The sequence below is a fragment of the Falco biarmicus genome, chromosome Z (assembly GCF_023638135.1).
Source record: "Falco biarmicus isolate bFalBia1 chromosome Z, bFalBia1.pri, whole genome shotgun sequence".
NCBI lineage: Eukaryota > Metazoa > Chordata > Aves > Falconiformes > Falconidae > Falco > Falco biarmicus.
The window spans coordinates 67,526,367-67,670,545 of NC_079311.1; the positions used below are offsets into that span (position 1 = coordinate 67,526,367).

At 37.9% G+C, this 144,179-nt stretch overlaps 2 protein-coding genes and 1 long non-coding RNA gene across 3 annotated transcripts; 1 reads left to right on the forward strand and 2 right to left on the reverse strand.

Annotated features, from left to right (window-relative positions):
- Positions 1-10,622: 10,622 nt before the first annotated feature.
- On the reverse strand, positions 10,623-87,489 carry ITGA1 (integrin subunit alpha 1). Its single transcript, XM_056325824.1, has 30 exons — positions 87,272-87,489; positions 58,477-58,597; positions 55,501-55,613; positions 54,467-54,555; positions 54,260-54,374; positions 53,478-53,605; positions 46,615-46,763; positions 40,440-40,590; positions 38,698-38,863; positions 34,653-34,726; positions 32,124-32,268; positions 30,806-30,948; positions 29,395-29,538; positions 27,822-28,076; positions 27,259-27,389; positions 25,668-25,831; positions 25,341-25,477; positions 24,233-24,343; positions 23,604-23,689; positions 23,264-23,399; positions 22,196-22,276; positions 20,595-20,671; positions 19,796-19,885; positions 18,645-18,747; positions 17,045-17,158; positions 15,254-15,358; positions 14,013-14,117; positions 13,054-13,146; positions 11,447-11,563; positions 10,623-10,688 (listed from the first exon to the last, which is right to left on the reverse strand). Exons 1-30 carry the CDS (start codon positions 87,297-87,299, stop codon positions 10,644-10,646), a joined length of 3,516 nt encoding a protein of 1,171 aa, XP_056181799.1. The 5' UTR covers positions 87,300-87,489; the 3' UTR covers positions 10,623-10,643.
- On the reverse strand, positions 75,513-81,869 carry PELO (pelota mRNA surveillance and ribosome rescue factor). Its single transcript, XM_056325825.1, has 2 exons — positions 80,862-81,869; positions 75,513-79,667 (listed from the first exon to the last, which is right to left on the reverse strand). The coding sequence occupies exons 1-2, from the start codon at positions 81,585-81,587 to the stop codon at positions 79,236-79,238; spliced, it is 1,158 nt and encodes a 385-aa protein (XP_056181800.1). The 5' UTR covers positions 81,588-81,869; the 3' UTR covers positions 75,513-79,235.
- Positions 87,490-98,796: 11,307 nt separating the features above from the next.
- Positions 98,797-142,884, forward strand: LOC130143099 (uncharacterized). Its single transcript, XR_008819635.1, has 3 exons — positions 98,797-99,143; positions 138,776-139,284; positions 140,601-142,884. It is a non-coding gene; the product is annotated as an uncharacterized LOC130143099 (long non-coding RNA).
- Positions 142,885-144,179: the final 1,295 nt, after the last annotated feature.

The window sequence follows — 144,179 nt, forward strand, 5'->3', positions numbered from 1 at the left end:
CTTCTCTTTTTCATGGTAAGGGCTGTGGGAAGCAAGTCACTTGACTAGTTTCACTACAAAAAGATCGCTATTATTTTTGCCTTTTCAAGAAAAATTAAAAGTTGCAAGGGAAAGACACTGAGCAAATATTTGATTTTTAAAAGATAATCTGGTGAACACATACTTAATAATCAGTTTTATTGTGAAATTTTACAACTAATGTGTGTTATCCTAGCTTTTTAATATGATGACAAACTGTAAAAATAATACCAGCCTTCTCAGAAAAGCATTCAGGTATTTCCATTTTCGTCATCTGTGAGGGGTGGGCAAAGAATCAGAGTTTCTCTTGCAAAGGTGATGTAATTTACACACATTAGACCAAGGTGTATGGCTCCAGGTCACTCCTTTGATGTGATTTGTCTGAAGATGTTGGAGGGAAGGACTACCAAGTATCAGTTATTATTTTTGGCGCACGCACACAATGTCTGTAACAGAAATGTTACATTAAGGGCTGTGTTGAAGGAAAAAAGAATAAGCCACTAAAAAAATCAAATCTATAAAGGAAATGTTAAAATTAGCTGTGAGGATGTAGTTTAGACATTAGTAATAATTCAGTTTGGGAATTAAAAAGGGAAAAAAATGCACAAATAAGATTTGAACAATTATTTAGGCACTGAGTGGAGAATTAAACACCACTTTGCTCTGCTACTGGCTAAACCACACATTTTTAACACTTTGTGCAATTTTGGTTCAATCAACTCAAAATGCTACAGTCGAGCTAGAAAATATTGAGACAGAATAAGGAAGGTGGGGAACTGCCTCAATAACAAAGCTAATTAAAAATTAGGACTGTCTGCTTCTGAAAATAGATGCCTTTAAAAGGACATGTTAAATATATATTAGAAGGGGCGTGGGTCAGGCTGATGGGGTCAGTTGTACTCCCTTTTAGAACACATGAGGGAGGGATGTCTGATGAAGCTACTGCACAGAAAGATCAGCATAAACAGAAGATTCTTCTCCTACAGCGCATGCAGGTGCAGATTGCAGTGCTGTAGGGTGGTGGATGTTTAAAGTTAACCTGTGTTCCCTGTGAAGGTTAGGGAAGAGAAATCTGCCAAGGATTCCTAATCACAACAACCCCATGCAACACTACAGGCTTGGGGAAGGGCAGCTGGAAAGCTGCCTGGTAGGAAAGGACCTGGGCGTGCTGGTCGAAAGTCAGCTGAACATGAGCCAGCCGTGTGTGCCCAGGTGGGCAAGACCAACAGCATCCTGACTTGTGTGGGAAACAGCGTGGCCAGCAGGACTGGGGAAGCCATCATCCCCCTGCACTGGGCACTGGTGAGGCCGCATCTCAAATCCTGTGTTCAGTGTTGGGCCCTTCATGACAAGAGGGACGTTTGGGTGCTGGAGTGTGTCCAGAGATGGGCAGTGCAGCTGGTGAAGGGTCCAGAGCACAGGTCTTACGAGGAGCGGCTGAGAGAACAAGGGTTGTTTAATCTGGAGAGGAGGAGACTCACGGAGGGACATGACACCTTATCCCTCCCTACAGCTACCAGAGAGGAGGTGTTAGCAAGGTGGGTCTCTGTCTCTTCTCCCTGATAACAAGTGATAGGAGAAGAGGAAATGGCCTCCAGTTGCACCAGGGGAGGTCTGGGACAGGCTGCACAGGGAGGTGGTGGAATCAGCATCCCTGGAGGTGTTTAGGAGACGTGTAGATGTGGCACTTGGAGACATGGTTTAGTGTTGAACTTGGCAGTGCTGGGTTAACGGTTGAACTTGATGATCTCAAAGGTCTTTTCCAACCTAAATGATTCTGTGATTCTATGATTCTAAAAGGCTGGAGGCTGGAACAGTGCTTGTGAGAAGCTGGTTGCCTGCGTACCTTGACCTTATGCTTTTCCTGTTGCTTTGTCTACAGTGAGACGGGACTTGGTACTGCATAGACCTTTGTATTGATTCTTTTATGTTTCTGCTATTGGGCCTATTTACAGTTTTCTATTCAATTGGTTTACTTATAATGAATAATAGGGAAGACAGGCTTCTTGGTATGTATAAGGATTGGTTATTTTTAGTATTTAGCTCATTCTATGATTTAATTCCAAGCCATTATTGAGAATATAATGGCCTTAATAGATTATTTCTGTATACTTAATATTATATTATTAACAAGATAGTTGCTGTCCTCTACTAGAAATCTGCACAGAGGGCAGAAGATTAGTGACAGTTGAAAATATCCCATAGTCTCACTTCCCTTTGAAAGCCCCTGCATGCAGGTGTGGACAGCTAACTCAGGCAGCAAGACTCTCTCTCCGTAAGTTTCAGAAATACCTACACTGCCGACTTCAAGGAAAAAGCACTCGTGAAGCTCAGCAGAACTTGTGTGTCAGGCACTTGAAGTGGTATGTAACATGTAATGTGTCAACTGGTACGTTGATGCCCCCCCTCCCCAGGCACACACACACGCACAGCCCCCATAAGGTAAACTGAGCCGCAGGTTTAGTGCCCATTCCGAAGCTTAGTGTTCACAGGGGAGAAGTCACAAGGTGCAGTAGTTAGTGGATCACACCTGCCATAGCTGATGTATACTTCTTGTCTCACTCTTTGGCTGTGCTTTTAATCCAAGTCTCAACTCTGGCTCCTCTTTGCCCAGCTGTGCATTCACAACTCCTACCTCTTGTGGTGGCACTAGCACTTGCACAAGGGTGTGAGGAGGCAGTCAGGGGGTCATTGTGGCTGAAAACTTACACACACACAGATGCAAAGGAAGTTGCAGATGGGTTACGAAAGCAGACAAAAAGCAGACTGGTTTAAATTTCATGGAGTTGCCTCCTTTACCCCCCCGTGCATCTTAAACTCCCAGAGAATCAGCCAAATCCACTTTGGGAAGTTGATTTTCTTAGATGGTCATCAAGAGTAAACTACCTTGTTACACAAGCCATCCCAGAGAAAAATTTTGATACTAAGTAACCTGTTTTCCACAAAACCTGATAAAAATGAACAGAAAAGGGGTAGTAGAGATGACACTTACAGAGATCACGGCACAATGTCTGAAAGTCTAGCTGGGCCAGCATGCACTTCATTTCTTAACCAAGTAATATGAACCTTGGAGGGACTAAATGGGGTTGAATATGGAAGAAATCAGGATTTTAGGGAGCAAACAGCAGCCATAGGTGGTTTAATGCTCCTTCTTACTACAGGCAAAGACAAGTGTGCCAGTGCTCTGATCTGAGGAGTGGTCCTGCAGGAATAATATACATGTCCTGTAAAGTGAGGCTGTCTTCTGAAAAATAAATATGTACTTGATATTCAAGACAGGGTTCAAAGCAAAACCTTCAAAAGGCATACAGTGCAGGCATCATATCCTCAGCAATAGCTGTATCACCCTCCAGTCTTGCTCCTGCTGCACAGCACTGCTTCCTACTCTAGATGTACGAGTACACATTTACCTGTTTCATGCTGTTTTGACTAAACTGTGTCCTATCTAGCACAGACTATACACATATTTTTACTAGTTCTTTTTCCAGGTGAGCAAAGCTTGTGCTTGTCATGGGGAAATTATATTAATGGCAAATAAGATATCTAGTGAAGAAATGTTTCCATTCACCTGTGATCCCCAAAAGTGAGGACCTACAGGGGAGCCTGTTAATGCAGCCTATGTAATTTCATGCTCTCCATAGCAGCCAGTGTGCTACCCCAGCAATTTCAGCCCATTTACCAAAGCATTAACCTTGATACAGCTCAAATAACCACTTGAATTAATAAAAATAGTGGTATCTCGAAAATATTCCTCACACAGGATTTACAAGTACATGATAAGATGAGAACCTCTGTCTCCTCAGAAGATGCCTTTATTTATATTTTTGACCATTCCTATTTTGAAAACATAGTAGTTGTTTTCTGGTTTGTGGAATTAAGTAAGACCTATCCATTTTTCCTTTTTATTTGCCTGTCACATGAAGTTGCTCAGTCATTTGGTAGGCATTCTTTAGCAAAACTGACTCTCTTAAGAATTCCCACTGAATCACACTGAATTTTAAATTGATTAGGTTAGATGAATGTAAGTGTTAATGCAATGCTTTGTTGTTGGGTCCGTCTGTCCCGTCATGTCCCCCGTCACGTCCCCTGTCCCCCCTTCTATTGTTTGCAGTTTAAATGAGTTAAGCTAATAGAAAATAATACTGAATAATTAAAATCCCAACCTTTTGGTACAAACATAACAGCTGAATTGAATCTATTACCAACTAATAATTTGCTACATTATTTACCGTTAGCTACTAAACCTTGAGTTAATGACAAAATATCAGACAGGTGAATGGGGGATAAAATATGGTAACAGGGTCAAGTGTCATCTAGCTGACCAGATGTACAGAAGTGTTCTTTATCAGATTGCAGAAATCTTATTCATCCTATAAGAAATATTTTGGGGCAGGGAGAAATGCACCAGCCCTGAGTAACTGGAATGAAACCTGGAGGTGCTTGAAAGGGCAAACTATGCTGCAGCAGTATCTTGTATACTGCTCTCTAAATACACTTGGTAATGGCTGTTTGCTGAGAGCTATAGGCATCCTTCCAAATACTGAAAATTCATGACATAAAGGGGGGCCAGAGACTGTGAATGAATTTTGACAGATCCCTCAAATAAATGGCAAAAAGCAGCTCAGTAGTTTTTGAGTTTCGTGAGAGTCTCAAAACCTAAACCAGCAATACCACCAGAACTTTTTTTTTTTCTGGCTAGCAGGGTCGTGGGAAGTTTCAGCTGAACCCTAGAAGATTTGAAATGTAATAGCATGTGTTGTGACATAGTGTAAAATGACTGAGACCAGAGTAATAGGCTCTTGTCAGTGAGATTTTATGAGCTGGCAAACAAGAAAGTGAGCTGTTAATGGCTGTTAATTTGGGCCATGAGATGAGAATACTCAGCAAGGTTTGCATACACAATTCCTCAAAAGAAAGAAAATTAACTGCTTTTCTCAGACTATGTCTACTGTCACAAAATTCCAAAACTTCAAAAGCTTTTTCGGGAAAACTGAGGAGATCTGTTTTTCGTTTTATTCTCTCTGATAGGATGAAAAGGCTCTGCAATGGAAGACAATATGAAGAAACTTTCACTAAAGAGAGAAGTCCAACTCCTTTACTGCAGGAGGAAGAACAGTGGCACCCTTAACATGAATCCTTAAGGATCATATGTAATACTGAACAAGATACGTGAAGCTTTGCAGTATTTACTTCCAGTACCAAATTGAGCTGAACTGCAACGGAAAAGTGGGATTTCACCATGGCCACTGCTGAAAGTGAACAGAGTGTGTGAAGAGGATGGACAAAGTGTGCTAAGACAACTGGCCCACTAGATCTGAACGTGCAATCTGCTTTGAATACTTCTGCTCCCTCCCCCATTTCTTTGAAAATCCCTAGGCGGTGCAACATTCAGTGAGCCTTTGAGGAATGTCTGTTCTTTCTGAGAAGACTTAAGGGCACTGAGAGAAGAAGGGCAGAAGGGTAAGTGCACGAGAGGGAAAAAACAGTAAAGGAGCACTACTGTCAGAAGTAAAATCTGTCTGACGGTCTTTTACTCACCCTTTTTTATGACTGAATTAGCAAAGTCCAGTGTCTCTGGGGTTTTAGCCCTCAGTCTTTGTGATTAAAACATGTTTATGTTGAGGATAGCTCACTTTATCATCCACTTCTGATTAAACAGAATCCAGTTGTGCTGTCTGAACTGTGGTATCAGCCAGTTGTTACTAAAATGACATCAGTGCTTTAATCTTTAGGACTCTCCATTCTTACAGGGCTCAAACCACATCCACTGCATGAGCTGCTGTTGCCTTTGAACTGTGAAGTGTTAAGGCTGCTTCTGCTAAATGCAATGAATTATAACCCTTTTTGCAAATGACACATAATATCATACTTCCTGCTGTGAGAAAGTGATTCTGTTTCTTTTGTCATTCCATTGAAAAGCGATTTAAAACAAATAAACAAAAATAGAAGTGGATTTTTTTTTCTGATTTTCTTTGAAATACTCCCATGGAAAATGTCCAGCAAACTCGAATGATCAGATATGTACAGAGTAGGACATTTGGTAAGCTTTCCCCTGTGACTGAACAGGATATTGCTATTAGTGAAGTGTGATTCACCATTAAAGTAGTCTCTGATGAGATAACAGTTAAGCAATTACACAGTTTGTAATGTTTTCTAAAGTTAAACTGTCATGTAAAAGGTGTAATCTTTGTCTTCTAGGAAGTTTTGTTACAAATTGTTACCAAGTTTTAGGGAAGATTATGTGAATAATTTACAACTACAGAAGTCAACTGACTGTTTGGGTCATAGGAGTAAGTTGTACAGAAAAGTCCCTGGATAGGAACAACAGTTAGATGAAAGAATGTGTCTTCAACTTTTATGTACGTAATGTCATGAAAACAAATCTGTGTCAGAAAGTTATATGGCCCTCTGAAAAGCTTTTGAATGTGGCTCTAAGTACAGAATCCATACAATTAATGGCAATGTAGTTCTGACAGCTTGACCACACCCAAGCTTTCCTTGACCTTAGGCTGTGCAAGAATGCTTATTTCTACTACAGCTTTCTATTGACAGGCAGATGGATTTGAGATGCCTTTATATTATTCTTATTTCAATGAAAAGCAAACAATCGACAAAGGAAGCTCGCTAGACTTTGATTTTTTTTTTCTTTTTATTCAATAAAACACATAGAATCATTTTACAGGAAAAAGAAAATACTGTGCACAGTGCTATGATTTTCTTAAAAAGGATGCAAATTTCCTCTTATTCCTGTTAAGTGGTATAATTAACAAGGGTACGTTCTCATCCTCTTGCTCTGCTTTTATTTTTGAACGGGATCATCATCTATACAATAGTTAATTCCAGAAGTTAAAACAATTAGACTATGTGGAATTCATTAGATGAGTGTGACCCTAACTCCAGCATCTTGGTGCCAGGTGAGATGAAAACCCTTGGCTCCAGTTGAAGGTGGATTCCCCTGACTAAAGCTGTGCAGGAAAAGGAACACCATGCTCAAAATGACTCAGCACAGGGCTCAGGTAAGGAAGGGTCAGGACAGGTGGGTTGTGTCTGTGGTAAGGGCTCATAGTACAGACCTAGAGTGACACCAGACAAGCACAGGAACGTAAGCAGCAGCCCAGGGAGATTGCTCTACTGTAGGTGCTGTTTTCTAATATATTCTAGCTACAGGATCAAGAAACTCTAGAACAGCCTCAAACTGAAGCAGGACTGATGGTTTAAAGCTCTTGCTCCTTACTGGAAAAGTTCTATGTTATAGAAATATAGCTTGTCCATTCCCTCAAAGACTAGCGACTTTCAGCGCTGAAGTTGGGAACTGAGCAGGGCCAGACTCCCTCTGTTGCTTAAGCTTTCATTATACACCAAATTATTTTTTTTTACAGGCTTGTATTTGAATGAAAAATATTTTACTTGTTAGTTATTAAAATCATATTACAACCCTAATGTGTCTTTTTATAGGAACGAAACAGATTGTGTGCTGTACTGATATTTCTGTGCCTGCCAAATTTCAGTGAGATGTTCCTGATGTTAACAATATTGCTTTCAGTAGGCTTTTCTGTGGTATATAGTGAAAAGCAGTAAAAGACTGCTCTTGCAGGGCTGTGTGGAAAGGCTCTTACAGATAAAAAATAGTGATTTTACTAATCTAGCTTGTGTAAGAATAATGTGCTCTAGTGGTATTTCCTTTACATATATTTTAAATAGATATTATAACTGAAAATCTGGTACTGGGACAAACATGAAAAGGGACAAAGCATTGTGACAAAGAGGAAAGCAGTGTGGTTATGTAAAGCTTATTACTGTTTTCACAGTGCAAAGCAAGTCTAAAAAGAATGGCATGCTGATCTCAAACACACTTTGCATTGACAAAATACATATTTTTGCATAGTCTATCTAGGGAGATAGACTGTTCTATTGACTTATATTTTTTCAGTTAGGCTGTTGCTTTAAAATAAGACATGAAATGTCATTAGAAAATTAAAAACCTCTGATTAACAGCTTATTATAACTAAAAAGTGAAACACTTAAAAGTATGCTGGGTAAGAATGATGTGTGGCTTGCACAACTTGTGAGTAATTTTATGAAGCCAGGAAAAATTACCTCACGGTTAACAAACTGGCTGAATAATAATAAATATAAGTATTCCCTCTGCTACCACAGACTTTCTATATGTGCATAGGTGAGTCACAATTCCTTCCTAATTCTGTTCCTTTACAAAACTGTAATAGGATAACAGTACTGTCTATGCCTTTACATAGACAGCATAAGGAAAAACCCCTCACATTTACAATTCTCAGGCATTCAGATGCCATGGTGACAAGTGCCGTTTAAATCTCTCAAACAAACTGGCAAAATCATGCATCTTTGTAAAATAAAACCCGCATCTCACATGGGACTAAAAACACCTCAGCACATATTAATTTCTTTACTGTACAACAAATGGGCTTTTGCGTTCCTTTGAGGACTGTTTAACTTGCACGACAAATGAAGCAGGGATTCTATCCGCAACTCCTCTACGTCATTTTCTTGCTTCCATTCAAGGCTGCCTTTTGTGCTCAGGAACACGGCAACTCACCTCATACCCTTTCAGACAGGGTGCACTTGCAGGCGTGCAGACAAGCACAGCAAGCAAGTCCACCAACTCGGTGGCTCTCCCAGGCTCCACAAAGCACAGCCACACACAGCGTTCCCACAGCTGGCTTTGCCCTCTCCTCTGAGTCATGCTGCTACCTTCAGCAGACTGCTGTTATGAAAAAAAACACCTTTCCCACAGACACAAGGAGAAACTGCAAACACTTTCAAACTTAATACTACTTGCTTCATTCACACAAGTCTCAGCCTTTCCCAATAACTTTCTAATTTAAGAAGTAAAGAGAAGGGACTTGATAGTGACAGCATCTTTCAAACAATAAAGCACCTTTTGGCACACTTACAGATCTGTGCTCGCCAGCATATTCAACCCAATCTATGGTCTCTTCTTAAAGGTAAAAAAAAAAGTCTTTATAAAATATCTTACTGCTTTTTACATTATTATTATAAAGCCAGTGCAAAGTTAAAACCTTTTGGAAAACTTCAATGATTTTTTTTTTTTTTTTTTTTTTTTTTCACTTCAGCAACATTTATACCAAGAGGAACAAAAAATTTCCTGGCTTCCTCGGCAAGGCAAAGCTGTTCTGCAAACTAGTATGTCTTACAGAACTTAGTATGTCTCCTCAACATTTTCTGATCTATTGGCAATCAATACCAAGTCATCTCATGCGGAAGCAACATCACACTTTGCCAGCATGCCTCCATTTTCTTCTGTTTAATGTTGTGTGGCTGCAAGTAATATATAAAGCTCTCAAGGACAAGGCACAGCTCAAGAGCCCCAGAGAGAGACCCTTGTGGAAGGAGGATAAGTGCATGAAAGAAAGGAAAAAACTGAAAAGAAAAAATCTTAAAGAAATCTTTTGCTATCTACATTTCAGTGTATCCCCATATCAACTTTAAGTCTTTGACACAAAATAAACAACATTTGTTAAGTGCTTATTTAGTACGCAAATTCTTCATCACTTCTTAAATTCAGAAGTAACAAAGATGAGGTGTGACTTATAATACTAGAAAAAGCTTGCCAGTGCTGAATTTCCTATTTGTGCTCTTTTGTTAATTATCATTTTGCACACTTTAAACTCATTGGTTTAAATAGCTACACAATACATTTACAGTGACAGTTTATGAAGCACCCTCCTGGCTACTCCAAGATATACAGCAAGAGTCAAACTTTCAGGGTACCTCTAAACATTTTCTGCATAAATATGGACATTTCACTTTGCAGATACAAATTGTGCCCCTGCTTATTTGAGTACAGTGTGCAATCAGATGGGCTTGAATGTTTTGTGCATACATTTTTAGGCCTGCCAAGAACCTATTCCAAGTTCAGTTACGTAATTTAATGGATCAATCCTTTATGGTCTGCTTGACCACAAAAATACCTTTCTTGGGGTATCCTGGGTTCAGCTGGACACACTAAAACAAGAAGAAAGAGAAGTTCAAGGTATTTCTGTAATTTTTACCCAAAATTCTGCAGGTGCTTCTCTCTTCTGAATTGTCATTACATCAGTTAGCATACAGTATCTGGTGCATTCTCGAAGTTTGCACATTTTGCTTCATGAACTGACAGTCTGCTTTCACAGAACTGACATAAGGAGCAAATTTTGAAAATGATGCTTTTTCATTTCGAAAATCATAAGGTGAAAAAAAAAGATGGGGATTGCTAGCTGCAGGCTGACTTGTTGCATAATTTAGAAAGAAAAATGACTCCACATACATAGGTATATAAAAATATGATTCTGCATTTTCTATATTAAAAAACATCAGAATCTTTGAGCTCAGTTACTCTCAAAAAACAAGTAACAATTGAAAGTATGTCCTTAATTATCACAAAAAGCCATAAAGGTGTTTATTATTCCTTTGCATCATCCTTTTGCCAGTGTGTTCGATTTGCTTCTTGTTGTTCTGCTTCTTCTTTTTTTAATGCACCAGAGTTTAGAAAACATTGTGACCACTGCATCTAAGTTTATAATTTTACAGTAACATTTTTGAGGCAGACCTGAGCAAAAATTTCTGCCTTTTTTTTTTTTTTTAAATCTTTACTTCTCCATTTTCTTCTTTAGTGGTCTCTTGAAAAATCCAGCCTGCAGAAAAGAAAAAAAGTGACTAAGAACTGCTCAAAATATACAACCTATATTGGTAGCATTCATGTGCTAGTTCTTACTACTATTTTACTTCTTTCGATACAGTAAAATCTCATTTAATATTTTATCACTGAAGTACAACATGGTTTTTCCTGGAATGGACAAACTAAAGAGACGTGATCAAAGCAGCAAAAGGAGTACAGTTAATATATAGTAAGCAATTGCTGAGTCATTGTTATGCTCACATAATGCCAAAGGCTAAACCAATTAATAATATTTGGTACTCAATTGAACATATAATACTTTATTTTATACTTGTGAATTTTTTCAAGAGATTATGCATTTTCAAATTTATAAACTGTTAGAATCTAATGCAAGCATGAACCATGTATTTTATCTTGGAGAAGAGTGCCCACTTGTGGCAATACTTACACCACTTACTTATGCACAAAGAGAAAACCTGGTTATCAAAAGCCACAGCCAAAGCTAAATAAAAACCCCTTAAAAATCCCTTAATCATAGTAAAATATCTTTTTGGTTTTCTTTTTATAATGTACTGGAAATACAGGTTTCAACTGGTTAGCACTGCATGTTACACAACAGAATAATGTAGCGTTATTATTTAGTAATTTCTACAACATTTCACTCTACTTATTAGATAATAATATTGTCTGTGAGATTCTTAGTTATGAGAAGGACATGGCAGAGTATTTAATCATATTTGTTTAATTTCATGAAGACAAGAAGATGCAGCTTACCTTCCACAAAGCAAATATAAGCAGTGCAAGAATCAAGAGTCCAGCAAAGATGCTCAGGAGGATAACCCACAAGGGGACTGTCCCTGGTGGGAGTTCTTTGGAAATCTTAACCATGGTCTGCAAAGTGTTCAGAATGTAAGCAATAAATAACTTGTCCTTCTAAAATATCAACGAAGCATGAATGTTATCACTATGCAGTGATTTTCCAGGGTACCACTGCATTCTAAGTATAAGAATTTGTAGGAGGAAATTGAGAAAATAATCTCCAACATGAAACACTGTATTTACATAATATCTTGCACTTTGTATACCCATTAATTTCATGAGAGTTGGCCTGCTATAAGTTGGTAATCATTGTCATGAAGCATACAGGACCAAATCCATGAATAGTCAAAGTATATGTTAGGAAGTCTTTTCAGTATATTCTTTATCACTCGGTGTCTGCCTCCCTGAAAGGTGGCAGTGATTAACATGCTTCCAAACCAAATAAATAAAGTAAGAGTAGAAGGCTGTGTAGATACTAATTCTATTTTAAATCAGGCATATCTGGTGTAAAATAAACTGAAATAAGGAATATTCACATTTAAATAGATATGAATATATAGAAGTTTGAGTTATTTTAACTTAAGAATTTTTTAGAGGAACAACTTTATAGTTCAAAAAAGCATTGAAGAGCTCAACACTAAACATTCAGTTTTAAGTTATGTTTTTAAAAAAGTTAATTCTGAAATTTCCTGGTTTGTAAAGGCAGCTCTCATTATCTGCAAACATTTCAGCTGTGTTTTCACGCCTAGATTGAATTTTAATCTATCACTTAAAAGAGATGCCTGGATACAATAACAGATAATTGTTGACCTGTGATGTTTGTATTTCCAAAAATATTTTGCACAAGATGTAATTCACACTGAATATTACTTTGCTCTAAATTTTGGGGGTGTTAACAATAATGACACATAATAAGACATTTACTTAAAAATGAACAGTGTTATAAATAAGCTCCTGCATGTACAAGTTATCACAAAAAACCAATGCATTAACCACTATAAATGTTTTGGAATAAAGAGTATTAAAAATAAATTAAATTTCTAACAAAATTAAAGACATTTGTCTTGATACTTGACACCACTGCTATGTTGTTATATACTTTCTTATCTAAGAAAATGACAGGGAACTTCTGAAAAATAAAAGATCCTGTTTCAAACTGATATCCTGGGTAATGAAGTGGAAAGAAATAATAAATAAATAAATAATAAATAAAATACAATGTACTTCTAAATGACCCAGGACAATTTAAATAATACTATTCATTCCTTAAAATACTTTAAATTATAATTTTAATTTATACAGATGCAAGAAGCATTTATCCTGCTACAGGCAGAAGTACTTCAGACAGTACTTCTCACCCAGATACACTGGTTGGCAATGGGATTTTGGTATCATCTGACTAATTCTGACATTTCTACTGTAATATGAAATCACTTTTATTTAGAGTAGGATAATACATTACAATAGGTAACAATCAATTCACTAGTAATAAATGAAAACTGATGATTCAGTAGCACAATAAATCCTATGAAGAATAAATCCATGAACTATCATGTTATTACCTCTAGTTTTTGATGGTCATTTCTCAAAATCAGTGATGAGTTCTCACTCCTAAGTAACGCTTTCACAACAAGGGTTAAGCTGTGAATACTTGCCTGGAAGAAGACAGACATGGCTATGGTTTACAATTAGATAGTTTGAGGTAGAAAGCTTCATAGAAATGAGAAGGGTGAAAGCAAAACTTAATGCTAAGGTTTTTGGAGGTGCTGAGAAATGTGAAACTCAATGGAGCTGTTCACGTGTGTCACCTTCAACACACACAGATCACTGTTTACAAGACAGCAATAAAGCTTTCAAAGAACAGAGAGCAGAGATTTTGAAGAAATAATAACTAATCCTGGAATACTACTTTGGACCCAGGGACAGATTCAGGCTTCCTAAAATTCTGCTGTATCTCCACTCCTGTCCTGTTATTTTACAGACAAAACCAAAGAGACAAAACAGGAACTCAGTATCAGAAATCTATCAGCTGAGAAAAATGGACCACAGCCTGGTCATTGTTGTAACTATCAGACAATATTGAGGTGTGCCCTGAGATGAAGACTCTCTCCTCTGCTCTTTTTGATTAAAAAGTAATTTCTAGACTTGAAAAATCTTTCCAGATTAAAAATCGCTTAAAAATTACATGCTTCTACATACCCCTCCTTACATCTGCTGAATTAGAATTTGTAGATGCATCAGTAGCTATTAAAAAAAGGACCATCAATACAGGATAAGTAAGGGGTTTCCTCTTACTATGTTTTGAAAATCCTGCTAAGTTCTAAGTACTTACTTTAAGGATAATAAAATACATGTAACTTAGTATTGAGGAAATTTTAAAATAGCAAGAGAAATGATTTCAAATACTAGGGGACTGTGGAGACTTAAGAAAATGAAATGTGCCATTTTAGGAAACATTAGAAATGTTGGCTTAAGTTTCTCAAACCCAAGAGTATTCTGAATACAAATGGGATTTACTTACTTTTATGATGGTAGGTTTCCATACTCTTAATGAAACATTCACTTGGTATATGTCAGATGGGACCAGGGCACAATTAATAGATGCACAGCTGTATGTATCACAGTCCTATTTAAAAGGAAATAGCATGAATTAATAGGAAGAGACTTTCACATTACTAAAATAAAACCATGTAAACTATGATATATACAGATCACAGACTTGCTGTGACACCAGTACTAAACTGATATTAATCACTGAGGCTTTTTGTGTAAAAATGACACTGTAGTTTATAAAATGAGTTGAGATATTCATACTGTGGTAGAATACACTCAGTTTTTGCAGGCTTCCTTAGCCTTGATTACTGTAGGTACGCAGCAAAAGGCATCAGCAGAGTTCATAAAGGAGGTACAGCCTATAACAGCAAGCGGTTTTTTGCCAGCACAGCTATGGCTTCCCTGCAGTGTTTCTTGATCCTTTCAAATTGTGGGACACTTGTATGTTTCAAGCAAGGCAGGATAAGTGTGTGAAGAAATAAGCATCTTTACTTCCCAGGGTCACTTTCTAGCTGGGAGGGCAGCAGAATTATGTTCAACACTTCAGAAACATTTGCTTAGCTTAGACCTTTATTACTTCTGTGAAGGACTGAAGCATGGCAAAATACTCTTCTCATGGAATAGTTTCATCTGCACCAGAAACTCAGCTTGTACTGCTATGCTGAGGAGGTTGTATGATGGCTTTCCCTCTGACATGCCGTCATAAGTACAGCAGCAAAATTACTTTGCAACTCTTCTGTTGTGTAAACGTGAGAGGCCAATCCCTTCCAAATAGGATCATCAAATACATTTCTACCAGTTGCATGGAAAATCTATCAGATCAGAGGGCTAGCATTTGAAAGTATTTTCAACTGGATGTCTAGAAAATTTGCAAGGGAGATGAGAAGCTTTTAAACTATTACCATTTATTAATTGCAATGGGAATATAGAAGGCAAAGATTTACTTAGCTATCAAATGTACTACTATTATTTATACATGTGCTAGACCTAAAAAACCCTCAAAACAATCCACCCCAAATACAGTTCCACATACAGTTTTGTAGCTAAATAACTAGTCTACATAAAGATGAATTTTCAGGCTATGAAGACAAAGTGACTTTCCATAGGATACAGCTTTAGAGAAGCTTTTATATATTTATTGCAGAAGTACTATGCTCCAATATCTGGGTTAATATCTGGGATGAATATATATACCATACATAGGCTTACCATAATTGTATCCTTTGTAGGTTCTTTTATTTTTGGCAACACAAATGGTTTACCGGTGCCGATCTTTAAGGGATCTACAGGGTAACTAGTTTGGCAGACGGCATTCTGTTAGAAGAAGTAAAAATATTATTCTTACTGTCTGAATATGCAATCAATTTACAAAAAAATGTTCTGGAAACAAGGCAACATTAATAATATTTAGTAACATTATTAACATTTACTAATCACTAAATGCAATAAACCTGCATATTGCAAGAGTGAAGATTAGGAAATTCAGATGGTATAGGTATTTTAAGTATAATTATTCAAACAGAAAATGAGTTTTTTATGAGATAATTGAACCTAAATTCTATTCAGCTACTTAAACATCTGCAGAAGGAAACAAGAACTTCTTGCAAGATGACCACTATGTGAAGCAGCAAGGGTTGTCTATTGAAAGAGCTAAATAGCTTTTGCATGGGAATCCACAGAGGTTCTACCTTAGCAGTAGGTTAAGTGACAGGCAGGTTAAGTGCAGGATTCAGGAGCCTCTGCTGCAGTACTCGGGGAAGGGCAGCAGGTGCTGGAGCACTGTTAGACCTCCATGTCTCCTTCAAAGGCAGCTGGGAAAACCTTCAGTGTCTTTGGTGAGGGGGCAATTTGGTTTTTTTCGGTCAGGCCATTCACTTTCAGATTGCTAGCATGAAGAGGATTGCAAATCCCCTGCAGTGCACTTTGGCACCCTACTATCACTGGGGTGTAGCTAGCCATAGGTGAATTATACCTATAGAAAAAGCACAGATTTGTTGATTTTATATGCAAACTTGGGTCAAATATGGTGATTGCCTAGGAATTAAAATAAGGGGGGAAGGAATTTAGGAACAGACATAATTCCTTTGTATTCTAAACACTAAATATTTTGGGGTTTGGGGATTTTTTTGGTTTGTTTTTGTTTTAAAGTGAACACTGAACTTTCATTTAGAGCATTTGGTTTATTTTTCAGTGGTGCAACACCTCAAAACTAATTGAAATATTTGGAGAGAGGTGCACTTGTGTGTCTGTCTCTGAGTGAAAGATAAAATAATAATAAAAAAAAAGAGGTTTGGTCACCACTTAGTGATATTTGGGTTCTTCAGCCATCCATTCATTGATATAGCACTACTTTTAATGTTTACATATCTGGAATCAAGGGCTTTGCTGGAATTGTGATCTCCTTCAGCTGCTTTGGAGTAATGAAATAGAAAAACTCTGATGAGGGCTGCAGTGAAAAGCATTTGAAAGATAATGACCTACCATCCCCTTCAAGGTGTCTCAGAGCCCCAGAGAAGGAAGAAGCCAGAGTGCTGGAGAGCAGACATGCAGGAAGGCTAATTTCAGCAACCAAAAGAAGAGGACTGAACAGGAGACTGAGCTCTAGATGTACATAGCAGGACTAGAGCATTTGCAATAGGCGCTGCTGACAATGGAGATAAACAGGCTCAGTAGGCAAAACTAAGAAAGAAACTTGTGTCACTCATATCTCAGTCTGGACCTCTCATCACTTGGAAATTTATAAAATTAACCTTGTTATAGTCCAGTTATTGTTCAACACCATTTTAGATTTGCTTGTTTCCTTTTAAAAAAACTTGTCTTTTTATGCACATCTGTACATGCTCTTAAAACACTAGCATCTTGTCTTAGCATCTTAGATACTAAAAGCAGTATCTACCTTGAAGAGAGCCATAACCCCAAATGTTTGCATTTTGCAGTTCCTTCCAACAAAGGAATTTCCAAAATGTAAATTAATCACAGAAATATGAATTTCTAGCTTACTTGAGAATGTGACAATGCAGTAAGGTAGAGAAGAGTGTTCTTGGCTGCTGTTACATTGGGAAATAAGATCTGCAGTGTGAGGTTTGGCATTGGAAAGTGTTCACCTTTTTCAATCTATAAAAAAAAAGAAAAACGTTTTGATGAGTACTTTCCTTATTTTGTTGGTATTTGGTTGTGAGTTTTTCCTTTCCCTCTGTGGTTTTTTATGTTTCCACAATCAGTTATGCAAAACCTGGTTTGATGTACTCTTTCCCTGAGAACAGCCTGTTGTGAATAAGCAGACACATTCTTCTGTGGTCTTTGGTAATACAATGCTCTTACTGAAGGAAATCAAATGAACAGGATGAAAGGGGCCATTCTGACATAAATGCCTTCTTGTTATCTTGTTTACTGTATCCTTTTATCATCTGGGACTTCTAGCTAAGGCAATTTCATCTCAATTTTTAATAAAGCCTTTATTAATGTTTTTTCATAAAGCTTTAAGATGGGAGAGGAGCCATTGCAGTAGCGGTTGCTCCTGCTGGTTCCTCCTTAGGTCTGCTTAGGCAACAGCCCTCCTGCTCATCTGCTCCTCTTCCCTCTTTTCCCTGTGAAGATCACAGGACATATCTGTAAGTTGCTGCTCCTTCTGAACAGGCTTGCCAGGGCTGAGGATGGAGAAAACACCTAGGCGGAATTGCTCATAGGTGAATTGGTGATCTTTTCTCTGAAGTGGATGAGCTTAATAAAAATTGAAAAACCTGTTTAACTTTTTTCTTCTGACTACTCATCTGTGACAAGCTGGTTGTAGAGATGAGTTTTGCTCACAAGATCGTAAGTGGTATGCTCTGCAGTTTACCAGCTTTCACATTCAGAAAGCAAAGATTTTGAAATTTGATGAATAATGCCTTAAACATCCACAAAAGCTTTGAGATTACTGGATTTGAACACTTCAACTAAGAACAGTCGCTGAGTAAAACACTATATTTGGGCTAAAAAACAGAAAACCCCTTTTGCTATTGCTATTTAGTGAAAGCAAGAACTTTCCCATGCCCCATTTTTTACAGACAGAAGTTGATACAGACTTTTATTCTTTTTATACAGGACCCTTGTTCAGCTTTGAATTTGACACTGGGGAACAAGGCTGCTCTCAAGATAACTAAATTCAGTCCTACTGCAACTTGAGGCTGGGCCTGTAGTCCATTAAATATCTCTTCCAACTGATTATAGCTTGCAGTATTCCTTCCATTAGGAAGACAACATTCTTGGAGCATGGCATTTGCCTTTTTCAAAGCTGATTGAATTTTAGAAGTACCCGTTCTAAACTGCAATGAACATAGGTTAAGTTCTCATGTAACATGCTTTCTTTCCCCTGCTGAGGGCAGCAGATCTAAAAACCACCAGAACTATTCTGCAGAGGTGGACCACTCTGAGAACCTCTGACTCACCTTATTCCAAAGCAAGCAAGAAAAAAAAAAAAGGTGTTAAGCACAAAATACCCATGTACAAGGTTTAACATATTGCATAGGTGCTATAAGCTATCACATTAAGCAATTCAAATGAAATGAAAAATAAAAAATTAAGCCAGTACCTATATCATACACTTTTAATCGTTTCTTACCCTATAATGCAGAGTAACTTCATCCCCAATCTGCTCTGTTGTGTTAATAGCAGTAGGGAGAGTATCATTTGCTGCAATTATAACATGGTGCTCTTTGAAAACACTGTGGGTTAAAAGAAAAACACACAAAAACCTCAATAAGCACACAAACTTCATAAAAACTCCAGCAGTTAATAATATAGGTCTTTTCCAGGACTAGTCTTGCAATTAAAAGTGCACTGCTACTTCCACTGAAGTTCAAATCATCCGTTTTCTTAGTAGTACTCACTTTTTATTATGTATGTTTTAAATGTTTTATGTATGTTTAAATGTTTAAATGTTTAAATGTTCAGATAAAACTACAAAATGAGCAAATATTGTTCCCCAAAATAATACTTCAGGGCCCACTTTTGCTGTTCTTATTCTAGCTGTGCAGTCCCTTATCCTGAGCATTGCCATGTGAAACAAGCAGGGTCCTATAAAAGACAGAACCAAGTAAAAGCAGAATAAACCCAGCATGTTCTAATTTCAACCTTATTCTTTATGGGACAAACGAAGACTGGATTTGAACCATGAAATGCATCCAAAATTAATTTCACTTAATTATTTACACCTGTACACTATGCAATGCAGTCTACTAATAATATTTATGTTTTTCAGGGGTGGAATTTAACTGAATTCTGGCTATTTCTGAAAATAACGAGTACTACAAGACCTACATTAATGTTTATGTCTGAACTGATTAAAAAAAAAACCCCTGAGAATCTAAGTTAGGCTAATCTTGGAAGCTGGAAATCAAACATCACACTGTGCACTATTATAGTGATACAAACTCATGTCCATCAGGAAGCAGGAAGCATTTGCTTTCTTATGTGAAATGCCTTTGAATGAATAGAGCAAAGTACAAGAATCAATAAAAGCTGCTGTTATACTTGCAAACTGGAGATCAAATTTAAATAGACGAAACGGAGATACAGCAAGATAGGGACAGTAAATCACCATCATTTCATGTATTGCTCTTTTCAGTGAAGCCTGTGCTTCCTGTTCATCAGACTAGAAGCTGTCATTTGTAGATACTGAGCACAGCTCAACAACAAAACCTATACGATGCCCTCTTTAAACACCCACTATTCACTGTGTTGGCAAATAGAAGTACAAAAAAGCATCAATACCTTACAAATATTAATCCTACTTCATATTTTACTGGAATTGTAACATGTCCTCTGTTGTCACTCAAGGTCTCAGGTGGTTCTTCACTGTCACTAAAATAAAACAACATATGCCACTCAGACCAGAGTGTGCAGATGCAACATGACTACTAGGTGGGAATGGATCTTAAGAAACCGAAATACCTACATCTCTGGGTATGAAAACACACTATTATTTCCAGTTAATTACTATCTCCTAAAAATAAATTCAAAATATTATTTCCACTAAATAAAAAGTTAAGTCCTGCACCAGTTCCAGCTCAGAAATGCATCTTTGTTAAATATATAGATTGCAGTTGACTTAATGAAAATGGATCAATTAAGGGCCACTATTCTCACACCATCCCTGGATTTTGCAGGGGGAGCAAGCACTGAGGGCAAATGCATTCCTTTATCACAGATCACTTTTGCAATGCTCTTGCTCTTTGAAGGCCAGACCTTTTCATATAGCATAAACTGTGATTCATGCAAAAGTATTCACTGATTTTGTAAGAGAATAAACCCTTTCTGAAGGTAAACCTACTGGAAATTGTGACTAATTTGTGACTCCCAGGCTTACTATAAACAGCTGTTTATTTAGTCCATTCCATCCACTGTTGGACCAAGTACATCTGTAAAGATGCCAGCTATATAGATTGTTTAGCACTTCTGAGTTCAGAAAAGTCATCTTTGTTTTACTATGAAACAAAAGCTGTAGACCATTCTAAGGGGAAAAAAACCCAATTAAAAATCTGAAGGTAAGCAAGTAATGAATGCAACTAACCTTGTTGCATACACATGAACAGTAGCATTTTCCAGGAGATATGATGCATTGAATTGGAATGATATTTTGAAGGAAATCTGTTTAGAGAAATACATTACACATTTTAAAAGGGAAAAAAATAATAAAAGCACAGTAATAACGTTTGATCTGATGACAAATGAGCAACTGCGCTACTTTCATCTATGGAATCTTTGTTCACATTTTAATACTTTTCTATGAATGAATCCACTTTTTTGAGTTTGTCCCAAACAAGAAGGAAATCTAATATTTATCGCTTATTAAACAGAAGCTGAGATTTTCAGAATTGAGAAGCCTCAGTAAAACTTACTATATAGTATATTAGAAATACATAGCTAAATAATTCTTAACAGAAACCAACTGGTCTTGCAAGCAGTTTATCAAAACTTTTTTTTTTTTAATCTATTGAGGAAGAAACAAAGCTTTAAAACCTGGCAATTTGCAGTGGAAATGAGCTGTCTATAGAATGCTGCTGGAATCTCAATACATGGTAAACCACCTAGAATACTGAACATAAATACATGTTTATAATGCAAATAAACAACTACTATACAAAAATTCCCTACTCATTATATATATTATATATTTTTATATATATATATATATAAAATGTATATCTATCTATCTATCTATCTACAGATATTTCTTCATATAAAAAAAAAGAGCCAGGAAGATGGTTTAAAAAGGAATGTATTAGGCTTGCTTATAAATGAGTCAGAGATTTATTGATTTCTGATTGCAAAGGCGAGTATGAAATTTCTAAATTTCGGGATCTATAGCTACAGATGAACTAACAATCAAAGCACAAAAGGAAAATGTGAAATACTCAGTAAAGCAGGGAGTGGAGCATTGTGGGCACTGACATTGGTTAGAATGTTTACTTGGCTGCAAGAAAGTAGCAGTTGACTTAACCCTACAAGTTCAAGACACAAGCTGGAATGTGTATGTGGGAGGGAATATAAGGGGACGTCTCTCCTGATGGTCCTTCTGTTATGCATCTTCAATACAGAGGTGACAGAGGAACATCTGTCTCTGTTTCAGCAGGAGATACAGACTTATCAGTGGAGCTGTTCAAGCTGGGGCTTGATTTTAAGTGCACTGCTTGCTGTGTACTGAGCAGAGGTGAAGTCTTGATGCTTGGCTTTGACAGATCCAGGGTAACATTTCCATATACCAGCGTATTCTCTTTTCAACTAATGGACTGAATTTTACATACAAAATAAAGTCACAGACTCCATCCGGTGGAAAGCCACAGTATCTAATGTCTTATCAGTACATCCTAACCAATTATCCTACACACCTGGAGCAGACCTGTCTGACCAGGTGTGCCACTTGCCTTCTGACAGTGTCAGACGGCAATAGGCACCTATTACCTCCTCACATACCGCAGCTGACTGCCCAGGTACTGAAGATCTGATATTTCCCTATCTGCCTTAGTGCCGTTTATGTCAAGGATAGCTTGGGAAACATGCATGGACAGGTTTTGGGGTGAACACAACAGAAAAAATATTCAGAAGTGATAGGGACTGCCCTGGCCTTAGAACAATATGAAGCAAAGAGAATTTGCATGCAGGTCTTTTTACCTCTTCTTCAGGTTTTAGAAATGGATATCCCACTTTACAGGTGATGTTGTGACTAGATTCACAGCTATCTTTCTGTATACCCTAAAGCAAAAAGAACGTGAAATCATGACCTTGTGCAAACTCTCTTTAATTTCGATTAAGCAACAATGGCATGTTGAACATGTGTACCACTGCTGCTTTTCATCATCAAAGCATTGTAAGACACAAAGCCTTAATTGAACTGGAACAAGAATAGAAACCCACAACTACAAAACAATTTTCACCTATGGACATCTGCATCAATCAATTAGTAGCAATTATTCCCTTCCAGTGAACGTGTTTGGAACATTAGCAATTATATACAAAGTGGATGCCATGCAAATTAGTCATGGGGTCTAGCAGATCAACGTATGTATGAGCACACAGTTTTTACATGTGATTTTGTAAATGTGTTCCTAGCTTGACAATAAAAGTTATTGAAAAAATCATACTCCGTAAACTCTTGCCGCAGGGTCAGCAACAGTCCTATGGATCCCTGACTTCTAATGTGCAACATCAGGACTGCTCATAGAAAACAAACTTCTCCTAATGTTTCCCACCTGAACTGAGGTGCATCCATAGTATACCTGCTGAGGGAGGCAGAAAAACAGCTACTTTGGAAATGCTGAGATACGGATAAGACATGCACTGATCTATGCTACCCTACCAAGACAGTGCTTTTTCTATACACATGCAAAAGGAGAATTCTAGAGGCTCAGGAGCTGTACTGACAAATAACAAAGCATTTCTGGCTCTACAATTGTACAAATGATTCATGGTGCTGATGTTCATCTGACATGCAGGCACTTGCTGTCTAAATGTCATTATGAAACTTTTGTCTGTAGTTAACAGAGGCTAGGCAAGAGTGTATACAGGTCAAGATAAATACATTCTTTTAGAGGCATAAGTGAGGACAGCACTCCCAGGGAATCTCTTCCAATCAACAGAGATGACGCCCGAGCAGTGAAATTCAGGCTTACTAAAAAGGCTTCCTCAGATCTCTCTAGCAATATAGGTTATGATAAATATGATAATGTGAAAAATTCCTACCTCGATGCCAGCAAAAATAATATTTGGAGAATATTGAACCAAAACTCTGGTATTATAGGCACTGTCTTTTTTGTTCTTCACGGAGAGCTGGATGGTAAACTTATCATTGCGTGACTTTACAATGAATGGAGAAGAGCTGTAAAATAAGTTAAGAATGTTGGACCCCTCAACTTTTGAATCTGTTTTTAACATAAAGAGGAACTTCTTTCAGTGTCCGGAATATATTGTTTCTGATTTAGAAGTTATGACACAGCATTACCTTATTAGACAAGAGAATTTATAATGTAACATATGAATTTTGTACAGATATCAAATGATATAATAAACCCAGTGTAGTTACCTGTCTCCAGCTATGCTTGCTTTTACATTCAGAACAAGATCTGAAATGCATTTATTTTTGGCTCCACAATCTTTTGTGAAAGGAATCTGCAACAATAGTATTTTTATTATCAATTTTATTACATTTAGGATTCAAATTAAATATGTGAATTTTAATTCATTATCTAATTTTATATAAGGTCTCCTGTTTGACAATCAAGGAAGTCTTCCCTAATATTAATCAGCTAAACATGCCAACATCCCATAAAACTCACAGGTGAAACATAAGCTTTCTACTCATTCCCTTCAAAGTGGTTCATTTAGGTTAGAAAAAGAGGCAACAGTAGAAGTATGAATGATGCCAAGCACCATCAAAGTAAATGACTAACATTCTCCTGCTCTAGTTATGTAAAAAATGACAATAAAATTGCTTGTACTCTCTTCTATCTTCAGTTAACTCTCAACAGCTTTAAAACCCCAGGCTGGTTCCCAAGCTTCTCACTCCCAAAGACACATTTAGAGGAGACATCTTGACAGGCTCAACAATCCTCCCTCTTTAGCCAATTTGTGGACAATACTTTCAGCTCTTATGTGGGCTATGAATTTTACCTTAAATAATTTGGTTATTAATACAGAATCTTGCTGACTTACATATTCAGATACTGAATTTGGCAGGTTGCTATCGAGAACTGGCCCACTCTCTGGATCAGAAAAATTGAACTCCAGCAAAACCTTTACAGAGTCCTGAAAGTCAGGCTTATCCTAGAACATAAAGAAAACAAAACTGCTGTTATGGACATTCACATTAATATCTAAGGAGGTTAAAAAAACCTAAACAATGCTGAGGTAAAATATTTTTCAGTCACACTGTCGCCATCCTTGCTAGAGAAGCATTTGCATGCTTGCAATTGATGATAAAGCATTTAATGTGCAAGCCGAACCTTATAAATCTCTACTAATGCTTTTGTGTATCTCATCTCATCATAAAAATGTCACATGGCCTAAGCATATCCAACACAGCTTCATTTAAGAATGTCTCAGAACAGTCAACTCATAGACTTTACTCTTTCAGTTGTGCTTAAAGGATCAATAAGACAAACAGCAGTGGTGTCACATCATGTGAGGTCAAACCTAGGCCTGCTGCTGGATGTATATTCAACCAAATTCTGCATCATTCATCATGAGTTTTGAACTATGACACAACTGTAAAGTCACTAAACTTTTCAAATGCGGGTAGCTTACAATATACATCTCCATTCACTCTGCACATTAGTTACAATCTGGGAAACTTGGTTCTCAGTTTCTAATTTAATTTCTGTTTTGCACTGGAAAAGTCTACTCCATCCCAAAGCTAATTTGCAAGGTTTTTAACTATATTTTAGTAGGAGAAATTGTGCCAATATGCAAACTATACTTCTCGCACACATGCCTCTGCTGAGTTTTGAATGCACCTAAACTACTAGCCACAATAGATGCTTGCTTCCACTAAGTGTGTTATGCTTTTTCTTAAAGACAGGCACAAAGAGACAACAGTAAACAGACTGTACATGTAAGTAATGTTTTTTTGTATGTGTGTATATATATATATATATACATACACATATACAAATTTATACATCCTAAGTAGTCAGTAAATTTCACATACACTTCTTAAGATTAATTCAGGATGCAGATTTTGTTGTCCAGTTTACAATTAATGGAATACATTTGGGTTATTATAATGATAACATGAGAAAAACACTTTAAATGATTTACTTGCCAACATGTAGAAGTTATGTTTAATACATTCTGACCCTTTGACAGTTATATTTTTTTGCATTTTCCTCTCATGGCTTTCTGCAAACAAGCTTCGAGGTATTTGCCTTTGTGAGTCAAGAGTAATCCAATACTGCAGACCTGCAAAGGAAGTTGAGATCAATATTATGAACCAATTTGCCTCTATACATTCTTTTTTCCTGAAGTACCTTAAATGCACTTTGAATAGCGAATTTAAAAGAGTTGATTTCTACTTCCGGAGAAATAAATGAATGCGAGCATAGCAGTTTTGTAGCGTAAAGATTCCATAGCTTAGCACTTATCTACTTACTGAATTCAAATGTATCTTCCTTTGACTTTAGTCTGGTCTTAAAACAAATAGTGGCATTTATGCATATTGTTTTTCTTTTATTTATCTGACAATTTTGTTGTTGGATATTGATGCTTTTGGGTGTAAATTGCATGGAAACATTTACTTCAGCCACATCACGAGACCTTAACAAAAACATGAAGAAAGAAAGTGCTTTGGAAATGATAGCAGCAAGGTTTTTTTTAACTTAAAATGAACTTATAAAATGTGCAACATTTTATATAGTACAAATATAAAATTCAACATTAAAATACACACATGTGATGGTCTAGACAAGTAATTAACCATAGCACCAGTGAAAAACAAATTACAGAGAAAATGGTCACAGGGTTTCTCCACAGTGCTGTACTTGTTTCAGAACAGATACCAGAGGAAAGGAAATATTTCCAAAAGCATTTAAGCAACTCTGTGGAGTCAGTCCCATTTTAAAAGGGACTGAAGGCCCAGACCCATTGTTGAGGGTATACACAAATGAACATATTATTATACATGAGCTGGAGGGTAGTGTGCCATCTCTTAGGCTATGGGTAAATAAACAGGCTGAGATTCACCACCAATTTGCTTCACGTTAATCCCCCTTTGCCCCTGTTCCTGCAATGCATTCTTGCCTCTCTCTTCACTCTGGCTCAGTTCCCTTTGGCCTCCAGAGAGATTATATCAGCCTACTAAACCAGCAGAAAATTTAGCTGGCAAAATAGCTTTCTTCAGATTTGTGATCAAACAATGCAGTGAAGGGGCATCTCATTGCTTTCACACAAGGACCTTTTAGAAAGACAAACTATCAGATGAAGGTGAGGGGTAGCTGGCAGCTTGAGACTGGTAGCAAAACTCGACAAACTTGATCACCTAGCAGGTGAGTTGTGTGGAACAGCAGGACAGGGAAAGCAAGGAGCTGGCTTAGCAATTGTCTTATGAGACAAATAAATAGTTTTTGTTGTGCTTTAGAAATGAGGGCTTACTTTTACATTGTTTATTTACCTTATTGGTATTTTTCTCTTCCCACTTAAAAAAATTATATATATATTGCCCATTATGCCATCAGAATCATGCTCTTTTGTAAAGCAAATGAATCCACTGTTAACCAGAAAGTTAAGCTAAAATTTTTCCAAGACTTAAGGAGTCAAACTAGAGTTTTCATATTGGGAAGTCAAATGCATTTTTTTAGTGAACTCTTTACATTTGAACCTGTCCTTGATATTGCTAACTAAGTGAATATGCAATATAGTGTGAAAAAGGGAACACAGAGTTTTTTCTATTTTACTTAGAGCCACAAGTGGAATCAATTTCTATCTTGAATATAGTCTAGAGGACAAGCTCTTCATACTAGGCTAACAAGGTTTCTAAAACATCCCTATATTTATTACCAGTATCCATTAAGTTTTCTACTTGTTCCTCCATAGAAAAAAAAAGATGAGGATTCACAGCCAGTGTCAAGGCATGAGCTGAAACCAGTATCCTCACAACAGTCCAAATAGTAGGGCATGAAATTTACATGGGTATCCTAAGACAAATATTTATTTTCTGGCCTGACAGCTGCTGTGAGTATCCATACCAGAAGAGGGCAGCCCCACCAAGGCCTCCAATGGTGACATCGATCAGACCATCATTGTTTAAATCCATTTCTCCATGCACAGACTGGCCAAAAAATTTCACCTTTTCGCCATCTCCACCTGATGCAATACGCTGTGAAAAGCATTAAGAGGTTTATGCAGTTCATATTGAAGGATTTTATAAGGACATTTAAGACACATTTGTTGGCAGTTAGATGGCTTTTACACTCGTTCAATATATTAAAATTTTCTTTACAGTACTCCTAAAAGAGTTACCATAGTGATGAACATGCTATAAATTTTCAGAATTGCAAGACATCTACTTTTCTGTCTGTACAGAACATTTCAGAAGGTTTCTAATAAAAACATGCAGATATATTTTCTAACAACGTTAGAGTCACATTCAGTTAAATCAGTATGAATTTAAAAGTACAGAGCTTTTTAAAAAAGAAGCTGTCATGAGAGGGCAAGTCACAGTTTGATACTATGTTGGGAAGAATCAGGAAAACGGTTCGTGCTATGTACTCTTAGAGCAGCTGCCAATCTGTAAAGTTGTACTTCTTACCTGCGAATATTTTTTACTGATTGTGTTGCCATGGCCATGATAAATATAAACAGCTCCCCGATGATCATCCTCTAAGGGAGAGCCTATTACGATGTCATTGTATCCATCTAGGTTGAGATCCTTCACTGCAGCAATCGCAGTCCCAAAGCGTGCACCGCAAGGCTCGTTCTTAAGAACTTTGCAGGTGTCCTGTTTTAATGGCGAACAGCATGTTTGCTTTGTAGGTTCGAGACTCATCTGATACTCAAACTTTGTCTGTGAAAGAACAGATTTAGTTTGTGGTTTTCCATCAACATTTTAGCAACACATGCTTTTAAGAGCTCCTGTCCAGATGACAAACTGATGAATTAAAGTAAACAATTACATCCCATTCCTAGTGACTGTAACTGCAGAAACTGTGATTCTGTAATTACAATTCAAATGTTCTTTCTGAACAGAGGGTGGGAAAGACATTTTTGCTCCTTCTCTTTTTGCATCTAGATGCTTCTGCATCTAACCTCTTGAAGTCAGAGGTTCACAGGAAAGCATAATATCAATATTTGGATGTTACTGTAAGTAAACTACATTCTTAAGATAGTGTAAAGAGTTCTTCCAAAGGCGTTTTCTTAATCTGAGAAGTAAGCCAAGTTTCTGATGAATCACAGATGGCAATACTGTTATTCTGGAACAAAAGACAGCATTTCTCTTATATACATACAGTATAGTATGTAACCAGTATTTCCATGAGATTGGTCCCATGAGCTCCATGTTAAGAGATTAGCAGCAGCAAGGAGTTGTTGCGTGTCCTTTAATGGGGGATGGATAAATGGAAACACAGGAAAAACAAATTTCAAACTTCACATTACTGGGGAATATGGAATTCTTGTTTTCTCACCAACCCTATTTACCAGCAATTTGTTGTTAGCAACAAGCATGTGAAAACCAGAAGAGCTCCTTGTCAAATAGATCCTGTCTCTTCAGGTCCTTTTCTTGCACTAGTATTTTAGGAGACCATCATTGCTAGGACATATTTTGATAACTGTTATAACTATACACAATGGTAGTGGACTAAAAGAAGAAAGAAAGAAGAAAAAATATGCATAGACATTGGAAAGAGAGACTTACAAAATTAAGAAACTGTGTTGTAGCTGGTGTATTCCTCAATCTAGTCGTGACATGTTTAAAAGCTGTTGGATGCATAGGGTTTAGCTCTAGGTTTGTAAGCAAGTCACAAGGATACTGAAGCACACAGTTTTAGGATATGATGAGCCCTACTGTTCCCTAAGCCATTAAAGCAAAAAGAAAATGTGCTAGGAAATTAATCCTATAAATTTGCATCTATGCCATATTGCACCTTGCAGGATATAGTGCTTATCTATATAATATACTTCGTTAGAAAAAAAGGTGAGAAAACAAGAGTCTGGGAAGAAAGTTATCGAAAATAATCTGTATTATACTCTCAACTGTCAAAATCATGTTTCTCTGTTTTCAGCAGGTCATCTTCCCCAGCTCAAATTATCACATTTCTTTAAAATAAGAATATAAAGTCAGTAAGGAGCATGTTCTGTTCCTGCTTAATAAACATCATCCTTACCTTGTTCAGGCCATAAACATATACTTTCCCCTGCTCCTCTTTCTCAGTTCCCATATACATAGGAGCTCCAACAAGAAGAAGGTCTATAAATGAGTCCCTGTTGATGTCGATTGTGGTAATAACACCCCCAAAGTATGACCCAATCTGCAGGAAAATTTAAGATATAAATCAGAGACAGAGTCAGCAACATCATCTAACATTTCCAATTCAAAGACCTGTTTTATAGTTGCTTACAACAATACCAAATGGTAACTATTTTCTTTGCTACCTAGAAGATCTTTTTGGTCTGTCTGTCTTTGAAGCTTGTTTTCTATTTTAGGGTCTGTTGTCAGGTTTCTTTAATTTTATTTTTATTTAAGAATGGTCCATTCCACTTGAAAGTTCATTTTTCAACTGTTCTGAGTTTGAAAGGTCTACTTGCTAAGAGGAGTAGGACCTCTTAGAGCAGCATTCGAATAGAAGTGTCTTGGGGAAGCTAGTTTTCTCTTCAGTCCCAACTTCACCACATAGGAGCAGAATCAATGGTCTTAGGCCTGACGGGAAAAATGTAGAAGAGTGGACAAAAGCTTTAAGACAGCACAGTGCAGGCAAGTGTCCAAAATTACCACGTTGCCACTAAATGGAGAGGAAGAAGATCTGCACAAAGAGCTAGCTACATTCAGAGACTGGGTACAAGGTGTGAGATTTATCTGTTTACATTCAATTCACAGCTAAGCTAGACAGGCTGCATTTCCTTTACACTCACACGAGAAGCAGTATCTGCTGGTGGGAGATGCATCTCATCTAATGGAAGATGGTTCAAGTAGGCCAGATTCCTTAAGCCTTAAAAATGCTTGCTTCATTACCTCTAAAAAGGACTGATTGATTAGTTGAGTTGCAGGCATCAGCTATAGGTGAAAATCAGGTAACCTGAATTCTCCTGAAAGAAGCTTGTACTGCAGCCTGGGGAGACCTGCGTAGGTCTTCTAGCCCTCATGTGCAAAAAATTATACTATCATCTTCAATTAAGTCATTACATGTTGACAATTATAACAAGCAGCTAGTCAAGATTTCATGCTATTGCAGCTGATGCTCTTGCACAGAACTCTGCATATCACACGCATTTCCTGCCAGTGACATATCCCTTCCGCTCAGCAGACAGAGAAAATTGCAAGTACAGAGACAGCTACAGCCACTTTGACACTGGTGACAGTTTAATCTTCAAAGAGAACATTTGCAAGGGTCTCTGACTACCACAGAGTCCACTTTCCATTACTTCCTATACCAAAGCATCTACCTGACCTTTCCTTCTGATCTTGCTTACAACTCCTAGTTTAACTTGTTTTTTTGATGCAGAGTTCTCATTTGAAATCATTACTTCTACTTCTCATGTCATATTCTTCTCATATATTAATAATGAAAGTATACTTACTTGCTCTCCATTTAACCTCTGAAGTACCTGTACCTCTTTTCCTTCCATTTTATAAATGATAACTTGGCCAGTGTGATTGTATCGTGGCTGTCCTGCTATGTACAGTACACCTTCAGGTGTCAACGCTGAATTCACAGTATATCCTAGGAAGCAGAAAAGTCAAGATGCAGCACTACACACAGAATGCATCAGAAATACTTGCTGTTATTCAGAGCCTTTAAAAGGCTTATTCTGCAACTAGATGTTTAGCCCCACTTAAGCTATAGAATAATAGCAGTTAATTGAAAGGGCTACAGTCTCCGAGTCACGAGCACCACTGTATTATTAAACCCGATCACAGGCTGGTGAGTCATGTTCACTTTGCCACTCTCACACAGTGTAAGAATATGATGGTACTGATGAAATAACTTGTGCATAGCTGGTTGAAAACTACTTTTAAAGAACAGTTGTCACTAGCTCACTGTCAAACTGATGGAGTCTTCCAAATGTGATTCTGTGGCACTTTGAACATAGCTCTATTTAATATTAACAAGAATTTAACAACCTTGGTGAAGGAAGACTAAAAAAAAAATGCAGATGAATCAGAAATGTGGCAGGGTTGCAAGTATTATGGAGAATAGGATCTAAATTTAAAATGACTGTACCAAATTTTATAAATATATATATATAAAATAGCTAATGGCACTCTGTAAAGAAGACAGAATGTATTTAGGGGGAAAAAAAGAAATTATTCTAGTGTTGACTCTTCATCAGTGAAAACATAGCTTAAACAAGGTAACAGAACAAACAGAACCGTGAGGTGTAGAAAGCAAGACCTAGAGGAGGATAGAGCAAGGCCACTGATGCTTTTTGGTAGAAGACTGAGATGAAAACAGTAGCCTGCCAATATGCAAAACAATATTATAAAAAAGACAGTGGTAAACTCTTGTTCTTGTCTACTGAGTGACAGAAATCAGCTTGGTTTTAAGCAAAGATTTAGACCGAATATTTTATAAAACTTTTTTAGCTATCAAGGCATAGAAAAAACTTGATAAGAATACCATGAGAATCTGTGAAATCTTTTCTGAGCAGATTAGATATCTCTGTTGGGGAAAGTCTAGATACACTTAGGTCTCTAAGTATATCTTGGACTAAAAGTCATAATATTTTTGTTTAAAGAACAAGAAAATAATACAGTATACATGTCCATACATTATAAATTTTCCCAAGTCTCTAGAATATAAGATAATATTCTGTAAGATACTCTTTGTGAATGAGATTTGAGAGAGGCCTTGTAGCACTTGTTGAAAAATGTTCTAAGATGGGCTATTTCTCTTACCTAGGTAGGCTGCAAGAGGTTCATTTTTGTCTGAAAGCCTGTCACGAAAAGTGTCATTAGTTGGTATTGAAATACCACTGTCCTTCACCATGACCACTGTGCCATTCCAGTCATAAGCTCCAACTGCTCCAAGCATGATCCAATCCTTATGGAGAGAAAAACAAAAAGCCTGTTCTCTAGGTTCTCTAGGTGAGCTATCTTTAGACATTCATTGATCATGATGCTCACATTTGGGTAACGCTTATTGTATACTTATATATTTAGCCCTGCTTCTATTATAGTATGGCCGCTACAATCACAGAATGTCTTGTACTTTTTGTTGGGGGGAAAAAAAAAAAAAAAAAAGAAAAAAAAAGGGCCATTCACGAAAAGCCGCAGAATGAAATTTAAAGCTTCTACAACTTCTGAACTTTCATAAGCTTGAATCTTTCTCTGCTGAATCTGTGAGTCTTCTACATTGTGCAAGAGCCTTTAGTCAATGACAAATGGTTTGCTGACCCTTCTTTCCTGACGGCATGTATGTAGCCTTCTAGACAAGACAATGTCGTGGTTTAACTCCACCTGGCAGCTAAGTACCATGCAGCTGCTTCCTCACTTACCCCCCAGCCCTAGTGGGATTGGGAGAAGAATCAGGAAAAAGGTAGAACTTGTGGGTTGATATAAGAACAATATAATGTTTAATTAAAATATAATAGTAATAATAATAACAACCACAACAATAACAATTGTAATGAAAAGGAGGAGGGGTTCTCCTTACTCGAGGAATAAAACCCAAAGGGACAAAAAACAAGTGATGCACAATACAATCGCTCACCACCCGCTCACTGATTCCCAGCTGGTCCCCAAGTAGTGGTTGGCCCCTCCTGGCCAACTCCCCACAGTTTATGTGCTGAATATGACATTCTGTGGTACGGAATATCCCTTTGGCCAGTTTGGGTCAGCTGTCCTGGCTCTGCTCCCTCCTGGCTTCTTGTGCACCTGCTCACGGGCAGAGCACGGGAAACTGAAAAGTCCTTGACTTACAGAATAAGCACTACTTAGCAACAACTAAAAAATCAGTGTGTTATCAATTTTATTCTCATATTAAATCCAAAACACAGCACTGCACCAGCTACTAAGAAGAAAATTTAACTCTATCTCAGCTGAAACCAGGACAGACAGACACCAGAGACCCTGAGTCTGTCAATGCACTATGGACTGAAAACCCACTTCTGAAGTGAGGTGAGGTTCTGATCATAGCAGGTCAGTTGTTCATGAACTTCAAGAATATGGTCTACCAAATAAATAATCTTATAAATAATCCTCCTGCTCTCTATCAGGATAATATTTTTTTCTAAGGTATGATACACAGTCTGAAGCATCACGTGTAATGCAGTGCAGAGTGTAAAAATAAACCGAGTACCTCTGCAGTAATGTATTTATGTTAAATCATACTATTTATTCTGCTATTCTCTTTTATACCAATGATATGCTGAGCTCTATAAAAAGCCATGTTGAAGGTTTTCTTATATATGTAAGTTTGTCTTGGATTGCTTGGTGTTTGTTCTGTTCAGTTACTCTCCTATTGTGCTCTTTTCCACTGTCACTACTTTTTCATATCTTTGAAGTGTAACTCTTCCCTGTTCTTTTGATCTCATCTTAAATTTGTTTCATTTGTGTACACTAAGCCGATCATCACAATAAATATTTTTTGAGAATAAATAAAATATGTAGGAAGTGATTTTCTGCTAATAAAAATTCCCAGGGATTTTTGCATCCTAGTTTAATAAATATTTACTCCCTGAGGACTGAAGTATTCAACGTGGTAACAGAAATAAGAACGTGCTGTGTTACTAATAATGCAGATCATATCCATGACAGAAATATCATTTTTATGTACCTTTTGTTTTGATTTCAACAATACAATGCAGTATCAATGTATACATTAATATTTAGAGACAACAGTTTTATACTTCATAACTCACGGAATGGTTTGGGTTGGAAGAGACCTTTAAAGATCATGTGGGTCCAACCCCCTGCCATGGATAGGGACACCTTCCACTAGACCCCATTGCTCAAAGCCCTGTCCAACGTGGCCTTGAACGCAAGGGGGGATGCACCACTTCTCTGGACAACCTGTTTCAGTGCCTCACCACCTTCATAGTAAAAAATTTCTTCCTTAGATTCAACCTAAATCTACCCTTTTTGAGTTTAAGACCATTGCGCCTTGCCCTGTCACTACAGGCTGCTTGGTAAAAAGTCTTTGTCTGTCTTTCCTAACATATTACAGACTATTCTTCTGATAGAAAGTGCTATGGGAGCATTAAATGTAGAGTTCGTGTGAAGAAGGTACTTACTCTCTTAAGCTTTCATTGTTTGTAATAATTCTTCAAATAGATTTTACAAAAAAATAACTGCATTACAGGGAACTCCAAAACTTCCAACAGCAGACAGGACTGTACAAAGAATTCTGAAACACCCATTCCAAATTCGTGCCATCACCAACAAAAATCAGTTTTGTAAAAGAGCTATCTTAAAACAGTTTTTTACCTCAGAATAATGAGCACTGAAACCAGCTTGAGACATTTCCATTTCAAATGAGGCAGCCTGCTGGTCTGTTGTTGCTATTAAACAGAAAAAAATTAAGTTTCAAAAATAACTTAGTTCCAATCTGAAAAAGTATCTGAATAGTGTAATGAAAACACTCATATGATAACAAAGGATAGCATAATTAACTAGAATATTCAGTGAATATAGTTTGCTATAGATTTTTATGATAAATACAGAAATTAAGATCTGTGTTAAACGTCACCATTGAGTATGAGAGTTTGCATTTTAAGATCATGTCTCAGAACTTGTCCAACAAATATTTCTGGGCTAAAACTGACCAGACTTGACCTCAGGCTGACTGTAAATATGTTTGGAATGTTTGATTAATATAGTTAAGCCATTTCCCTCTTGAGCTAACTGAACAATAAAACACCAGCCATGTAACCCCAGCCTTGTATTCAAGCAACTAAAAATTCATAGGCAGCTGGAGGAACTTCAAATGAAAAACACTTGATGTTTGTATGAACCTTTGCAAAAACAACATAGGAAAATCTCAGCTGTCCGAGATTCATAAGGCTCAGGGAAGGGCTTGGGAACTATAATCCTGCCCAGAAAGTTACATGACAAATCTTCCTGGTTCTTTAAAGTGATTTTGAATAAAAAAGGTATCAGTGCTAGTTTCATTATCTTGTCAGGTAGTCATATGCTAATTATTCAACTCTGATGTGCTACTCTGCTTCCAGATACACTTAAAATATTATCAGGGAAAAGTTCTGCCTTTTCCTCTATTTAAAAGCAATACTCAAGGACTATTGTGCCACCTTAAGTGGTCAAGTAAGGTAACTATTTTCTGCATATTAGTTCCTTCTTCAGAGCAAGATACAGTAACGGGCAGCAGAGGGGAGCTATGAAATCTGCTCTGATCTTGTCCAGTAAGAGTTCACAACTGCTACCATTTGAGTGCTGAGGCGAACCTCCAGCTGTGCGATGAAACTAAGGCATAGCAAGCCATGGCTGCACGAACTTCAGCCATCTGGACTATTAAATAATACTGAACTTTTGATACTCAGCAGCTAAACCACAGAGGTTGCTCCCTGGGACATGATGTCTTTGCTAATTTTTTGGATTTATAGTCAGTCATAGGAAGCAGACATGATCTCAAACACAAAATGTTTGACACAGAAACATATGCCACCATGTTTCACAAGATGTAGCTGCTAAGTCTGAAAAAGTCCTTTTGAAGCATAAAACTCTTAAGTTGCACATTTGCTGATAAGCAGTGTTCTCATGCAGTAAAGGATGCTCCCTAACAAGCTGAGAAAGACAAGACCCTCAGTCTGAGGCAGAGGACAATGCCAGTACTGTTGGTGTGTGCAGCTCTGAATGCTGCTTAGATAATGGGCCTCAGTCTAACTTTCCATTCAGTTTCAAACTGCCAAGCTTCCTACAAAGGATATTTTGTGAAAAAACATTTGTGCCCGCCTGTGGGTTGGATAAAACATAAAATTGCTGTTAAAGCCAGAAGTCCATGCCATGAAACACAGAGGCATATGAAGAAGATTATGTGTAAAAATCCACTGGCTATCAAGTATGGTTTTTTGTTGGATTTGATTTTTCAGTTCTCAATTTTTATTTGCATTTTTTAAAGGCCAAAGACAAAAAAACCCCAAGAAATCCAAGAAAAAAGTTTGAATGTACTACTGTACTAGCAAGAGGCTTTTTAGATTGAGAATGTAAACAGATTCTGATACAGATTTCAAGAATTCTGTTCTTGAATTTCAATACTCAAGGTTCCCATGACCTCCATGTTGTGCACAGAATTTGGCTCCAGTGTATGAACTTAACTAATCTTTTCCACATTGCTTACATCTAATAAGGTGGATTGTCACCAGAAAGCTGGATGGGACAGATTAATCAACTTTTCTCCTCTGTCACAAAAATGCATCCATGGACATGGTCTAGAATAGCCCCTGAAATGCTTTCGAAGGGGACAGGAAACCATTCCTGAAGAATCAACAGAAACTGATTCAGTTAGCATCTTCTAGCTCCATTGGAACAACTCAGCCTTAGTACGTTTGGACAAAAAGCTAAAATCACATTCTCAGTTTCTTTTCTGATTCCCTTGCAGCCAGATTATGTGATTTCTGGGACCTTAACAGGTGGAGGTGGCAGCATTTCTTGACTCGTATCACAGGTGTCTTACACAGAAATGTTAGCACACCTCTGAGTTCCTACTGAAAATCTGGAAATCAAGAAACATTTTGGGAATGGTGAAATTGCCTAGCTTATTTCTTACAGTGTGGAGGAAAATATTTTTTCACGTTTTTTGTTTAAAATATATAGATTTTGTGATACAAGCAAGGCTATATAGAATAAAAATTGAAAATAAAGCGATTATATCAAGGCACAAATATCTTAACTTAAAGCTGAATTCAAGGAGTACTGCAGAACTTTTTGATGATTAATATGCTTAAAGTACCAAAATACTGAAGGACACGATGACAAGGATTAGTCACCTTAAGCAAACCCCACCAGCAGGGAGTTAAAGCCAGCACAATTTACTCCACTGTATGAAGGCTGGCATTTCCTGTCACAGATAGGCACTACCTAATGGGTACTGATTGCTAAAAGGGACAAAGTGGAGTGTGACAAAGTGAGACTGTCTCTTCCAGTGGCATCTGGTTGTTCAAAGGGTTGAGCTATGTCGTGAAGCCTTGAATTTGAGTACACAGATATCCAGAAACTCAGTCATGTTAGGGTCTTACATCCTTTGTCTGTTGCCATGACTCGCAGTTGATTTATTTTTTTCTATATCCATTACATTTAATAGCTATAACTAACACTTTATTCTACTAATGAATGACAATGTTTTTTCTCTGTTTTCTAGAAGTACAAAGCACAAATCGAAAACTAAGTTTCAGATTTCTGTTTGAACAAATGTTTTTCCTCTGAAAGTGAGTTTTTCCTAGTAAACAGGGACTTAACAAAAAAGCCCCATATTCAATGAACTTTGAAGTACTCAGTGAGCTTAAGTAGGCTAAACACTGGGCTTCAGAGAGATTAAATTATCCTCAAATTAATTTATTTAAAAAGTGAGAAAAAAACATTATCCAGAGAGTAAAAAGGTAAGAACACATGAACTGTAAAAATATTTAGTAACCATCAGCTGAAAACAGTAATCTTTGGCCAAGCTAAATGATACACTAAAAAAACCCAAAACCTAAATATGTCTGACAAACATAGCTCCGATGTAAAAAACTTTAAAATACTCCCTCATGTTTGTACTATTTCTTGACATTCAAGTCAAGATTTTTTTTTCCCCAGCTGTAAACTACACTATTCCAGCTACTGGGAAAGCTGAGATGTTGAAAAGAGTAAGTTCAAATAGATGGATGTTTTCTTTGTATGACACAAATCCCTTCAGAGTTGGCCAGTATAATTGATAACTAATAAACTCAGTCTTCTGTTACCAGAAGTGTGCTTGAAACAAACACAGATTTGGACAGCATTGCCTAATCTGGATGGAGAATGTAAGCAGACATTATGAGAAAGAATGACTTTTCTGTGCTAATATCTGAGTATCATGAACGTTTCCAAATGTAATATGTCTTGCCAACGCTTCACACCGAGTTCCCGTCAACTTGTATAGCAAAGTAATACATTGTAACTAATAACTAACCAAAAGAGAACCTAAAGGTACAGGCAGAAGAGCACACGATCATGGGGTAATCAGGATATGGTCTGGCAAAGGTTTTTTACCTAAGGGAAGGCAATTTATGTTTATAAAGCCAGCTAAACCAGTAATGGTCACTTACCCTTTTAGGCTATTGTCTCCATAGACTTTAACTCATTTGACTATATTTCACATCACTATCTATGTTTTTGATGCCTATTGTAAAATATTTTTCTGATCAGCATGAAAAAAATACCTGCATAATATGTTTTATGCAGCACAATACATTGCAAAGAGAGAGAAAAGCAGATGGTTTTCTATTTCTTCCAGTTGTACTGCAGGCATGAAGTAGAATTTTAAATAATGTCATACCTTCCAGGGCAAATATTCTCTCTCCGAGTGCTTCAACAATAGTTACAAGAGCTAATTCATCTGAGACATTGAAGAAATGCTTTTCAGTAGGCTTACTGGCAATTGATTTGATTTCCTCTACAAATTTCTCAGTACTTAAATTTCCTCTGCTGTAGCTGCCAAGAATCTAAACAGAATTTAAAAAAAAAAAAAAAAAGGTCAAGGATGTATTTTATAACCTGTTTAAAAAGACACCTTTGAGGCAGGTTGTCAAAGAATATTGGGAAATCATATGCAAACTTAATTTGTTCCGTTAAAACCTCCCTCAAATTGATTTGAAACCATCCTTTTCCAATGTGAATGGAAATGTATGAGGGCTCAGTTATTTTTCTGAAAATACCAACAATAGCATACAAAGCAACTGTAGAGTGTCATGTCTGCTATCCTCAACTGTCCTTTTTTTCCCTTCTTCACAAAATTCTAGTGATTTATTTTATGATTCTATGATTTGTTTAAGTAAGCCTTAATTGAGGAAAAAACAACAAAGCAAAAACCAAACCAGAATACACAATTGCACTGGCTTCTGCATAGATATCACCAGTTCTCATAACACATAGATGACAAGTTAATTAGGCATAGAATAATTTCTTTCTGTGTGCTGATTTGCCCTATAAATACATATAACAATAACACTTGCATTCAGTGTTAACAACTCCATCACAGTATAGATTTGGTTTGCGGTTTTAACATCACTGCTGTAAAAATACAGTATGCATCAGAACAAAATGTCTCTCTTATGCAATTCCCAGACCGACAAGTATTTTTCATAGAAAAAAGTGCCCTATGCACTTAACTTGCTTTGAAATAAAAAAGTAACTCCCATATTCTAGCATTCCTGGACACTGCAGCAACTGAAATTTTGTTCTAGACAGGGATTTTATTGCAAAAACTCATTCGAGCTTCAAGGACAATTTTTCCTCTAGATCTTTAGCTTTTTGAAGGAAACCACTGAAAACTTGTGTGCTGCTGGATTCAATTTTTGTTTTATGTCTCACTTTAAGTTAAAGATAATAACATCTTTCTTGAAGTTGTATGGTTGCATGCCACCTCATTGTACCAAAACAAAGAAAGGTAGGAACAGAAAAGCAACAATCCAACATACTTTCAAAATTAACAACAGAAAACAAATTATTTGAGTATAGAATGCACAAATACAGTGGAGAGTTCACATCAAATCTATCATTAATGTTTCCATATTTCTCAATATGGGTTAACCTCCATTACGCTTACCCTCTCATTTGGCTACTAGGTTTGTTCAACGTGAAAATGATAACTTCAGAATGCCAGCACACACAATAGCTATAATAAACCTGGGTTTTGTTGATGGCTTACGTTTGCTTTTTTTTTAGAAGCAGGTAATGTGTCCATAGAAATTGCTCAGGAGATTTGAACTAATCCACGCTGTTCAATATTGCTCTTAATAAAAAGGATTTGATTTTATACTGCCCCTCAAACTCTTCTTTTTATTCACATGCACACACACCTGTCATCACCATGAAGACAGACAGATTGCTTTTTCTTATGTGCTGTAAAATCAGAAAGCAACTTTTAAAATGTATTTTTCACCTTATTTCTTTTTTTCCTTTCTGAAATTATTATATTTCCATAAAGATTCTGTGAAATTAACTTTTTAAACAGAAATTACATTTGGAAGCTGAAACATCCTTTTAAGATTCTGAATTTTCCCATTAAATTTCACTTACAGCAATAGCAAATCTCTGAATGTTTTCATCTTCACAATTATCAATCACTTCTTTTAATCTGTAGTTGTCATGTGATTCCCCATCAGTCACAATAACCATTACTTTTTGTACTCCTCTTCGTGCGCCGCGAGCCTCAGTAAAAGCCTCTTTCCTAAAGGAAGCATAAAATGGTTGGAGAAAGGCAATGTCAGCATTTAGCACATGCATAATATTTGCATAGTCAACCGTACACTAAAAGATTTTATATTAGCTAAGAAACAGGAAAAGGAGATTAATATTAACCATGAACATATACAAACAACAACAATTGGAACTTAAATATCAGCTCACAGCCAAAGGGTTTCACAAGCATTCATTCATTATTCACTCATTTGAGAGCAACAGCAGAAAAGACAGTGCTGGATAGTGAAAAACTCTCTGCCTCTCCACATAAACTGCTGGCACCTTAAACCAGCTTTTGGTAGCTTAATAAAGGCCCAGCCAACACCCATGCCATCCTGAAATCCACATACTAAAAAACACCCTACGGCAGCACTTCAAGAAGTCAAAGCATTTCCTCAGCTACCAGCACACCTTTGCCCATCTACGGTACAACTGGGTGTTGGCAGTGTGGCAGAAGTCGTCTGCAGGTGAGTGAAGGCAGGATGGGGTGACCAGCTGAATTCTACAGCCACAGATACGCAAACAGGCGCTGAAGTTTTGGGCAGCTGCTCACCCACCCAGACTCTGAAGGGAACTCAAAAAGGCGAGGCTGAATAAGGGCTCTGGAGGAGAAGGAAGGAAGCCAGCCTTCCTCCTCTTAGAACAATGCAGGAGGGGGCCTGGAAATCAGGACCATGGTAGCTGAAAGGTTAGCTGAAAGGAATGTGCTCGAGCCTGTAGGCCACAAACCCTGGGAGGACAATCAACAGGGTGAGTGATGCTGAGAGAAGATAAGGGAATGAGGAATGGATGGCACCAAGGAAAGGTAACACCTTGCTGTTAATTGCTGGTAGTTAACCACCAATCGGGGATTGCCTAGTATGCAATGCTTAGCTTCAAGAACCAATCTGTTTAAAACGCGCAGCTTCTGAAAGTGTATATAAACTCGTGCTTCTGTACAATAAATTGACATTTGCTTGCGTCAAGCTGCGTCACGTCTCTTCATTTGCAGCAAATTGTTGACCCCGATGTGATGCGTTTAAGGATCTAACATAAAGGGCTCTCGAATCGCCTAACTGAGCGACTTGCAGCGAATCCCACAGAACTTTGAATGAACCACTGAAAGTGAACGGGAGCCGGCCAGCCTGAAATCTCTCCGGAGCTGAGAGGTGAGCTGTGGGAAATCCGTCATGGGGAATCAGGCTTCGTCCCCAGAAAGAGACGTATATGGACTCATAAAGGGTCTTCTAGTCAGATCCAGGAGTCCGTGCCTCAGTCTCCTCAAATGGTGACCCCTATGGTGGTGTTCCGAAGCCTTGGAGGAATAAGGACGGAACTGGTCGATAAAATGACAGCTCGTGGAAGAGGGCTGCGTTCCAGAGGAGGCGGCTTGGCTGAACGATCGGCTGGCTGGCTGGACCAGGCGGACAACCTGCATCGAGACAGGTGAGCAGCCAAGAAACTTTAGAGACTTTGAAAGAAATGAAAGTGTGTACAGACAGCAGCCAAATGTATGATGCTGCCACGGAGGGGAGCTCCGTGTCGGGAATGCATTTAGCACCTTGGTGGCAAATTCTGACTACTCTTTGCCAAGTGTGGACTAATTCTACTAACGGTGCTAAACCAGAGGAAGCTGTAAATTCCGCCAACAGTGTAAGCACTGAACTAGAGGAGGCTGTAAATTCCACCAACAGCGCGACTCTTAACACACTGTCAACAATGCCGATTCTGTCCACACCACCTCTGCCCCCAAAGCTTCTGTCACTGATTGCAGCGACCCTCACAACACAGGACCAAGCACGGGAACAGGACAACTCGGGAAATGATTTAATTGACACTGATAAACCTTTTGATCCAGGTCCTATAGATCTGGAAGAGGAGCTAGACCTTCCTCCCCGCGCCCCCCCCCCCCCCCCCCCCCTCCCCGAGGCATTGGTTGTATTTTCGGGGAGGGTGAAAGGGGGCCTGAGGGATTGGTGGCAGGAATGCAAGTGGGAAGCGCTTAAGTGACGGGTTTTGGGAGTTGCTATGGCATGTTCAGTATTTTGTCAGACAAATCAACCTCAAGAGTGGCAGCCTGTGCAATACGAGGCTGTTAAAGGGTTAAGCAAAGCAGTGCGGGAAGGAAGGATTCATAATACATTGGCTATGTCCCTTCTTGAAGTGATGGCAGAGCCTTATACGCTCACACTGCATGATTGGAAGTCATGGCTTTGTATGGTACTAACTGACACAGTATATGATGTGGTTATCTGATTTTTGTGAGCTATGTGTAGCGGCCTTGACTGAAAACCTTAATCGGGGAATTGCTGTTAACTATGAGCAGTTAGCTGGAGCAAATAATTGTGCCGATTCTGTGACTCAGGCAAGGTATCCCAGGGACAACCGTTTGCAAATGAATGAGATGGCTGTTAAGGCAGTCAGGATGCAGGAGTCTTGCCACAGTGTTGCGGGATCCTAGAGAGTCACTAAGTGTAATACTAACTTTATTGATTGGCTTCAGAATATTTTGCAACAAGTCGAACATGAGGAAGCTCAGGGGTTGCTTTTAAAACAACTAGCTATGATAATGCCAATGAAAATTGTAAACGGGCAACTTTCACAATCGCAACCCCAACATGTGTCAAATGATTGTAATGCAGAACTCACAGCAGACTGTAATTCTCAGGCTGAGTTCTGGAATGCAGCATAACAGATTTTTGCTTCTCTAATCTCTTCTGTAAGAATAGTACATGCTTTTAACTTGCTTAGTAAATTAGGCTGCTAGCTTGCTAAACAAAGTAATACTACAAATACTGTTCTTTTTTTTCTGGCTTATTAACAGATGTTGATTCTGTCCGTCATATGTTGCTACAGAACCGAGTTGCTATTGATTTTTATTATTAGCACAGGGACATGCATGTGAAAACTTTGATAGGATGTGTTATGTGAATCTGAGTGACCACTCTGAATTAATTTACAAAAGTATACAAAACTTACAAGCCTTAAAACAAAGACCTGCAGCAGAGTCACGGGTGGGATGTCTTTGGTCTCTTCTCACAGCTGGGAAACTTTGGGCCATGACTCCAAAGTACTACAGGATTATAATTATCTTTAACCACCTTATTGATGTTTGCCTTTTGTCTCCCATAACTTTTTTTTCCTGTATTCAGTGTTTAGTTGATTGTAACATAAATCAGGCCATGGTCACCCAGCTACACACACCCTTTGCCTCATCGCAATTAACAAGCAAAAAAGAGGACAGAGAATGTCTGAAAAGAGATATAGGAGAGGAAGCTGGAGAATATTTGACCTAACAAGAGATGAGAGAACAGCTAGGTATTGTGAAGGAGAATAGGAAAGATAAACATGGTTATCTAGTGTTTAATAGGTGTCTGCATGCTTGTAGTGATATATAGCTATGTAACTACACAAATAATTTCTGCCCTGAGCCTGGTGGAGCATACAGCTGCGGTTTGTGTCCGGGCTCAGAGACGTAAATAGGGGCTTCTCTGTTATGGTAAAGTGTCTCTGGTTGCATAAAAAAAGAGGGAATGAAGGGAATGACCCCAGAGGTATGTTCAGAGAAAGCACCCTATGTATTGAACTTTTTGACTGAACCAGTTCTTGTTTGGTGTGCCCTTCCACCTATGTATAATGTTAATCCAAAAGAAGATGATATTGTTTACACTTTGAATGTCGATAATTGTCTTTCTGTAGATGCTAATGTAGTAGGAGGCTATGATGGGAACGTATTGCAGCGGTTCTTCTCTTGCTATTATCCGGAGTAACAGCAAGTAAATATATAAGAGTTAAATCACCTTGTTTGTTAGGCAGTTAAGAATGTGAGTCAAATTTGCCACTGCTTTCTGTTGTTGGCTCAAGGACATGGCTGTGAGGATTTTGATGGTATGTGCTGAATGGATTTTAGGCATCCCATTGCAGCAACATGTTATCAAAATCTAAGAAAAATATCAGCCTTTTTGACATCCATTCACTCAATTGGCGGTATTGTTTGTTTGCCTTGGTTGCCATCATGTTTGCAAGGGCCCTGCAGAACATGACATACCTGGTACCAGCTGTTCAAAAACAAAAAGGGGAAATTGTAAAATTGTACAGAATAGAGATAGTGGGTTATTTTGACATTGATAATGTGCAGCTTTGGCCTTGCTTTGACGATGTGCAGCTGCTATCCTGCAGCAAAGAGTTAAATAACTTTGAGGGAGTATGAGAAGAAAAACTAGGATGAGACAGAAACAAAGGAGGAATGTGATCTCACCTCTAGAAGACAAGGAAACAGCATGAACAGTAGAGTAGCCTATAGTGAACAGCGCTAATGGAAGTGTTTTATGAATTTGACTGATCACTCTAACTGTATTCATAAGCAGCTCTGAGTTAAGAAAAAATGTACAGACCACAAAGAATGAGAACAGGTTAACAGACTGGCTTTCAAGACTTGGGTTAGGGGGCTGGTTACAAAATATAATCAAAGGAGCATTGATGGTATTGACAGTATTGTTGGTTCTAGTATTATGTGTTCCGTGTTTGTTTCAATGCTTACAACGAGAACGCATGTTGGATTGCTCAAAAACAAGAAGGGGGAGATGCAGGAGGGGTCCTGCAAATCAGGACCATGGTAGCTGAAAGGAATGTGCTCGAGCCTGTAGGCCACAAACCCTGGGAGGACAAGGAATGTGAATAGATAACGATCAACAGGGTGAGTCATGCTGAGAGAAGATAAGGGAATGAGGAACGGATGGTGCCAAGGATGGCACCAAGGAAAGGTAACACCTTGCTGTTAATTGCTGGTAGTTAACCACCAATCGGGGATTGCCTAGTATGCAATGCTTAGCTTCAAGAACCAATCTGTTTAAAACGCAGAGCTTCTGAAAGTGTATATAAACTCGTGCTTCTGTACAATAAATTGACATTTGCTAGCGTCAAGCTGCGTCACGTCTCTTCATTCGCCGCAGAACAATACCACAGAACTTTAAGACTGGCCACGCAAGTGAAAGCTAAGATCAACCGCTGATGATGGCCAAAGTGGATGGGTAGGAAGACTGCAAGAACAGAGGAAGCTTTTGCTGACAGTTTCTGCATATACAAGCCTGCAGCAGTTTGTGGTGCACAGGGACATTCTGAACCACATGTAGTTTCTGAGTATTTGGCAGTTCTCAGCTGGCTGTGCTTTTATGAACTTGTTCAGATTCCTTAAAGCTTCTTCTACTTGTATCTAAGGAAAACATTACTGCTGAATATGTAAGAATGTCATCGGATTTAAGACCTCATAACAACAAAACTTAGGTCAGACGATGAAACAGAACATTAGAAAGATGCTGCATATTTGACTAAATGGTTGTTGGGGAAGGATGAATGCAATAAAGTCATGCTGTTATGAGGGGAAAAAAGGTTGAAAAGAAAAAATGTACCCGGACAACATTGTACAGTTTGAAAGTGCCTGAAACATTTTGCATTTACTGTTTGTTCTATGAAAGTCAGATTTCATTTTTGTTGTAAAGGAAGCATTTCTAAATAATGCTACTACTACAACTGATCTTTAATGTCCCAATGACCCAGAAGCTTCAAAGACTTTGGTATAAAATTTCTAGGCTTTCTGATAAAGATAGGCTCAATCCCCATAATAATCTTAACTTCAAAATTAAGGCAAATTAACATTAAAAAGTTTTATATTTTCCTTTTTTCCTCTGAAAAAACTTACTTTTCTTCACCCCTCTACACACACAGTTCCTACCCACTCTGTGTGGACATCAAAGGTTGTCAGCTTTTTGCTTAGGACTACAACTTTGCTCCATGTCTTGTCTCTTTCCCTGCTTCTTCAAATCAAGAGACAGATAGCTGCCTTTCCAGGATGTCATATACAACTGCTCTAGATGCTGGAAAGTCTGTTTATCCACCCTCCTCCTAAATTTTTTTTACTTAGCTAAAAAGAAGTCAGATGTCAACCACAAAATTTTTAATTTATAAAATCAGAATTGTCACCAGGTCTGTTTATGTTTGTTTCTACTAGGTGCAGGACAATATTTTGTGAGTGTACCTTGCCGTATCTATTCCCAGGGCTGTCATAGTTTGTGTGCCACCCCGCTGGCGTATTCTCGTGGCTGCGGCCATCACATCTTCTGTTGTTGAGTATGCATTCAGGAAAAATTCATGGACTACAGTCTGTCCATATTGAACAATTCCAACCTGAAACACACAGTTCATGTAAAAAACCAACTCTTTTTAAAGAAAACATCTATGTCTGCTGCAATGGGGTAAATTCTCATTTTTACCTACAGCCAGGAAAAGAATTGAACTATGTGCGTTTCCCTCATGTCCTGGCTTTGGCTGGGATAAGAGTTAATTTTCTTCTCAGTAGCTGGTGCAGTGCTGTGTTTTGACTCTGATGTGAGAACAATGTTGGTAATACACTGATGTTTTCAGTTGTTGCCGGGTGATGTTTATACTCAGTCAAGAACTTTTTGGTTTCTCTGGCCTTGCCAGCCAGAGGGCTGGAGAGGCACGGGAAATTGGGAGGGGACACAGCCAGGACTGGTGACCTGAACCAGCCAGAGGGGTATTCCATACCATGGGATGCCATGCCTGGTATATAAACTTGGGGGGTTAGCTGGGGCCTGGGGATCACTGCTCAGGGACTGGCTGGGCATCAGTCAGCAGGTGGTGAGCAGTTGTATTGTGCATCACTTGGTTCCCTTTCACCCTTTCCCTTTGGATTTTATCCTTTTCCCAACCCTTTCATTATAACTGTTATTATCATTATTGATATTATTGTTCTTTCATTTTTATTCTGTTTCAATTATTGTTTCCATTATAACTATTATTATTGTTTATTATTGCTTATTAGCATTCTTATTATAATTATTATAATTATATAGTTACTGTTGTTATTATTATTGCTCTTTATTTTTTCTGTTTAAATTATTAAATTGTTCTTATCTCAGCCCTTGAGTTTTACATTCCTTTCCGATTCTCTTCCCCATCCCTCTGGGTGAGGTGCAGTGAGCGAGTGGCTGGTGGTGCTTGGTTGCTGGCCGGGGTTAAACCACGACACCTCAGTATGAAACATTTGTAAGCATTTCAGCAAGACTGGTTAGAAGACACTCAATCTCATGAAACATTTTGAAGTTTCTGAATTGTTTTTATTGAAAATAGGGACAAAGCCAAAAGCAGGCCTTGCTCCTTGCACTTCCTGACCTGCAGTGATCTGTGCTGCAGTTTTTCTCTCCTCTAGGCCAAGGCAGACCGATGTCCTAAGCACCAGTCACAACTTCTAAGAATAGTTTTCCTTGTAGCGCACAAGGCCATGGTTCACTCACAACTCTTGTCATTCCATCCAAATATAATATTCCTACATCTGATAGTTTATTTTCCCTAAAGCTAGCCTAGAAACAACACTGCAATGACAAATTTAGGCCCTCAGGATGAGAGGAAGACCCAGGTACCCTTATCTTGATGAAGACGGCAGGGCAGTCCAGGAAACAGCTGTTCTCCAGCAGGAGGCAAGCCAAAGAAAGACACCTGACAAGTGCCAGTGGGGACAACAGGAGTAAAATGGTGGATTCTGAAAAGGGGAAGGATGATGGAAAGGCTCTAGATGACCTCAACAGGACAAGTCTTTGCGTGAAAGATCAGTGCATGGGATTGGAACTCCACAAAAAATACCTGAGGAAACCTGCTGCAAAAAAAAGTATGGAATAAGATGAGCAATATTCTTAAATATTAGTTAATTTATTTCATTCATCTCTGTCAGTTTTAATGTTCTGGCAGTTTTCTGACAGCTTTTACTGGGAAGAAATCCACACACTGTTCCATTAGCATATTTCAATTTTATGTTACACATAGCAATTTATAGGTGTTATTTAGGATAATGCAGTATTACATGGCATTCATGTCTCACACATCTATTATTAAAAGCACTTTAGCATTTAGGTACTGAAGATCAGTAAGACCTCTGGGATAATTATGCCATTATATTATTTTAGAAGTGGCTTAGTATGTACTTTGCAATTGCTTTATGGGTGTTTTTCTCAGGTACTTTCATAGCCTCTCAGATTCTGCACAATGTTTGCTTGTAGTGGGGGTTAGAGTTGGATAAATATTTGATACTAAACATCAATGAAAAAGCTAGTTACATATGATTATAAGACTGTAATTGTAATGGTATGTAGCAGCAAAATCTATCACACTTATTTTCTGTATCCTTTTGAAAATATAACCAAATCTGGAAAAACTGATGTATGTTCAAGGTTCCAACAGGTTGCTCCATTTTAAGATGCTTTACTTCTCTGTCGAAGGCATGCCCTCTTCCACCCACAGCCAAGAGCATGCAGAGGCTTCGTTTTCTCATGGGCAGCAGTGAATATTCCTCAAGAGTATTCACACAACAAGTTGGGGCACAGGCTGTATTGCCGCTCAGGGAAATCTTGTGGCATTGACTAAACCCCAAGCTGAAGATGAAATTTTTAAGCTGTTCCCTCCAAAGCAACTATTTTATAGCACACATCTAAAGTGACATACAGAATAATCTGAACAGGATGCTGCTAGACATTTAAAAAGACTGCCAATAACTAGTGATAAACAAGAGGCTTTCATTATTTTTAGTCTTTTGGAGCAGGAGGAGTGCCTTAACAGTATTCCAGAACCATGCAGAACCATGTAGCCAGGGACTACTGCACGCCAGGGAGCCTGCCACTGTGGATTCACAGGCTTCTGATCTGCAGCCTTGAGGATTTTATTGATGCCAAGGATTAAATCAACTATTGACTACTGCCAGTGTGAAAAGTACCTGCCCATCTTTCATGATTCTAGAGACCCATGTTGGTGTTATCATTTTCCTAAAAGAGGTTACATGCTGAGTTGTATCATTTCCTATTAGAAAGGAAACATCCGTGATCACAGCAAGTAAACATTTTGAGCATTTCCTTCTAAGGAAGTGAATGGGAAGAACATCTGAGTCTGGAAAACTGCACTGTGTTACATAGCTTGTAAATCAGGAAGGAAGGGGGGCATATGGTTATCTTATGGGATACAATTGTTCTCTGGAACCCTTCCTTAGCACTAGCTTTGAAAACACTGATCCTAATTTTCTACATATTTCATGGCATCAGAGGTGAGCCATTCCTCAGCAAAGAGTAATGATAAGCTTCCAAGAACTGACCAAATACTAAAAGGCATGTTCCAGTCTCCTACTGGGTAACAGAATCAGATCCACTTTGTAAAATTGGAATTATATTCTACTAGATAGCAACGAAGGTTTGAGCTTTTGCAGCCTTTTAATCTAATGGAAAATTACAAATGACACATGTATATTATGCAAATGTGCCTTTATGGGACAATAAACCTATTCAAACTGCGTAACTTCAGCAAGCCCGTAAGAACAATGCTTACAGACACTGTATGTTTTGATTTGCTTGTTATCTGGGAAATGCAGTAGTACTACACAGAAGGACATAATTCTGCTCTACTCCAGAAAACCCAATATTTTTCCCAGAATTACTGACTATAATCTATTGAACATCTTTGTAATTCCTAAGCTTATGTTCCCTTCCCTAACATTCCATGGCTTTTATATTACACAAGGGAATAATTCTTTAATTGTCCTCAGTTCCTGTGAAAAAGCATGTTTGAGAGAACAGGCAAGTAAAGGACCATTCTGCTTTGGGACAAAACATTTCTGAGGGCATTTATTTATTGTTGTTCTATAACAGAGTAAAATCTCTTATTTAGAAAGTACATTCTGGCTTTCCCAATAAATTATTAAGCTAATCTAGTTGATAAAAAACAACAAGAACAAAAACAAAATGAAAGGGAAACCATTTAGTACATGGAAAAGATATGCTAGGATTTTCACCATTGGGATGTGGAGAAAAATCAGAAATATCTTTGGTTGTATTTAAATCTTATTTAATATATAAGAAAAGCAGAGATCCCTTGGGAAGCACTAATGGATAATATATTTGATTGTATAGAGAGCTTGCTAAAGATAACTGAATCAAATCAAAATCGAATTAATGCTGCTACATTTTGTTTGCTACCAGGCACTCAGACAGAAATTACTTGTAAACTATTGCAAAAGTCTTTCTTCATCCTGAATCTTTTTAACACCTCTTTAATAGGCTTCTGTTCTTCCGGAGATAAAACAGATTATAAGATGTGACATGGCATTACTTATTAATACAGTGATACAGTCCCTTTGGAGATAATATAAGGTGCAGGCCAAACACTTAAAACTGCCCATGTCATATATTAATGGAGAAATAAAACTTTTCTGAAAATTTCTGAAGGCCATTCCAACTTAGGTTTAAAGCTGAAATTGAATGTATTCTGCTTTCTCTTTTGATATTCTTCTACCACGGAAGGTTGCTCATATGTAAAGGATTAAAAATAAGCCGCTCATATTAAAAAGACAATTACCTCTACAAGAGTTAAAAAAAAAAAAAGAAAAAAACTACCTTGCTTTGCAGTTACATTAAAATGTGGAATAAGGCCAGGAGAAATATTTTTTCCTACTTGTACCATTTTTTCTTATTTAATTCCTTCTTCCTTTTCAGCTTTTCTATTGTTACTTTTCCTTCTTTTCTCCCTAAGCTCAGGCTATGCATCTTAACCATCAGTACATTGCTGTGGATTTTCTGTGAACAGAAAGAGGAAGGGAAGGAAATACTTCTAAAAAACTATATCATAAACTTCAGGTTTTTACATCTGAATCTTCAGGCTTTCAATATCAAATTTACCAAACATGGAACACTGAGGAATTTCTCTTCTGAGTTGCCACAAATCTAACAACCATTGTTCATGGAGGCAGTAAGTGGAAAAAAAAATATCTCACAAGCCTCTAATCAAAACATGGTTTTGAACAAGTGACATTCAAACTGCTAAGGAGTTATTCTGTAATTACCTCATTCCTTTCCCATGCAAGAGGAAAGGAATCTGAAGTCAGTGAAAGTCCATGATTTCTATGTGCTCAACAATCCACAAAAGATGAACATGGAAAAATCAGTTTAAATAGAGAGAAAGTAAACAATTGTTCCTCTATTTCTATTCTGTGCTCCCAGAGGAGAGGAGGGAAATAAGCTTGCTCTGTCATTTCTCCCCTTCCCCATTCAATAGTAATTTAAACACAGTTTCTGAGAGAGGAGACAACGTGAGTGGAGGAGACAGTATAAACTTGTTGCTACCTTTGGCTGTGCCAGGGCTCCCAAGCAGGAGGGCTGGGAGGAGAGGAGAGAGATGGGATATGTTCTGGGAAGGCAAGAGAAACCGAGAAAATTCCACCTAGCTTTGGCCTTCCATTTCCAGATTTTCAGCCTCTCTCCTCCTTATCTCATTCTTATCTCCCTCTCAAATGTTTCTGCTCTGCAGCAACCAGATGCCAAAGCTGACATTCTCAAGTGAGTAAGTGTACATGTGAGAGGAGGGGTAGCTATGCCAGCTTGTGGGTAGAATAGATTTTGTAGGTGGAGATGGCAGGCTGCTGGAGTGCAGGCCAGCAAGGGACCTTTTCGGCATGAGCTGAGCCACACAGATGTGGCAGGATTACAAAACAAAACATAACAGAGGTGTGGCAGTGTAAAAGTTTAGGAATTGCAGTGTGAGGGAAAGGGGTGAGGGTGCAGCAGAGCTGATTGCCCTGTGTGCTATCCCCATGAAGCCCTTTCGGTAGAAGGCAGTGATGATCTCCATGCAGCCATTGCCCCATACTGGGAAGTTCAGGTTTAAGTGTTTTCCCAACATGGCACATGTTTGAGTAATCACCAGCTTAAGGGACCAGGAAGAATTTTTTTTTTTCCTTTCTGTTAAATTTGACAAAGTGTTTTTCCTAATATCTGGAAGAACAGCATGTTTAAAATAACAGGACACAATTGTAAAGTTGACAGTTTACAAGTAGTAATTTTATCAGCCAGTGTTCAGTACAGCCAACAGGGAAGCTGAGTGGTAACTCACAAATCCCAATTAACTTGGAAAATGACAGGGATACTCTTTGCAGACATCTTTACACCTTCTCAGATGCTCCTTTGTGAAGGCAGAAGTTAACGTTAGGAGCTAACCTGAAGTAGCAAAACCACAAAATATTGACCTACAATATATCAAATATTATACAGGATCCCTGAAAATCCTTCATTTTGGGAGGGGAAAAGGAAGAAGTGAAATGAAGACCCAATTTGCTCTGTTGTTGTCAATTAAGCTTTCTGTGTAAAAATGTATCCCAGCGTCAATGTTTCCCTCTTCCCCGAGTTCTGCTGGAATTGCTATTTACATACTCAGTTCAGCACTGTGAAACGTATGTCAGATCCTCAGCAGGAGTAATTGGTTGGAGCTCCATTAATTCTCATGGAATGATGCTGATTTATAGCAGCTGGGAATTTGGCACTCTCCACTTACATAAATGCAGCTTTTGCCATTAATAACATGTGGCTTAACAGCCACTCGTTAATTATGATTTCAAATGTTTAAAAGCTGTGTGCTCAGTGCTCCACAGTACAAAATACTGAATGCTACTCCAAAAAGCTTACAATCAAAGCTTTTTGCTTGTGCACCTCAGAGGCACAGAAATTACTTTTGTGCTATGAAGTACAAAAGAAGACAAGAAGTGGTTGTGGAGAGGAAGGAAGTGGGAAAGGAGGTTCAAATGACCTCACTTAACACACTTAACTTTTGTCTCTAGCTTAGAAAATTTGTTTCTCCAAACTGCCTGAGTGGTGTGGGGAGGAAGAGCCTCCCTGAGTTTGCTACTTGGCAGCAGACATTGACTTAGTTGCGGTTTCAGCTATTTCATTTTAGTACCCTGTTGCCATAAGTCCTTGGAACTGAATTGCTCCATAGATGATGCTCTCATCCCATTTCCTGTAAATTATTTTTTTCCTCACAAATTAAGCGACCATAAAATATCTACCATGTTACCTGTGTTTGCTGAGGACCTATATCCATGTTTTTGAGGAGGCTGTTTAGGAAGGCTGTGACACTTTCCCATGGATAAATGCTGTTGGACCCATCGAGGACTATGACAATGTCCAACTGGTTTTTACACTCTGCAATACAAATTGTCATGTAAGAATTGATACTAAAAAGGATCAAATATATCTCAGTTACTTTTGTGATTGGAAACAAATGCATATCCTTCTGCAATGGTGCTGAAGCAACATGTTTGAAGCCAATGTTGTTCATTGACTTTTGCATTTTATTTCACATGGTTTGTGTTCTGTTTATCAGCAAAGCACTTACTTGTAGGGAGAAATTTAAGAATGGGATTAGATCACAAAACTGAAGTATTTACCAGTGACCCCTACCTTTTTCAATGTCTAGGTGTTCCTCTTTGATTTTTCCAAAGGACCAGGTCTTTAAGATTTTTAGCTATATTACTAAATTGGGATTGTATAAGGTCTTAACATGCCGTCATTACTTAAAAAGAGCCTTTTGGCCAAAAGTAAGAAACATAAGCAACTATTTTTAGCATTTGTGTTTGGATATTACATAGTGCTCTAATGATTGTTTATACTGAGATAAATTCCAAAAGTAGCAAGAATTTAGGTTATATACGGACAATGAAAACATTTACTTAACTTGGCAATGCTGGTATCTAAATTAAGCAGTTCATAATTTTTGGTATGCCTATGTGTATACATTTGTCTTGTTTGGCACTTTGTATTTTCAGACACACAAGAGAATTCCTGTGGCATGCATACCTTGCACAGATGGAGCAATTGCCTCGACGGTTTCAAAAGTGGAGCTGACATTAGAGCAAACTCCAGTTGTGTAATGCAAACGCCCACATTTGTAAGCATAAAGTGGTCCACATGCCTTTAAAAGATGGAAAAAGGTGAAATGTTTTTGTTATGCTACCTGAGGAAAAAACAAATTTCTTTTAAAGTTGGCAAAAAGTCCTTTCTTACCAGAAAGCCTCCTTTTGGGTTTGTTACTAAGGTTGTTCCAAGAGTCATGTTTTCTTTTACTTCCACAACGTTAGGAACTGAAGTAGCAGCTATAAATAGATTAAAATGTTAAGTATTTGGGAACATAAAAACAAAATGTTAAAGTATATATCCCCTAGCATGGAGCTTCCAGCTTCTAAAATAAAACCCAGACTGACACTGGTTTCATCAAATATTTTAGCACCCTTCCTCCTCCTCCTTCAATTGCAACAACCAAGAAAAATTTCTGAGACTGGCTTTTATCCCAGAAAATTTGTCTGGGTTGCTGTCTTAAATAGTTTTCTTGAACCACAAAAAAAGAAAAAATGTACAAATAACAGCACAACGAAAGCAAGGATTCATGTTCACACAGTTTTGTTAATTAGAAAACAAACATTCATTTTTTACCTTGTCCTGCTATAAATGACTTGTCAGCTTTTATATTTGTTACGTTACATTACTGACATTCAGGTTTTCAAAGGAAAAGAGGAGATAAAAAATACGACGTGTATTTAGTGAAATTCATATCAACAGGCAGTCTCTTCCTGTCTACATTTTGTATCTCTTGACCTGAGCAAGAAAATTATTAATATTTACCTGTATCATATTAAGATGCATCAGCGCAGTTCTGGCTAGTTATGTTCTCATCAGAAGCTTACTGATGGCATTATGAAGCCTCTTGTTTGCTTCAGAGAGCTTTGGAAAGGGTAGTCCATGGATCTATGCTCCATGGCCAGGACTGTCAACCACAGTCAACTAATGCCAGTCATAATAAAGTTTTGAAAATACAGCCAAACACCCATTGTAAAATTATAAGCATGTTTTCCACAGCCCAATGAGAAGCTTTAAAAACAAATTAATTTTGATGTTGCAAACACAACTTCACATTTAGCGCTGGAGTCCTGAGTAAGCTTTCTTTATAGAAACAATTCTCATGCATATTTACTAGCTAAAAACCTTCTAAGATCTGACCTTTATTATTCCTCCATGTGACACAGCTTTATTTTCTTTCATACCTGGTAAGTTCAGTTTTATGCAGGGTGATTGGTTGTCCCTTCCTACAGGGCATTTGTATACATCTCCTGTTCTTTTCTCAGGTTGGCCAACTAATGGTGAACCAATAAGTACCCTGCAAATGAAATAAGTTACCTGAAATTTCTTCTTTCTTAAAAGGCACCAAAGTCAGGAAATAAAACTTACAGAGAGAGCACAGCTGCAGCAAGCTCTATACTAGAAGTACAGGATGGAGAGCAAGGAAAGTATCTGTTATGCTAGTTCAGATACAAGCGAAAGCAGCCATTCTGTCTCCTCTTTAATAAGGACACAGAAAGGAAATGTGCCTATATACCAAATTACACAACAGAATAACATTTAAATAAATTCCAGTGAAAAATAAAAGGCATATCGGTGGGTGGATGACAAGTATTAAAAGTAATATAGAAAGAAATATCTGTTTTATTCAATATCTCCTGATCTTAAAAATATTTTGGAAGAAAGTGTATTTTAAATGCTGAGACCAAATGTCAAAGCAGAGGGTCACAAGCACCCAGAACAATTCAGTCTGAAGTAATATGAGACAGCTGTGTAAAATACATAATTTTTCCTCTCATTAATAAAAAAAATGTTATTAAAAGACATTTCAAATTTTTAAAATACTAAGGATTTTTATTTTGTGCATTTTTTTTTCAAAATTTGGTGTGATCAAATATCACTATTATAGTACTTTGTAAGCACTACAAATTAACATCCACTCCTAAATCGAGTTTTCAGCAGGAAATGTTTAGAGATGGCACTGTTTTTGTTCTCAGATGTTCACTAGCTACACTAAATAGCCCAGCATCACCCAGCAGATAAAAACTGGCTCCATGAAATGCATAAGGAAGAACTTGGATTAAATTTGAATTCACAGCACACACTGAAAAGAGAAATCCTACCATTAAGAGTAACAGTTCAGTAAGATTTGCTCCTGTACACTTAGATGACTGTGACATTATTGAGAGAAGCATTTCAACCTTTAATCATAAATTAATGAGTCCAGGAATGAGATATTTGAATAGAATGATGTAGTAGGTAAAATGCAACCTATGGATTTAAAAAAGACAGAAAGCAGACTTTAAACCTAGTACAGAAGCCAGCTTCTGAAAAAAACATACTGGAACAACTCATTGTGATCCATTAAGATTTTTTTCATTTATAATAAAGTAATTAATTCTAAAGGAAAATAAAACACTCCAAGTACATGCTGGATCTGACTGCTCTTTCAAGCAATATGCTATAATGTGTATTTTTTATGCCAAAATGTAGAAACAGGCACCATGGCCTCTCATGCATCCTTGACTTCCATTTAACTGCAGAGAAGCTGAGTGTGCTTGACATCCCACAGGAGGTGATGATTGCTCACCGGGATCATGTCCCTGTGCTGTTCTTTTCTCAGAAGGAGAGAGGCCCGTGAACAGAGAGGAGCGGTCTGAAAGATTTTTTTTTTTTTTTTTTTTTTTTTTGCATGAAGGATTTTATTAGGGGATCCCAGTTTTATTGAGAAACAACTGTGGCCATGTTCACTGAACATCTGCTGCCGAAAAGTTCTATCTGTGGTATCTAGGTAATGTCATAGCAGTTGACAAAGCATCACAAGGCTGCTTTGCCTATTTATTTTTAACTGTCAGCCTACAGATTCCCTGCTCTGGATGTTGCTACACTGGAAGCAACTTGAAAGCTTGACAGCAGCTCTGGAGTTTAATTTCAGAGATGTTCAGATCTAGCACACTAGTTTAGATTCCTGTCTTCCTTCAGCTACTGGAAGAGTTACCATTTTCAGCTCATAATATTTTTCTGCTCTTGAAACATCTCCGGACAGTTTATAACAATACAGCTTACTTTGCAAAATCCCAGCTCCTAGAATGGATACCATTTCCTGAAGGTCTAAATTAGCTCAAAGAAGGTCATTATTATTCTCCCATGACCCTCATGCAAATGTGCATTTGGGTAATTGAGAGCTAGCATTTTCAAAAGCAAGCTCTGCAATTTCATTTTTGTGAACATCCCATGGCTAACGGAGAACACTGTGCTGCCGTGGTGGACAGACTCTCAGTCAGATAGCCCCAGTGCTGGTGGGGTCGATTGCTCAGGCACTGCAGAACTGTCTGACCTGCCTGTCATCCCAGGCTGCCCGCAGCAGTCCCCGGTTTACTAAGAATGTCAAAATTACTGGAAAAGCCCTGGGAAAACCAGAGCAATCTGCAAAAAATGATCCAGATCTCAGGGTTCCCAAACCTTTTACCACATAATCATAGTTTCAGTCCTGCAGCCCAGTGGTTAGCTTGTGAAATTTGTTTTACGCAGGAAAAGCACAAGCAGGCGTTTATCAAAAGACCAAGAAGCAGTGATACCAGTAAACGTGCCAAAATACAACTTCTAATTCAGGACAAGAATACAAAGGAAAAGACAGGTTAAGAAAGCTCCAAGTCCCAAACGCAAATATATTACCAATTGCAAGACATAATTAGCCCTCTACAAGGGAAGGCGGAGTACTGTATTAATAAGTATTTTGACAGGGAAATCTTCCCACCAGTTAAAAACCTCAGGTCCAACAACCTCTGCCAAAAAAACTTTGGAAAAAAATACAGAATACATATTAGCTAGGTAAAATAGGAGCAATTTCACTGCCAATATGTTTACACAAGGAAAAGATAAAGATTTCATTTTGTAAATGGGAAAAAGAGGGCTCAGGCATAAACCAAAACATTCTCAGTTCCATCAGCAAGGGAATTCACCCACTTTGTGATCTCATTTATGACTTTGAGGGAATAAATTTGGATTTTTCAGCCTCCCAATCTTTCCAGGTTTCCTTAGGACTGTGCATTAATTTAATAAGTACAACTAACAGAATCTGACCCTTAGACATTGGGCATATTTAAATATAATAGTATAGTGCCTGAGTCACTGAATACCTAAGTTTGGAGTTTCCATTTAAGAAAAGAAAAGCAGCTTACCATTTCCCTTCCTCATTTTCATACTGTTGGACTGTGTACCCAAACATGTCTTCCAGAGGCCCACTGAAGGTCATTGCATTTTTCACATCAACATTGGAAGAGCCAATGAGGTGAAAGAGAGCTTTAAAAAAAAAAAGGAATATGTAGCAATGCATGTCAACCCCAAGATTCTTAAGAAATCAAGGTTCAATTATGACTTAACTGACAGTACAAGATGGGTTGAAAGTGGCATTTTGGGCATATTTATCATGGCTGGTAAGAGACTTAAAATGTACTTTTTCACACATACATACACAGCTGAATTCAGAGATGTTCACAACTGGGCTTTTGTATCCAAAACTTATTTTGCAAAGTGCATCACTCATTTGTAAATCACAATTCAAATAGCATTAAATAAAATATTATTACCTTTAAGGGTAAATAAATTAACTTTTTAGTGATTTTTACTTCTTTTACTCCATGCATTTCTAATGCAAGAATTTTACACAAAATGTTCCTTCCCTCCTTCAAGGCAGTAGTTCTCAAGATTTCAGAAATTTCAAATTAACTAATTTTCAACTGTTTGCAGAAGGCACACATAGGAAAACATGAGGAAAAGCTTTCAGATTTATTTAATTTTAATCTATATTAGAGAAAAAAAGCATATAGTTTTCTCTTAATTCTGTTCAGACTACCTGTAACTTTCATATTTGTAAAAGAACAGAATAGATTTTTAATACAACCAGATGCTGTTGTCTTAAAAGTACACGTATGTGACTACTTGCAGAAATCCAACATTTACCCACTTAGGAAATGTTGCTCTATAATGGTGGTGTTGGGCTATGATGAGATCAGTCATGAAAGCAGGTGCTTCTTCATACTGATTTCCCATACCCTAAAGGTCAGTGATCATCATCAGCAAAAATACTGTAAAAATATGACTGTATAGCAAGTTTCAGAAAAAAGAGTTATACAGGGTAAAAACTCCAGCTTGAAGTGATAATCATAATCCACCATGATGGTCAGTAAGAAGCCAAAATTACTATTTATATATAAAAATAAAGCTATTTATCTTTTTTTTTTATTATTATTTCTTTGGTGACCTCTTCCATCAACAAATTCTGTTGAATTCAGTTTCAAAAGCAGCCACTGAGTCTATTAATGCAGAGCTGTGTATTTAATTCACAAAACCCCAAAATTACTTGAATTTGTAGAACATCAAGACTGCTTAAAAACACAATTATACACAACTTCCATTTCAAAGAAGCATTTCATGTTCATTTGGTGACATTTAACAGCTACACAAAAATACCCAAATCCATAATACTTACTGCATGTCAAAGCATCTCAATAATGTCCTGTTTCTAAAATACCTCTGTGTTACCATTGAGACAATGATATTCTCATAGAAAGCATGTTACTATAATTAAGCTCCCAAGTGGTCAATGCTGATCTGTCTTCAGCATTTTATTTCCTGCTTAATGCAGTAAAATTATCACAGAAGACTATTTATGACTTAGTAGGTATTTCCAGTTTCACTGGACAGCAAAAAAGGAAAAGTTTCATTTGTGTTATTTTAGTTTTCCTTCCTCCAGTCAGAGGCAGGAAATATAAAGAAGTGAACAAACTAAAACAGACTTTATTTTTATTCTTCAGAAAAGATTCATTGCAAGTGATAAGAAAAAAATAATGTCTGACAGTCTGATGGGAAATAAATTGCTGGAAAAGTAATCCATGCAACTTTTGTCTTCCTTAAACATTGATGTTTCAGGAAATTCTGCTATGCCTGTTCACATGCAATAGGTGTTTTCCTTCCCTACTCTCAGTCACCAAAGCATAATTAAAATCGACAAAACTGATTTTTAAAAATTCACTCCAGTTATCACTGGTTCAAATCTTCTTTTGTTACATTTCAGAGTAAAAATAATTGCTGTTATTATTGTTGACACTATGTGTGGGATTCAGGTGACATCATTTAGAATTCCAACCTACCTCTTAAAACAACAAAACAGTTCTAATGAGATCACCTGCTCAAGTAAGTGTCTAAATTCATTATTTAGTTGAAGAAAAAATGGTAGATGCAAAATCTAAACATGTTGACTTGCCTCTTAGAGACCTCCACAAATCTGTTCACTTTAGCCCGTGAATAAGATGGACAGAACATCCTTCTAGAGGTCTCCAGAGGCATGTTTCCCCCCCTTTTTCAACTTATGATGATATTTTAAATGTATTATATACGAAATATTAAAGGCCACAGATTCCAGCTCATCTTTTCCGATTTAGTTTTTCCTAAAGCTACTGAAGGTTATACAAGCAGTCTGTTCTCCATACACTCCATCACAGTATCCTCCATCATCATTCCATCATCTGCTGACAGACAAGGAATTTCATCACAATGACGCAGTAGTGACAACTACTGTGATTATTACTGCATATTGACGATACTAAATGGTATTGAAGTTTCCTAAATCTGTTATGTGATATACTCAAATCTTGCAACTTTAACAAATACACTTCTAATCCTCATAGCTATAGCAGTAAGTGTGAAAATGTGAAATGCAAAACCAAGCAAACTAGAAGAGGAATAAAAAATGCTGTCTGTTTGCTACTAACTCCCCAAATTCTTGTGTTTCTGAGTAGGGTCAAATTAGAACCAGCAATAATTATAATGTGTTCTTCTAGAAAATAAAGCTAGAGGAATCAAAAGAAGTTAGATGGGTCAGACTAGTCAGAAACAGAAAGAAGATGACTCCACACAGCAGGCAATGGACCTGTAGACCTTGTCGACAAAGGACATTTTGGATCCTAAATGTTATGTACAGGTAACTGAAAAAGTTAATGGAAGACAAACCCCACTGCAGGTTACAAACCACACAGAACACACATCTGGTTCAGGAAATGGCCTCAGCTGGAAATATTCAGAAACTGGAAGAGAAATATTATATATGCTTGCTCAGTTATTTTTGTCTCTAGCTATCGGCTTACATGTACTTGTGCAGACGTGATACTGGACAAAACATGGTCTTGATTTGATCCAGTATGGCTCTCCTTTTGCTTTCTCATCCTCCCCTTCTATCCTAGCCAGAAATCAGATGCTTTGAAGTTTGATTTCATACACAAACTCTGTGGCATATTGTAATATGCAAATGTATTACATGACCTTCTGTGGCTTCCATCTGCTATGAAACGTTATGAACATAACATTTTTTAAATAAAAAAGTCATGATAAGCAGTGTAAGATTAACTTATAAATAATTAATAGATTCAGAGGTATCTTATTACATTTTCCACAGATTCTGTAAATGGAAATCTCACTAGTCAAAGACACATTCAAATCTGCAGACGGTAAATGGAAAAATGGAGTTTACGGTGACCCACATTACACTGCTAACTAACAATAATTTACTGACTTAATGGTAACCTGGCTTTCACATTTTGTTCCATTTTTCAGTACAAAGAACATTGTATTCATGAGCTGACGATTCAGAAGTTTTAAAAATATCACTGATCATGACTGTGAAAATGATGCTTTATATTAATAACAATATCCAGCTTGCACTGTCCCAAACTTCCAGTTTCTGTCCAAGATTCTCATCTGTTTCTAGCAAACTTCTGTATATGAATAAAAAAGACTATTGACAGAAGTAGTGGGAAAAGAAGAACTACAGGGAAGTTGGAGAGGATTCTTTTGAGAGTTATGGGAATTAAGGAGGACAAACCCCCCTTTTTGGTAAGGTACGTACTATTTGACTATATAGTTAATCATAATTAATGTAGGTAAATTACATTTAGATTTTAAACTCATGTTGTGTTAACAGAATGACTAAAAATACAGACCAGAAATGTAGAATATAAATGTTTCTCGAGGAATAAAATTGAAGTTCCAGCTTTTAACTTCATGTTCTACAAGAAACAAGGCACAGCAGAAAACCTGGGACAACATCCCTCTCACTACCAATTTAAACTAAGGACACCAGCTGATGCACCCACCATTCTTAGATGAGCACAGTTTGTACCTATATGTGAAAGGTTAACAGTCAGTCACCAAGACAACAACCCAAATATTATTTCTATTACAAACCTGGAGTAGTAGCTCATAGTTGTCCCATTAGCCACTAATAATTTTCTTCTGTTTTTGTTTAATGAGATCTTTTAACCAAACGGTTGTGCTGCCTGCCCAGTTACTCTGCCTCTAAACTGTGCAAAAGTAGATTTCCCTGGGACTTGTCCATATACATACTGCCTGGCCATTCTAACCTTTGCAAACAGATAGGCACCCTTATTTTCCTAGAATAGATGGATATAAACGTAACCCAAACTGTAGAATAAAGCCTAACACCTGGCTCTTTACTGATTAAAAATAGATCACTGCAAATGACCCATAATAAATAACATCATGAAGACTGATTTAGCCAAGAGGAGAGGGTGAATTCTGTTAGGATATTTTAGCTGTGTACAGTCTGTAGCAAACAATTGCATCATCTATAAACAGTAGTTATTCTGAGAAATAGAAATGTTTTTTGCAAAAATGGGAAGGGACAAGTTTACGCTTTATATTTAACAGGGCTTACACATTGGCTGCAGACTACTCCCCACCAGCATGTGGCCAAAGTGTTATTTTCTGTTCCATTTCACACTTAGTGCTATAGCATTTCAAGTGTCCTTACCAGTTCCTCTACATTTTTCAAGAAGAGACTGAAACAAAGCTGGTCTAAGTGCAATCAAGGAGGACAACAAACCGAGTAAAACCATCTTGCAGCAGTATGTACACTGGAAAATTTTGGCAAACTCAAAAAATACTAGCAGGAAAAAAAAATAAAATCAGAGTGCTTCCATCCTGGAAAATAAAATAGGATAGAGAAATTTAAGCTGAAGATTAAAATAAGATTAAGGTTTATAGAGTCCTCACATACCTGGACCTCTTGCAAAAATAAAAATAAAAATTTTAAATATTTAACATATTACAATCAATAATACTGTAAGGATATTTTAAAGACCTGCAAACAACACAGGAGTGCAGTAGGGCAACACAGAACAGTGCACCTGATCAAAATGTGCTGAAAGCTAAGTAATATTAGGAAGGATATCCAAGCTATAAGGCCTTTAGAAGTATTTTATGCTGATATTGCAGAAGATTACCTCTCTCTGTTGTGATCTTAGAAAACATACAAAGCAAACAGCGTAAAAGGCAGCAATTGGTGTGCTGGTGACAGTTACTCAGGGAGGGGAGCAGGACTGGGAGCATTGGCTTGGCCTCCCACAAAAGCTTGTTTTCAAAATGGGGGCAAATAGTATCATCCTCTACAATCAGAAAACTCCTTCACTAGAGGAAATTGATACCACTGCGTGTTGGCATGTGCAAGCCTGTGCTGCTGCCCTCAGATAGCTGGAATCAAGCCAGCAGCAAAGAACAAACTGTGTCTTTCACTCAGTGTGGGGCTCAGCAAATAGAACCTCCTGAAAGCTGGACTTTTTAGCCACATCAATGCAACACCATGGATTTGGGTTCAAGCCTGGACTGTACCTGGCTGGTCGCAAGGGAAGACTAAGCATGCATCTAGTTGCAAAGACATACCTACAAAAACGCTGTTTGTGAAATCATGGCTTAAACACATGCAAGTGGATTCTTTGCAAATGGGAGAATCTTCACATTTTATTTTTTGCTTCATTTGCAATAATGTCACTGCAGAATTATACAGTCTTAATTTATGAAAAAGAGATTTAGTCACAGACTAAGACTAAGAGTGGAAGAAAATATGATGACATGGTACAATTACTGTCTGTCAGCTCAGGGGCCACAGCGCTCTGGCCTTATTGCAGAAGGCCAAGTAGGCGGTGGTAGGAGTTCCTGCAGCACTCAGTTCTGGCTGGCAAAGTATCAGTGCATTTCAAATAAAGTTGTACATTAAAAAAAAAAGTTTCAACTTCTGAAACTTTTTTGGTACTGCTTAAATCAAGCCTTTTATTTTTCGGGGCTACAAAAAAACCTTTGTATAGTTTTGCCTTCAGCATTTTTTCTTCAATCTTTAACTTCTTAAGAGCAAAAGACTGACTTTCTGGAATGAGACCAAATAATTTTTAAAAAAGGACTTCTTATTAGAAGTAGATAAATATCCCCAAAAGACCAAGAAATAGAAATTTGTAAGTAGCTCCAGATTCAGTAGCCACATGCTTTTCAAAACCAATTAAATGCTTTGAACAACCCATTACATAAAGCTTCCTTTGCTGGTTTTGTACTAAATAATTTGTACTGGAAAATAGCTTCATAATGCACTGTCAAGCCTGAAAATATACTGAATCAATGTTAATGTGTTCCTAAATGAGTAACACAATGCAATAGGCAAAACTTTTGGAAATACAGTGGCAGAGACCAGGAATATGTGCCTCACTCGGTTGACAGTCATCAGAATAAAACTATTTTGTTCAAAGTTTGGAAGGTCAGCACAGTTCTTAGCACTTTGCAGTTTCTCACAGAAGGGAGAAAAAGCCTCAGAATTATGCAGTCACATACAGAAAACTTTGTGAGGTCAGCTACTAGACTTGTACAGATGTACAAAGGCTTAGCAGATTTAGCAGCCTGATGGAAGTTAAACAACTAGGAAATGTTTCAGCTTGTCTGCAGTGATGTCCAATCCATCTTTGGGATGTAGTTCTTCTGTCAACACTTAACTCCATTCAGGTCCCTACAATCTTTATGTTCCTCTCTAAGGCCATCCTCTTGGCTATAAAAGACCATTTCCTCCTGAATATCCCACTATAACTTGTTTCCTACCATCCAGCTTTATCTCTAAGTCCCCAAGACCCTTTATCACTTGACCTTTTTTTTTTTTTTGAGATAGAAGATATTTGTAGTCATCTACAATTAACTCAGATTTCACAGCAAAAGCAATTAAAATGAATGTGTATGTTATTTTCTGAAATAAACCCCAGAAGCTTAAAAAGGAGCAAGACATTAATTTCATGTGAAAAGTGAATAAAGAAGGATTCTTTAACCTAAAGATAAATGTGTTCTTCACAATACTCTCCAAAACTGCTCGTGGACCTCTAGGTTTTCCTCTGCACAAGATTCCTCTATGTTGATAGGTAAAGAGTGTTTCTTTCTACTTGCTTAGTTACACTGAATCCCAGTTTTGCAGGCTGATGTCTTGCTGCTGTAAGCTTTCCACAGCATAGCCTTATCAAAACCAGCATGGTAGGTCTGGTACAGCTACAGTTGCGGAAAAGACACATTAAAATCCCCAGCAATCTCCAAAGTCACTTCTGTAGAGATTTTTCATTTGACTTCACACTGTTAACTGGACTGCTTTTCCTACACTAACTAGTATACTTCACATATTTCCAATTAATGTTGCTGCTCTTAGGCTAAACGAAAGGCCAAGTAGATCCAGTCAGAATCTTACAGTTTCTTTTAAACAAGTATGACCCTTACTGAGTATCTGAAGTGCTACCATTTTTATGATGTGAAATAATTCCTGAATTATTCTAAGTATTCTTTTCCTAAGAAACTAAATTCTGTAACACTTGCTTAATGGGAGGAAGGAAACCCAATCCTTTTTCATTCTTAAGCAAGTAGCTCCCAGGCCTTTTCTAGCTTACGTAATCACATAAATAGCTTCACTTAAAGCAATAGTTCCTTCAACATTGTGCCTATGATTCAATCCAAAAATACAGCTGGATTGTGCGTCAGGTAGCACAACTGGTTAAGGTCAACTTATCTCTATGTGGTTTAAAAAAATGGTATGACCTATCCATACATAGTGCCACTCTACTATAGTTAATGATCAGTTAAACACATCTTTGAACCAGAGATGTATTTTACAATATCAGCATTGAAGCTTATGATAAAAACGAGAAAGCTAGTAGAAATACATGAGAAATTTCAAGGCAGAGATGTTAGTCTAATATGTGTTCAACAGTAAGTGTCATGCTTATTCACCAAAGGAGGTTTATTTTGAGATGATGGAGACTGGTAACTTGTCATTATGCAACATGCCCTACATCTTTTGTAATTTCAGTATACTAATAATGATTAAAGAAAAAGAAAGCACTGAATACTCATCACACTGGCAAATCCTGGGAGTTGGAGTAAATTGCTACTTGTCAGTGTTCAGATTTTAATTGAAAATGCTATTGTCTACATATTTTTAAGTTTCTTTTTAATCCATGCTTTGTACTTGTGTTTTCTCTTGCCAGCTAGCAAGCTATCTTTGAAAAACAAAATATTCTGTCAACAAAACCAGAGTAAAATGCCAAACACTGCAGACAAAACAGTGTACTTCTGAGGGTGGATATATTGCCACAATACTGTTATTTACACATTAAGAAGTCTATTTTCCTTTAAGAGAACATGAACCACTGCGTGGTTCTCTCTATCTCGTAAGTTTAGACTTCATCAGTCTACTCCATCAAATTTTAAATCACCCATCTATAAAATGCCCTGGGACAGAAATTCCTGTTGAACATTCTGGGAAATACGATGATCAGAGAACTGATGCAAAAAAAGATGCCTAGCTGAAAGCTCATGTTACTATCTCCCTACTAGGACAAAGGACATATTTCTTTTTTTCTCCTTCCTGACTTGGTATCATTATTCATTCATTTTTCCCCTAATTGTTTTCAGGGTTCATAGGGCAATTTTTCTCAAAGGTCAGCAGTCTTTAGGCAAATAGCTGAGTAGAAATGCTTTGGTGGCAATCCAGGCTTTCTGAAAAGCAGCAACTTTTCCAATTTTTTTATTTCATAATGGCTACAAACTCCTGTCTTTCAATGCCTTATGCTGAGCAGAATCATTGGCTCACTCTCAACTGAATCACTCAAGGCTTCAGGATGAGAAGAAATCTACCAAAAGGAAGTGCAAATATCCTGATATGACCCTCTCACACCCAGCTAGCCAGAGACCACAGAACTTAATCCAAGACAGTTTTTATAAAGTACAGCAAAAATATAGGCATTCAACATGCATGCTAGAAGCCAGCAGTTCTTATTTTATGTCTATAAAACACATTAATATCAATTCAGCTGTGATCCAAGAAACTGTAATTAAGTGCTGCGAAAGCGTAAAGATGGAAGCCTGCAAACATCTGTCTCTTCCTTTGGTCCCATTCAACTCTGTTATGCAGTGATGGGGGAGGGGGACACACAACTAAAAGCGGGCAGAGCTTGACCAGGCAAAAATCCAGGAGCCAGGTGGAGATGGACACACTTCAGAATTAAATCTCATACATGTATATTAAAACAACACAAAACAAAGTATCAACTTGCAAACTATACTGAAATTGTATAGATTTCCTATTATTTCTGATAATACAGCATCTATGATAATCTTCATTGGAACAGAACAGGACATTAATTTTCTTCATCTGAGCCATCTTCCAGTAGAGTAAGAGGGAGTCACTACGTTGCTCTAGCTTAGTCACAGCTACATAAAAAAAAAGAATTTTGTCTTTCCCTGTTTACAACATGTACTCCTGTACTTCAACAGGAACTTGAAAACTCTTAAACTGCTTCTTATCACGAAGACTTACATTATATTTCAGACAAACTTGTCATATAAAGCTACAGGTTCCATTACAATGTAAATCAAAAGGATATTTACAAAACTGAATTTAAAAGGTGCAGGGAGATGCTACAACAGTCTAAGATGGAAAACACTTCTACAAATATAAGTATCCGAGTAAAGTTTAAACTATTTTTGTTTGTAATTAAATAATCATAGTTGCAGTTTTCTAAGAGCAGAAATGGAGAGCAAGGGATGAAGCCTACTGTTGCTAAAAGCAAATTTTGAAAGGTTTAAAAATGCTTGATATTGAGCTTAAAGTGAAAAAAATGAACCATCATCCAAACAATTCCTTTCTCCTATTGTACTTGTTAATTCTTTGCAACAAATCAACTGTATTTTCAATAATATTGCTCAAGATGATGTTTTTTTAAACTTTCTTCTATCACTAACAAGAAAAATTACCTCAGTGAGAAGATACTTGATAAGAGATTGCTACAGGCAGTAATGGAAAGTCAGTCATATTTGTTGAAATACTAGAATTCCACCATGAATTGTCCCCAGATGCTAGTGCTCTTGCACTGCGAGGTCAGATGGAATTGCTTCTTCATCCCCAACTGCAAAGCAGCAAAATGCTCACAGGAAAAGCCAGCTCTGTCCTGCAAGAGCACGCAGGAGCAGGCACTGCCTGTTTGCACAGGCCAGCTCTATCTGCTCGCTAAACTCAGTAAGCTCACTGCTCACAAAGCTCACGGCTCACCAGCATAAGTAAAGCACAGCATCAGCTCCCTACCACAACATACAGAGCTTTTCTGATTTGAAACTTGTGTGCTCACTGTTAAGAGAGAATATAATCCTCAGCCAGCATGTGTCCTTGTCTTTACCTGTGAATGAACTGTGATAAAACTTTTCTTGCACTGGACAGTTTATAGTATATGGCTCCATGATGGCAGGTATTTTACTTTACCTGAGAAATCCAAGCAGACGAGAACATGGGACTGCAAATGACCACAGTGGTCACTGAATCCAACCTTGCGTGAACATCAACAGTCATAAAACAGCTGTCTAATCTAGAAAAGTCTACAAATAACACCACTACATACACATCACAAAAAAAACGTGCACCTGGAGAAAACCTGAACATCAGCAATACAAAGGTTTGTTGATATGGACAAAAACCCCCACCAGAACAATTGCTATTGCACCAGGCAGTTCACAGGCTGCTGCATATTTATTTATTTTACTTAGCAGCTTTACCCATCTAAAGACAATCACAAGGACTTCCATGGGCTTGGGGCTTGCTGTTTTTTATGTTAGTAGCTATTTTCCAGTCTACCTGTGCTGTAAATGTGTTTTACAGGCAACAAATAAAATCAGACTTTCTGTAAATGAACGTGTTCACCTGAGATAATCAGAAAAATCAACAAAACCAAAATGCCAATTTCACACCAATATTGCTCAGCTGAAACGAAAACAAAAGATACCCCTCTAGTGTATGTTAGAAACTTACTTGCTGAAATAATCCTGTGAGACATGTTTGAAGTGGAATATGATCAACATTGGTGCCTCTACCATTGTTACTTCACAATGCAGTTTGAGAAATAATTTTAAAAATTGCAGTAAAACTTTACGGGCATTTAATATTCTTCTTTTATGTGGTATATTTTTATAGCCAAGATACTTTTTTGCAATTAAAAAGTTACTAAATTCTCCTAAAGGCAGTATATCACCATGCATTATCAATATTGAATAGCATCATACTGAAAACTTCAGCATACTAACATGCATCATCAACTGTATCTACTAATTTTTACAGACTGAGACACTCAAGTACCAGCAACAGCATGAGCACCTCTTTTGCTGTACCGTTGGTGTAGGGATTTTTACTGAAAGCACTACAGAATTAATCCCAGGTCTTTTTACTGCAAATGTTCTTTTTTACTGGTCAATAAACAATTCAGGGAAATTTGGAACTAGCTGTGAAGAGATTGTAAGAGGAAGGTTTTGTTTCCCCCCCAAAAATTAAAGCTGGACTCCAGAGGTCGAAAAACATCCTGTTTTTTAGATGCAGTTTAAGATAGAGCTTTCTACATGAATTACTGGCACTAATAACTTATATTTCCCACCCACAGAACAAGAAGTACACCTGTGATTTTAAGATATCTGTCTGGCCCAGGCCTGTTCAGAGAGTATTCTGGTGTTACCACGAGTTCTGTAAGGAAACTCTTTCAAACATCTGCATCAACTTCACAAAACCACCATGGAAGCTTAACAGTGAGGAGATTTTATTTCCTTGTGCAGGTGCCACTTTTCCAGGCTAAATGGAAGTTTGCAAAGCTGTGGTCCGCTTCAGTGTTACTTCAGAGTGACTCAAGCCTCCTGAAGTCAACAGAGGCTGCTAGCATTAAAAAAGAACCTCCTAAAAAGGCACCTTGTGCCACCACCTTATTTTCCACAATACTCCTTTTGCAAATACGTGCTACTTTATCATAAACTTGACACCAGCTTTTTGCAAGTAGCACCTCAACTACAGTTTCAGCAGCAGGGCATGACAATGGATCACTGCCAGCTTTCCAGCCCAGCTACTGGGCAGCACAGCAGTGCTGATGCTGGGCTTTTCATTCTTCTTTGGTCTATAGCTGTTTGGATACCACAGTTGCCCTTGTCTGACACAGACTTTTCTAAGCTGTGCTGATATACACAGAGGACCAACTCACAGCATCTTGCTACAGAATCGCTGAAGAAAACATGTTGTCTGAAGAAAACACATTTAATGATGAATTACTTGAGTCTGATACCTGTTTACAAATAAAACACTTACAAATTATTTTTAATAGATCTTTAAAGCTGCTGGAGGACATAAAATTGGCAGAGATCAAAAGGAAAGTACTCATTAAACCCGTGTCAGGTACTTAATCTGGGCCTCTTTGCATCCTCGGCTCAGATGGCTAATCCGTGTCTGACAGGAGGTCAGTATTGTGGTGCAATCTGATGTGTCTGTTGCAATGTGGTGTGAACATATGCACTAAGAATTGGACTGATATAACCCTGGCTGGTGACAAAGCCAAAACACAGTGCTGCATTAGCTACTAAGAAGAAAATTATCCCAGCTGAAACCAGGACAAGGAGGCAACACAATGCTCCATTAAATTAACAGCAAGTGCCCTGCTTCTGTATTCAGAGCACTGAGTACAGGATTGCTGAACTGATTCCTATCTAGTGCTGGAAACTACATTATATTTTTCAGGGTAAACAAATCCTGTATAAAAGTGACCTTTTGCTCTGATTTTTCTGTCTGGAAGACTGCTCAGACTTCTCATTTTTCCAGTAGTGGGAACCTTCTGCTCTCCAACATTTGTATCTTGCCAGTTCTGACGTCAAAACAAAAAGTGCTTAAGGTAGGGTACAAAACAGTTTTAAAAACAGAACAAAAAAATGTTATAGAAGCAAAAGTGAAAACTTCAATTTCAAAATTCTACTGCCTAAAGCCCTAAATATTTTTCAGGGACAATTTCGATACTACCCCCTGAAAATAAAAAGACTAACCTTTTTAGGCTAGAAAGGCAAGTCTTCAAAATTAGGAGAGGTTAGACTCAGTTGTCAGCATTAATTGTCAATATTATTTTGTTCTTTCTGAACACTTAATAAGACTTTTGACTCGTAAGAAAAACACTCAGGGCCATGCAAGTTGACGTGGATACAACATAGGCAGACGGCTTGGAATTGCTTAAGCAGATATAAATCTGTTGTTTACCAAGATCACAGTGCCTGACTGTGTATTAATAAACTTTTAATAACTGATATCTGATGCTTTTAAGTCTTAAAAACTTGCACTTTGACTGACTTACTACTCTGGTTATCTTAAAAAACAATGCTTTAGTTGAAACAACCTGAAAAACTGTTAAAAAACCCAACAAACCTTTTACCACTTTTTTCTTGTTTTCCCTTGATGTTTCTTCTCACTCAGTGTCTCCTCAAAAGCTCTGGAAGATTTATTTCAGTCATCCTCTGTAGTTTTCTGGGGTTTTTTTATGGCTGACTAGAATTTTTTTCCTTTGCTTATCACACCAGTTGCCAACGCAACACACAGAAGTGTTTGTTGCTACATGCTACTTTTGAAAAAGATGGTGACTTTCAGACAAGTATGAAAGGAAAAGAAAGTTTTTCACAAGCCTCAGGTACAGCAATGACTCTGCATGTCACAGTTTTGTAGCAGGCTTGTCAGAAATCCATAGTAACAGGATTAGCAAGGTGTCAGAATCTCAATTTCAATTCTCAGCCTCTGGCTCAAGGCTCCTCTCCCTTGGACGCAGGTTTCATCACATCAGCTGGCATCTCTACCCTCAGCTGAGGATGAGCTGTTAGGACTGAGTAAAGGTATTTCAAACATCTACTGAGGCTCTCTTTTGGGAAGAAGTAGCATGCCCAATACAGCATCTCAAGTTTTCCACTGAATCACAGCTTTTCATCTCTACTCATGGCTCTGGAACTTGGAGGAGGTCCTTCATGAGGCAGCTGCTCCTGTTCTGCCTCTCACCACTGCTGTGGTGGTGAGCTCCTAGGTACAACCTCCCAGTGAGGGCAGCCACAGCCCCAGGAGGCACAGCTGTCCTGGCAGACAGCTGATGTTCTCCCAGCACCATATCTGAAGAGAGTCCATTTCAGCTTCTCTTAGCCACCCTATCAAAGAAAGGCAATTTCCACTCAGGAGAGGAATACATTATATAGGACAAACCAGTTCTTTTTACCTAAGGGAGTGGAAATGATCTTATAGCAACTATTCAGTCAAGATAAATGCAACTAGTTCATTTCTCTCACACCTGAACTAAAATACCTATACCAGTATTAAACACTTGAAGTCACCAGGCTGAACAGCAGGCAGGCCAAAGAAAGACAATTCTCTTCAGCAAACCCTGCTGCAGCTTTCAGAGTTTCAGAAACCATTAAAGGAGTCGTTCATAAGCACTCAACAACTGTCAGACATCCTAAATGCAGCACTTGTCACCAAGCTGCTCCTACCAGGAACAAACCTTGAGACCTGCTGATAACTGTAAAGCCTGCATCCGGAGTCATTCCTCCAGCTACCAAAGCAATCACAAGATATAAGCCAAGTTAGCTTTTTTGTTTTGTTTTGTTTTTTACATAAAGATACCACATTCTTTGAGGATACTGCATCCTTATACACACACTTATCTCTCTTCACATTTGTTTTGTGTTTCATTTCTTCTTCTGAAATCTGTCAGTAAAAATTCAGCTGAAACATTTTTTCTAAGTAAAGTAAATGTCTAAATCTTTGTATTGAGGCTGCATGGGAAATAAACTGCCTGCTTTCAAAAGTAGACTTGCATGGCTGCCACCAAGTCCAAAACCTTTTTGAAACATGGAGCCTCACTCAGGGCTTTTTCCTGAAATGTGAAGACTACAGCTGGAATGTGTTAGGTTGGCACGGTCCCAACTTTCAATCACCTTTCTGTCCCATTTGGAGCAGAAAACTGACAATTGTCTCCCACATCTTAAGGGATACCTGTGTCAGTTATGCTTAGCTACCTCAGCCAAAATATAAAAATATTTATTTGCTCATACAATGTGGAACTGCACTTACCAAAGACACAGAAAAAGGAGTGTCTTTAACGTAATGTTAACAATGAAACAGAAAACGGTCTTAAACTTTGTATCTTCTCTCCCAAATGGCTCCTTAAACCCCTAGACTTTTTCTTCACTATTCTAATCTTGGCTTTGATTAGAAATTCCATTCTGGACCAGAGAAAACACTTCGCATCAAGTCTGGTATGTACATTCCTAAAAAGGAGGACTGCTTTCAACTAATTAACATTCCCTAATGGAACAGCTATTTTGTCAGAGAATTAATGATCAGCTCTAATATGACTTCTAAGTAATTATTAGAGCAGCATGACAGTAATCACATTAGCTGTGAACACAGCATTTCCCAAAAAGACAGCAATAATTTAGAGATTGATAAAGTAAAATCTGACAAGGGCTGGCAGGGCTCAAAAGCTGCTGCTTCGTGTTGCATTTCCCAGAAGATACTGACTTGGAAGCAAGTGCTGCTCTGGTATCAGCTCCCCCTCTGTTTCTTGTACAGCTCTCAAGTGGGACAAGAGGAAGAATTATTTTCAGAGAACAGAATAAACAAGATGATGTCAGAGACCTTTTCCTCACACTCTATTTTAGGCTAAGACACCTTAGGAGACTTTTTTTTTTTTTTTTTTTTCACTGAAAAGCTATACTGCATTTCGAAAACAGCCGAGTTCAGAAGTTCACAGAGAATATGCACTACAGTTTGGTTGTTAGACCAGCGAAGTTTATTTCCTTTATATTCTGTACCATGCAAGCAGTTACCCTCAAATCAAAGTCAATATCCTACTAGAGTCAAGCATAAAAAAATGTGGCAGGCCTAAACATCACACTTACTAAGCAAGTCTTTGGGCAACTGTCACAGAAACAGCTCCACAGCCTATGTTTACGCTTTCCACAACAGAAAAAGCCCAGGCACGACGCATCAGAGCCTGAATTAAGTATTGTAACAATAATAAAAAGACCCAAATGGTTAGGTATTTCCTTAACTCTAAATCAGCAGAATATCAAGTTTTCAAAATGCTATTTTCCTATATGAAATCTGAATACAACAGTCTCTTAAAGCAAGCTGTGGCTGTTGTAGGAGAACCACAGATACTGCAAAATCTACTGCAATGCCATGTCTCTCTTCTCTTCCCACCACCTGCTAAAGCAAATGAAAACCTGAGAAAACTGAAGTTCAAACAGTATCAGAACTGTATAACTCACTTTGTAAAAAGTTGTAGGTCTATATTGAACTGAGAAGGGAATGCCTCCCGAAGACGTATCTTTCCCCAAATTAACACAGCTTGAAGAAACTTTGTCATCAACATGAACCACTTCAGTTACATTCTTAAAATGCAGAGGTAGATGTAATTCTAAAACTTTTTTTTTTTTTTTAAGGGAACAGATAAAGGCAACTGGTACAGCAGAGAACAAGAAAAACAAGGACACCAAGTTTGAAGTTTTGCTTCATTCCTTAATGACAAAAAAATTATGTGTCTTTCAGGAATTCGTTTTAGGGTATAAACACAGACTCCTAACTGTAGACCTTCTAATTGCAGCTTCACATTTTAAAAATTGCTTTCTTAGATCTTTTGTAGAAGCAACAGACCACAGACTGCACAAATGTGGCTGCAGATAAAACAGCAGCATAAACACTCTGAGAACATGTTTTTTCCTGCAAAGCTAGACATCTATGAAACAGGCTTGTTTTATTTAAAGACAGTTAAGACATATGAAAATCTGAGAATCAAGTGAATGGACTGGGTGACTAAAAGAGATCACATGCACATGATTACATCTTTTATCCCCACTTTGCTTTTATGAAACCGAGCTCGTTTTCTGGATGGTTAATGCAGCTTCGAGAAAGAAATTAAAGAGAGGCTCAAGCTATATAAATCAGTCAAATTAGAAGGTAGCTATACTGTACCTTCAGAGAAAAAGGCAAACCCAAAGTCAGCAGCTCAGAAGTTAAACGAAGAAATTTTCAGCGGGCATGTAAGATAGCTTTATTATTCAGGACTACTTAACCTTTGAAAGAACAGTAGCAAATGAAAGGACATTTACAGGGCTTTAAAAACATCAGGCTAGTTACATCACAAATTAAGCTGACAAGCAATGGGCTCTTGTTACACTGGTGGTCAGGGAGTGGTCAAAAGATCATTTACCAGCATTTTACTCATACAGTGTACAAGGGTGAAGACAGGAGGGACTTGAGGAATTCCCTAGGTTAAACACAATTAAATGCTTTACAGTTTTACCAGAAGATTTATCTTTTATTTTGCTTTATAACTAGTAGTATTATTTTGGTCTCTTGCTGGTGGTGACCTCATGTTCTGCACCCAACTTTATTACATAAACATGAATATAGTAACAACTGGATTTAAATGCCAAAGATGACAAAATTAACGCTGAGGCCTGCTCCAAGTATTAGTTTGCAAGAGGTTTAATGACCTAAATTAATGAATTTATTTGAAACTTTGAAGAGCACAGCAGGGTTCAGGATCAAGATGATTTCATGGAACTTTTTAAAGTTTTCTTCCTACCAAATGTAACAAACATTAGCAAGTCTTACCATGTGTATTCATTTATTTTGAAAACTGAAAAATTGTAAGACAAACTACTAATTCACAGAATTATGTCAGAACATAATCAAACTAAACTAAGACAGTGAACACTTCATGGTGCAAGAGAACTATTTTCATATTGTGGACAGTCTTTAGTTCATATATGTTTAGTTGCAAAGAAAAGGTGCAAAAAATATTTTCCCATGGCTCCAGCACATTTGATCGAATCAAAGTCATTTGATCTGCAGACAACATGCATCTTCTGTGCCTATACACAGACATTAAGGCCTGCATTAAACAAGCATCTTTGTCAATATGGCCTTTTCAAGTATTCAAAATGACTTTAAATGTAAAAGATACTAGCAACCCTGGAACTCTGCCAGGTCAAGCATCTGCAGCTACTGAACACAGCTTACTTTCAATACCAAGCCCTTAAGCTGTTTCCTGAAACAGGATGCATTTGTCTACATAGTGATTGTGTATTTATTTTACTACAAAAATGCCTACCAAACAAAACAAAACTAAAAAATCCCACCCTTCCATACTTTGGGCAACTAGATGTGTATTTCCTTCAGAGACTTTATGCAATAACTTTCTTTCACAGACTTAACGCCAAGATAGCAACAGCTACAAAAAGAAAAATACTCATAAAGTCAGTGAAGAATTTTAAATGTAAATAATTTAAGAATCATTATGAATGTACTTTCTTAGCAGATGTTTGCGCTCATTGTTATACCTCAAAAACCCCCAAAAAACCAACAAAGCAGCAAAAAAGAAAAAGCAGCAAAGTGGCTGCTTCTTTTCCTTGGTGATAACTACCACAAGCACTAAACACAGACTTGCTGAATTGCCATTATAATCTTACAGTACACAGCAAAACCTCTTCCTAATTTCTTGTTTAAAATGGAATAACTGGAATCCATCTGGTCTAATAAAATGTCAAACCATTCCACAACAGCAGAACAGTTTGATTTGTCTGTCTCACAGTTTGCTGAGAATTAAACTAAGAATTTCTGGGTGTACTACAATTTTGAATGCATGTATCATCTGTGTGCAATTGCGGCAAATTGGCATTGCTTAAAAGACGGGAAATACTAATATACCAGCTTATTTTAAAGGAATTAACTCTGTTTAGACATTATGAGCTTGTTTAAAGCCACAATTTTCTGCATTTAAGTAATATTTATTGAAGGTTAGATTGTTCTACTCCATATATAGCAGAAATCAAGGTGCTTTCTAACTGGCAAAGTGTACAATCAGCTTAAGCAGATTTTTGAAAGAAAAAAAAATTTTAATCTAACCAGTCCTAACTGCTGAAGCAATTTTACCTAAGCACTATGACTTGTGCCACTCAACACCAAGATAAAAATGTGAACTTCAAGTAAGTTTATCTGTGCAAGCTGACTCTATAAACTGTCTTAATGTACTTGCTTGCCTTCAGTGAGAGAAGAATCAGTGCTCAACTCCAACTCTAATGTAAGTTCTGTTCATGCGTTCCTTTGAGTGGATGATGGGAAAAGGGGAGATGGCTTTTAACTCAAAAGAACTTCTCTATCAAGGAATTTAAACTGATGTTTCAGCTAGCTAGCTAGTATCAAATTCACAGGTGTGGCATCCATCAACATACAGGCCTACCATCAAAAATGCTTTTCCTAGAATTATTCTACTCCAGGGGTCCTCAAACTACGGCCTGCAGGCCATATACGGCCCCCCATATTTACAGACACCTCCCCCCTCCCCGCTGGGGGTTGGGGGGAACCAAGCAGCCGCAGATGACTGTCTGCCACTTCATCCGCGTGCCAGCCCCCTGGTTAAAAAGTTTGAGGACCCCTATTCTACTCGGACTATAAGCTTTGGTGTTTTTATTTTTAATCTTCCATTGTTATGTCCTTTTCCATATTTCAGAAGTCTTCCCTGGCTTTCTTAAAATAAATTTATTTTTGGCAAGTGTCTCCTGTTCCCCTGCTCTCACTGCACTTAAAAAAAATCCTTATTTACACACACAACCTACACCATCAAACACCGGTTTAATCTGAACAATCCCCTTGCAGGTACGTCAGAATCTGAAAGCAGTTTCTGCTTCCTCAGCCTAAGATTTATTGTCCAGCAAAGAAACAAAAGTCATAGTGGCTCTCAATACTTTCAGCAGTTCAAATAACTAAAAAGTAATTCTGATTTTTACCACTGTCATTACCCTATGCCCAAGTTAAGATTTATAAATTTGTAATCTTTACTTCTGTTTATATATGTTTTTAATAAGGTATACAAATAGAAAAATACTGTATTATAAACTTAACTTAAACTACTCCTTGTCAAAAGATTCCTCATGGGAACTAGGCTCTTGATTTTGTAAGCCTTTTCATACCTCAGAATTCAGTGCTAAATAATCCCAATTCAAATTTATCAGAACACAGTCAATGACAAGATACATCATACCTTGGTAGCCCTCAGACCACCTCCCAAGCATTCAAAGAGGTAACTGAAGTGGGTGCATGGAGCTTCACAATTTTTCTTGCATCTACTATCATATTAGGGAGGAAATGGTTAATTTAAAGGGTCTGGTTTCTGAATGATTGCTTTAAGATTTTCACACAAATATTTAAGTGGTTAGACTCGTACACCACAAAAAGCCCTAAGAGATGATGTTGACCCCAGCCCTTTGCCACATCTTACGAAGTGGTGAATTCCTTAGAAGACCAAGCACAGTCTTGCATCAGAAAGTTCACATTTGTTTTGCAGTACTCTTTTCAAGCACCTGAACAGAAATAGACAGTCTGACATAATTTTCTCCTCCTAGTTTGTTTCCTTTTCATAGAAACACCTTCCAAAACACTAAGCTGCCCATCTGCCTTAACATGCAGAATAAGCAGCTTTAGGGAGTCAAATTAGTTCCTTGTACTGCTGGAAGTCCAGGATTTAACTTGCAAAAATAGTCAAGATTCAATCCACAGTATACCAATGATCCTTACAATAAAACAGATATCTATTAATGTGATGAGCAGAGCTATATACTTTATGAAATCCTATCTAAAACTTGATTACATGGCATGGCACATCTGCACATAGTATTAGGAAGGGAGGGCCTTTAATGTCATTTCAACATGTCTTGGAAAAGAAACTGTGGAATGAAGTCACTGTTATCAATCCTCTTCAGAGCTAGATTCATCTTCCTGGTCAGAAAGCTCAGCAACAGGAAAGCGCAGGATGGCTGCGATCCCTGTCAACTGGCCCAGCTGCTCTCCAGACACATGAAGGCTGGAGAAAATGCGTACTGTGCCCATGTTCTCCCGTACACTATCTACCAATTTAACATATCGAGCACGTGTTGCCACATCCTGGTGCCGGAAAAGCTCATCACTGATCAGCAAGGTATCGATGGCCATGGCTTCATTGGCCTTCTCCACATGTTTTAGGCCATAAAAAGCCCGGTCAGGCTCATGCTGCAGCATTTTATAGAAGTCATCTAAGGCTTTGACCTCACCAGCTGCCTTAGTGTCAGAGAGGCGACTGGTTACAGCTGGGTCACAGAGGGCTTCCTTCAATGCGTATTTATGTCCCGAGGAAGAGTGGACCTAGAGTAAAAAAAGTCAAAGATTTGGGTTTTTTAAATAAAAAGGACGAGTTTTTTGATTAGCCAATCACATCCAGCTTCCACTCTACATAATATTTACCTTGATAATCATTCAAGGAACTTACCTCTTTCTTGAAATCTACATAATTCTTTTCTTAAAGGATCCCTCCTACAACTCAAGGGCCTACACCAAATCCCTTAAACTGTATTTTAAGAAGTGCAGGAAAGCTGTTTCTCTTGTTAAACAACTGGGTTAAATATGCTCTTGCATACAGTCCCCAGGGTAAGGCCATGTGAAACTACTAAGAAAGTAAGACTTAAGCCTCTCCCTTTTAAAGCATTCAATAAGAGGAAGACCACTTAAGACAAGAGAGATATAGTACAAAAAGCATCAAGTCCTGCACAACTACTGCAAAGCTGTGAAGTACATTAAAACTTTCCACACTTACTATTACCTCTTCATTATAAAAGCAAAAGAAAGATTCTTGGTGAAACGTGTCTCCTGAATGTTGTGACCATTAAGCACTGGGCCATGCTTCCCACCCCCACGCCCCTCCCCCCCGCTACCCCTCAGCCTTTTGCAAACACAGATTACAGGCCTACTCCAGTTAAAAGAATGATACAATTGTCCTCCTGAAAATGACAATTTATTTTAGGCTCTAAGTTTGCCTATTTCAGTGAAAGGCAAAAACCCCCACCCATTCAATCAATCAATGAGATAACTAAAGAACAGGAAAAAATGTTATGGTCTGTGTAACCTTTAACTACGTAGGACAAAGCTAAAACCAAAATTAAATAATTTATACCACATGCAGGTACTTTAAAAAAAAAAGCTTTAGAAAGCTGTTATTAAAAATGGATGCTATGCAGTATGACATATTAACACTACAGTTAAAATATTTTCCAACTTGTATTTCACTCTTAATTGAAGATTAAATACGGCTTTATAGGGAGTTCGAAATACCTAATACTTTCTCTACTCCACATTAAGATATCCTACGCAGGAACTATGCCTGTATCTTGCCTAACTACCTCATAGTTTGGTAGGCATGAGAATAATTTCCTCATGACACTCAAACAGATAATTATTTTCTTTAATAAGCAACTTATTTCCCATCATCATTGTGATTATCTATTATCACAGGCAGCTCTTAAGCCTCTTTTTACCCTCTCTGAAGACTATTCAGCTGCTTACCTGTAGGAACTTGGACTTGTTTTCCAGCAAAAGCTTGTTGTCAGTCTTGACTGCCTGCTGGAACATGTAGTCACAAAACTGCTCCCGTACGAAGCCTGGGCTAGCCACCAGTACACACTTCACCACCTCAAAGTTGATATGCCGCTGGATGGCTTGCACCACCTGCTCGTAAAACCTTTCCAGGGCCCGGTCGTGCTGACTGCAGTTTCCCTTCCGCTTACGGGGGATGTTCACCTCCACCTTGGCACGGGTTAGCGTCATGCTTGGAGTGACCAGGCAGACATGGGCCAGCCCTTCCTGCATGACCACGGCTGCCACATCAGCGCTCCAGGCTGGGTCACAGGCCTGCTCGATGCGCTCCAGCACCACGCTGTCCCACTGCTTCTTTGCCAGCGTGAACTGCCGGTTGGGCTCCAGCTCGATGGTGTGGTAGGCTCCCATCTTGACGTACTCATTCTCTTGGATGTTAGTGCCCTTGACCCGCAGCTGGCAGGCTTGCGAGTCGAAGTCGATGGTCTCCACAGAGAGAGTGAGGGTGGTGCGGATGCGGTTGCTGCCCACGCTTCCTGTGGCCGTCTCGGTCTGCACCTTTCGGATGGTGGAGGCCCGCAGACTGTCACCCACCTGCAGCAGGTTGTAGGTGTGCCACATGTCCTCTGGCTCCTCAGGGATCAGCGTCACCTGTCCCGCATTGTCCTTCTCCAGGTCCTTCCTCACCAACCTCATCCTGGCAGTTACTTGCGCCGCCGGCTTCCCCTCAGCGACAGCGGCCAACGGCCAGCAGGCCGGTCCGGGAGTCAGCGGGCGGCGGGACCGGCGCGCTCCCGGCCGTACCTCGTGCCGCCACGCACCCACTTGCCCGCAACGTACCGCGCTGGCCCCTCGTCCCGGCCGCCGCGCATGCGTCGCGCCCGGCCGCCCCAGCGCGCATGCGCCCGGCCTATGCTGAGAGGCGCAGGAGGGACTCGAGCCGCCCGCGCGTTCTGCTCCGCGCCAGACGCGCGTGCGCACGGTTGCCCCACCCCCCCACCCCGTGCAGCCCCGGCGCATGCCACAGCTGGTACGTGAGGGACGGGGGGGGAGGGGGCGGAGCGGGGGCTGTATGCGGCGAGTGGGACAGGTAACCTGCCGCCTCCCCCCCGCCGGGAGGAGAGCGCCCCAGAGGGGAAGCCTTCCGAGGGGGCCTGGGGGCAGTCGCGATGCTCTCGTGTGCGGTGAGGGGGGAAGAGGATACTGGCGTGTAAACTGGCGTGTCCCCGCTACAGCCTCTGGGGAGTGGTGGTGTGGGGTGTCTGGGCCTGCGCTAGTGCGTCCCCTGTAGCTTTTTACAAGGACGATTCAAACTACCAAAGGCTTCTAACACAGTCCCTCACGCTTGAGAAAAGGAAAAAAAAAACCCAAACAAAAAACCAAAAAACAAAACCCAAGAAGAAACCAACAAAACCCAAACCTCAAAATAAGTAGTTGTGGGACGTTATGGTTGCAGATGGGGAGATGAGAAAGGTATGGCTAAGCAGCCGGTTTCTGGGTGTGGTGAAACGAACGCCCCGGTACCTCAGAGCGAGCCGGTACCTCGGGGCTGCTGGGGCGGGAAAGGGGCGGGACCGGCACCGCGCGACATGAAAGCCAGACCCAGGCAACTTCAGAAGCGGAACTGTCACTTTGACGTTGCTCTTTAACCGAACTTCAGCGTCAAAGTTTTTGGTTAAACTTTAAAGTTACAGTTCAGCCTAAAGTGAAACTTAACCTGCTTCCTGGATCTACTAATTACTCAGAATGAGGCAGTTCTGAGAAGCTTCAGAGGCAAATAAGCACATTTCATTTTGATGTTGATGGATGTAAGTAACGTGCCTTGCAAAAACACCGATTACCTCGATGATAGTTGCACAGAAAAGGGACCTGAACAATAACTACAGATTTCAATTGCAGCCTAGACAAACCTAACAAGCCAGAAATCATATGAAAAAGGTAACATCATTGTGCAAGTACTACAGCTTATTTTGAAACAATATATGACACCAAAACCTATTTCAGAATAAATGTTGCAGATTTAGAAAGAATGAGGAAAGGGAGAACAGAAAAAATGCTTGTATGAAGAATGATTCAGAACAAAAAAATAACTGAGAAAGCAGACAAACTAATGTGCCATGATAAGTGTATCAGGGCAACTGAAACAGATACAGTAAGCCTGGAATATCTACACATTCTGTCTAATAACAGAAAAGCAAGAGGTCATCCTCTTAGAGATGAGGAAGTGGCAAATTCAGAATTGTTAAAAGGAACTTTCTGGTTGCTTTTAGTTTTTTTTTTAAACAAACAAACACTGTGGATTATTGAATTTGCTGACCCTGAAAGGCTTTGGAGGCAAGGATTTAATGAGATAGAAGGTTACTGTGATGAAAAATCATTCCATCTCTCCTCCTACAATGTACATACACATTTCTCTCAAGTATCTAGCACTAGTCAGTTTTGTGACAGGATACTGAACTGAGATCTGGCCCAGTAATGTGTGTTCCTTGTTTCTAAGCTTGATACTGATGTAAAAACAACTTTATCAGATATTACATAATAAGATTTATTTATGAGACCTCAGACTCTCTTCCTGTGAGTACACATGCTTAACTCTGTTAGAATGAATAGTTTCACAGAAGGAAGCTGGACGACCCAAGGGAATATAACATAAGCACAAGTATAAATAACTGTTTGTTTAATTTGGACTTGTATATACTCATAATTTTCTATTACTGTTTTGTGGCTTAGGCAGAGAGTGTGCATTCAGCTTTTCTTTAGGGGTTCCTTTCACTTATCTATATAAATGTTGCGTGGTAAATTTATGGTTCATTCTCTTCTTTACGTTCTTAGCGATTATTAAATTGCAAAGGTTAACCTCAAGCTATTCTTTCAAGAAAAATTAGCTGTAGTCCATATTTACCTTCCATGTTAATATTTTTTTTTCTTTTGCTGCTGCATATATACAAACTTTACTCTGCTTGTTGGTTGCAGTCTTAATTTTTTCACAAGCAGCCTCACATCCCTGGAGATGTGATATATTTCAGATAAAATTTGCAAGTTAGCATCCAGTAGAAAATGATCATTCAGTTCATGTATCCAGGTGACTTTCTGCATTAGAAAAACCCAACCCAAAATGCCGCTCAACATACTAAATTCACAGTTCTCATCAAGACATTTTGAGATGCACTGGAGTCCTTTCCCAAACAAAAAGTCATTAGATTTTATAAAGTTATGAACAGCCATCCACAAGTATTTAGTGGCAGCTGTAAACTTCAATGATGTATCCACAATTAGCAAGACCATTGTCAACTTATGAAGGAAAACATTTACTTTGCCTACTCTGGTAAAAAGTAAAGTACTGGATATTGCTGTTTGTTTGAATATGTCAAAGAATGAGCAGTAGAAGAAAACCATAATTTCCAAAAATTTAAGAACCATATAACTCTATGTTTGTAAGACATCAGGGAGAGAAATGAATTTGGCCCCAGTTGAGCCAAAACAATTGGATACTTTTAACTCTTCCTCTTAACATGAAAGTTACATGGTCTATTGCAGTCTTGGTAAAATCTTAAGACCTTGTGTAGAACCTGGCAATCTTGCCATTTATTACTTTTTAAAAACAATTTTGCAGGCACTAATAATTGCAGCATTTTGGCATCCATTTTCAGACCTTCCAAAGCACAGTACAAGGCAACATAAAAATGGTGAAAGCACGCATTCACGGGGGTTTTGGAGCCATGCTCTTTTTGCAAGATTATGATTTTGAAAACATTTGAGACACACTGTCCTGCATCTTCAAGTCTTGATCAGCTGCTTTATGAAGATGGGTTGTGTTCAGATTTTAGGCAAGCAGAAGTCATTTTCATAGGAATGCTCCCTCACCCATATTATAGCCATTTTAGCTAGAATTCATGCAAACATGCTCCAGTCCTGAATAAGAAAAACTAGTGGGAAAGAATCTCAAATATAGGGGGAAGTCTGCCGAGAAATGTTGGACATTGCTTTTGCAAAACCAAAGGAAGATAAAAGATAAAGAGATGGAGAGGAAAACATGTTTTTTTTCATGCTTTCCCTTTATCCTGTGTCCTTCCTGCCTTTGCAGGTTCTGGACAGAGACCACTTCATTTTCTGCATACAGTTCTGTCTTTACTGGTATTTTCTGTTACAAAGATGAGTACTCTTTATCAATACCAACATGATCATCACCAACGAAGAGAGAATTCCAGGAAGGAAAAGGCTATGCAGAAAACTGTAAGTGAAGAAGCATTAACAAGTAATGGAACCCTTTGGATTGATTTCTTCCTTCCTTTTCTGTTGAAACATACGGCTGCAGAAAACTTAAGCAGATCCCTAGTCAAACCACTCTACACTGAGGCCGGGTGAAGTAAACCTCTGCCATCTCTGACAGGTGTTTATCCAACTTCATCGAAACTTTCAGTGAAGGAGATTATGCAGGGGTAGGGTTTTTTAGTAGCCGGTTTTAGCAATTCATTACCTGAAAAGTAAGAAAGTTCTCCTGAATAGTCCCTAAGTTTTTACGGAGGGAGTTACGTTGATTTTCTCTTGTCCTTTGCTGGACATGGAGAATCAACTATTCATCAATCTGTTTAAAAACCAACGTATGTGATACAGAAAGTAATGATTGCGTATTCTCACGAAAACAAAACAAAACCAAACAAAAACCCACCATTGACCTTTGGAAGAATATTCTCACTGATAATATTTTGGTAAATATTTGAAATGCTCAACACTTTGCCCTTAGTCTTCTGTCTTCTAGAGAAACAAGCCTAACTCATTCAGTCTTTCTTCATAGATAATTCTCCTCAGCCCTTGCCAAGCTTGTTGCTTCTCTGTGCACTTCTACCTGTTTTGTCTGCATCTGTCAGGTCTTCTTGTACTGGACTCTCAAAGGCCTCACCAATACCAAGTTGAATAAAAAAACTCCCAGAACTGTATAAATAAACAAATGTACACCTCTGTGCACCTCCTTTATTCCAGATTGGTTTTGTCTGCTAGTGCATGCCAGGTTGCCTGACCTTTTTTTTTTTTTTTTTTTTTTAAGAAAGAGGAACACAGAATTAAATTTTTTTTACTGTAATTCTGAAACTCCTTGTATTTATTTTTATAACATTTTGACTTGTTTATGTAGAATTACTTCTCTATCTAAGACAATTTGAATCCCATTCCTGGTATCTGTAATACCTTTTCTTATTTCTAAGCATTTCTATTCCATACCAACTTTGTAAATAAGAAAAAACCAAAACAGTAAACCAGCAAAAACTAGTAAGTCTCAGATCGGTCTGAATGGGACCCACCACTAAGATGTTTTCCTATCTGACAATAAACCTTTCTGTCATTACAGGTTAAGTATCTGTCAGCAGTACCAGTGGCAACTTCACAGCTCCAAAGGGAAGTTGTGGCACAGTAAATTGTTGCCACTTTACAAGACCTCCTTCTGTGAAAGAACACAAAGAAAATCATATTTTTGGGGAATATCACTGTGTAATAAAAGTAGTAACATCTATGAACAAGGGCTACATTTAGCATTAAGTCCTACATTCAGGTGTTCAAGTTTTCCTGTGTCCTCTTTCTAGCACAACAAGCAGAGTGAAGAGAGAAAACCCCTGGTCTCGCCTTTTCCCCACTTGCTGCTGCCAGCATTTTGAGGATTCTTATGAAATTGATTTCTTGCTCTGTACTGCCTCAGGTTCACTGCATGCTAGTTGCCAACACAAGAGCTGCTGGGGAGCTCAGTGTCCAGATTTGCTAACACATGAATCCCAGCGTTGCCTTAGCCTCTTTCCCACTTCGTAGATTCCCGATTTGAGCTCCAAAATGTTACTAAAGATTGACTAGCTAAAGAGACTGTCATTTTGTTACTGGCTGATTTGTTTCACTAAAGAAGCAAGTAAGTCCCTAACAATAAAAGAAACCCCAAAAGGAAATATTACATATTTCATCTCCGGATGAACTCATCTTTCTGAAGTTAGCTGGGTGCCGTTAACCACTTCCTCACTTCCACTTTTACCACTCAGAACATCTGAAAGCCAAACGGAGGAAAACAGAAAAGGTACCCTAATTTAAAATAAAAGTTGTTTTTCCCAAGCCAGATTAAATTACATTATTTCTTCTCACCTTCGTCTAGTTGCCCACTCCCTCGGGTTCTAAAACTGGTTTAGGGATTAAAGTTCCCACAGAGAAGCAAACCGAAGTCACTCACGGGCTCCAGCTGGAGGGCGGCTCCGGGCAGCACACTCCCGCCGCGGCTGGCGGGATCGGCGAGGGGGCACGCCGTCCCCCGGCCGCCAGCCCCAGCTGCTTCACCCCCTCCCGCGGGGAGCAGAGCTGCTTTCGGGACCTGGGTCTTCCTAGCACGATAGAAAGGGGGCTTTCCTCACCTGTCAGCATCCAGCAGGAGGCAGCCATGCCTGGGCTGCGGCGAGCCCGGGGCCGGGAGCCCGGGCGGCGGGCCGGGGCGGCGGGAACGGTGCTGCGCTGCGAGTGGCGTTCAGCGCTCTGCGCCGCGCGTCCGCCTCGCAGCGGAGTCAGGCATTTCCTGTTTGTTATTCGCTCTTTACGTTGTTTCTTCGCACCAAGAAGAATTTAGCTTCCTCCCCCCGCACACAACTTTCCTCCCGCCCACCCCCCCAAAGACCTCTGAGCTTTGGAGACCTCCCCGTAAAGCTATCCTAGCGCTAAAATGTACAAATAAAGCCAATTCTCCCCCAACAAGCCTCCGGCTGCAGCCGTTGGAGAGCACAGCAGACCTTAAAGGGACATTTATCCGCTCACTATTAATTACTAAATGCCTCCCACCAGCCAGCCCCCCTCCCAGTAGGGCAGGAGAGAGCTGGGCGTGCTCCACGGCCACCTCTCTCGCCCTTCTCAACAGGAGAAACACATCGTTGAAGTTGGGGGTGTGTTTGGCTGCTCACGTTTAATTTCTCTGACATCACCCCTTAAGAACGCGCTCTATGGCCGGTAATCTGCCTGCAGGAGGAAGCCAGCCACCCCCTGCCCATGCTCAGCGGCCCTGGGGACGCGGTCACTCTTGAGACAGTGGACGGTTCTCTTGAGTCTTTGCGTCTCCCTGTGCTTTGCTGCGTAGAGGAAATACCAGACGACTGCCTTAGCCCTCATCCACCGATATTTACATGGCATCCCTTCCCCCTCTTTCCCTGCCCCCTGAATGACTTCACTAATAAATAACTGAATAAACCGGAAAGGTAATAAATAATCAACCAGATTCAGGCTTGTGAGCAGGGATTTTCAGGGTTCATTAACACTCAGTAAAAGAGCAGCTTGCAGGACTTTTTGTGTTTACCAGAGTGATGCTCAGGTGGAGTGACAGCCCTCCAGCGGTGTGTGGGTTCTTGCACTGTACCTGGTGAAAACTCATTTTGTTATTCATAAAACAAGAGAACCCATGGTTCCTCAAGCAAGAAAAGGAGAAATAAAAATACTCTATAAGGATTTGGAGATCTTGGTGCTACTAGAAAAATCTCCTGTTTTTTCTTTGAATTGGAGCAAAAAATGTAGTGAGTAACTGGAAGTTACTGGAATTTTTGTAAGCTCTTCTGAGGCTAATGAATCATAGCTGTTAATCATCACTATAATAGTTAAATTAATCTTCCAACTTCTGTTTTAATTTTGTGAGAACAGTTTGTGTGCAGCTTTACTTGTAGGTCTGTGGAAATTTTAGAAAACAGTGCACAATTTCAAAGCTGGATTTAAGAGCAAAGGTCCTCATTCAGTAATGATTTATGCATATGCTTGCCTTTACACATTATGAAATATACTTAATTACCACAGTGGGACTACTCAAAATTGATGAAATTAAGCACATGTGTAACTTTTGCTGAATGAGGAACTGAGCTCTGTTCGTACCAGTTAAAAAGACTAGACACATTTTTCCAGTTAAAGGTTTTATGCATGAAATCAAGGGAAATAAAAATAGCATTCAAACTAAAAGAAGACCAGTTTGGAGAAAGCTGTAACTTCATTTTTTTGCAAGTGAAGGGTATTACTACTGCTAGTTTAATCCCAGTTTCAAAGACGGCAATAACTTGCAGTGTTGTCTTTTTGTAAACAAATCTTTGTATTCCCTTTCTGTCACTATACTTCAATTAAATGCACATGGAGGAGTTGAGCTTGCTTTCAAGTCATAGTGAAGGATTTCTTTTTGTGATACAACTAACTATGACAGAGGAAGAAACAGGGAGACTAAGGACTTTCACATGAATTAGAATGATCAGTTCAAATCTGTTTGAAGTATGTGTGATATGTGGTACACACATAGGGAATGTACATCATGCTGGAGAATAAGACTTCTTGAGGATAAAAATCCTGATGTAGGGTTATTCTTAATTTCCTGCAAATTGTTCTTGGTATTATTGCTTATTAATTTTTTGTTGTGTTTGGGGGTTTTTTGGGTGGTTTTTTTTTTTTTTTTTTGTTATGTCTTATGCATCTTGCATCAGACAATGTCAAAAGGAAGACATTAGAAAAGATGAACTGCTGGTCTGAGCTAGCATTTTTTATTAATTTGCACACATTCCAAAATTAAAATACATTACAGACTTACAGACCATTACTTATTTTGGAATGCCATGCTAATTCAGAAAAAAACCAACTTCTGTGGCTTGTAGAATAGCTTTTGCGTCTTTTCAGAGTTTTTGTTGCTTTGTATGCATTCATGCAGGCAACTGTTCATAATATATCACTAAATGCCCTTGGAGTTTAAAGTTTTATACATTAGTAGTAAGGAACACACATATATTAAGCAGGAGTCCCTAGATGAGGTGTACTTAGGGCTGGAGGTAGTTAAGACATTAGGTGATTTCAGTATCTGCATAACAATTATTATTAGATTCAGTGGATTTTAACATTCATAACATATAGAAAATCATTACCTATAATAATGGATTAAATAAAAAGTTCAAATTAGTTTAAAAGATGTAATTACATATTAATTTATGCCTTTCTAAAGTGCCACAGAATGCTGAGGATTTTTTTTTCTAGTGCTATGAATTAAACATGATTTGTCATTTTGAACTCTGTCTCCTAATTCAGTTTCAGCTAAGTATTTTATAATATGGGTTATAGAATAAGTACACTAGTAGTTCCATGGAACCTGATAGAAGTATTTGTGATTAAAGATTAAAAGACTTTAAAAGATCAGACTTTGAAAAGACAATAAAAATTTAAAATGTCAGCTTTTCCCTTGAAGAGAATGTTTTTCCTGCAGAAAGCTGTGGAAATATATTGTCATAAAGATGTGGGGTGAAGGAACAGGAACCAAAGCTTTTCAAGCTCAAGCAGTCTTCTAAATAATGTGACTATGTACTCATTTTCCATGGAAATTTTTCCTTCATTCTTACAGAGGAATATGAGCAATTTTAATTTATTTTGATTGTTAAGTAAAAAGAGTGTCTAATCTGTAGTATACGAGCAATGCAAGACTCTGACTTCAAATAGGCAGGAGCATGTTTAACTCACTTCCATTAAAGGAACAGTAAGACAACATCAATAATTGTGAGAGATGCAACATGTTTCTGCAATGTTCACTGTTATTATTATACTGTACCATGCACTGCATGGAAAATACTACAGAGTTTGTTCATATAGCTTCTAAGTAAAGATTTATCATTGAATGTCCTTACTGTAATCTGTGATGGGTTACATTATACTGTAGATTAGTAATAATTTATGTTTACATTTTTTTCTTACACTTGCTTATTCACAGTCTTCAAGATGTCTTTCACCTTGATTACTCTGTTGTTCATTTTCATAGCTCCCATTTTTTCCTATCTGATCCTAGGACCATGATTCACTTGGCAGAACTTGTGGGTCTGTAGTCTCATTTTTATTATGTCTGAGATACTCAAGGGCTCTTTCTTCAGCTACCAGAACTAAGACCTTGCAGGGTTTGGTATGGTTCCAGCAATACTCTATGCATAAATCTTTTCATGTTTTACAGCTCAGCTTTTAGCTGATACTTGATATTCTTGGAGAATGCCCATGTTTCTGCTCCATCTGTATTAACCAGTGGTACAAATGTGCCAAAAATCCTTTTTATGGTACAATGGGATCTTCATAAAAATTTTGTTTTGCAGGTTGTGTTAGTTTAATTAATGTTTGTAGAAAACATTATGGAAAATGCCCTTTCTGTTCTGGGTTAAATTTTTTCCCTACAGTACCTTTTATGTCTTTGTTGGTCTTTTTTGGATTACATATCAACTATCATAGAGTAGTTGTGAACTAAATTAATATACAGTCTGTATTCTTACTGAAATAAAATAGCCTGATTTTTCTCCTTAAGTGATTTAAAGTATCTCACATCCTCAGTCATATTGTTTTTCTTTCCACATTTTTTTTTTTCAATATTCATCCTAAATTTGTTGAGATCAAAACTAGCTGTATCACAAAAAAACCAGGAAGACCAGGAAGGCATGAGTTTTTTGTGCCATAACTTACTGTTACAAATATTCCACCAATCTATTTTATGATTGTTGCTTTATACTCATGTAGAAGGGTTTTTAGATTGGAATAGAATTTAATGCAGATTATACCTCTACTATTTTCATATTTTCTTACATTACCTCTATTTCCTTTGAGTCAGCTTCTTACAATTTAAATTCTGATTCACAGTTTTTTCCTGCAACTTGGAGTTTTTCTGCTTGCTTATTTACTAATCTATTTACTATGTCAACAATATATCTTTGAACTCTGTAGTATATTACCAGACTTTAACATGAATATGTATTTCTTCAAATTATACACTATAAATATGGCTAGAAAAACACAATCTATTCAACTTGAATGAGGTAAGGATCTCTCTGGCTTGACTATTTCAGCCTTTTTTGTGCTGAAACACTTCTTCTGTAGCACTGAAGTCATTGGAGCTATGGCATTGAGTCTGAGTGGAATGAAACCAGTAACTTCAAGTGCATGGAGGTGAAATAAATAAATTCATATTTTATTGTACAAATAAACTAGAACTAGAAATGGCAGTATGCTTATAAGGGTTTTTGACTAAAGGTACATTTAACATCCCCACTAATGTTGGTCCATCATTGCATTAGCTCCACTGCATTGTACAAATGAAATTATATGAAATGAGGCCAGAATTCAGAAGCAGAGGATTAATTGATTCTTATTATTACCTTGGGCTTTCTGCACTCCATCCACACTTATTTTCATTATAGCTTCTTAACAATTAAGTGCCCTTTTTTTTTTTTACTGTGCTGCTCATGGTATATGGCATAACCAGTATTATTTATTGTTCAGATAAATTTCAGTTATGAAACTGTATAAAAGAATAACTTACTGAGAGTGTGCTGTGAAGGGAGACTAAGAGATAACAATAATTTCTCACAAGAAGCACATAGTCTGCAGAGTTTGACATTGTATTGCATTGCACTGCATTCATTACTTTCACAACTGGTCTGCATAATATAATTACTTATTACTGTTTGGTTACACAAAAAAGGTAGCTGTGGCTGCAATAACCATGGTGAAAACTCTCAGTTTTTTCTATTTTTTTCTTTCTAGTCCACACAGATAAAAAATTAACTGTTTTCCTTTTTCTTGATGCATACACACATTCTTTTTCCATTTCTAGTATTTTTCTCAATTAGTGAAAAAGCAACATTTAAAAATAGATCACTTCCCAGGGTTTCTTTTAATCTTCATTATCAGGAGAAAAGCCTTGCTTTTTGCAGAAACATGAGCCTGGTGATGATACCGGTATATATTTTATGGCATACATTAAAAAAACAGAAACAACAAAACAGCACTCAGACAAAAAAAATACCCCTGTGGTGCAGAAACTTCAGCTTTTGTAATGATTACCATTTTATTTTTCAACTACATGATTTTGAAACTAATGACAAGTTCGTAACAATCCTTCTGTAACGAGCAACACATTACTGCTTTTTTAGTGGATGTTGCAGAACAGACTCCTGCTGGGATTCCTGCTTCTATAGATTGCTATAACTCCTTGTTTCAGGGTTGCTACAATAATTTTTGCCTACTGAGACCTATAATGTAGATCCCACTGCTCCATCTACCTGTCCATGTGAATAATTTGTTTTTGTGGCCTGAAACCCTTCAATGGTTTTGTGTTTAGGTCAGTCTGGTAAGAAGGTAGTCCTGGGCTTCATATAGAAATCCATATTGTTGCATTTTTTCATCCTATATTGGGTTTTCCAGAAGTAAGATGATTATCAAACATATAGGTAAGTCTGAAATTCAACCTCTTTTTCAAGCCTAGGTAATTTAGTGCAAGACAGAGGCAGATAGGCATCTCTAGCTACCTCCAGGCCAGAGTCTGGAACCTTCTGGATGCGAGTTGTATAGATACAGTGCACAGCTAACAAAAAGGTAATGCACATCATTTTGTTGGCAGACTAATAAAGCAGTCAGGTTCAAAGTCAGAGTTATAAGTTGGTGTCCTTTTTCACATTGAAAGACTCAAAAAAGCATTTCCCATCTCCCAGAGTCATGTCAAAACCAGCAGGCTTTTGCCTAACTGGCTGTAGTGTTCTGTTGAAACTAATACTCTGCACCAGAGAGTTAAGATTTCTTCAGGCCAGAAATGGGTAGCAGAACAGTTAACTCTGGAAGCTGCCACAGTGAGCCTTTTTTACCCATACAGGCTGAGTTACATAGCTCTTTGTGTCATGAGATGTGCTCTCCTCAAGTAACCAACATGTTAACATGTGATGGAATACACATGTATATGCCCTATCAGATGAGTACGGTGCAGATATTCCATGACATTGTGCTTTTGCATATCATGCCTTATAGATATGATAGGCATACGTGTGATCATGTGATGAAAGAGGTGATGCCAGGCCCCCATGGAAGAGGGTGACAAAATACAAGGCTATCAGGACAATCAATTTAGTACGCTGCCTACTGTGTCACCATGTCCAAGCAGCCTTCAGGTAGCCAGGAGGGGGCCCCTGAATGTGACTGATGGTCTGGATCTACTCGGTTATTTTAGGTTAGTTCACTTACACAGGAGTTATGAGTATCATATAGAATACGTATGGTCCTAGGAGAAGGAACCAGAGATCAGGACTCTCATCACCACAAAGACAACTTGACCATTTTGTCAAAGGACTCAAAAGTTGGGACATTACCCTTGGGGTGTAAGTCACTGTGAATCTGTCCAGACTGGAAAGTGAAGTGAATACAGTGAATGCTGTAAACACTAAGCTATTACAGAAAAAGTGGACAGTGTCTTCTTTCACCTATGTCTTAAAAGATTTGATGGCAACTGCGTTTTGTAAGGAGACCGATCCTTTCAATCTGTGCTAAGCATACTGAATGTGTCTACAGAATCTGGCTTTTTAGGAAAATTGAGGGGGAGAATGTCTGACCTGGAGGTCTGGTCCAGACACCAAACTGCTTTGGAAGCCACAGTTCTAGTCATGCAAAACCAAGGCGCTATGTGTCTGAAGAACCTTATGGACTCAAACAGGTTAACCCCCAAACAGAGTAGTTAAGAGAAGTTCAGAGAAGAGGTGAAAGAAAAAGTTATAGATCATGATTTAGATTTAAGTACCCAGTTTAATTTAGGAATTGCTCTACTAGTAATCAGTGGACCTAGATCATGAGGCAAACATAGCTTTGGGGTTAATTTAAAAAGAGAGAGATTTCTTAAAGTATTTTAATCAAATGGTGGCCATATTTGCTCATAAGAAAGTAAAGAAGCTGTGTTCCGTTTCTGTAAAATGATCCTTGGGTATAACAAATTTAACTTTAGCACTTCCTAGAAATTGTTTAAGGTCTGTAGTCACAATGAAACAGGAAGATCTGGTCTGACAGTATGAGTTTGTGATTAGTAGCTTTTTCTTAGTCTGAAAACTCATTTTCTGTGAAACACAGCAAAGGTGCTTATTCTGTATTATTCTTCTGTCTAGCTTACCAGCAACAGAGCTAGAAATTAATAAAAGTTATATTATACATGTGTCATTGTTACACCGTTTGTGTGATGTCTAAATATTTTCTGTTTGTTGCAAATGTATAATCTGAAAAAAAGAGAAATGCATGTATTTTCTCCAAATTGCAGGAAATTGTAATAGGTTTTAGAGACCAGAACTAACTCGGAACTTAAGGGACAAAGAGAAAGTTATTTCCTAGATGGAAATTTGCAGAACTGATGGTTATCACTGTCATAAACCAGGAATCCCATAGACAGATGTGCAGTGTTTTATGGAGGAGTAGTCTTAACTCAGATGATAAAGAATTAATAGAGGCAGCTTCAAAGTGACCTGGGTTTTGTACACGAGTGGAAGTAAAAAAAAAAACCACCTTATTTTGTACACATTTGTAAGATTTAAGGAAACAATTTTCATCCATCCTCAAGATATTCTCCAATGTAATGAGCATGAACAAATCAGCCTGTTTCTCCAGACTACATAATATGCTTTCTCATAAAGAAATTTTGTCACTTTCATCAAAGATGATTTATTAGAGTATTGCAGAATCCAAGCATCAAGTGACCACAATGGGGTTGTTAAAAAACCCAACATATCTGCCAGAGGCAAAGCTAATTTTATTAATAATAGTGTGTTTATTGGTGAGTCAGTGGATATGAGTGTTATGCCTGTATGAATTTGTGTTTGCTGTCTATAGAAATCTTGTTTCTCCAATAGCACTGGGCTGAGAGCCAAGACCTTGGTTCAGGTCAGCACCCTTTGCAGTGGCTTTAAAGCTAGCTCAGCAATCCAAATAACTTCCTGTGCAGCAAGTCAGGAGAACATTCTTCCCCAACTGCAGCTAAACTAGCCTTTCTGACCTTGTCCAGTACTCATAGGTTGCAGCTTCTTGATTAACTCAGTCTGGCACCATTATCAAATACCTGCGCACCTAAGATGCATATATCTGCCTGGGATCTTTCAGGCTTTAATGTAAGGTCTTGTGTCACCAGCATATAGTTTAGTTTCATGAGTGCTCTTTGAGTACTCCTATGAAAGTAACATGAATGGTTATGTCCTTGACCATGTTTGTTCTCATTCCCATCCCACGGCCTTTTTTGGAATTTTCTTACTCAGGGTGGAATACATATCTCACAGATGTCAAAATGTTATTTCTTCTAGGAATCTATTGCCTCAGTTGTCAGCTAAGTCATTATGGCAGCTGTAAAGCTGAATGAAAAATCTAGAATAAAAATGTTTTTGGTAGGTCTTTGCTGAGATTTTTGAAGTATTCTGCAGATAAGATATTTTTTCCAGGAAGGGTCCAAAGTTGGTATATCACCAGCTTGCCCACCTGACATTTGCAGCCCACTTAGTAAGCTGATTAGGAGCCAGCCATCACAAAGCTCCAGGAGCTGTATTTTGTAGATTCTGAGCACCTTGTCAGATGTGGTTCCTAGGTTCCTGGATTACTGGTCTGACAAGGAGCTAAAAACATTAATCCCAGCTTCCAGGTTTGTATTTTCTTGAACACCATGGATACTAGTGTATATAGATCCAAGCAGGCTGCTAAGCAGACTGCACCAATTAGGAAAATGAGGCCCATGGTAGTATGGAGATGTGGGCTGGTCTGCCTGGAGTGTTTCACCTGTTTTATGCAGGAGAATAAGAACTGGGTGCTGAATTTGAACAAAAATAACCCTGTGTAATTATACAGGAAAAAAACCACCTCTACATACAGCTGAGTAGATGACACTGTCTGCACTGTAGCCGTTCCTATAAATCACATAGACACACTTGGAATTATTTTGTAGCTAGTTTTATAGTTACATTTAAACTAGCTGTATTGGTGTGTTTGAGCCGTGTAGCCAGTTAGTACTTAGAGAAGCATGGGCACACTGAATAGCAAGGTAAAGAAAGAGGTGCAGAAAAAGGGGAATTTAGACTACAGTGATGAGCATGCGGCCGTGCCTTGTAGTCACAATATCTAATTTAAGACAGCCATCTTAGCTGCAGCTATGGCAACAAGGTTCATAGTAGTGATTTAAATGCTGAATCAGCATTGTGTGTTTCACGTGGGAAATGGCAAAGCTGTGGAAAACAGAGCCTTGAAAACTCACAGGGGTTTTAGTTGTCAAAACAAAGCTGCTCAAACTATAAGGTAAAGAAACTTTGAGACTAAATTTTTTTACTGTTACTAGTCATATGTACAATGTCAAAGGAATTTATGCAGCTAGGTACATAGTAGTAGCGTAGGTACTTTTTTTCAACAAAGATTGAGCTTTCCAGTTATATGAAACCAGCTTGCTGTTTGGAATTTTGTACGTAGTATCAGTATGTGTTTTCTGTGAAGCAATAAAACTATGAAATAATGTCAAGAACATTCTGAACTTGGTGATTTTTTTTCATTTACTGACTTTTCCAAAATTTGTCTGCATACAGAGCTTAATTGGCAAATTACAAGGGATTGGTTTGTGAATCAGACTGATAGTAAATGCATGCATTTAGTACAATTAAAATTAAATTAGGTGGTATAATAATATAAGATGTATAAATGATACAAGGACATTATATAATAAAACTGACTTCTAATAATTTGATCTAACCCTCCTTGATATGTTGTATTAGATTAGTTGCTTGCATTTTTTTAGTACTGTTTCAACTTCAGAGACTATTTTGGTGGGGGGAAAAAGAGTTTTTAAATTCAGATAAATGCTCTTATTTTGTGCCTTTGTCAAGCATTCAAAATCCAATATATAATATAATTTTAAATAATCCAAGCTATTGATATTTTGATATCATGGTGTCTGCAGTCTTGAGATGTTGTTATTCTGCATCACAAAAGTACTTTACTGCATGTGTTTCAAGACATATTTTATTGACTGCCTTCAAATCTCTAGGCCTGCAAAATACATTAGTAAACCTGTCACAGTGGAGGGATTGTATTTCCAGTGGAATGGCCAAAAATTTATTTCAGAGTGAATAGACTTTAAGGCCAAGGGAATTATTATGGTTGTTTGGTCTGACCTACTGTAAGGCCCAGAGTTCTGGTTTAACGTTCTGCTAAGGTCAGATGAAAGTAAAAAATACATTTGAATAATATTAGACAAAATGCAATTCCACCAATTTAATAGAAACATTTTAATAATTATTTTGTCTTAGCTCTAGCCATCCCATTAACAGTTGCCTTTTCCAACAGAGCTGAGAATTTTGAGATGGGTCCAGCCAGTGGGGTTGGATGAGAAGTCAGAGAATCAAAAAAAGCAACAGAATTAGAAATGATAACTATTCATATCCATTTATTAAAATCCGTGCTCTGAATGTTGCCAGTAACTTTTGTCTAAGCAGGCAGTGGGTTAACTTCACTTAAGTCTATTTTTCAACTTTTTCATGGACTTCAGAGGGCAAGCATCAGCCAGTTTATGAGAGCAAATATATGCTTAAAAATATAACAAGGCATGGTATGTTCTTGTTGAAATGCAGATTTTTACATGAAAATGTTACAACCAGTACATAAGCTAGCTCAATATGTTTCATGCTATTAACAATTGAGTTCACTCATGAACTGGCTTTAGGAGGTATGTTGCAAAATCAGAATTTACAGGTATAATGAGTGGACACTGTATTTTGAACTACAAGTGTAAGTTGATTGGATTGGAGCAAGTCTTGGGGGTTTCAAGAGGGAAAGTGAGTGGGGCTTAAAGGATAAGTTTTGGAATATCTTCAAAATATAAGGAATATTGTGAAGAAAAGGATAGAGCAGTATAATCTTATATAGCAGAAGGCAAAGAGTTAAGCTATAAATAGTAACATCATTAGTCCTGTGTTTATTATGAACCTAGTTTCCTGTTAACAATCTGCTTTCTATCTACTTCCCAATATAAAAGAAAAACCGACAAAACTGTAAACATTAACTTAACCTGTGTTAATCTTTATCAGAGTTCCACATGTAAAAGAATCTTATGAAAGCAGCTGAGGAAACAGATCAGCAGACATGCATGTAACAGACAGTGAATAATTCTGCCATTTTCGGCTGTTGTGGCCTTGCAAAATGAGTTCCTGAAAAATGAATATTTACACAGTCAGCATCCAACAGAAAGGATCCTTCTCAGTCCCTGTAAACTAGAATTCTGTTTATTTTTTCTTGTATTGGTTTGTTTAAATGACAAAATTTACTTAGGAATGACAGTTAAAATGATGTTGCACGAGGAAAACTGTGGCCATTTTATGTGAAGAAGGGAAATACAGCCACAAAGAAGAATACACTGTACATTGATAATGCTAGTTGTACTTCACAAGGAACTTCTTAGTACTGGCTGTCTTCAACTGCAGCTGAAGTCCTGTGAGTAAAATTTATCTTGAGTAAATGGAGATACCTTTACCTGAACTAGTAATTCTAGGCTTTTCTTATAATCAGTGAAGAGAAACAGGCATTCCCAACATGCAAAAGATGTCTTCTTGTAAGAGGTCTAAAAAGGATTAGATACCTGGTGACCTGAAACATCCTTTTTCTGTGTATTGTCTATAGGGCACTCTGGTGGTTAGCTGAAATCTAGAAGTCTATACTGTGGACATATGAACTAAAGATTTGAATCCATCCTGGGGATGAAATCCTTAATTTAGATAAATTCATGACAAATCTTTTGATGGATTTGTAAGGAACGGAATGTCCACGTGTGTTCTGAAAGAGTCATACAGACTGTATGGAAGGTAGCTAGGATTACAAAAACTGGTTTTCTACTTCTAATTTTTGATCTACACAATTGATGTAACTGTCAAATGTTCCTTATGTGTTCATTGGCAGGGAGAAAATCTTTCTGTTAGATTGTAGCCCACATAATAAATACATGGAGATTTCCCTGTTCAAAGAATAGTGAAAAGACAAAGAAACCACTTCTGACATTTTATTCAAAGAATGCCAGCATGTGTTTTCAGAGAGCTAAGTCAGAGTTAAAATGTGCTTGCTGTGGATCTACAGTAGTTACCGATCTTTTCTGCATATGGTGATGACAAGAGAAGGTTTAACACCATAGTTAGGAAGGGAGAAAAAAATCCACCTGCTTTAGGATAGACTAGGAAAAATACCATTTTCACATATCATTGTGATGGCCGATAGTACCAGTTTCATTGTTTAGAATACATGGATATTGATCAAATGTTGTTTTGTAGTGAGCTCTCCTGTCACAGAAAGAGGGGGGGGCGGGGAAAGAATGAATAATGAAGATGAATAAAGGGCATCATGTTATGGAAAAGGCATTGGAAATCCACCAGATAGATTTTCCTTTCAACTTCTCTTACATGTTTTTTTGGTCTATATTTCTAAACTGAAATACATGGCATACACAGAACTCACAGTCATAGTGCCTAGCCTTTTGCTGTCCCTTAAAAATCCCTTAAAGGAGATTTTTTTTCCGTTTTCATTTCTTTGTCTGAGAAGGGCCCTGCTAAAATGTAAGAGAATAATTATGAGCAACTGTGCTAACCTCATTTGGTCAAGAAAATGGTGTTTTCAAAAGATGAGAAACATAGTCCTTTTTTTTTAGCTTTTAATATGCTGATTTTAATCATCCGTCTAGAGTTGAAGATTGTGCAATTACGCTGTCAGTTTATCAGTTCAATGGCATATGTGACATTTTCCCCAGTAATCTTTGAACCTAGCAGTCAGTTTCAGCTGATTCCATTTGAGAGAGAAGCAGGGGCTGAGTATGGTCTTACAGGTCTGGGGAAGTGTGGGCATTAGTCAGACCAGTAGTAGTAAATTAGAGCTTTATCTTCTACACCTGTTCTGCTGTAGGTTGATGTTAGAGCCTTGATCAAGCAGTATATATTACACCAGATAGCTAATTATCATGCTTAAAAGTTCAGTGTAGCAACAGCACTGTTGTCTCTTGTGGGGGGGAAAGTTGTTGGATAGGGGATGTAGGCAAAAGGAAGGAAGGAAGGAAGGAAGGAGAAGTTGAAATCATCACAATGGGGAAGAGATTTACAAGACAAAAAGAAAAATAGCAATTTTTCATTAATATTGTTATTCAAAGAACTTTTTTTTAGATTACGAATAATTCACCTCATTTGTATTTAAAAGTTTAATTCAAAAACATAAATGTTTTGGTCTAAAATTAACATTCAGTTAGATATTGAAAGTGAAAGAATTTTGTTCCCTTTACAAGAAACCTAATTAAAAACCTGAAACTTGTGGTAAATGTACTGGAATTCAGTGATGACATCTGGGAACTGACTGGGCACAGCTATTTGCTACCAAACAGTCTAGTAAACTAATGAAAAGAGGTATTGTGACTTTCCAGCCACTGTTGTGGAAAAGAAGACTATATTGTAAAATTTTGAAGATATATCAACATCCTGTTCTTTGTACAGACAATATTTAAGAAAAATCATGAACTTTGAATGTGCAGTTCTGTCTGATAACATTTTAAAGATACTATTTTGAAATAACAGTCATGAATTGATACATGATTCTTTCCTGGGTTTTTTTATTGGTATTATTTTATGTTTATTTTTTCATTGTGAAATAGGGAGCAAAACACTACGAAGTCAAAAAGTACAAGAGAATCTAGGATTAAAAGAATAGAGTAATTGTAACAGGGTGATTATAGTATGATTTTTTTTAATAGTTACACAATTTGAAGTACTCTTACTATTGAACTACAACATCTATAATTAGAGGTATAACTAATGGATTTTTTTGTTAAGAGTCCAATGCATAGTTATATATTGTGTGAAGAGTTGTATCATATTTCTAAACAATATTCATGTACTACTTGCTTACCCAAATAAGCTGATGAAGTAGTTTTGTAAAGCTAATTTTTAAGTCCAGCTTAACACCTTCCTTCTCCAGCAGCTTGCATATACACACAGAGATTTTCTCCAGCACCTTTCTGCAGCAGGACTGTGTGAGTTATATTGTGACACAGGCCACTGAGAACTGCAGAGAAGCCAACACAATAGCAAGAAAGCAAGATGTTATTTATAATTTTTATCACAAGCTTTATTGGGTCACTTGTGCTCTATTTCCTGTTACAGAGGTCAGTATAAAAGCAGATGCTATAATAATTAATAGATGGTGTTTTCCCACCTGTGAAAGGCAAGGCAAATTTTCGTACCAGCTTAAGTTCTACGTAGAACAGAAATACTTGTGGGAAAACAACATACTATATTTTGCCATAGGAAATAAAACTATTGGGAGATGTATATTCTCAAAAGAACAGTATTCAATAAGAAGTGGAATGAATTTAAAAACTTTATAACAAACAAATTCCTTGTAAACATAGTTTTCAGGAAATTTCGTATGCAAGTTCTCCACGCCTTTTCCTGACAATGCATTGTATGATATCTCTGAAAGCACAATTCTTTATCCCAGGTCTAATACTTACAAGGATTTTAGTTATCTTAGACAAATAGAGGGTCAAGGTTTAGTCTTTTTTGTTTAAATAAAAATCTCTGAGGAGTTTTACATGAAAGATAGGTGGATTTAAATGAATGTGTAGAGGTCAGGGCAGAGAGTGCCTGGAAGTTTGGTGGAATTTGTTTTCCCAAACAGACTGCTGAACAATTGTATTGATATCTCAGACAATTTACATCTCCTCATATACTGGGTAGTTGAGGCTTGTCATACTACTTGGAATAAAACAAATCCTGAATTAAATTTGTACAATATCTCCCATAAGGTATAAAATCAGTTTAATCAAATTTCTGGCTTTGTTTTTTACTGCCAGATAACATTTTTTGTCTTATTTCCCCAGAATTATAGTTTAGCTTTTAAAAGCCCTCTTTCTATTGAACAGTTAAGTAATTTTTTGCCTTTAAAGAATCAATTGTCTCTAAAATGTGCACTATTTGGTTGTTACAAAGTTTCATTTACATTTATTTTTATCTGGCATGATAAAATTATTTGACAAAACCCAGAATTCTCATATGCAACCGAGTGAAATAAAAATTTAATCCTTTGAAGGCTGGAAAAGGGACATAAAATCTGAAAGCCAGGCACAAATAAATTAGATTCAGTGTTAGATGAAATCTAGTGCCAGTAGAGTACATCTCAGATACAGGGGTTTTGATCTTCATTTCTGTTACATTTCTAAACAGCCCTGACCCTGACATTCAGTATTGGAGAGGATTCCTTAGCAGGTCATACCACTGCATTTTGTGGTAGGATACATGTTCTGCATTTAAAATGTGTCTGTTTAATCTAAGCCATTTGTCATGGCTCGCTTTACAGTCAATGAAACGAAGTAACCTCCTAGTCTTATCAAGTCTGCTTTTCTCAGAACAGCTACAGCAGCTCTTCTGTACTTTCTTTTCTCCATCAGCTCTAGAGGAAGCCTACCTGCCATCTTAAGCTAAGAGCATCACATTTAAATGGTGAAAGGCAGGGGAAGTGAAGTTTACCTTCCATTAACTTCCTATGCCTCTAAATAATATGGAAGTATTACCATTGTTACTATTAGGAAGATAGTATTAGCCAGATCATGATTTGATAAGTATGGGCATTTTTCTTTATTGCTTGTTTCCTCCTCCTCTAGTTCCCTAGCTCTGGAGTGCTTTTTTCCCTCTTCACATCCTTTTTTCGGTATCAAAATTTGATTAATGTTTTCTTGGAAACTTTGTAAGTTTGGGTGTGTTTCTTTTTGTTCAAGTTAATTAAATTGCAAGTGAAAGTAGCTAAACAATGCCAGACCTTGAATAAACTAACATGATTTTAACACAATGTGAGTCAACCTCCCATTCAAAATAAACAATGTGGTAAGTTCTTGAAATGATATGACACGTGCTGTTAACCATTAAAAAAGCACTGTATGATAACTCCATATTTCAGCATTCAGGAAAAAAAAAATATTTCACACTTTTTCCTGGGTGCTTCAACATTCAGGGACACAAAAAAGCATTTCATTGCTTGACTCTCAGGAGGAGAGCTGCAGTGATTTATAAAACAAAACCAGAGCTTCTTACTGTCAGGTTTCTAGCTGGGCAAATAGACTGAAGATCAAACGAGATAAAAAGTGTATATGCTGAGGTTTTGCCTGCAACTATAATTTTATCCATGAGTGGTTAGAAGCTGGACTGACCTGGAATGATGGAGAGCTTGAGGGGTTTTCAAGCAGCTAAGCAGGAGATCTAAACTGGAATTAAAGGAATTTCCTAATTTAAAGTCAGGAATTTGCAATATTGTCTTTTCTGTTTCAGTTCTTAGATAGGTCTGAAAAGATTTTTCTGACACTGATATGGTAAAATACTACATTCTTTGATCCTCAGGTTTGTTCAGCCTGAAACCAACTCAAATGTTCTATGTATATTTTGCCAAAAAGCTGATTGATTTTTGGCATATGAGAAAGTGGCAAAAGCTAGTTTTTTATGCTTCCTCTATAGGTAAATAGGAGGGAGGGTTTCTCCAGGAACTAATTCTTCCTATCTTACAATAAGTCTTATGAGAACCTATGGTCTTGAGATGCTCTCTCATGGAAGTGTTGTGCAGAAGAAACCTAAATAATGAATTGGATTAGCCATCTAATATATAGATGGCTACATGTCGTAATTAGCCCCAATTATAACTTGACAGTATGAATCTTCTCCTTGCCTTCAGGAAATAAGTCTGTTTCACATGTAAATATTGCCCTCAGACTAACCCAGTCCCTTAGCGAAGTTATATTCGGATATAAAGGAATCTTATTGGAGACAGCCATGCCCTTTGTCTTCCTTGAAAACTGCCAACAGCTCTGCTACAAAATTATTTTTAAATTGGTAAATAATTTCTTACTCCCTCTGTGAATAGTTCCATGGAGGACTATAGAGTAGGAAACTCCTATTAACATGTTCATCACGTCAGCCTCTGACATGGCCATCCCATGATGTATCATTAAAGTCTCTGACAGATCTTCAGAAATCAGTGTGCATATTCAGAACAAATGCACATTTCAGAGATGAAATACTTACCTGTGTGGGTTCTCACCCAACAGAGCAGAAAACTATTGTCCCTGAACACATTTCACAGAAACCTCTGTCTCAATATGAGTAGGGATTCAGGACTGGCATCATAGACTATATTTCTTGCAGGAAATCATGATTTGCTTCCACTCTGACAAACAAGTGTGGGCTGTGTCCCATGTTCAGAAGCTGTTACAGTTTCCATTGTGATATTACTGTAAAGAAAGACATGCTTTATATTTCAATAGCTCACATTGACTGTTGCAATTTCAGATGGACTTCCTTACAAAAGTGCATGAAAAAGCAGCTCGATCTGTTACAGCTTGGCTGATGATTGATTTCTTCTGGGGCTTGCTAGGAAATTCCAGTGGTTTTAAGGACAACTGCAGTACAAAAATTTTTCCTTAGTTATTTTTTGTTTGTTTGTTTGTTTGTTTGTTTTTGACAGAAAAAAAGCCCCAACCCCCCACATCAACCCCCAAAAAACTTTAAGAATTGGTCTCGTTATTTCTGCCAATATGACTACAGCTCTGAACGTTAAGCAATGGGGCCACCAGCCTTCAGTCTTCCTATTATGTCACATCCTAAGGAGCATGGATATTCTAATAAGCAGACATTTTGTTTCAGCCCTAAATGAACTTTTATTCTACAGAACTGTAATAATACTTTAATAATATATTCCTACATAGTTGAAAATACTTAGATTATTCAAAAATAATAGTTTGAAATAGCATATGATCTTTAAAAACAAGAACATTTTAGCTGACTGCTGACTGCAGCGTGGGAATCCTCTGCTGAGTCAAGTAATGACCTCTAGTTTCCTTTTAGCAAGAAAGTTCATAATAGATCAAGATAATTTTTGCAATGCTAGTGTGGAAAAGACAATTTGGCCTTCAGGCTTGCAACAACAATATACTTCCTTGTCATTTCTATTGTGCAATTAACAAATATTTGTTCTCAGAGCATTTATACTTAGAAGGATTACTTCTTGCTTATGCAAGCAGTCCTTTCAGACCAATTGAATTTATTCACTTGAGTGAATAATGTTTTAGTAATGGAAGACTGCAGGACTGAACTCCAAATATAAAATGTTTTACTTAGTTTGGATCTATACAGGATATAAATCAAAGTAGAATTTCTGTGTGAGTGAAGCACCATCAGCTACAGTTAGCCTGAGCTAAGAACTATCCAAATAGCAGAGGTTGCTTTTTAATTGTGGTGCTCACAGTCAACTTTTTGACCCCAAATGAGCTTGTAGTGAAACGGGATGAATATGGATTGCTAGATTCTGAATGATTTTATCACCTTTCTAATCTAATCCCCTACTGGCATGATGTTTTCATGCCCCTCTAAGTAAGGAGAGTGGTTAGGGGCAGTCTTCAAATGTCACATGTCCTCTCCCTCAGTTTTTCCTGCTCTGGTGGTTTTCCCACTTTTGTAGCTTTTGCTCTTCTGATTGCTTTGCTCAGCTTTGCTGTTAGGGTTGGTGTTGATAGCTATAGGCAACAATACAGTGTACTAAGGATATATAGGACCTCTAGGACTGTCACACTAGCTACCTTCTTTCCAGAGTCCTCATGTACAGTCACTTCCAAAATGCAATTTCCAACCCCATCAGCCTAGCACCTGAAGGAAACAAGGAATACCAGAACACATTGTATAGAGAATTCTATGTCAGACATACCCCAGACAGACCTGGGGTAGCCTGTGGACGTGAAGTAAGAATAGGCTTTCCATGATGAAACACTGCTCCAGTCCTGTGCCTTCTGCAGGTACAAGACCTAGGTGAGGGTGTACTACTCCTGATGCAGATATACTGAGAAGCTGGAGAGTGATGAATGAGATAATGGAAGTGGATATTTCATTTGGGATGTCTTCAGGTCTGAACCTCCACCTCTACTTCTTGCTGTAGGCTCTGTCAACAAGGAGCAGTCTGAGTACCAGAAGAGATGGTGACTCCTCTAAGAGACAGGATTGGATGATTTTGTTAGCTGTGCAAATCTGACCAAATTTGTATGGATATGTGACCTAGTAATGGATAGAACTGATACAACAATTCTCTGAGTGTTGCCTAAGCCAAATTAATCACAAGCTAAGTGAGGGATATGTACCACAAAACTGCATGAAATTCTCATGTGTATTTAAAAATTGGTTGCTGGAGGAAGAACAGAGAAAGTAAGCTTGCAACAACCTTGTGATGCAGGATGCTGGTTCCTCTTTGTTTACTCTGAGAGTAATACACTTGCTAGGGTTTTTTTTGTGAGTGGCTTTCTTTGTTGGTAATGATATTTGCTGTTTTAACACTCAATTTTATTTCTGGCAGGCCACTGGCAGAAATAACACACCAGCAGTTGGAACGATGGAAGCTGTAATTAAAAGTGGTTCTGAAATTAACTGCAAGGGCAGGCAGCATCATCTTAGTGAGGAATACATGTATTAAATCAAGAAATAGGTAATGTATCATTTATATTTGCTTCCCAAGGCTGTGCAGTAACTTGAAACAAAGTAGTAATCCCTGTTGTCCCAACCCCCTTCTCATAGCACTGTTAAAACTTTTCAGACCTAGATACACAGCTCTAGATATTGCTGATAAAAAACAGAGGGCCATTTTAATGAGAAGAAATCATAAATCTAGGATTTAGCTCCCAAGGAAACAGATCAAAAGCTATAGGACAGCCAGGCTGTTTCTAGTTTAGCTAGCTCTAACAGAAAATAAAAATGTAATGCTGTTCCACCTCTGTCCTTAGCCAAATATCTGCCAAGACAATACCACTGCATAGAGGAGAGAGCGTTTTGTCTCCAATGAGGAGCTGTGCAGGTACTAGGCCTGAGGACAACCATTGTGCCAGCAGTGGTGCAAGCTCAAGTCCATTCCTTAGGGTGCAGTCTGTGTTGCAGAATTTTTGCTGTACGTCTGGGTAGGGGTTTGTGCACTCTGCTTGTCTCTCCTTCAGCTCAGAGATGAATAGCAGTGGTTCCATCCTTTGTCCTTTAGCCTAAAGTAACCTGTTGCAGTTCAAGAACTCTGTCAGGGGTTTCTGTTTGATGTTATGACACAGTGATATTATGAAGTGCCCCAATGTCTAAATCTACTATGAACTGAAAAGGCCTACAGAAGTCAATGATTAAGCCTTGCAATTGCCTAATCTAGAGGAAATGCCCTGGGAAAATAGGTGGCTAAAGATGTGGTGAACAAGGCCAACCATGTTCCTCTGCAAAGGTAGCTCAGCAGAATGGAAAATCCCCAAGTCAGGCAAAAAAGGCTGATGTAAGGCTTTCCGAACCAGGGACTGGTTGGGTCAGCAATGACTGTGATCCATAGAATATTCTTAGGTCAGGAAAGGGAAGGGGTGGGGATGTTATATGATGTAAATGTGCAGAAGTTCTTGTTTGACAGTTGGAGAGCTGAGGAATAAAGAAGGGGATGGGGCTGGGGCAGAGAGGCAGAGACAGAGAGGAAGGACCCAGGATTCTGAGGAGATACCACAAGCATGGCGACATCCTGACTGCCTCATATCACTCAACTATTTTATTTTGTTTGGGTCTCCACACCCCGCCCCCCCCCCCCCCCCAATTTCTTTTTATCATGGTGTGGAAAGAAGGCAAAAAAATGGGTTACAGTGAGATTTTTTAAAATGTAAATTAAATGTAAATGAGGCATAAACATACTTTTTTATAGAATCCTAAACAAAGTTTCTTCTATACTTGCCTCATGCCCCTGCTTATTACATTAAATACAAAGCACTGGCATGGTGGCCTGTATGAAGAAGGGCATGTATCATTTGGGGGAGGGGCAAGAACTGACAGAGAGCTGTGGACTCCCTGTTCTGTGAAGGAACATGTTCCAGGCTGCTATGAGAAACAGTAAAGCTTCCCTTCTTGGCCCATGGAAGCCTCAGAGCCCAGAGGCCCTGAGTGTGTGTATATGTGTAACAAAAAATCCAGTGGACTGTGCAGTAGGACAAATATAAAAAGCCCTTTAATCTAGCAGGACAAGATCTTTTAACCTGAGCAGGACCACTGCTGCTAGTAAGAGCAGACAGCTCACATAAACTGGAATGTGAATTTAGTACTGAATGCTGGGCTTTTTTTTTTTTTTTTTTTAATAGAATTATCTGGGGGTTTTTATTTTGAAACATATATATACACTACTTGAGTATAATAATCCATAATGTAATTTAAAATGTAGATTCCAATGAAGAAGAGAGTGAAGGGACAAAATTCCATTAAATAAGTTGAGTAAAATGACTCCTTTTATCATTACTGCTAGAATGACAATAGTGTCTATAGCAACTCAAATATTTCTGATGTTTCTAGATGGTCTCAGACCAGATTTTTAGTGACATTAATGGGGGCTGTATTGACTGATGGTGTCTGTGAGTTTGTTTCTCTCCAGTTACGCTATGAAAATCTGAGTGTGCCTCCAGGTAAACCAACATATAAACCAACATTCTTTTTCTTTCGGTATTTCTCCTTCACTCTGTTGTCAGTAGGATTCCCAGAAAAATAACACGGTATTGTAGGCCTGATACCAAGATTGCTGACATCTAGGGAATCTGTGCCTTCCCTCTCCCCTGCCCCCCCAAACTGGCTTTTAGATCAAGCCTGTAACTTAGGAGAGTAATATAATTTAACTGTGAGTACCTGCTGGGTTGTACTAACTCTTGTTTTGGTTGCTAGCAGGAGAGTTGGATTTTATAAACAAATATAATTTCCATTACTTAGTTGTCTTCATTGTCACATACAGCTTCTTTTTCATTTAGGCTCAGTTATAAAGTCTAGGAGTTTCTATGTTCACTTGCTAGATAGTGTTCAATTCCAGTCTGAACAATAAATTCATTAGGAAACATCTTAAACACCAATATGAGTTTTATTATAAGCATTCTTGCTTATAGTAATGTATCACCTAATTCACACCTTTTGTCCCTCTGAGGTATGGGTTGAGGCACAGGTGGGTAATGCTGAACACTGTATGATGCATGCAGTATTCTCTGAAACCCCTAGCAAAGTCCGCTTTGTTCTCTGAAACTCCTACTCTTTTCTGTTCTTCCCCATCCTTCTAGGGAGACATTCTGACACCCTACTGTCCCCTATCAGTATCTTGCGCATCCAGAAGCTCCCTCAACCTTTCCCAGCCTTTTCCTTTACCCTGACCTCCACTGAACTCTTACCACCTGTTAAAACTCTCACTGACATTTCCCAGGCTCCCTCCCACCTCCAGAACTTACTGGACCCTTCTCAGCTACTTGCACAAGAATACTGCACTGCTGAGCAGGACACTGGCTCTGTTCAGGCAGATCGTTACCAAGGTTTAAACAGCAATATTCTGGAATGTAAAATTTGGATTCAGTAACTTCACAGACTGCAGGAAATTATGTATTTTTTACAAGTTCTTCCTGGCTTCCATTAACTGAAAAGCATAAGACAAGGGAATTCTGTCAGGATTTACAACAGGTACTGCCATACCCCAAATCTGAAAAATAGAATAAGAAATATATATTTTGCTGGATCAGTAAAGACTCCTTAAAGATGCATAGCCAGAATCATTCCAGGGAATGAAAGTCAATATGCAGCTGTTCTTCAAAATACGTGGCTTAAGAAACAGTCCCTTTTGAGTTACATCTCCAGACCATGACATGATTGTATAAAGCAGTTGCAGAGCTTCTTTAATGTAGAAGTTGAGAAGTCTTTCTGAGATGGAAGAATAGTGGTTTTCAGAAAGCCCATGAGGCCTTTTCTTTATGTTGTCTGCACTGCTACATGCTGTGGCAAGCTGAACATAAGATTGAGATATAACATCTTACATTCAGTTGGCTTACTGTGGTACTAGTATAGATACAGGAACACTAATGGACTTTCCACAGAAGACAACCATTTACAGCCTGGAGTCAATGGGAAAAGAGGAAGAAATATAAGGGTGATCAGAAGCTATTTGTCAGCTGGACAGTGAAGTATTTTAAGCACACTAAATATTGTCCTTAATAGAGAAATATTTTTTTGAGATACAAAATCTCTGTCTTCAAGATATATACCAGTAATAAAATCAGCCATTTTTTTTTTTATAGTGGATAAAGTCATTCAAATATTAAATTATTAAAACCTATTGATAGATTAGGAGAGAAATAGTAAAGGCTTCATTTAAATGAGAATGGCAACTGAATAAAGGAATAGAGTAAGATAATGAAGCACAGGCAGAACAGGTGTTTAAAAGCTACAAAACTGTATGAAACATTGTAAAAATTAAACAGATCTAGCCAGAGTATTGAGTAAAATATTTTAAGATATATGAAAACATTACAGTAGTGTCTTCTTATTTCTGCTATATGTCTGAAAAGTAGAACAAATGAACAACAGAAAAAAAATAGTTCTTGTTTGGATATTAATAATTGAGGAGATTATATACTGACATAAATATACAGTGGATAAAGCAAACCTTTCCATTTATAACACATGAATGGATGAAAAAAAAAAAAGGCGATATAGTACAGTGTTCCTTCATGTTGTTAAAAAGCTGCTACAAGTAGAGTTTCCTGCTTTTCTGTGATCAGTGAAATTAGTTCTTCATAAGTTCCTTCAGTCATAATACTTTGCTGGTTGAGAGGTAGGGCAAAATCATGTTACCACAGCTTGAAAAGTTATTTTGTGTCATGGAGACTTAGGGCTATGGATTTGACTTCCCATTTGCCTTGTTTATGAGTATTTACGTGGTCAAGTGGTGTATCTCTTGTAACATTAAACGGAAAAATTTACATGTGTTCAGATGTCAAGAGATGAAGCTGATCAAATGTATTTCTTTAACAAAAAGCCTAGAAGCAAGAATACTGCTAAGATAATACTGACATAAAATTCTAGCCTGCGTAAGTTCCCCAACTTCATATTATGCTATTCCTACATTGTCATTTTCAACTATGATGAACCTACAATAGTGATGCACACATCAAAGGTACTTTGACATGAATTTCAAAATGCAAAGTCTCATGCCTGAGCTGCTGGTGTTATTTTAAATAATTTATCGAGATTTTTTATTATAACATGGAAAGTTTAGGATTTCTGCTAATGTGTATTCATGATCTGCTAACCATTCCAAAATAAGTATGATCAGCTTTGTCACACATGATCAGCTTTGCACACCACCCAGAATAAGCAAGCAATAGTATTTAGTGTCCTCCAGTACCTTTTGAAATGCATTATGTATAACATTACAGTTTATATAGACATAGTTCACTATTATCTGGGCTTTGAAGAGAACAACAGATTAATATAAAGGGTGAATTTTTCACTGCGATGGAACTTACATCTTAAAAATGGCAAGGAAGGACAGAAAGAAGTAATCCTGTAAAGGAGGCAATGGAACTTTACGATTACGCTAGTCACTTGTAGTAAGTTGTGAGTGAAGTTCAGCATGAGGAGGAATGGAAGAGATATGTGAGCTAACAAATGAATGTCATAATATTGGGCGGTTTTTTTCCATTCAAGGAGGTGGAAAAGAATCAATAGGCTGTTGGAGTTACTTGAATTAATGTTTTGCCTATAATTCATGCAAATGTATTGGTTTTATATTCTTAGACCATGTAAATTTGTCCTGCTTCAGAGATAGACTCAGCTGTGATCCTAATCCAGAGAAACTGAGTAATTTTATCTGTCTTTAATATTATTGAGTAACTGTGTTTCCTAGAATCTCGAATAATGTGATAGTAACAGTGAGATTCTCAGAAGCCTGCATTGGCAGGAAATAGTATGCCAGCTAACTACCAAATTCTTCTGTATGTGAAAAGGCCAATTAATTGCACTGTGTTAACAGGCGCCACTGTTCTAACAGGTATGACAATGCTAAGTCAAGGCAATGTGTCTAGAGTTTGTCTGGGATGATGTGCTTATTTTTAGGCACTGGCCTGTTCTCACTCCCGTGTTCTTGGGGCCTGTTCTAAATCATATTAAAATAACTGGAAATTAATTGAACTTTTTGACATTTTTTTTTCATTGCAGCCATGTCAAAATATGTCTCCTTAAGAAATGAGTTAAAGTGTAATATAACAGTGGAGAGCTATACTGTAAGTAGCAAGGCCCAGTTCTTTCCATGTCAGTTCCTCTACAATTTATAGCAGAAAAGAGCGTTCAGAAGTATGCTTATTCTTAGCTGGTTTTCTTCCACAATTTGTCAGAGAAACTGACTGCAGTTACAATAGTTTGTGCTTCCTCTTTTTTACCTGTTGCAAGTAACTTTCTGAGTTGTAGATTTAAAAACTAAACCAAAGCAAACCAAATAGCGGAATGGCACTTCAGTGGCATTGCATTACCCTGGAATGGCAATGGGGGAGCTGAGGTCCACCCTAAAACCTCAGTTATGTGTCTATTAGAATGTGTGTATGTCAGCCTTGTTAACTCAGTACTCTGCCCTTACTTTTACACAGAGTCAGTGCTACAACTGCAACCACATCCTGTGCCTTGTGTGCAGGAAAATACTTAGACATGAATTTGAATTTAATTTCCTGGGAATGCAAAGAAAACACAGATGCAAAACTAACTAGAGGAGTAATACGATGGATACTTCATCTGCCTTTTAATGTCATTATATCACTGTATCCTCATTAGTATAAGGGGAACATCACTACCTTATTGAGGGGATAGTCTTCTTTTTTTGTAGAACATATGACTCATATATTTCCCTCTCCTGCCTCTCAAACCTATTGTTATATGATAAACTGCTGATGCAAGTGATGGGCAGCAGCAGACTTTTCACATGGGAAAGTGCAGGAACCAAGTTGGTAAAGGATTTTCAGGTACTGTTGTGTAATAGTTGGTATGATTTTATTTGCTTTTGATTTGTGTTTTGTTAATAGAAATAATATATTCAGGAATCATGCTAATCCTTCCATGAAAATGTTGACCCAGGAGATGACAGATATGACACAATTACTTATTCTTCTTTCAGCTTTACATGCTTGTCTAGTTACTTGTGACTTTGGACAGGGAATAAAATAAAGAATATCCTAAACAGAAGTACTCTGGGCAGCTATTTAATAGATCTAGGCTTCACGTTGATGCACAGTGTATATCTAAAAGACTTAATATAGTGGAACTATTATGAATGACCCTGCAGTAGTCCTTATTCATACTGACATCAATTTCAACAGGGATTTTTTTGGGTGAAGGTTTTAGAATCTAACAAAAAATGTTTCTTGCTGATCCAATGCCAACGCTAGACCATTGCTATTAGTGTATTGTGTCTTTTTAAAGTATTTTTTATTCTTACTGAAACTGCCCTAATATTTCTTACATTCTGTCTACTCTCTTGTTTTCTGCACAGAAATCTATTCTGCAAGAAAAATTACACTAATGCAATTATTTTTGAAATGTTACAAGGGACCCTGATTTGTCATGTCATACATCATTGTGTTCACTGTTAACACAGATCCCCAGGAACTATTACAATTTTTATTCTCAGCCTTTCAATAAACCAAGAAAATGGTTGTGGGAACTATCATGCCAAACCAGACTAGTGCTCCACTGAATCCATGCCACTGTCCAATCTCTAACCAAGACCAACTGGTTTAGAGTAGGATACATAAAACCTACATAAAAATGATGATTTAGCCTGTCCATGTCTTCTTGACTATTTAAAACTCACTGTTAACATTAGTAGTCTCTGCTTGACATCTAACAGCTCTATTTCAAACACCCTCTATAAAGCAGTTTTCTCACTTCACCTTTCTAAAATAGAAGCCAGTAAAAATAACTGAGAATTAAAGGGGTAAAGAAATTAAGATAGTATTAAATAAATTGTGTGCCTAGACTTAGAAAATCATTAGTTACTGAGTACAGATGCTCTCAGGAGCTCTAAAATATTACAGACTATGCTGTTAGACTAGTGAGCAGTAAAATGCTGTGCTGCGTTTCTGATTAGACACGGTTTTCCCTGATCACGGTGAAGTACCATCTAGCTAAAGTGCTTTAGGTGAGTCATACAGAATTAGATATGTAATTTATTTTGTTAAGTTTTTTTTTGAAAGTTGGTATAGGATACAAGACTCCCAAGAACATGCACAAGATTTTGAGTGAAACTTCTAGAGGTAGTTAGTGCCTTTCCAAATAGTAACTGTTTGAACAGATCTAACATCCATGTGTATAGTATACCTTGTTATAAATACCACTGCAGTACAAAATAGCTTGTTCAGCAGAACTGCATTTGACATTTCTAGTCACCCTGAATGACATGGCAGCTCTTGCTAAGGTAATTCATGTATCTCCGAGGAATTGCAATGAAAATCAAATTAATATTTTTTATTTATTCAGATACAAGGGTCCCTGTAATAACTCCACAGACAAAGATACAGATAATACAGATTGCCATCTACTGGTTCCCTTTTTACTTACGAACAATGAAAATGTTCATAGAAATAATATATTCATATTATATATATTACTTATAATTTTTTCGGTACATTTTCTGTGTAATAATTTTTAGAAGTTGTAAGTAGAAAACAGTTGTCATTTTTACTATATCTGTATCTATACTGTATCTATAATCTATATAATCTACATTTAATCCGGGCTATAAGATTCTGCAACATTTTGGTTTTAGTCACTTGATCATTGGTAATTATAATCATGTCCTTCTAGTCAATTCAGTATTAATTTCAATCTTATTCATACATCACCAGTTCTTCCTAGATATCTTTATAAGGTTATGAGTTTGGAAAATCTGCCATGCCCTTTCTTTACAGAACAGGGATCAGCAATTCCATAACATCAACTAATGTAGTAGGAAACCTGCTTTCTGACCTGGCTGAAATGGTAATTTATGCAGTGTTCTGACTGTATGAATAGGCTTAGAAAGAGAGAGGGAAGAGGAGAGGAAGGGAAAGAAAGAAACCAAAGCCTATTGTGTACATCAAATGCTAATTGCAGCTGAAGACAAGCACCTGAATTTTTGCCACAAAGACAGAATAGCGTTGCCAGGAGCATTGCAGTGGCCACTTGGCATTTTAGCTGTCGGTCCTGCAGCATATAATCACAGGGTGTATTTAAGTTCTCCAGCAATTGCAAGTCTACTAAAAATGTAGTATTCTGACATCTGTCAAGCTGAAGGAATGACAGGTAAAAAAATACATATGGATATAAATTGTGTTCTTTTCTAAGTGTGCTTTTTGTATAAAAAATGATTGATCTTGTATTTGAATAAGGGTTTTCATTCTTCTTTGCAGTCCTTGAAGTCATTTGGTAACAATGGCACAGTGTAATTGTTTTATGAAACTGTTAGGAATATTTAGCTTCATAACTACCTGTGCATTATGCAGAGAGAAATTTTCCAGGGCTGCAGTATAAGTCTCGGTGATTTTGAAAAGTGCATGCCATTTCCTTCAACATCTCTGTTTTAGGGATGGTTGTGTGGGATTTGGAAACAACTTTCTTTCTTTCCTGCTCCTTTGGAAGCTATCTGTGCTAACCTCTGTTCCCTTCAAGTGACATTCCCAGAAAAAATGTCTCTTATGCATTAGCTTCCAGGTCATAGAAAATAAAAGTCACTGAGTGGCCCGTGTGGCAAAACCTAAAGAAATGGAGTGAAATACCAGCTTGGTGGTGACTTAGGGTAGAAACCCTGTATCACAGGAAAGTAGCAGATAAGGTCTGGCTTATCTCTGTCACTGTGGGCATCTGGTGGAACGCTTATCTTCAAGACCTAAGATATCAAGGTCCCTGCCCAACACAGCACTGATACGTAGGCTTGATGTTAAATATATTGGTAATTCCACTGAGTCAACAATAGTCTTCATGTCATACAAGAGCTTTCCAGTTAAAAGTCTCAAGTAGGTAGTGCTATACAGGCAGAACGTAGAAGAATTGAATGAAAAACACAGGCTTAAGCCACTAAATCAGGAACCTCTTTTCCACTGTAGACTGAAACATGAGTTTTCTTTCTTTTCTGGAAATACCTTCATTGAAATATATTTTCTTCAGGTCCATCTAAATAGTGGCAAAGGGCCAATTTTCGAAGGTCAGACCTTAAGAAGATCCTTTATTTCAATTCTTGCAAAGGTATTGAACAAAATAAAGCTGTGCTGCAAGTCAGTCCTCCAATTTAGAGCACTGTGGACACAGCTAAATGGGATTATTGGCAGCAGCCCGAAGTCATTAATATATTCATTCTCTCAGACTGAATATACCTCGCTTACCTGGATAGAAGCTTGACTTTTTCTTTAGGGTACTTTGTTGGATCTTGGGAGTGTAGTATATACAGCAAAATCTTAGTTTCTTATTGATTTTGTTGGAAGCTGTGTCTAAATAATGACACAAAAATGAACTTTCATCTGGATTGTTCACCCAATTGATAAAGCACAGAAACTGTCCACTTGGCCTGGAAATCTGGTTCAACATTACACACATTTACCTAAATTTGCAAGTAAATGTACAGCTAAAATAACGTCTCCATAGTAAACTACTGCTGCAAGCGTTATGAGAATAATGAATATATTCTCATATATTCATGAGAAAAATGAGAATATGAGCATCAAGGCATGTCAAAATGGTGACTTGGGACCATCTCCTGTAATGTTTTCCTTGAAAAGCCAGAGGTTAACGAAAGTGCCCAGCCTCCAATATACCCTCCAAGATTTGCCTAATGGCAGGAGCAGTTGAAGGCCTAACAAATTTTAGGATTACATGCAGTGAGAATGTAAAAAGACATTTCTTGTGTTTTAATGCTCGTAGAGTCTTGAGAGCAGTCACAGCCACCACAGACCTGGACTGAGGCCAGACCTGGGGGGAAGATGTGTTAATTCAGTGTAAGAGCTAGAATGCAAGCTGCAATGGAGACGTAAAAGGAATTTAAATCTACATCTCTGATAAAAAAAAATTAAGCAAGATGATATTAAATGCAGGGAAGAGGCCACATACAATCCCACAGCTGAATATTTGTGAGAGGAGAAAGAGCAAGGAAAACAGGCCCACATGAGGAGATGCCCTTAAATGAGTCTTGAAGCAAAAATCTGTGGTGACCACTGATCTGAGATCATTTGTTCCCCATCCCTGGCTGTTAAGTTTACAGATCTCAGCTGGGCCTATTTGGTATTTATCCTTTCTCTAGGGAGAAAAGGGAAGAAACAGTGTACAGACTTCCCAGTCTTTGAAAGCCTAAAATAATAACTGTTACGCTTCACATTGGCTGACCTTTGCGAGTGAGGACGTGCCTCCAACTGGCTCAGCTATTTTCTCAGCAGAGATGTCAGTGTGCTGCACATATTCCATGTTACTGAAGGAAACTTTAGACACAGCATAGTAATCAGGACTCCAGTAAAAGCAGCTTTCATTTACTTGAGAAGATATCTTCCAAACTGCACCTGGCAAATTAAGAATTGTTGTGAGTTCACTGTGTTTAGATTGTGTGACACTCCTAAAGCTAACAAATGGTATTACTTCATAAACTAAGCATATGTTTCATTGTAGAAATGCATCAACAAACGAAGATGGAAGATAGTTCTTCAGATAACTCTGCAGGCACTATAAAATGATTACTTCAAAATATGAAAGTACAAGAAAGACTGTTCTTCATAGCCTGTGCTATAGACTTTATGACCAGGTTTTTAGCTGCATCTGGTCTAGCCATTTTCTTTGGACTTCAGAACTGTGACAATGAATGTGGCTTAAAAACTAAGATTGATTTTTGTCATGATAAGAACCTGCCTAAGAACTCTTTTCTCCTTGATGGTGCATCAACTACTACAGTAAGGGCTGGGATCAAGTTTAATAAGACTGTATCATAAAAAAAGAGGGGAAAAAATTATAGAAATGAAATCAGCTCCAAAGGAAAAGTACTTCTTACTCCAAAATTCTCCACTGCCTGGGCCATAAAAAAGATCTCAAAGTAAAAGGAGGTCAAATGAAAGAATGTTCGTTCTTGTTCTTCTGTGTCTGATACCAAAACCCTTACTATTTAGGCAGCAACTTTACAAGAAAACAAAGCCCTGAGACAATATGAAGCACTGAAACTCACGGATAGGTTTCAAAGTGTGAAGAATGATGGAAAAGACATTTCTAATATTGGCTTAATGTAGGTTATATTTTAGGACTTAATCCACAGGAAGTTAAGAGAGACTTAGAATCTCTATTTATATTTGCATATGGTGTGGGTGGGCTTTCGACAAAAGTGCTAGGAGCTGAATAAATGAAGTGGAGCCTCTTGATCTTGGGGGTGTGTGGCATCAGTTTTTTACAGTTATTGGTCAAATGAGTAAGTTCTCATTTGCAGCTGCCATATGGCCACCTCATATACATTTCCAAGTTCTGACAGCAGTTGGTATGAGGTTCAAAAATATTTTTTTTCAAGACTTTCTCTACTGCAGTTGAGATTGTAGGGGCCAGAACAAGCGGGTACTGAATTCTTTCAGCTCCAACCAAACACAGCAAAAGTTGAAAGGATGCAGATTGGACCTTTTGACGACACCAGTTGAACATCTTGTGGGAAAACTGTGCTTACGTGATCATGCTGTTCTGTGTATTATGCATCTTGGAAACATAAGATTAATGTTATACAGGAAATACTGTAAGAGACCAGAAAACCAAACAAACAGCAGTCATTCCTCACTCTCATTCCCCACTCTCAGCTATTTCATCAACTAACTTTGTGCTATTGTGACAGATGGCTTGATCAAAGCCAGAAGAAGTTAGTCTGAGCACCCCTCCTACAGGAAAAAAACTGCAATGCAGCATAATGTATAAGAAAATCTCTGCAAACTCTGTTAGAGGGTTTTTAGTCATTCCAAATGGGGAGGAGGCAAAGTTTGCTTTCCTGTAAAGGGACACTGCAAATTCCAGAGGATATCAGCTACAGTCTGATGTTAAGAGTGATCCCAGGCAATCAACTGCAGAGTAAACCGTTCAGACATGAAGGTATCTAACAAACTTGCACAAAAGATAATCCCCAGGGAGAAGCCTTGGGAGTAATCACACACATAATCCTGTTATGAAAGAAGCCCCTTGTAAGCTTCACCGGTTAAATGACATCAAGCCCTTCCCAAAATAAAACCAAAACACATTATCAGGGAAATTGTTTCAGATTGTTAGAATATCAGAACAGTCTTGCCAGTTCAAACACTTTGAAGGACATTTGTTTGAAAAACCATATGATACAATTCATCAGACAATGACCTGCACACGAAGCAAGCTGCTGTCTAGCTGTTAATACTGTGGTCATGAGGAGGAGAAGAAAAAAATTGCTATGGAAAGAAACCACCATAGGATTGGAGGCAGAAAACTGAGCAAATGAACTGAACTCTTGGGAACTGATTCACAGAAAGATAATTTCTTTCTTGTGTTAGAGACTAGGAAAGGTGTATGGATTCCTAAGACCTGTTAGAGTTTCAGGAACATATGATGCCTCTGCACTGAGAATACTCCACAGTTTACTGAGCATGAAGAGTATTCATGGTATTCCTAACCAGTCATGGTTTAGTGTGTGAATTGTGTTTGCATGGCAAGGTTTTAGTCGTGTGGGGCCACGGGGACAGCTTCTGTGCAAGGCTGCTAGAAGCTTCCCCTGTGTCCAGCAGAGGCAATGTCAGCCGGCTCCAAGACTGACCCGACACTGGCCAAGCCTGAGCCCATCAGTGATGGTGGTAGCGCCTCTGGGACAACATATTTAAGAAGACAAAAAAACCCCTATGCAACACCAGCAGCAGCACTCAGAAAAGCAGAGTGAGCCTATGCGAGAGCAATACCTCTGCAGACACCAAGGTCAGTGCAGAAGGAGTGGAAGCAGGTGTTCCAGGTGCTGGAATGGAGATTCCCTTGCAGCCTGTGGCAAAGGCCACAGTGAGGCAGGCTGTCTTCCTGTAGCCCATGGAGGACCCCATACTAGAGCAGGTGGATGCCTGGAGGAGGCTGTGACCCATGGGAAGCCTGTGGTGAAGCAGATTTGTTGGCAGGACTTGTGGACCTGCAAGGGACCTACGTTGGAGCAGTCTGTTCCTGAAGGACTGCACACCGTGGAAGGGACCCACACTGGAGCAGATCATGAACTGCAGCCTGTGGAAAAGACTCACATTGGAGAACTTCCCAGAGGACCATCTGCCATGGGAGGGATCCCACACTGGAACAGGGGAAGAGTGTGAGGAGTCCTCCCTCTGAGGAGGAAGAAGCAGCAGAGAGAACATGTGATGAACTGACCACAGCCCCCATTTCCTGTCCCCCTGTGCTGCTGCAGGGGCAGGAGGTAGAGAAAATCAGGAGGAAAGTTATGTCTAGGAAGAAGGGAGGGGTGGGGGGAAGGTGTTTTAAGATTTAGTTTGTATTTTCTCATTATCCTACTCTGATTTGATTGGTAATAAATTAAGCTGATTTCCCCAAGTTGAGTCTATTTTGCCTGTGATAGTCATTATTGAGTGATCTCTCCCTGTCCTTATCTTGACCCATATGCCTTTTATTACATTTTCTCTCCCCTGTCCAGGTGAGGTGGGGAGTGACAGGGAGCTTTGATAGCCACCTGGCATCCAGCCAGGATCAACCCACCACAGTGTGTCTCAAGCAGGGTGAAACTGGATGTCTTTGTTTAGAATGAAATAAAAGCTGCAGTGTGACAGGCAGTTCAAAAAGAAAAATGCTTGCTTGAAAAGGGTGGACATGAGAAACATGCAAACACTGGGTAAAACAAATGAAAGCAAATGTATTTTAAAAGAAAAGTTTGGCTGCAATGTGAATACTTGTCCTTTCATAACATACAGCAAGGGACTGCGATAAACCCAGTGTTATTCTGCCTCACTGATGTATACATTTTAGACTTATACACAAGTGAGTTCTTCAAGTTGTGTCATAAGCCTTGAGACTGCTCATTTTGAATGTGTCGATCTGGAACATGTAACTGTTGATAGCATATCTGTTTGTTACCTTGCTTATTTAAGTAGCACTTGCATCTTCCAGAAGAAAAACAGAACAATTAAGATGGTCATCAGGCAGTTCAGTTTCTGCTGTTAGAATGGCAGGGGGTTCCACCTGAACACCCTACAGCACTTTACCCATTGTATTATATTTTTTGCATTTGGGGTGCTTCTCCTTACCTTTGGTTGCCCCAGAATTTCAGCTGCCGTTATCCTGTTGTCGACATTTCAAACAAGCACTGTTTCCAATCCTGCCATTTTTGTTTGGAAAGAGATTCCCAAGACAAGAGTGCCTCTATCTCCAGCCAAACCCATCTTATTTTTGCCCCCTGTGATGGCTACAAAAGCTGCTGCAATTGTTATGTTACTGACATGCAGAACACTGCTTAGAATGGTAAGACAGTATCTTTGTTGCCTGTACTGCTTCATCTGGACCTTTCCATCTGTTGATTCCTGTAGCCTGCAACACATTTTCAGCCAGGATTGTAATTTTCTTCTGTATTTGTAAACAAAGCAGAGCTGGGACTCCAGCAGGGATCTTAACCCTGGTAAACAGCACCAGCACCAGCCAAAACCAAAAGAATGCAAGTGGTAGAAATAGTTTTGTTGGTTGACTATCTGTTTAATGGAGAAGACAGTAAGTATTTTTCTTACCTTTTTTTTTTTTTTTAAATGAAGTAAATGGTGTTACTGGAGGCAAACACTGCACAGAAAGGATTTATGGCCATCTTGACATCACAGGCATGAAGTTTAGGAGTTGCTTGAAGTTTTTTTGAGGGAAATAGCTAAATGGAAATCATGGTTTTCACAGTGAATTAAATGACAGCTGGAATCTGTGCAAGTAGTCTTTAATGAATGGGAAAGGAAGTGAAGGGACAGGAGGGTAATATATATGAGTGAACACAGGAATGAAGAATTGTCTAAAGTAAGCAAATGGTTGACAGAAAGATAGTTATATTAAGTAGTGAAACAGACAGATCTAGGAAGAAATAAAAAAAAGAAAGGGTTTTGAGGCAAGAACAATCAGAAATTAGAGACAGGTATTGGACAGTTAAAAGCATCAAAATTTGAAAATGTTTAAGATGCCTGTCTTTTGAAAGAAAACATGTGAAATGAAATTAAATAAATTGAACGTACAGTACTAGCAATACATTAAAAAGCAGCATAAATAAAACAATAATAATAGAGATTTTTTAAACAAAACAGTCAAAAAAGTCATTTTTTTTCTTTCTGCAAAGAAAAATGTGGAAAACCCAGAGTTTTACAATTATTACTGTAGGTTTGTATTAAAAATATAAGAAGGAAACTGATTGCATTTTACAGTATTGTAATGTGGAAAATGTTCATCAGCTAAATTGAAAAGATATAAAGTTGGTAAACTATTGGTGAGAGCTGAAGCACAATAAACAAGTGTGAACTGTGTTACACAGAGGACTATTTTTCAACTTACAAAACTATCCCATTTGGTGGCACACGTGCAAAGATGCAGTTATTCAAACACCTTCCTTTGGAAACATTTATTCAAGATTGGATTGACCATATCTGTGGGGGATATTAACTTGGTATATAAGAACATGGTAACAACAGTTGATATTCTGCACAAGGTCCATGATTCATATAATCCAATCTCTCTGAATCATCACCAGACATTTAGTTTAGGAATATTAGAACTAAAGCAAGCACTGAGTAATACTTTTTATATATGGATACAGCATTCACTTATTCACTAACATAATGCTGTTTCTCCCTTACTTTCCATTTCTTTCCTAACTTTGTTTTTATTTTGCTTGTTGGTTTGTTTGTTTTTTAAATTCTATTTCATGCCTCAGCCAATCATTGAACAGTTCTCAGAGAATCTAGAATGGTGGTTCTCTTTTCTGAGAAGTAACAGTTAATTCAAAGGCCAGCTTTTTTTTCCCTGGATACCCTTGGGAAGAATTATGAAATGTTTAAAAAATACCCCCAAACAATAAAATGAAAGAAATGAAATAAAATGATATAAAAAAATGAACAGTGCCACAGGAATGCATATTTCACTCCCCCAGTAGCTTTATTAAGAATCTCATAAAATACTCATAGTTGGGTTTTTTTGTTTGTTTGTTTGCTTTTTTTTTTTTTGGAAACCTTGTTAAAATGAGTTTGTGACAAGGGGCTTCCAAAAAGTAGGAATAAATCCACCAGGCTTATTGTATGGAAGGTGCACTGTATGTGGCACAATGACAGTGTAGCAAGACTATATAGAGTTTGTGAAGAATCTCTGTAGTCTACCATGTAGTGCCTATTCTTGCTTTTGTGATGAAACAGCTGGAGAGGACATGTTTCAAAGAGTTTTGCTCCCTTACTCTGAATTTTGCAGCTGAAAAGGTCAACTGAACGTTTAGCATGGGCGATTATACACAAAAAAGTGTTTACAAAGACAAAGAAAACAGGGATATAAACACAGAGTAATTTATACATTTTCACAGGGACAAATTCTGCTCTCAGTTATAGCTGAGAAACAACCTTGTTAATCCAATTAATATTACCCAAGGGCCAAATTGGCCTGATGCTGAATTGGCCCCTTCTTTTTTAAATAACATGATTATTTGGAGAGGCAGCTGTAGGGTAGTCTTAAATCAGAGGTTAATAATCTAATTGTGTTACATTTCAGGCTAATAAAACTGTAGCATCTGAGTGTGATGAATTATTGAAGATGACAGAAGATCCTGGGTGAAGTAATAAAAGACAGATGATAAAGACAAACTTATCACAATCAGTATCACTGAGGTGATGCATGGTAGCTTATGATTAGTTTTCTGTGAGGGAAATTGGAACAGCTACAGTCAGTAAAAAAGAAAAGTGATAAAGTGAAAAAGAAACATACCGGATTTAAATGAATACAAAAGGTCAATATGAATAGTAAGGTGATTTATTGAAAATTGCTTTGGTTAAGGATCAGTGGTGTCACAAAGAACACTTAGAAATCATATTGGAGTTGCGGGTTTCTGGAGAGACATTGTAATTTCTGCTAGCAAATCAAGGATTTACTTCCATTTATAAAAGCAATAGGTGCATTGTGAAAATGCATATCATTGTTGCAGTGGCTTCACATTAATTATTTTTACAGGAACAGGTTTCAAAATTGCCCAGCAATAAAAGAATATAGTAAAAAACCTGAAATGCTTCCACAAGACAAGACAGTACTGTATATAAGCCCGAAGAATTCAGAATACAGTAACATTTTGTAATGCAAAAGATATTAAAAAATGAAATGGGAATTTTGGGGAGAACTAAGGTGTTTGTTTTATTAACTTTAGTGGGTTTGTGATAGGCCAAAGTTTAATTGTGAGAGTAACTGCATGCTAATGAAAAAATAGGAGAAGCAATTAATAGAAGTACAAAAGCTTTTGCGTGACAGTAATTCTGTCTCAGAAATTAAAGTCTTTTAAAGACTGTTAAGAATTGTCTGCTTCTATCTTGTAGGGAGAACTTGGTCAGATTTATGCTTTAAAGACATCCTTCTCACCATGAATCCATATTTAGGCAGATTCCCAAGCTGATGGTTTTCTTGAGAGAAAAAATTATCTCCAGCTGAAGTGATTTGAAAGATTCTCATCAGGAGTTGGAACAGGCTATGTGTATGTAATAAGGTAGCCCATCATATCTCTAGCTGGTTAACTCATCTCTGCTGCTTTTTAAATTAAGTTTTTGAGTGCTGCCAGATCAACCAGTTTCAGTTGCTAAACATGCCATCAAAGAGATTTCTAAGCTAGATGTGCGAGAACAAGGCAATCTGGTTTAAATAGCTGATGCTGAGCAAAATATAGTAAAACAGAGACAAAACTCTATAAACAAAGTAAAAGAGCATCAACTCAGAATAAAATTAGCCTCACATCCTATCTTGCTGTTGTTCAAAGTAGCACTTTGGCAGATGTTAATGAAAGTTGATTTCTATCAGTATAGGGAGGGAATTTTAATACAGATGAACAGGGAGGAGCATTTCACTCTTGTGGTGTGACAAACTATTTCCTTTTTGTGCCTCCCCCTCCCTCAGTTCTTGTGTATAATGCTATCCTTTCCCCACTTACACTATTAATGCTGTTTTCTGGAATAGAAAACATCTCCTGGATTTTTTTGCCTTCAAAACAATAGATAATATTTCCAGACATTAGGAAAATTGTATGTTAAACACGTTTCATAGCTGAAATGGCCTCAATACATTTATTTGTGGTGCAACAATACTGTAAAAATCTTGATGCAAATAGCAACACAAAGTTATGGGGAAGCAAACCAAATGATCATGGATCTTTAACTGGTACACTTTGTCTCAGTGTCCTACTGTATGCAGGATCCAACCACTGCAGTGGCTACCAAGCTCTGTAATTTTGGGTTTGGAGATTTTCCTACTTCACCACATTAATTAATGTCTCTCAAGCTTCAGTTTCATGTAGTTCTGTTCCTAGCAATGATTGAGGTGGAGGACTAAGAGAATCATTCACAGAATTGCTATGCTTTTGCAGAATGAATTCTCAGATATTGTTTTCATTTACATTTCTTTTGAAATAAGTGAAAAAGGGTTGGAAGGTTTCCTGAGAAAGGGGATGTGTCATTTCTTCATTATACACCTTAAAAATTGGTGTATAATCATAGGTGAAGAAGCAGCCAATTTAGGAGTAGTTACAATGCTCACATATTTACATTCGTATAAAGTTTAGCTATCTTGTTTTCTGCTTCTGAAAGATGAGAGCAATCAGTCCTTAACATCTGACATGTGTAATAAGATACTGTGCTGCAGCTATGTTATGTATTATTAATTAAGTTTTGATAATGTTGTATACTGTAGATAATGCTGTAGGATACAGGGGGTGATGGAAGTAGGGAAAGTTCAAGCTAAAACCAACCAGAATCAGTTTCAAAGCACGTAAAAGAGGTAGTTCTTCATGCAATGGGTAGTTGATTAGTGCAACTCCCTGCCAACAGACGTGGATAGCAAAGGTCTATAGAGATTTAAGAGGAAAACGGAAAATTTAATAGAACAGAAATTCATTGAAGCTTACTTAATCTATAGAAACCATTTATAGCTCATGAAAAGCTGAAAATACTTGAAGGCTAGAAGGTTTTAGGAGAGACAATGTATAACCTTGCCCATCCGTACTCATACTTAGGCACCTGCCTGTGATCCTTACCAGAGAGCAGGCTCTGGGCTTGACAGGCTTTTTCTGTCATCTGGGGTGGCTTTCTAATGTCCCTGTGTTTTAGGAATCAAAGTTTAATGTTTACTGAATACACCAAATAATGTTCATTTACCATATATTAGATGTAAGATATTACTTGCCTGAAAAAGAAAAATACTCCAGAAATATATGTAGTCCCTCATTTTCATCTAATGTAATATTGAATGAAAGAATACGTGAAGTCATTGTGTCACTGTCTGTCTCGCTGTAAACCATAATTTAATTAGCAGGAAAGCTTAAGCTGAAGGTGCTTAGAAGTAAGATTTTTGTATGGGAATTTGAATGCTCTGCTTTGTAGTGGTTTCATTTGCCCAGAGTGGGTAATTAGTGTTCTCTAAATGCCAGGTTTTTTTACTGGGACATCTGAAATAGAAGCATTAGAGAATTTTGATGACATTACATATGCTTTTTCTAAAACAAAAAATTTCTTCAGCTGAAAACGTGATACAAGTGGACAAATCCCAAGTGCCTTACAGTGATGATAGTACAGGCAGAAGGGTCCACCCATAGATAATAAACTGTGGCACTGGATTCCAAATATGTAACCCCGTCAGCTCCATGTGTAGCACACTGAAGGTTTTCCAAACATGAAACATGTGGTCAGTGATATATCATTTTGAATGCCTTTCTGATAGCATCCCATAACCCCATGAGCAATTTTTCTGCCTTGATATGATAAACAGTGCCATGCATTATGGGGTGAGAACTCTCTGATTTATGAGAATTTCAAAGGAGCAATGTGTACTTGTTCATTTGGTGTATCATATGATCATAGAATGGTTTGTGTTGGAAGGGACCTGAAAGGTCACCTAGTTCCACCCCGCTGCCTTGGGCAGGGACACCTTCCACTAGACCAGGTTGCTCAAAGCCTGGCCTTGAACACAGCTTCTCTGGGCAACCTGTTCCGTTGTCCCACCACCCCTACAGTGAAGAATTTCTTCCTAATATTTAATCTAAATGTACTCTTTTTCAGTTTAAAGCCCTTCCCCCTTGTCCTATCACTACACATCCTTGTAAAAAGTCTCTCTCCAGCTTTCTTGTGGGCCCCCTTTAGGTACTGGAAGGCTGCTAAAAAGTCTCCCTGGAGCCTTCTTTTCTCTAGGCTGAACAAGATATGCAAGAAGGAATTCTAGAAAAGCTTGTGTGTCTTTTGCTTTTGTTTGTTTTGCTGAAACATTACAAAACTGATTTATAATATTTAAAACCTACAAGAAAAAAAATGCAGCATTTCGTTCTTTCCTGAAGTCTGGTTCAGACTCCTTAAAATTAATGGGAACTTTGATTTTGTTTTGGTTGGTCTTGGATCAGCCTTTTAGTTATCAGAAAATAAAGATAGGTTCTTTTATGGTCACAGAATATTAGCCCAAAATTTTATATTTGCCTCTGTACTTCAATATTATGTTTATCTGTCTTAAAACATATTCTATTTTAATGCTTATTCTGCATTCTGCATGTTTAAATGAATTCTTTTACTCTTTTTTCAATTACTCATCTCTAATGTCTACTAGGGTTCTTCCACTTCATGACCCTAATTCCTTTATTTGTGATTTATTCTCTTCTTAAAAATAGTTATTCTTTTTTGTCCCTGTAATACCTTGCTTATGTGTAGAAACATTTGTAGAACGCTGAACTTATTTCACTGTAGTATTTATGCATGAGGAATTATGTGGCAGTGAAGTAAATGGTGAGTAGATGGAGGTCATGTCTTTACTCTTTCCTTCTTTAAAGCAGGATCCAGTGGGTGTGATTAGCAGCAACTTTTAGTTCAGCATCTGCATTTAATCAGAAGTGATTTCCCCATTTTCTAGACTGCTTAGTGTAACACTTCACCACTTCATCTCTCTTCCCTGTCAACTAGGCAATAAATGAAAGTTTTCTAATTTTTTCCTCCTTTTTTTGGCCAACCTTGGTAAAACATAAATATCTGATTTTATGTAAAAAAGTGATAACATAAGTAAAGCAAACAACTAGACAAAACTTTTCAACTCCTTAATTTTTTGTACAGCATGGTGCAGTAGTGACTCAGCAACACGGAATCGGATGAAAATGTTTAAATAATTACCTACATTTAGTTTTAAGTATTAATTTCAGCCTACTGTAATTAAAGGTGCAAAAGAGCAGTGTTTTCCTAATTTCTGGCATAACAATGACTCATGAGTTTGCATTAAGGAATCCTCAGCCTTGCATCTCCCCTCCCCAAACAAAAGTGCTTAATCTGCTCTTCCATACAAGCAGTGGATCAAAAGCAATTCATATAACCATGGGAAATCACACAAAGCAGTAATAATTTAACTATATAAAGCTGAAAGAAATTTTTGCCTTTTTTGAAGAAAAGAACCCTTCCTTTTCCTGTATAAGGTTTATAGCCACAAAAACTTTGGCATTCACATTCAAATGTAGGCAGTTCTTCATAAGGTAGAAATGTGATTTTATTTTTTTGTTTTGTTTAGTTTTTGCAATCGGACACTGGACATGAGTTTGGTTATGTTGAAAGTAAAGATGGATAAAATATCTTTTAAAATGATCTTTTGCACGAAAATCTGCCAGCAGGTTTTAGTATTAGGCAATTAATAAATTAAAAATTAATTTCCTGTTGCTTTCTTTGAGTTAGTCTCACATGAGATTTGTAATTACATTCTGTTGCCCTTCTGCTTCCCATGTCTTTGCTTGCCAATCATGCCCAAATACTATGCAAAGATTTTTGTGCTATATGTAACACATATAAAATATCATCACCACAAAAGTCAGATTGAATGGGCCCACCTGGCTCTACCCAGAAGCTGCAGATCAGAAATGATCAGTGAAAAAATCTCAGCAATTCTTCCTTCCTGTAGGTGAGGGGTTTGCATGATCCTGTGCAGATCGATACCAGACTGAGGTTAATTGCCTGGTCACTTCCAGATCATGGGAACTGGGGAAGTTTCCAAGAAATTAGTAAAATAGGGAAAAAATATTCAACAAGTTTAGAACTTGAAAGTTCAGAATCCTGTGTCAAATAATACAGTTTTAATAGATCTGTTGAAGAACTGTCCTCTGTCCATGAAAACAAAGGATTTTAAAGTGAAGTGCAATAGGAACATGAGGTAAGTGTTCCTTACACTTAAGTTAAAACAGTGAAAAAATACATGCCAGCTTAAACAGAAGTATTTTTCACTCTGCAGTATATTTAAACAAGCACAGACAATAAGGCAGCTAGTATTCCTTAAAGTCTAGCACAGAATTGATTGATAATCATATTCAGCACCAAAATCTTTTTTTCTCTCTGAAGAGTTTAAAAAGGGTAAAATAACTGTAGTTCATGGTTTGTGAAATACAAATTTTAAGTGATGTCTTTAATGAGATTGTGTTACAAGCTACACAGATTTTCCCATCACTGAACTTAGAGGCACAGATGAATGTTAATATTTACGTTAAGGAATACCTGAGGGCTGTTTTTAAGGGTGGGAAGAGAGAGGTATGCATGGTGGTTTCTTTTATTTAATATATAGTTTTCTTATCTTTTAAGATACTCATTACATCATGTAAGTGGCTCAAATTAAAGTTATTCTGCTACCTTGTGCCTGTAACTTGAAATACCATATCCTCAGTTGTTTAATTTATTAAATTATCTATTATATTGATAGTCATTCCACTTGGCATTTGTTAAAATGCATCTAGTATACTGTATCCTGTTTTAGACCCCTCTGCTGTAGAAGAGGTAACTCTTGTACCAGAAGCTGAGGTCAGATATGAGAAATTCTTTTTTCTTTACCTTCTGTCTCACCCTTGAAGCATTGAAACAGAACATGGAGGCGAAATTTGCACAGCTGCTATTCTTGTGCCTAAACATATTTCAAATGTTGATGAGAGCAGCCCAGGGACGATGAAGAATGTTGTATATAATCCAGAAGAACAAAAAAATATGACGACTCTAATGTTTAGATGACACAGAAACTCTATTTCTGTGCTTCAGTGTTGAATAGATCCCACCTTAGATACCCTTTTTTAGCTCTTCTTAAATACCCTCCTTTTGAATGTGGTTTTTTTGTTTGTTTGTTTTTTTATTTACTTTTTTTGAAATGAAAAAGGCATTTAGTTCAGAGGAATCATTTACTAGGCACTTGCAGTGACCATGTGTGCCATACTTGTTTGTGACTCGTTGTTCAGTCTATGTGAATAATTGACTTGTAGCTCTCTTCGAGATGCTTCTAGAAAGGTCCTCCTGTGGACCTTTAGACATGAGATGTGATATTGGAAAGCTGAACTCTTCCATTAGTCTCTTCTTTCCTGAGGGTTTTGTAGTGTGATGTCCATCACTTGCCCAGACACACTGTTGTCTAGTAGTAAAAGACTGTATAACCCATTTTAACTGAAAAGTTTCCTATTCTGATGTAATTAAAATGAGTATAAATGGCTTATCATAAGAATTATTATACTGAGACTTTGAATCTCTGGGCCTTCCTAATTACCTAGTTTTGATCAGATTATGTTATTTGAATTGCTAAGTGCTCAGAATTCCCAATTTGTGGTGTCTGGGTTTAGATATGTTGACATTAAAGCATCACTGATTTTATACTTAAATAGGATAGAAATAGTGAGATATTGTCTAGTCTCAGTGTAACCATAATAATGAAAACAGTAAGATAATTCAAATACCCAGGATCTCATTCTGTTTCAAGTATTTTGAGAAATGCTTTATATAGCTTTATTTGCTACTCTATACTTCAGATGACCTCAAAAGACCTATTCTCATCGAAACTAGCTTTAGATCTGTCCCTGTATTTGTACTTGTATTTGTAGCTATTCCTAGCAGGAACAGTTTGAATAACTCAATTGTTAATGAGTTATTAGCAATTAAGTATGCTCATAACTCAATTAGCTTTTAAAATCATGTAAAATATGGGCAGAATACCATCTTAATAACATTAACTTTCAAGCCATATTCTACAGCAAAAAATTATTTGTGCTAATATTTATAATAATCATAAATTACTGCAGTGAATCATTATTGTTTATGATATGCCAAATATACAGACAAACCATTCCTTCATAATCTCCAAATTGCGTTGCACTGAATTAGTTTTGCTGGATGAACTACCTTCATCTTGCATTTTATATAAAACCACATTAACTAAACTTCCCAACGGTGTTTTCCTGTGAGTACTTTTTTAATATGAAGAGATATCAAGGGTCATGCTGGATAGAGACAGCTTTAGAAGATGTCTGTTTAATATAAGAGAATAAAAAAGCCTTCATTTTTGACTTGGCAATTAAAAATTCCATTAGAGGCCTAAAGTACTGGTTTCAGTACTATTTTGTATTTTGAACAGATTTTTGCTTTTGAAACTGAAGGGCGAAGTCCCGCTCTCTATTGACAGAAGCACGTCTAACACAGAAGTAAGTACAGATCAGTCAGACAGTGAGAAATATGGAAACCATTATGGAGCAGAAGCTGTTTTAGGAAGTGGCTGTGTCTGGGGAAGCTGCTGATAGAAAGGAAAAAATTGTCCATTCATATTACAGAATTCATAGGCATTCATAGGTACGGAATGACAATATCATGTAAAACAGAAACCAAATAATTTGTATGGGCAGAAACTGAACACCATATTTGTACAAGAATATACATTTGTAAGCATTTTCTTACATTTTTATCCTGAGGAGATGCTCAGCTGGCATGACACCCCTTCCCTCCAGCAAGTTGACTGAACCACCCAGCTTTGTTGTTGGCACACTTGCTGAAGGTGCACTCACTCCCAGAGTCTATGTCACTGATAAAGATGTTAAACAGTGCCAGTCCCAGTATCAGCCCCTGCAGAACACCACTTGTCACTGGTCTCCACTTGGACATTGTGCCATTGACTGCAGCTATTTTGAGTGTCACCATCCAACCAATTCCTTATCCACCAAGTGGTCCATCCATCAAATCCATGTCTCTCCAGTCTAGAAACAAAAAATTTACATGGGACAGTGTCAAATGCTTTGCACAGGTCCAAGGAGATGACATCAGCTGCACTTGCCTCATCCACCAGTGCTGTAAACCTGTCATAGAAGGCCATCAAATTTGTCGGGCAAGACTTACCCTTAGTGAAGCCATGTTGGCTTTCACAAATCATCTCCTTATTTCCCATGTGCCTTAGCATAGTTTCCCAGAGGACCTGCTCCATGATCTTGCTTTTTAAAATGGGGGTTATGTTTCCCCTTTTCCAGTCTGTGGGAACTTCACTGGGCTCCCATGACTTCTAAAATATGATAGTGACTGAGACAATTCATCTGCCAGTTCCCTCAGGACCCATGGATGCATCTCATCAGGTTTCATGCACTTGTGCATCTCTAGTTTCATTAGATGTATCAGCCCTTGGTGTCTATATTTCAACAATAGCTGGTGTAGAAAGACAGGACCGCAGGAGCTGCCTCAGGCTGAAGACCATTATATCTATTGCACTGTTACAGATGTAGCACACTTACTACCTCTAGCAACAGTTGCATCCTAAAGATATAAATATTTATAATACAAATAATTGTATTGAGCCTGGAAAAGAAGGCTTATGTAATCAACAGTTTGCTTATATGCCCTAGGATTGGAAATTACTCGCTAATTTCAATCACATTTAGAGGAAGGGAGAAGTCTCAAAAATAAGTGTGTTTCTGTAAATTTTACAAATACAGCAGCTGGATGTGACAGTGGAATTCCAGCCATTGCGTCCCCAGAACAAAGTGGAGACAGAACTCAACTGTTACATGTTTTATTTGGAAAAAAGATTGCTGTTGGCCAGTCCTTCAGACCAGCCCCGGTACTGCTGATTCCCTGGTGAGGATGTGGAATACGTGTGTTGAATAACACTGTTACCGAAATCTCGGAATGAAGAACTTATCGACACCAATGTGATGTAGATAAGCAGACACTTCTTTATTAATGGCCGGGTGCGTGAGCGAGTCCTCTCACGATCAACGCACGCCAGGTCTCAAAATCAGACACCATATATAGAACTTATTCATACATATTCATGCATAACCATGATATTTCCCGTAAATCATTAACATATTCTCTTCCTATATCCGATTCTGCGCAGTAGAGCTTAGAAAGGTCTAGAAATGGGTCTGGGGTACGATTTGGGTAGGTGGTATATGAGTCGGTGGTCGCGATCTCCCCCTGCCGGAATTACCTTTTACTAAAGTTCACGGTTTCTTGGCAGGTAACTACAAGCTGTTCCAGTCGACTCTCCCCAGTTTCCATTAATCTCATATTCTGACATTTCAATACACTTCTACATACAGAAGACTGGTCAAATACAAAGAAACCCTTCAAACCCTAAAGTTATTACCTAAGTTTTAACAATGGTTCTAGCCCGTTCTTCTAGCCTTGGTACAAGACGTACAGAAGATCTCATAGCAGCTTTTACTGTGCAACTATAAGTTTCATTAAAATATTTCTTATCCTTCTATTTTTCAATTTTATAAAATGATTTTATAAAATCAATTAATCAATCAAATAAAGTAAATCAATCTTAACTTATTAACAAATCGATAACAATACAAGGGAGCAAAGAACACAAATTTTTCTGCAACAAAACTTCATTAGTTCTGCTGACCACTAAAACAGATCCTAATTTTTAAGGTATCTTTCTTAGGCAATAGTCAGCAAGTAAATGATTAGCCTCAGTTTATCTTTGACATCACGTTGGACTAAGGTTATCTTCTTGGATAGGGATATGGTTGATATGATTTCTAATGATCTTACATGAGACTAGAACAGACTGGCAGAGAAGCTACGCAAATTGCCTTTGAGGATGCTGTATCTATACTCTAGACAAATCACTGACTTCTGTTTACAGTGTTTCTTGATGTGACTCAAGCTCTATTCTATTCACAACATTTCATATAGCATTAAGCCTAAGCTCTTAAAATATGCAGTCCTAGTGAAAGGGACCTCTGCAGGTGTGGCCTGTTGCTCAGTGCAGAACTCAGGTCAGGCCTGAAAGCAGGACTTAATGCAGGACTCCCACCACTTCAGGCTCTTGCTCAACACAGGTTAGATCAGGTTGCTCAGAGCCTTGTCAGATTGAGTTTTGCAGCCCCCAAGAAAGGATGTTCTACACCCTCTCCAAGCAACCTTTCACAGTGCTTCAGCACTATCATTGAGAAGAATTTTTTCTTCATGTGCAATTACAATTTCCCTTGTTGCACCTTCTGACTGTTATCTCTCCTTCTTATGCATCTCTCTCAAGATATGGCTAGAATGCACCTTTCAGTAGCAGAATCTGCAATTAAGTCTCCTTCAGGCACACACACGAAGTCTCCTCAGCTTCTCTAGCAGCATGTTCTCCAGTCCCTGACAGTCTTAGTGGCTGGCTCTCTTCTAGATTCTCTCAGGTCTACCAGTACCCCTTTTGTACAGGGTGAACTGTCCAAAGCTAACCCTACTGCTCCATGTGCAGCGTCACAAGTGTCTAGTACAGCAGCATAGTCACTTTCATCAGTTTGCTGGACACACTTATGTTAATATAGACCAGCATATTTTTCATCTTCATACTGCAAGGGTACGCTTCTCATGTTCAAATATGAACATCTCTTATGCCCAGTTTAGTTGTTACCAGACACAATTTTCAATAAGCACTGAACAGCTTCTGTCTCAAAGGGAGACTTTTTTTTTTCTTTTTTTTTTTTTTTTTTTCACTCAAGCTAAAGCATACCATCAAACTGAAACACTAAACGAAGTTGCTAATCCTTTTGAGGTGTTTTAGCCTGTGTACACATAGATTAATGTAGAGAGCTGAAGACGTTATTGCTGCTGCTTTTGCGTATTTTGTCCCTTTTTAGAGTCTGTACGCTATGTATATGGAATTTTATTCATCTGAGGCTGACATGCCCTGACTTCATAATTTTATATGAGTGTTCCCTCATAATTTTACACTGCTTTGGGGGTCTGGTTTACGAGTAAATTTGCAGACAGAGAACTCTGTTCACCTGAGGAGTTGTAAATCCTGGGTTAGGAACCTTAGCTGAGCACTTCTGTTGAGACATTTTGCCAGCAGGCTTGTTAGTGAACAATTAGAGCCCCCCTGACTGGTTGTTGCTGCCTTTAAAAATGCACTTCATGAATATTCTGCTTTGAAATGTTACATCTGCCATGTCTGTTGAGCACTGAGCTTGCTCTCAAGGCCAGCTTCACCTGCTGTCAATGCTCTTAACTGGCAGGAGCGTTCAGTGTGTTTCACCCTTTCCACTTTGGTAAGACAGATTCCCTTACTGCGTGCATAGATCACTTATTTCCCAGTAGCCCCATTTCATGGCAGTAGACAGGGCCTTGGTCATATGTCAGTAACATGGGGAGACAGGTGAGAACAAAACCTAGTGTTAATGAGCTTCAGCCTTAGTGTTTCCTAAATCTTTTGATTCTATATATTTAGTTGTATTATGTGAACTGGCATATTTAAATGATGTTCAAGCTTCCTTGGAAAGTTTTTTTCCTTCCGTTTTTGATTCTTCTCATTAAAATGACAGTACCTGACACATCATCTCTGTAATTGTCATCCATTCCAGCTTCACAATCATGCTTCCAGCTGTGTTTCCACTGAGAGCATTATCTTCTGAAACTGTATGTGTGGCATTTCCCAGGAATTGGCTATGTACAAACATTAAAGCAAGTAACTCAGTGTCACTGTCTTCCAAACAGAGCAGAAGCACTCTTAAATTGGTATTGACATTAACATACATCAGAAATTGTCGCTATTTTTACTTTGAGATGCTTATCTAGGATCAGGGAACACTCTATCTTAGGACTTGTATGGGTACAGTGAAATGATAGAAGAAACAAGTTTATTCAGCAATGATTTGTGTAAGTAAGTGGGATATATGGGTACCTAACGTAGGACCCGTATAGGACCCTTAATGAGGCACATCAGCCACATGCTCTTCATTTCAGCCTTATACAGATAGATAACAAATCAAGAACAAAAATCCTTTGGAAGACCTAGGAAAAGCAAGGCATGCCCCTGCTTCTGAGGCTTATAGAGTTGCAGAAATCAGAGCTGTATCAGTTTCATCCAGGTGCTGTGAATGAACTGCTTCTTGCTGCTCCATCATGTATTCTTAATTGCTAGTACTACTTACTGCCCCACTGGCCTGTAGACATTCATCACATCCCTGCCTTCACTCAGAAACCATTTCAAGTATGGCAAAAATGAACTTCATTCTCCTAATGTCCTGCAATTAGGAATTTGCTACAGGAACTCCATGCCCTGTGGCTAAGTGTGTATGAAAAAGAATCTACATCCTTTTATGAATAGAAAATTAACAGTTCTAAGATCCAGATTTAATTATGACATGGAAGGAATGTTATATTCAAGTATTTTCTTATTTATATACTGTCTGCATGAAACAATTTTTTCATTTTTATTTAGATATGTGCATTTTCGTCATTAGCCACAAGATGGGAGTATTGACCTTTAAGGCTGTGTTTTACTTTTTTTTTTTTTTTTTTTTCTTTTTCCTTCCTTGTGCTGTTCCAGGCAAAGACTTTGAGAAAATGGTTTTGTTCCCTCCTGAACAAGTTTTCAGCAATGAATTAAACTGTAGAGAGCTTCTGGAACGTTTAGAAAATGTTAGTCAGCCTTTTTCACAACGTGAATCAAGGGGCAAATGTCATGTGTACATTAAAAGAATTTCTAGTGACTAAGCATCACATTTCTCTGATATAAGTTTCAAAGCAGTTATTTTTCAGTTCTGCACTGACCTGACACCTTTTCAGATTATGGGTTCCCTTTAGTGGTCTCACTAGGTTGTAAGGATAATTGGAGTAACAGATCAAAACACTTCATGCTGCATTTACAGGTCATATGTCTTTAAGTCTGATAGAGCACAGCTTATGTGATAAAATGACCAGTTCTGAGTAATTTTGGGAATGAGAACTCATGTTAACAAATAGAAAATCCCACAGTTAAATTTTACTACATGGGTAACTGGAGGACTACTTTTCCTGCCTTTAGGCTTATGAGCATGCAGTGATGTTCTATTTGTGATATAGTGCCTATGAAGGCACTAAAAGAAGATAGACCAATCCCAGACTATTGATTCTAAAATTTCTGAGCATTGAGGAAGTTCAGATATGAACCTCCTTGGCCTGTACTCAAAGGATTCAGAACTTTCGGTAAAATTTTACCTGCACAGAAGCTATGTGACCCATACTGCTTTTACGTCTGAAACACATCATCTCCCAAGCTGCCCTTTTTGTTTGTTCAGGTTTTTTTGTTGCAACAGCAATCCTCCTCTTCTCCTTCAGTTAAGGAGGGAATCATTTTACTAAGGAGTGTGTAGGAGGTACTTGCATACATTGTTACCTCTTAATGGAGTTTGTATATATATACAAATGTTTCTGAATAGCTTTGAAAAAGTGTAAGCAGGCATGTGTTTATTTTAAATCATCTGTGGAAAGGGAAGAAGGAATTAACTTAACCAGTACATGGTGCGTGCAGGTATTAAAGCAAGAGTATTCAGACAAAACATAATTTCCAGTTTGGCTCATTAGATGAATGTTATAAACAAGAGTTAATTGATGCATTTGAAAGGTAATATCCTAATACATTTTCCAAAGAATTTGGCCTCTATTCAAATACTGAAAAGAAAAAGTGGATCTTTTCAGAAGCCCAGTACTTGCCATTGAGAAATTTTTATTCAGATTATATTGTGCATTATTGTTCTTTCAAAAAAGTAGCATGCTAAATTTCATTCTGTTTTGTTCTTTTCCTTTAAAAACTCTTACAACTGATGCTGGCTTTAAACTAGTTTATTGATATTAGGGGAGAAGAACCCCTTTATTTGTATAGATAATACTGGTAAAAAAAATGGATTAGGTAAATGCATTGGTAAGCCCCATCTTTTCAGGGTTTTTCAACTGTACCTACCCGTAAATTGTTAGCCGACTTTTGGCTGCATTTTAACAAGCTAAAATCGCGAATCTTCTTGCTCCTGTATTGCAGGTACACTGAAAACTTTTGGACTTCTATTCCTTCCATATCTACAATAAGGAACACAAAGACTGAGTTGACTTGTGGCAAGCAGTAACGAAACTGCAGCAGATGTATTCATGCTCTCCCTGTATGCCTGGGCCTCCTGTTAAACCTGAAACCTTGTCTTCCTTCACTGTGATCCTGCTAGGAACTTGCTATTATGGACTCTCCAAGGATAAGAGACAAGTCACGGATATATACAAATAGCTAAGGAAATATGCCTTAGACATAGTGCTACATTAAAGAAATAAAAAGAAGTGTCACTAAGAGGAAGAACGGACATGCAGCATTTCCACGGCAAATAGCGTGCTGCTCCTTTAGCAGAAGTGAGCTTGGAGGAATATGCTCTCTGCCTCTGTTCTACAGTTTTCTCTGTTTTCTCCCTGAGTGCACTCACACTATGAAAAATGGGTGATACCTTTTTTGTGCTACGTCTTTACTCCTCCTGTATATTCAGAAAAAGACCTGTTTGCCCTCAGGTCAGTAAAACATTTATTTTTGTTTTCCATTTCTGTTAACAGTGTAAACTGTACAGTTATTTGAGAATCTTTCCCTTAACGTCCTAAACCGTCACAACACAGTTTACTGACTTGCAGTCAGTTTAATCCTCTCCAGTCTCTCACGCAGCACTAAGGTAGCTTCTGAAAGAAGACCCTAGAGACAGCAGGTTTCACCGAGTGGTCAGTGCCTCCCGAATGTGACACTCCTCTGCAGTGTGCTCGTTTAGGCTTTCCTGAGGCCCTCCTAAGTCATCTGGTGCATATTTATGGAGGATAGCTCGATGAGTACAGAAAATTTAAAATTAATTGATGCCTGGGTTAATTCCTTTGCTGGGAACTCCTGAAGAAAAATAGAGCTGGTTTTCTTTCCTTTCCCAGTGTATTCTAATGGGGACTTGGAGTTTTTAGATATTAAACTGCCTGGTAGGAAGGCAGCCAAAGACCTTTTCCAGCTATGAATTGTTTTGATTAAATGAGGACTCCTTTGATGTACATGTGAAAAAATGGTTCAGACAATATGATACTGGAGATGCCACTTTATTTAAAAATGCTATCTGGGTGAAAGAACCACCTTATAGTACCAGACTGTGTTACTTCTCTAACAATTTCAAGTAATATCAATGGTTTCTACATACAGTAAAATTGTAAGTAATCATAAAAATCATGCTCTTATGAGCCCACAGCCCTGAAAGGCTGAATTCAAGTCTATTTCCATTCTCTATGATAAGATGGGAGCAAAAGGAAAATCGCAAGCTGGTGAGACAGGAGTGGCAACTCTCTAGGCGATGTCTGGATCAATAGAGAGTCATGAGAGGTTCAATGTGCATCTCATTCATTTGGGGATTTATTAACGTGCTTCTCATTGCCTCATGTAGAAAACTTTCCAGTGGATAAGTTGACTTTTGTGTGTTGTATTATAAAGAAAACAATTCCATGCAAGCATTTTGTAGAGGTCCCTCAGCACCTACCTCAGAGCTCATGAGACAATTCAGCCAGGTATTGGATTACTTCCATCTTTTTGCTCTGTCTTATTTAGAAGCCCATAAATTTCAAATGCACTGGCAGTCCCAAGGAAGCCAATGGTCCTTGTCGTATGTGCTTATAGGCTTAGTATCTAAAAGGGCTTTCTTTCTGTATTCCTGAGATGTTACCCTAATGTGAGATATCATGCAAGGACAACACTGATGACATGTAAGGTTCCTTACTGCACTTGAATTCACCTGGTTTATTTAGTTATCTTATCACAGCAAACTTTTTTTTTTGAGTAATATTTGCCCATGGATTTTGTTTTTCAGTATGATGACAAAGTATGTTAACAAAGCAGCATCACAGAGGTGTGAAAGAGAAAGGCATAAAAGCATGAAGAGCTCCAGAGGCATTTCTGAATTCAGTCTGCAGTAGTGATTGAAACGTGGCAAGAAAGAATTCTCTTCAAAGGTCTAACAGAAACTGCGGCAAAATGCTGGTAGCATTTTTGATTCACTGAAGGCTGTGGGTAAACAAAAGTATTTCCCATACCTTGAGGAAGCTCAGGAGGTGTTGGCATATTTTTCCAGTCTAAAGTAAAGCAAGAGTCTCACTTGATATTGTGTATGTTTAAGATAACAGACTGTTCTTCATTTAGAAAGATGAAATTCTTTATCACAAGTCCTTTTAAAAAGAGTAAAATTATCTTATCAGAAGTATATTTGATATTTTTAAGCTTAAGCAGCCATCAGTAGAAATTAATCTGACCAGTTTCTCCACAACACTTTTTATGCCATACACTGATCTTTTGGGGTCTCCATTAAGAGTAGCTGTTGTGGTTTTCTAACAGTGGCTACCATAATATTATAATAACAAATCTATAATGCACACCTTGTGGAGGTGAAACAGCAACATAAGGTGTTTCTGGTCTTAGTATCTCCTTTACAATGTTGTTTCATTTTTTTTTCTGTCCTCAGGTAGCAATCTGGGTGTAGCTGCACTGCCCAAGAAGCTTATCTATATATACAGAGGTCACGTGTCATGTGCAGTGATGCCTGTTGTCTCTACACCTCCCTGGAACAGTCAAGGCACAGCAAGGGAGGGGACAGGGAGAACGAGGGCTGGAGTGGAATGGGAATTCAATTACCTTTCTTTTGTAGACCCAACCTCATCATAAAAACTGGTCTGATAATTTTAGCTTTAATCATCCCTATCTGAACTCTCTTTGATGTTAAAGATGGGTTACTCATGGCCCTTTCTTGTCATATTGCTGGCAAGCATCACTAAATCAGGTAGCAAGATGCAGACCTTTCAGGAAACCCAGACATGGAGAGAACAGTTTTTTCCAGCCCTTGAAAGTACATGTGATTGATCTGTTTGCTGTACAATTCCCCAGCCCCAGGCTAGGGATAAAATTTCTTAGAAGAGAAGCAAACTAAATCAATTCTCTTCTGTTGCTTGAGTAAAGTTGGTCAATAGCTGATATTTTAAAGCACCTCCATCAACAATTTATGAGATTTATTCAGTTTATGCGAAAGAGCACTCCATAATCATCAGTACACAGTGATGGCCCAACAGGGTGTTGCTAACTGGATATCATTTAATAAAAGTTTTTCAAGTGCTCAGCATGCTTTCATCAGAGGGTGATTTTTGTTTTTATCCTTGTTTTGTATGAACATTAGGAGGTAATCAAGAAGTTATAAAAGTTGATGATTTATGAAGCTCTTGAAGTGGTGGGTGAAATTGTAGGCTGGATGTAATGCTCATATTGATCACACTGTTGGTAAAAGCACGATAAGACTGTTGACTGAAAGTACTATTAAAATAAATTTTATGACAGGTTGTTAAATAGAGATTTAGTATTATTTTCATAACTGGATTTTGGTTAATAGAGGTCTTGGTCAACAGTGGAGTGCACCGTGTTGGTAGAGGCATAAACCTCACAAATATTACCAAAACTGGTGGATAGTCCTGGAGTGTTTTCAGAATTAGGAATGTAGTTATGTAGTTACCAAATCTCCTACACCGGTTCTTCAGTTTCTTAGATTGACAGAAGTATTCTTGTCTCTTACACTAACCTTTTGAAATTTTTGTTCAATGATCATGGGTTCTACCCTTCTGCTCCTTTGATACCTCAGTCTCCTCTTGCTTTGTAGATAATTTTTTATACAATTCTTCTACTGTTTTTTCCTTTTCCTTTTCTCACATCCTGAGACTACTTTGATTATTGCCTTTCTTGTTCCAGTTTTGAAAACAGAATGGAAAACAAAATCATGATTTGTCTTTTTGCATATGTAGCCTCATACCTGTTCGTTCCTTTAGCACTTTACCCACTATATGGATAAGACATGTTGGAAGTACTTTCCAAACCTACAGGTGTTGGTGTGTCTCTATTCAAAGGTTTGGTTCCAAAAAACCACAGAAAGAACAGACTGGAAATATTTTCTATAAGCCTGTTACATACACAGAAATTCTACTGTATATTAAAACTAGACTAAATTTGTGATTAAAGAGTAAGAATAATATTTATGTGTGTTGCTGTTACACTTTAAATATATTATATAGTCTGTCCTGAAGCATGTAAATAAGTACAAAAGATTAAAAAGTAAATTATTATGTAAATAATGTAGGGTGTTCCACAATATATAAATTATTAAAGATTATTCTTATGATAAAAATAAGTTACTTGTTCAAAAATTAATGCTCTTTTAAAATGCCAGATTTGCCCATCTTGTTTTAAATCTGAGATAGTAATAATCTTGAATACATTTGTATTTAATGTAAACTCGTTCCTTTTTTGATAATGAAGAAACAATAGTGAAGAGTAACTTAACTGTACAGAATCATCATATAATGGTTTGAGTTGAAAGGGGCCTGAAAGATTATCTAGTTCCAATCCCCTGCCATGGGCCCCTAGGGACACCTTCCACCAGCCCAGGTTGCTCAAAGCCCCATCCAGCCTGGCCTTGGACACTGCCAGGGATGGGGCATCCACAGCTGCTCTGGGCAACCTGTGCCCGTGCCTCACCACCCTCACGGTAAATTTCTTCCTGATATGTAATCTACATCTATCCCCTTGTAAGCTCTTCCCCCTTGTCCTATCACTACAAGGCCTTGTAAAAACTTCCTCTCCAGCTTTCTTGCAGGCCCCTTTGGGTATTGGAAGGCTGCTCTAAGGTCTGCCTGGAGCCTCCCCTTCTCCAGGCTGAACAACCCCAGCTCTCCCAGCCTGTCCTCACAGGAGAGATGCTCCAGCCCTCTGATCATCTTTGTTGCCCTCTTCTGAACTTCCCTCGATGGGTCCCTGTCCTTCTGACACTGGGGGCCCCAAAGTTGAGTGCAGTACTCCTGGGAGGGTCTTATAAGAATGAAGTAAAGGGGGAGAATGACCTCCTGAGGGAGAGGCTGAGACCTGCTGGCCACACTTCTTCTAATGCAGCCCAGGATCCAGACAGTAGATATTCTGGGGTTTGTTAGGTGCATGCATGTAACGTCAGTTTGAGAGCAAGAGACCTGTGAGTTAAAAAGCCAGAATGTTTCAATCCTTGGGTTTTCTGAGAGACATACAGTGAAAGCCTAACAACACAGAGAAAAAACTGTAGACATTAGACATTAGAAAAAAATCGTGAAGAATAACATAAAGAATTGGGGAAAGATTGGCTTAAGAATGACCTTACATAATATTCACTTAAATGAGCTTTAAATGGCTGGCTGCATTTATGGACTTTAGACAATTCTTTGGAAACTCATGTAAGCAATATGGGAGTTCTCATGTTTTTATTCATGATGACATAAATGATAACACTGATAAGCCTAAATATTGAAGGGGAAACTAGGAAAGAGTATTATATCATTGTTAGATTATTATTTTTTTTTTAATTGTAACAATTAACTGAACCATGTTTTAT

What these genes read in the sequence shown, in the direction of transcription:
- PELO (XM_056325825.1), bottom strand. Translation starts at nt 81,587, where the DNA reads ATGAGGTTGGTGAGGAAGGACCTGGAGAAGGACAATGCGGGACAGGTG. An exon ending in ACAAGTCCAAGTTCCTACAG is followed by an intron (nt 79,668 to 80,861) that starts GTAAGCAGCTGA and finishes TTTTTACTCTAG; the next exon opens with GTCCACTCTTCCTCGGGACA.
- ITGA1 (XM_056325824.1), bottom strand. Translation starts at nt 87,299, where the DNA reads ATGGCTGCCTCCTGCTGGATGCTGACAG. An exon ending in CTCCTGCTGGATGCTGACAG is followed by an intron (nt 58,598 to 87,271) that starts GTGAGGAAAGCC and finishes TTTTTTTTAAAG; the next exon opens with CTCTCTTTCACCTCATTGGC. An exon ending in TTCTAAAACCTGAAGAAGAG is followed by an intron (nt 20,672 to 22,195) that starts GTAAAAAGACCT and finishes TTCTCTAAACAG; the next exon opens with ATTTCCTTCAAAATATCATT.